The sequence below is a fragment of the Carcharhinus amblyrhynchos genome, chromosome 4, assembly GCF_965287045.1.
Source record: "Carcharhinus amblyrhynchos chromosome 4, sCarAmb.v2.hapA, whole genome shotgun sequence".
Lineage (NCBI taxonomy): Eukaryota > Metazoa > Chordata > Chondrichthyes > Carcharhiniformes > Carcharhinidae > Carcharhinus > Carcharhinus amblyrhynchos.
This window is the reverse complement of record NC_137327.1, coordinates 16,118,328-16,243,809: the sequence shown is the minus strand read 5'-3', so window position 1 is coordinate 16,243,809 and position 125,482 is coordinate 16,118,328. Positions and strand designations below refer to the sequence as shown.

General features: G+C 42.8%; 2 protein-coding genes across 7 annotated transcripts; one reads left to right on the top strand and one right to left on the bottom strand.

Annotated features, from left to right (window-relative positions):
• The first annotated feature begins 7,435 nt into the window (after positions 1-7,435).
• Positions 7,436-74,443, top strand: LOC145341801 (calcium-transporting ATPase type 2C member 2-like). Of its 3 annotated transcripts, none has more exons than XM_080186744.1 (27): positions 7,436-7,576; positions 23,999-24,112; positions 28,565-28,681; positions 32,060-32,149; positions 34,678-34,713; positions 34,811-34,872; positions 35,206-35,314; positions 39,270-39,419; positions 42,036-42,104; positions 45,210-45,285; positions 49,052-49,118; positions 51,165-51,289; positions 51,674-51,771; positions 52,869-52,970; positions 55,535-55,624; positions 56,736-56,837; positions 56,925-57,081; positions 58,533-58,703; positions 62,888-62,985; positions 63,800-63,850; positions 64,734-64,900; positions 65,587-65,655; positions 65,782-65,898; positions 68,121-68,268; positions 69,418-69,513; positions 73,029-73,170; positions 73,568-74,443. In XM_080186744.1, exons 1-27 carry the CDS (start codon positions 7,487-7,489, stop codon positions 73,687-73,689), a joined length of 2,835 nt encoding a protein of 944 aa, XP_080042870.1. In that variant the 5' UTR covers positions 7,436-7,486; the 3' UTR covers positions 73,690-74,443. The 3 variants fall into 3 exon arrangements, with proteins under 3 accessions (XP_080042870.1, XP_080042869.1, XP_080042871.1); XM_080186743.1 differs by having other exon boundaries at positions 23,996-24,112; XM_080186745.1 differs by lacking the exon at positions 52,869-52,970 and having other exon boundaries at positions 23,996-24,112.
• Positions 74,444-76,478: 2,035 nt separating this feature from the next.
• meak7 (MTOR associated protein, eak-7 homolog) lies at positions 76,479-114,925 on the bottom strand. Of its 4 annotated transcripts, XM_080186738.1 has the most exons (8): positions 114,297-114,918; positions 107,359-107,563; positions 100,127-100,360; positions 98,447-98,591; positions 94,892-95,335; positions 89,424-89,542; positions 85,145-85,324; positions 76,479-77,455 (listed from the first exon to the last, which is right to left on the bottom strand). In XM_080186738.1, the coding sequence occupies exons 2-8, from the start codon at positions 107,527-107,529 to the stop codon at positions 77,324-77,326; spliced, it is 1,425 nt and encodes a 474-aa protein (XP_080042864.1). In that variant the 5' UTR covers positions 107,530-107,563; positions 114,297-114,918; the 3' UTR covers positions 76,479-77,323. The 4 variants fall into 4 exon arrangements, with proteins under 4 accessions (XP_080042864.1, XP_080042865.1, XP_080042867.1 ...); XM_080186739.1 differs by lacking the exon at positions 85,145-85,324 and having other exon boundaries at positions 114,297-114,925; XM_080186741.1 differs by lacking the exon at positions 107,359-107,563 and having other exon boundaries at positions 114,297-114,761.
• Positions 114,926-125,482: the final 10,557 nt, after the last annotated feature.

Genomic DNA, 125,482 nt, shown 5'->3' with positions numbered 1-125,482 from the left:
GTATGCATAATTGTTGTTGTTGTCACTCATTCTGTTCTTATCCTTCAACTTTGCTACTAAATAAAAATGTATTGGAGATTATTTAAGTAACAATGTTAATGAAACATTTTACATGGAAATATTTGATCCTTTTCCCCATTACACTATCACTCATGACTCAGTTGTGTAATTATTTTCATGTCTTGCTGTTTTTTCATTCATTTCCTGGAATTAAATAATGATTCACCTCCAGTTTACTTCAATGATCACAGCGATACTTACCTGAGATGATCAATATTTTACATGGTGCTAAATATGCAATGTTAAGGTTCTCAATGTTTGTGTACTGTACAAATACTTTTTTTTTGTTTCACTCTGTACCAATGGTAACTGAGTTAAGATGCTGAATTAAAAGCTGTCTGAAACAATAAATTAACTGGTCTTCTTTTAGTTTCTTTGTGTTTGAAAATGTAGCAAGTCAGGTTTTTGTCAAAAATGTACCATCTGATTAATGTGTCTTTTTCACAGCATTTAGAATCATAATTTATAAACACACTATTTAGCTCTTTTGAAGAAGAGTTTGCTTGTAAGCTCCCTCCCCTCCTCCCCCCATCCCACATTAAGATTCCAAATAAACCCATTGGACTTTAACGTGGCGTTGGGAGCAGTAAGTGGTTTCTTTGTCTCACAATGACACATTATCACCACTCCTGAAAAGTTTATTTATTAGTCACAAGTAAAGTTTACATGAACACTGCAATGAAGTTATTGTGAAATTCCTCTACTTGTCACAGTCCGGTGCCTGTTCGGGTCAATGCACCTAACCAGCACGTCTTTCAGTTGCCCAGTTGAGTTTCAATTAACTCCCAGTTGCAGGCTTTTGCCTTCCGAGCTTCCTCTCTCCACCGCCCACCCTCAACTGATTATATCAACAACTTGCTAGGATACGGATTCGCACGTGCCTGTCAACCTTATGTATCTCAGCTAGTTGGTCATTTGCTTATCTGCGCAAGTTATTTAAACAAAGGAGCATCATGCCTGAGCTAAATCCTGCTTTTTCCCACTTTCCATGAACATATTTAGTAGAGATTACTAAGGCATAACCGGGAAAGGAAATAATGAAATAACAATCTTATTTTGAAACTCACGGATGCTTTAACCAGTTTTAGCAATCCTGACCAATGTTGGCACTCAAGCTAAACTCAGCAAACAGGTGAGGAATCAACTCTCGAGTCAATTTGATCTGTTGTCCAGTCAAGTCGACAATCAGTTAAGGCATCAAGGAAATGCAGTGTTTTTGTATTTAACATCCAAATTTGCCATGTGCAGTGAGAACAGTGGGTGTGTGGTGGGGCTGTTTACCTAGAATTAGCGATTTAAAAAAAATTCTGGATTATTTATTTGGTCCAATTAATAACTATTAAAAGACCACGAGGTAGGTCAGTGTAATTCAAAGAAGGAACAGTTTATTGAATGTCGTAACAGGTGCAAAGACTCTCCCACTTGTTCTCTTAGGTCACCTGACCCACTCTCCTAAACTGGCATAACATCTCAACTTTACATGTAACAGGCAGCTTTAAACTGCAACTTCAGCATCACTAAAATGCAATTCCTTTGACACTGACAGCTGAAAAACGACACTGATTCCAGCATCCAGCTCTGACTATGTACAAACCTCCTAAACCATGTTGTCTCAAACCACTTGAACCTCTTGTGGAGGAAAACAAGCAAACCAGGCTTATGAAGTTTGATGAGAAGTCGTCTCAGCCTGAAACGAAGGGTAGAATTTTCAGTGGCATGTCATTCCAGATGGCACCCCTCCCACTCTCTTCCTTCTTCCCTGCTTCCACACAATTACAATTAAAATTTGAAGTTCCAATGACATGCATCGCAGACATGAATGAACCATGGCAGGCAAAGCATTTCAGTACCATCAGGTGGCAATGCTGCACCTATGGTGGACTGTAAAAAAAGCCTCCTCGTCGAACAGATTCTTCATCACTGACACAAATTTCCTGACCAATTCCATTACCATCAACATAAAGACTTATTGAAAGCACAAGAGTGCTTTTTCACATCTAAATTTCATTTGTAGATATTTCACATTAGATTGGTTTCACTTTATTCATGAGTGCATCATTATTATTTACTGAGAATAGCTGAAAGATCTAAGTTCACTGGTCAGCTTAATGGTTGGCGCGCATTGATTGTTATATGAAAACTGTGATTTTTTTCTTTACTGTGGTGATTTTTGTTCCCTCACCATTACCATCTCTGCCATGCCCACTACCCACCCCCTCCCCTACCCCCCCTCCACTCTCTCACTCATCCCTAGACACTAGGCTCTTCCCACTTCACTCCTCCATTTCCCTGACCCCACCCTATGTCTTCACATGGATTCCTCTTCCACTGCCCCATCTAACCAAACCCCAGTATTTCAAACCTAACAACGCCCCCTTACCCCATTCCCATCCTTGACTCACCCATGCTGCTCCTGAGCCTCCATGCAAGTTACCATTCTCCTGCTGTCTTCCCTTGTGCCACGAAGCTCAACAAGGAAAACCACTGACCTCACACAACTACAAATAGCCAACTTGTGCATGCCACCTTTAAAGAACCACGTGCCATGAGATTCTCAAATGCCACTTATCATATCCAGAAGGCAGGAATTTTTTAAAAAATATATTTTAATGAGCATTAACAGCATGCAAATATAGAGCATTCATTGCATATATTACTAGTACAGACCTATCACATGACTGCATGAGGTTCAGTATGCTGCAAACAAGCTGCTTTAATCTCTGCATCTGAACCTGCTGCTGGGAAGTCAAAAATATTGTATCCTGCTTAATACAGCCACCCATTATACATATTCCATTAATGCAGGACCCATTAAATCCCACCCCCCATAAACTCAGTTTCTCTCCGCTGATGCTGCCTAGTTTGCTGAATACTTCCAGTTACTTGGTTTGTCACAGAGGTAGTGTTTTTGTTCTGAGTCAGAAGCAAGATCTGGATTCCAAGCTCATTCCTGAGCTTAAGTGTACTTTTGCCTCTTATTGGTTTATCAATCAGAATATTAATTTGTATATGGTGCTATTCAAAACATTACAATGTACCTTGCAGCCACTGAAGTTCTTTTGACATGGAAGCAAATATAGCAATTTTATACATCAAGGTTCACTCAGGCGAGATGCATGACCAGGTCATTTGTTGCTTCAAAAAGTCTTTTCTCGAAGGTCGGAGAGTCTAAAACTAGACGGCATAGTAAGGTGAGAAGAGAGAGGTACAAAAAGGTCCAGAGGGGCAATTTTTCCATACAGGGAGTGGTGAAAGTCTGGAACAAGCTGTAGAGATGGGAGTAGCGGCAGGTACAATTTTGTCTTTTAAAAAGCTTTTCAACAGTTACACGGGTAAGATGCATAGACAAGAATATTGGCCAACCGCGGGCAATTAGGACTAGCTTAGTGATTTAAAAAAAGAGTGGTATGGACAAGTTGGGCTGAAGGGCCTGTTTCAATGGTGTCGTGATGGTACAATGGTCATCACTGCTGCCTCACAGAGCCAGGGACCTGGGTTCAATTCCTGGCTTGGATCACTGTCTGTGTGGAGTTTGCACATTCTCCCTGGGTGCTCCAGTTTCCTCCCACAGTCTGAAAGATGTGCTGGTTAGGTGCAGTGACCTGAACGGACGCCGGAGTGTGGCGACTAGGGAATTTCACAGTAACTTCATTGCAGAGTTAATGTAAGCCTTACTTGTGACTAATAAATAAACTTCCATGCTGTAAACCACTATGACTCTCTGACTCTAGGTGCCATGGGATCTCTCCAGAAAGAAGAAAGGTCCAAAAAGAAAGACAGACAATGCTTTTGGACATCTCATCCAAGAAGACCAAACCTTCAACAGTCCTGAAATTATTTGTTTCTCTACTGAGTGTCAACTTAAAGTATGTGCTTACGTCTCTACAAGAGGATTGAATCCCAGTCTTATGATTCACGGATGAGTCACTGAACTAAGGCCGCCATTCTTGTATGTCCATTTTTGGTTGACATTGTTATATCCCTCCTAACTCTACTTCGTTATAAAAAAAGACTCCTTGTGTTCAAACAAGGTATCTTTTATAATGATTATAAACAGAAAGGGAATACTACCTAATTGTGTTGAATTTGAGACTCCATTTGGAGGTTGCGCTCCAGATTAAATTTCAGTGTAGAGTATCTCTGGCCCCTGTCTGAGGCTAAAATAGACTCCCTGCCACCTTGGCTTTCTATTTGACCCTGAGCTCAGCTTCCAACTACCTACCTGCTCCAAAACAGCCTACATTCCATCGTAAGAATGACGCCCATCTCTGACCCTGTATCAGACCAACCTCTGCTGTAATTTCTCAATCATGCCTTTGTTACATCTCACCGTTACCATTCCAATGTTCTCTTGGCTGGCCTCCAATTTTCCACCCTTCATAAACTTGAGCTCATCCAAACCTCGCCTGCCCTTATCCTAGCTCACAGCAAGTGCTGATCACATATCATTGCTATGCTTTATCACCTTCTTTGCTCCCAATTTTGTGGCACCTTGATTTTAAAATTCTCACCCTGGTTTCCAAATCCTTCCAAGGTCTGGCTCCTCCAGCCCTACAACCTTCTGAGAGCACTGTGCTACTCAAATATTGGACTCCTGTGCATCTGAATTTCTATTGCCCTGCATTTGGTGGCCGTACCTTCATCTACCTAGCCCCCAAGCCAAGAAATTTCCTCCTAAAGCCTCCGCCGCTCTCTCCCTCCTCCCTTATGATATTCCTTTAAACATAGCTCAGTAGCCAGGTTTCGGGCCACCTGTCCTTGTATCTTGCGTGGCTCATGGCTAAATTTTGTTCAAATTTTCATCTTGGTAAAATAACACTTAGAAAATAGCGATGTGCAAGTTTCCAAGTATCATTCAAAATCTTATGCAAGTTCAAAGTTTTCTGAATGCAGTTCACTGCTTTGAACAGTGTATTTACAAGCAACCATCACAGTGGATGACTCTCCACAGCTCCCACAGATCTGAACATGGGATAAGTTAAATGACAAATGAGTTGGGTTACAGTGCCAAACATAGTGGTAATGGAACAACTAAAGGAATGGAAGTCCGAATGACAGTATAACAAACAGCTTCAACAAAAAAAGGAGAAACAATTATCACAAACTTGTAAAGAAAAGGGGTAGAAAAAAGGTACCATTGTTAAACTTGTTGAATTGTTTTTGGGCGACAGCTGTTCATGATTTTTGCTTTGACCTTCTCTGGATACATCTTTTGTTTCTTGTTCCATTACCACTCCCTTTAGCTCTGCACAACCAATTCTTTTGTTCTTTAATGTCTCATGTCTTGTGTACTATCACAGGCTGACCCCTTCAATCTACCTCCCCCACTTCACCAGAATTATGTGAAAGCATTATAGTTCCAATTTTTCTAATCGTCCTGATGATGTCAGCAACCTGAAATGTTAACTCCATTTCTCTCCCCACAGATGCTGCCTGACCTCCCGAACATTTCCAAAGATTCACTATTTTTTATTCCGATTACTCAGCTTATCTTCAGTCACGTCCAATCGAACAGGGTAGTCCAACCTCCTTCCTCCCATAAAAATTTGCCAAACATCACCATCGTGCAAACCCAATTTTCCCTGTTTTGTGGGAGTCATTTGTGCCTGAGAGAAGAGAGGATTCCCAAATCCCTCTATGCAAAGGGTCTTTCCATGCACCATGAAGTGGAATAAGAACAAATACTGACTCCGAAGCAAAGAATAGAACTTTTGAGGCCAAAGGTCAAAATTTACTGAATGGTTGTGCAGGCTCCGGAAGCCATTTGCTCTGCTCTTGATCCTGGTTCTTATGTTATTAGGAGAGGTGACCAAAAGCATGGTGAAAATAGTACATTCTAAAGAGTACCTCAAAGCAGGAGATAGAGGGAAAGCAGTTTGTGCAGGGAATTCCTGAGCTTGGGGTTTGGACAGCCAATGGCAAGTGTGCAAATGGAGGGAGAAGAAAATTGGAGGGGGGAGAAGTGCTGAACAACATTTGAAGGGATTGCAGAACTTTTGGACAGTAAGGCTGGAGGGTGCTGGAACAAGGGTAGCAAATAATGCAAGTGCCTGCTGAACACAAGGATTACACTTCTAAAATTCAGACATTGCTGAACTGGAAGCCAATGTAGGTCAGGGGGTAAATGGGCAGAGAACAAAGGTGATTTGGAAATTAGTATCGCCTGCTCAAGTTCAGTGAATCCCTACACTGCAGAAGGAGGCCTTTTGGTCCATTGACCCCACACCAACTCTCCAAAAGAGCATCTTACCCAAGCCCTGTCCCCGTAACACCCTGTAACATCCCCACTAACCTACACATCTTGAGTGGGACACTAAAAGTGGGATTTTTCTAGCTGCGCTCGCTGTGAAACTGGAAAATTCTACTTGAGGGCAACGAACCTCTCACTACGATTCCCATGGCCGGTGGGATGGCAAAATTCCTACATCAGAGCGGGATTTTCCAGCTGCTCTCGCCCCGCGACTGTAAAATACCGCACGAGGTCAGCGGACCTTTCCATGATCTGCCCCTTCCATAGATTATCGTAGAATCACTACAGTACAGAAGGAGCCATTTGGCCTATCGAGTCTAAACTGACCACAATCCCACCTGGCCCCTAATCCCATAATCCTCATTTACCCTGCTAATTCCCCTGATATTAGGGTCAATTTAGCATGGCTAATCGACCTAACCCGCACCCTCTTGGACTGTAGGAAGAAACTGGAGCACCCGGAGGAAACCCACGCAGTCACAGGGAGAACGTGCAAACTCCACACAGACAGTGACCGGAATTGAACCTGGGTCCCTGGTGCTGTGAGGCAGCAGTGCACCACCATGCCGCCCTTGCCCGCTACGATTCCCCTGGTGGGCGGAACTGGAAAATCCGCACCTGAGGGGGAAATTTGGCACGGCCAATCGACCTAAGCTGCACACCTTTGGGGTTTGGGAGGAGAGCGGTGCCCCGGGAGGGCACCCAGTCTGTGTTTACCAGTCAGTCAGTGGCCCCAGGGGAACCCCAGTGACACTTTGAATAATTATTTTTTTTTCAAAATCTATAACAACAAGCAAGGAAGGAAAGAAAAAGGCGCGGTCAGTTGCTCAACAGAAAGGCAGAGACGTGGCAATGAGCCGAAAGCACAATTGTCACTCTGCCGATTGCAGGATTTGGGCTCCGGTGAGAGGACAGGTGTTTGTGACCTGACTGAGTGGAGTGGAGTGGAGTGGGAAAGGGCGGGGGCAATGCTCACAACAACTCCCCTCGGCGCACTGCCTTCAATTCGACACCTGAGCAGCCCCAGTCTCTGCTTCATTCTGGACTGAGGGACAACACCCCCCACCTCACCTCAAAAATCAAATAAGACCGGGGGCGTGAGGAGGGGGGGGGGTCGTCGTCGCCGCCGTCCGCAAAACAAAAGCGAAAGAGAAGAAAATAAAAGATTTATGAACCATGAGGCAAACGCGAATTCCCAAGCTCTTCCAGAAACTTTTCTCCCGGAAAAAGTACCAACTGGTTCAGGACGGGGACCTGGACGGCAAGGTGGGTGCCTGCTGGTTATGGGATGCTCTCGGATCTGCAGTGTTGACAGATGGTCACTTCTGACAGCTGGCGCTAATGTCTTTCACCAATATCTCTCCTCTGTTTTATATAATGCATCGTTAATGCTGAAAATAACCCTTGTTAGATGTTAATCCTGGGCGGATTTTAAATTTCAATGTCCATACTCTGTTTTTTCTTAATATAAAAACGATGGAGGAAATGTTGAATTTTCTGGTCTGTGGAGGAGGGATGGGGGAACTGATTGGTGGCTCTTTCAGTGAGTGAGCTAGCACCGGCGCCAAGGGCCGAGCGGCCTTCCTCCCTGAGCTTGCTGTGCACACTCCAGTCCAACGCCGGCATCTCCTCACCATAACTTCCCTGAGCTGTCATTCCATGAATAATACCCACCCTGGTCATTTTTTTAAACCAGAATTTTCCTGTTCATGACCTGTGCTTTTGTTTTAATTAATCTGATTTAAGAATAGGGGGTGGGGGGAGTGATTGAAAATTGATTCTAAACCCCCAACCTTTATCAAATAAAAGATAGAGGTTATTGTTTAGATTTTACATCTCTATAGGTCTCAGGCTGTTTCCAAATCACAATAGCTTATTAGTATCATATTCACAATAGCTGACATTATATGCTTATAGCTTATATGTAATGAGTATTGTTAGGTGTGTACGATAAGAAATTGTCAGTTGCATGGTGGCACAGTGATTAGCACTGCTGCCTCACAGAGTCAGGGACCTGAGTTCAATTCCTGGCTTGGGTCATTGTCTGTGTGGAGTCTGCACATTCTCCCCGTGTCTGCATGGCTTTCCTCTGCATGTTCCAGATTCCTCCCACAGTCCGAAAAGACATGCTGGTTAGATGCATTGGCCATGCTAAATTCTCCCTCATTGTACCTGAACAGCTGCCTGAGCATGGTGACTAGGGGTTTTTCACAGTAACTTCATTGCAGTCTGTATAGTGTGCAAGAAACAATACTCTTCACTGTGTGTTAACACATGTGACAATAATAAATTAAGTCAGTGTTCATATAACGCTTCTTGTGACACTAATAAATAAAAACAATCTTTTATCTTGTCAAAATAGTAAAGATAGAGGTTACTGTTTTGACTCTAGATCTTTATTGGTCTCAAACTGTATTTCCAAATCACTGCAGAGTTGCTGATTTATCACTTTCACAATAGTTGACATTATAGACTTATAGGGAGTATTGCAAGGTGTGTACAATTAATCCCTTTGTTCCAATGTTTTCTCATTTTACCTGGTTTTACAATATTGTTAAATATACTGAGGTAAATACATGAAGGACTTATTGAACCTAATAGAGGTATTTAATTTTTGACCCAGTGTGCAGTCAATCACAGGACATTTATATTTGGTTGTGTCTGCAATGTGCAATGACTCAGAGCTGCAGAAAGGGTCAAGTTTAAATATATGTTCCTCTAATGCTTTCCTGTACTCTGTTTTATTTGCACATGCTTGGAGGGCCAAAGGACCTGCTCTCACACTGTGCTTTTCTTTGTTCTTTGTTCTATTTGAAATATTACTCTTTTGCTATGGGCTTTATATCTAATGTTCAAATTAATATGCATGGACCACAGGTAAGGCTGCATTCCATGTTATCAGAAACCTGCAAAACATGCCTAAGGTATAATTTCAGGTATGATCAGTGTTACCTTTTCTTCTTATGAGTATGCTCCATAATTTGTCACCAGGGATGAGGAAGGAGGAGGTGGTAGTGGTAATGTCACTGGGCTAAACCCAGGGGCCCCTACTTCAAATCCCACCATGGTAGCGTGGGAGAATTTTAAATTCAAATAATAAAATCTGGGATTAACAGCTACACTCACTAATGGTCACCATGAAACCAGTGCCAACTGCTGTAAAGAAAACAATCTAGTTTACTAATGACCTTCAGGAAAGGAAATTTGCCCTGCTTACCTCCTTACTCCAGATCCACAGCAATGTCGTTCACACTTAAAAGCCCTCTGAAATGGCTTAGCAAGTCACTTTTCTTGAAAGCACTTGGGGATGAATGACAAATGCTTGCCTTGCCAGTGATGCCAATACCCCATAAAAGAATAAATAAATATCCATGAAACTACCAAAAACCACACTTGAACAGGAGTAACCCATCGAGCCACCATTCAAACAGGTCATGGCTAATTGTCAATCTGCATGCCATTCATTCCCCATATCCCTCAATGTCATTAGCATCCAGAAATCCATCAATTTCTGTCTTGAGCAGGCTCAGTGACTGAGCTTCCACAGCCCTCTAAGATAAAGAATTCTAAAGATTCACAACCCTCTGAGTGAAGAAATTCCTCCTCATCTGAAATGGCCTAGCCCTTATTCTAAGACTGTGTCCCTTGATTCTAGACTCAGCAACCTGAGGAAACATCTGATCCACATTTATTCTGTTGCATCCTGTAAGAATTTATCAAATCTTCATGAGAAACATTCAAAGCTATAGGCTAAGTGCTGGAAAGTGAGATTTAGTGTAGATTTAGTGTAATTTTGTCAATGCAGACTCAATGGGCCAAAGGGCCTCTTCTGTACTGTACAACTCTATGAAACTCTAGTGAATACAGGCCTACTTTCCTCAACCTCTTTTTCATAAGATAATCCTGCCATCTAGGAATTCGTCTGGTGAACTTCCATTGCACTCCCTTTATGGCATGTACACCCTTGGATAAGGAGACCAAAACTGTACACAACACCCCAGATGATTGGTCTTGCAGGATAATCTAAAAAAGTCACTGAGCAATATTAAGAGGCAGAAGTAATGCAAAATGGTTCAATCAGTACAATGTGAATAATTATTGCAAACTTGATTTCTCACCTGTATTTTAAATCCACTTCAAAACATTGATGAAAGTTGCTGCAAAACCCCAAATAGTCTCCATGTAAATTACTTGTGAGTCTGGGTAGCCTCTAGACTGTGTGGGGAGAAGCAAACCGGATTATCTGGCCTGTCAATCTGGTTAAGTGACTCTTGCCTTTTTGAAGTTGAACTAGTATGAAAAGCACATTTCAAACCAAAAGTTATAATTTTACAATTAATCAAGTCATTCAAAAATGTGCTGATAATGCCTCATAGAAAATGGTACCAGGTTATTAATAGCTTAATAACTATGAATTTGTTATCCTGGCCATTAATCCTAGGTTTAGAACTCAAATGCATGAAAAGAAAATGACTTTTCAGGATCAAAATAAAATCACTTATTCTTCAATAAACTACTTTTGTCTTCCAATACAATTTTCTTTACCTCGTAACTCATTTGTTCATGGTCTAGGATCAAGCCGCAGAAAAAACTGTATTTTCAATTTTTTTTAATTTGAGAATTTTTCTGTGACCATTCTTTTCTTTGTCCTTTTGGAGGAGACTAAGTTCACACGCTGCTTGAGTGATTGGAGATTGGTGTACAGTGGCCTACCACAAGGTTCAGTGATGTGATCCTTATTGTTCGTTTTATATATAAATGATATAAGTGATAATGTGAGGGGAATGATAAGCAAGTTTGCATGCGGCACCATGATTGGTAGGTGGTTAGTGATGGAGAAGAAGGTTGGAGGCTACAAGAAGACATAGATGAGTTGCTCAGATGGGCAGAGCAGTGGCAGATGGCATTTAAATCTGGTAAGTGCTTGGTGGTGCATTTTGGAAGAATTAACAAGACAAGAAGACAAGGGACTATTTAATGAGTGGCAGGATATTAGGAAGCTCAGATGGATCTTAGGGTAATTATTCATAGATCCCTGAAGGTGACAGAGGAGGTGAATAGGATTGTTAAAATCAATCATGTTGCAACTGTACAAAACTCTGGTGAGGCCGCACTTGGAGTATTGCGTACAGTTCTGGTCGCCGCATTATAAGAAGGATTTGGAGGCATTGGAAAGGGTGCAGAGGAGGTTTACCAGGATGTTGCCTGGAGTGGTGGGAAGGTCTTACGAGGAAAGACTAAGGGACTTGTGGTTATTTTTGTTAGAAAGAAGAAGGTTAAAAGGTGACCTAATTGAGGCATACAAGATGATTAGAGGGTTAGATAGGGTGGATAGTGAGAACCTTTTTCCTCGGATGGTGATGGCTAACACGAGGGGACATAGCTTTAAATTAAGGGGTGGTAATTATAGGACGGATGTCAGAGGCAGGTTCTTTACTCAGAGGGTAGTAAGGGCATGGAATGCCCTGCCTGCAGCAGTTGTGGACTTGCCAACTTTAAGGGCATTCAAATGGTCAGTGGATAAGCATATGGATAACATTGGAATAGCTTAGGTTAGAGGGTCATTAGATTGGTTCCACTGGTCGGCGCAACATCGAGGGCCAAAGGGCCTGTACTGCGCTGTTATGTTCTATATTCTAAGTGTCCCATATGCCTGTTTATCAGTCGTGGCATTGAGTATAAGAGCAACAGGTAATGTTGGATCTGTACAGAACATTAGTTAAGCCACAGTTGGAGTACTGTGTGCAGTTCTGATCATCTCCCTATAGTTAGGATGTGATTGCAATAGAGGGGATATCAGAGGAAGTCCACCAGGATGTATGGGATGGAGCATTTGAGCTATGAGAAGTGACCACATAGGCTTGAATTGTTTTCTTGAGAGCAGAGATGGCTGAGGGGGAGACATGGTTTGCAGGTGCAGCAGGTAATTAAGAAGGCAAATGGAATTTTGTCCTTCATTGCTAGAGGGATGGAGTTCAAAAACAGCAAGATTATGTTGCAGCTGTATAAGGTTCTGGTGAGGCCACACCTGGAGTACTGTATATAATTTTGGTCTCCTTACTTGAGAAAGGATATACTGACACTGGAGGAGGTGTGGAGGAGATTCACTAGGTTGATTCTGGAGTTGAGAGAGTTGGCTTATGAGGAGAGACTGAATGGACTGGGGCTATACTCATTGGAATTCAGAAGAACAAGGGGAGATCTTATGGAAACATATAAGATTATGAAGGGAAAAGATAGGATAGAAGCAGGGAAGTTGTTTCCACTGGTAGGTGAGACTAGAACTAGGGAACATGGCTTCAAAAGAAGGAAGACCAGATTAAGGACTGAGTTGAGGAAGAACTTCTTCACACGAAAGGTCGTGAATCTATGGAATTCTCTGCCTAGTGAAGTAGTTGAGGCTACCTCATTGAATGTCTTTAAGGCAAGGATAGATACACTTTGGAACTATAAAGGAATTAAGGGCTATGGTGAGCGGGCAGATAAGTGGAGCTGAGTCCATGAAGAAGTCAGCCGTGATCTTATTGAATGGTGGAGCAAGCTCAAAGGGCCAGATGGCCTACTCCTGCTGTTAGTTCTAATGTTCTTATGGTTGAGGTGTATAAGATTATGAGGGGTATGGACAGGGTGAATAGGAAGGAGCTGTTCCCTTTGGTTGAGGGGTCACTCACAAATGGCAGTTTTAGGGTGAGGGGCAAGAGATTCAGAGAGAATTTGAGAAAAAGAAATTTCACTCTGAGGTTGATGGGAATCTGGAATGCATTGCCTGGGAAGATAGTGGAAGCTGAAAAACTTACAACCTTTAAAAAATATTGAAACATCATAACATTGAAGAATATAGGACAAGTGTGAGAAAATGTGATTAGTATGACTTTAGTGGTAATTATTGCTGTTGCAGACTTGATGGGCCAAAGGGCATTTTCTCCTCTGTACGACTCTATAGGTGGGATTTTACAGCCTCATTTGATCATAAAATTCTGCCCTAGGCCAACGGAGATTTCTGTTCTGGAAATCTCGCCCACCCCAATTCCAGGCAGGTGAAATGGTAGAGTTTTAATCTATGACTGTATGGGAGTAATGTATTTACTGTCATCTAGAATTATTCATGATGGCCGAGCGATTGAGTTGCTTGTGAGAACTCCGTATCGCATTAGAAGCATTTGAATGATATGGCTGAAGAAGGAAGTTTGGTGTGCAACTGTCATGGGAATCCAACTATGGGAAAGTATGTGCTCTTGAAATAAGTAACTACTTTATTAATGTATACCCACAATGTCAATCACTAATTTACAGTTTAGCAGGAAGCATTGTGTGGCTAAATTTATGTGCAGAGTTGAACAATATTAAAAGAAATTTGGGAAAGGTGGTAACACACTCTGATCTTCATTTAGAAAGTTATTTGGCAGAAATGCACTTTGTATGTGACTCAAAGGCACTTCCAATAAAAACTATCATCTCCTAGGTTATGAAGAAATATACATTTTAATAAAGCACTATTTTACTCTTTTATGGGATGTGGGTATTACTGGCAAGGCCAGCATTTGATGCTTATCCTGAACTAACCCTGAAGTCAGCAGCTTTCAAAGTCATTCCAGAGGGCAGTTTAGAGTCACCCACATTGCTCTGGGTCTGAAGCCACATGTAGACCAGACAAGATAAGGTTGACAGATTTCCTTCCCTAAAAGACAATAATTAATGATAGTCATCTTGGTCACTATTACTGAGACTAGTTTTACATTCTGGATGTATTAATTGAATTTAAATTCTACCTGCTGCTCTGGTGGAAATTGAAGCCAAGTCCCCAGGCATTAACCTGGGCCTCTGGATTACTAGCCCAGTGACATTACCACTACCCCACCATCACCCCAACATAATATAGGGTGGGATTTTATGGCCTCATTCGAGAGAGAATGGAAAATCCTGCCCAAGGACAATAGACATTTTCATGTCCACCCCTCACCTGCTCCGATTTCCGTGGCTAGCAGGACAGTAGAATTCAGGCGATAAAGTTTTACAACCTCATGACCTCACTAATGCTTTCCAAGCAATGAAGTACTGTTGAAGTGTAGTCAGTTTGAAGTTTTAAAGTTTTTTTTATTGTCACTAGTAGGCTTACTATCACTGTTGTAGTACGGAAAGTTTGAGCGTAACAAACTCCCACCACAACAGCAATGTAGTAATGACCAGATGATCTTGTCTGAGGGGTAACTATTGTTCAGTGCACTGGGAATATCTTGACTGTTGGTTGGAATATTTTCACACTTGGATCTCTCATTTGCCCGAGTGCAGATGGGGCCGTGTCTGATATTTTACTCAATCAAAGGTTGGCACTTTGGACCGCCCTTCAATACTGCACTGGTATTTTAGCCCAGATCATTGTGCCCAAGTGCTGGAGTGGGATTTGAATCCACAAGCCATTTTACTCAAAGGTGACAGTTCTTTAGATAATAATACTGATTTTAGGCAGGAGCATTTATGACATTCAAAGGGATTTACATCAGGAAAGAAAAGAAATCTACACAGTCTCAATGCAAGGAAAGGGAAAGCTAAGCCAAGCAGCTGGGTCGCAGAAATTATTATTTTTTTCTGCAATCTAACTGGGCTTGTTACCAGAATTTGCTGAATGGTGGCTGAATTGTCCCTTGTATCTGATTACATTTCCAATCGGTTTTAAATTTCCCATGCTCGATGAAGCCACCCGAGTGTTTCAGGCCCCAGCACTTGGGGAATTTGAAATTTAAATCTATCCAAGCTGTAGAAGGACAACTCCAACCAGGACAGCTATATTGCATAGAAAACTTCAAGAAAGATGATGTGGTAAGTCAAAAGATTGAAACTGAACGACACATCCTTGTTTGACCACGTTTTTCACTGACTTAGAGCCTGTGGCGGTTCTGTTGCCGAGGATCGCAGCTTGCCTGTCATTGTGAAGTCGGCAAGGATGACAACAAGTTTTTGAGGGCACTTCACAGCCCTCATAGAGTCAAAAACTTCTGTGAGGTTGAAAAAGGCCACAGACAGCTGTTAATGCAGTTTCTTGCATCTGCCACACAGCGGTGATCATATTTGCAGTGTCTCTTGATGGGCAAAAGCTGCAATGTTACAATTCTGTTCGGGACCATTCATATCTAAAAAGTAATGCAAAGATCACACAATTCACTGAAATAATTCCACCACAAGATTTCATTTTTTTAAACACATAAACTTTATTGTCTATAAAAATTAAATAAAGCAAACACTATTAACACGATAGCTTATAGTTGCTTATAGATGAACTTGGTTACACTTTTCATTTACCCACAAGAATCCTTTATACATTACAGGAATGTTAAAGGTTCATTCACTCTTCCCGGCTCCAACCTAAAGGCATGTGACAGCCCTTCAGAATTTGTTAATTCTCCTTGGTATTCTAGCTATCCCTCAAGGTACACATGTCATGGGGACCCTTCCATTGGCTTTTGACTAAGCGATCCTTCAATTTCCGTTAAAGGTGTCATGACTGTGGATTCTTCAGTTTAAGCATGGGTTTCATTACCTTCTTGCTTAGAGATTTGAACATCGCCAGGTTCCTAACGGCCCTATATGCACCTACAGTTACTTGGCACATCATAACATTCAGGGCCATCGACCAAATGCTGGCAGATGAGGTTAGGTGAGAGTTCAAGTGTTTCTAATGTGTCAGTGTGGACTCAATGAGTTCAAGGGCCTCTTCTGCGCTGTATGATTCTGAGTTCCATCACAGATGCTGCTCCCAAAGCTGAATCCTAGCTTCTAATTGATGCTTTCTCCCTGTCTGTTTCAAGCTGACTTACTGCTGGTTTATTTCTACCACAAGGCTCTATGAGGATTTCCTCCACAAGTTGCAGACCAGAATAGCTGCTTTTCCTCTCGTGAAATTGAAACTGAAATAGAGCCCGACCCACCTTCCAAGTGATGAATGATTAAGTGCTATTTTCTCTGGTTGAAGCGCAAGCCTAAATGACAAACATTTACTTCCTTTGGTTCCCTCAATTCTGAGCTGCAGACTACACCTAGCTCAGCATTGTGATTGTCTCTGTATGCTCCCAAACTGAACTTCATGTTGGTCTCAGCAATAGAACCACCACAGATCTACCTCAGTGAAGAATGTGGTCAAACAAGGATGTGTTTATGCAACAATAAGAACATAAGGAATAGGAGCAGGAGTAGGCCATCTAGCCCTTCCAGTCTGTCCCGCCATTCAATAAGATCACGGCTGATCTGAAGTGGCTTAGTTCCACTTTCCCGCTTTCTCCCCATAACCCTTAATTCCCTTGCCTACCAAAAACCTATCTACCCGTGACTTAAATATATTTAGCAAGGTAGCCTCCACCACTTCAACGGGCAGAGAATTCCAGAGATTCACCACCCTTTGAGTGAAGAAGTTCCTCTTCAACTCCGTTCTAAACTGCACCCACCCCCCCCCCCAGCCTTATCTTGAGGCTGTGCCCTCTAGTCCTGTTGTCCTTTCTGAGAGGGAAGAATCTCTCTATCTCTACCCTATCCATCCCCTTCATTATCTTATACGTCTCTATAAGAACCCCCCCTCATCCTTCTAAACTCCAACAAGTACAGACCCAGTCTATTCAGCCTCTCTTCATAGTCCAAACCCCTTATCTCTGGTATCAGCCTAGTGAACCTCCTCTGCACTCCCTCCAAGGCCAAAATATCCTTGCGCAAGTGCGGCGACCAAAACTGCACACAGTACTCCAGCTGCGGCCTCACCAGTACCCTGTACAGTTGCAGCAAGACCTCCCTGCTTTTACATTCTATCCCCCTCGCTATAAAGGCCAGCATCCATTCGTCTTCTTGATCACCTGCTGCACCTGCAGACTGGGTTTTTGCGACTCATGCACAAGGACCCCCAGGTTCCTCTGCACCATAGCATGCTGCAGCTTTTCGCCCTTTAAGTAGCAATCTCTCCTACTATTATTCCTGCCAAAGTGGATAACCTCACACTTGCTAACATTGTACTCCATCTGCCAGGTCCTCGCCCACTCGCTCAGCCTATCTAGATCCCTCTGCAGACTTTCCACACCCTCCGCACAATTTGCTTTTCCACTTATCTTCGTGTCATCAGCAAATTTCGACACCTTACACTCAGCCCCCTCCTCCAGATCATCTATATAAATGGTAAATAGTTGAGGCCTCAGCACTGATCCCTGCGGCACTCCACTAGTCACCAACTGCCAATCAGAATATATATTTTTTAATAAATATATAAAGAGGAGGAGGCTGGCTAGAGTGAATGTTGGACCCTTAGAGGGTGAGAGGGGAGATTTAGTGGTGGGGGATGAGGTAATGGCTGAGACCTTAAATAAGTTTTTTGCCTCGGTCTTCACGGAGGAGGACGCGAATAGTTTGCCGGGTATTAAAGATAGAAGGATGGTAGGAGTTGAGGGCCTGAATGCAATTACTGTCACTAGAGAGGTAGTGCTTGATCAACTAGCGGGACTGATGTTGGACAAGTCCCCAGAACAGGATGGAATGCATCCCAGGGTTCTGAAGGAAATGGCAGAGGTGATAGTCGATGCCTTAGTGATTATTTACCAAACTTCGCTGGATTCCAGGGAAGTGCTGGAAGATTGGAAAACTAATGTTATGCCGCTGTTTAAAAAGGGTAGCTGGCAAAAGGCAGGGAATTATAGGCTGTTAGTTTAACGTCTGTTGTTGGAAAAATGCTTGAATCCATCATCGAAGGAGAAATAGCGAGGCACCTTGAAGAATTGTTTGATAGAGCAGACACAGCACGGATTTGTTAAGGGGAAGTCATGTCTGACAAATTTATTGGAATTCAAATTTATTTGCCATCGTCCTGGCTGCAATGTTGCACCTCACCTCCAGACAATTACAGGCAGCTGTGGAGATAGCTTACAAAATAGAAGAAAAAGTATTAAATTGACACTGTCTTCAGTCCAAAACCAAAATCACACCAACTTCACTCATTGAGTTCCAGTATGGAGATGACACACGTGCACGCTCACTTAAACTGAACGCCAGAGCATTGTTGAATACATCTCCAAAGGCCACACTTGGAATACTATGTACAGTTCTGGTCATTAACATACTATAGAATATTATTAAACTAGAAAGAGTGCAGAAAATATTTACTAAGATGCGATCAGGACTTGATGGTTTGAGTGCTAAGGAGAGGCTGTGTCCTTTTTCTCTGGAGTGTAGGAGGCTTAGAGGTAATCTAATGGAGGTCTGTAAAATAATGAGGGGCATAGATAAGGTAGATAGTCACCATCTTTTCCTAAAGGTGGGGGAGTCTAAAACCACAGGGCATAAGTTTAAGGTGAGAGGGGAAGAGATGCAAAAGGGTCCAGAGGAGCAATTCTTTCATACAGAAGATGGTGAGCGTCTGACATGAGCTGCCAGAGGCAGTAGTAGAGGTGGGTACAATTTTGTTTTTTAAACATAAGTAAAATTGGTATAGAGGAATATGGGCCAAATGCAGGCAATTGGGACTAGCTGAATGGTAAAATCTGGGCGGCATGAGAAAGTTGGCTGAAGGACCTGTTTCCGTACTGTAACCTCTATGACCCTATTGCATACAAGGAAATTTGGCTTTCAGTAAACACCCAGAAACTAAGATCCTTTTTCCAAACAGTTCCCACAGCACAATATCTTTCCCCTAACAATTTAAGATCAATGTGACATCCTGGAAAACGTTGACCATTTTCAATAATATTTCTTTATTCCAGTCAATGCACACACAATACAAATGACTGTGATCACAGGATTTATGACAATTGCAAAATTCAGATACATCAGTACATATGGATTGTTGTTAAATGCTTATGTTCAGGCCATTTACTTGAAGGTTGGTTACCTACAAGGGAGAGGAAGGTAGTCTTGGGGGGCCTCCTGTCAAGAAGGCAGACATAGACAACTGAAATGCATTATCATCTTGAAAGTGCCAGCTGAGCCTTTGGCTGATTGAGGAAAAGAGTATTTGAGGACCAGGATCTCAGACCCAAGACTAAGATTTCGATTTGCAAGTCAACAGGGATCTCCTTACTCCCAAATGTTTTGGAGACTTGATCAACCTACAGCAGGCATCTCAAAACACTGGAGAAGTACCAGAAGCAGTGCTTTCACAAGATCCTCCAAATCCAGTGGTAAGAAAGATGGGTCAAAAGCAGTGTTCTCTCAAAAACCAATGTGCCCACAATCGAGGTGCTAGGCATTCAAAACCAGTCACATGAGGCAGAACATACTGTCTATATACCTAACACTGGACTCTCAAAACAACGGCTCTACCCTAAACTTGGTCACAGCTGGAGACTCAAAACAAGGCAGGAGAAATGTAAAGTGGTGTCCTTTCAAAGCATCTCTAAAGAGGTTAAAATTCTCAGGTGGCTCATGAGGCTTGTGACTAACCAAAGTGAAAAGATTAATTCAGGAAGGCACAGAGTCCAAACAGCTCACCTACTCAATTCTCCACTGACCTGCAGATGGTGCATTGAATCTCAGACTCAACTCCGAGCCATTGAAATGAAGTGAAAGCAATCCCGCACAACTGCCTAAGATGACAGCAGCAACTTAAGTCTCCTTGGACATTATGTTCCAAAGCTGTGATCTTTTACATACCTGGAAGAACCAAGCCAGGAGATGATTGAGAGCACCAGCACCTGCAAGTTCCTCTCCATCCTGACTTGGAACTGTATCAGAGTTCCTTTGCTGTCACTGGGTCAAAATCATGGAACTCCTTAACAGCACTGTGGCTCACATTCCAAGAACAAATTAATAATAAAACGAGAACAAATTAATAATAAACTAAATTCCTTTTAACTTTTCTTGAACATTGATATTACAGCCAATAATTACGCAATATGATCAATGAAGGGAACTCATTTATTTCTCTACCTGCTGGGGACAAGGAAACACTCAGAAGTTTTGGATATCTTGTGTTCCAGAGGAAGACTGATGTGTTAGATAGGAATCCCAGATTTGAAGGGTTGAGGAGAGATTTGTGCACCAAGACTTTTGTCAAAGAGGGGGACATTTTTCAAATCCTTTTAAAATGCTGAAAGACATGCTAGAGGTAAGCAAAGTTTAGCTTAGATTTGGGGATTAGATCTAAAAAGGACTGCTACAATAATGAGGTTTATAAGTTTATTATGTTTTGTGATTGTAGCTCCAAATGTAGATAGTTGAAGGGACCATGTGACCTGTTCCGTACTCTGCCTGACAATAAGCCTGGATGGTTTGATTGTTGGAGATCAAAGGAAGACTTAGGTTGTTTTACTGAAAGGACAACGCAAAGTATTTACGCTCTGGAGCTAATGGCAGCAGTCTCTGAGTGAGTAGACTGTGAGCCTCCCAAAGTGACAAAAAGGTGTTGTAGGTATCGGACTTTAAACTCTTTGACAACAGCCTTGGTGCACAAATCTCTCCTCAACCCTTCAAGTCTGGGATTCTATCTATCACATCAGTCCTCTGGAATACAAGATATCCAAAACTTAATTTTCCTTGCCCACAGCAGGTAGAGAAATAAATGAGTTCCCCTCATTGATCATATTGTGTAATTATTGGCTGTAATATCAATGTTCAAAAAAAGTTAAAAGGAATTTGGTTTGTCATTAATTTGTTCTTGTTTTATTATTAATTTGTTCTTGAGATGTGAGCCACAATGCTGTTAAGGAGTTCCACGATTTTGACCCAGTGACAGCAAAGGAACTCTAATTTAGTTCCAAGTCAGGATGGTGTGTGACTTGGAGAGGAACTTGCAGGAACGTGATGTCCATTTACTCCTAGACAAAAGCAGGTTGGGTCCCAAGATGCTTAATTAGCATTTCTAACTGAAAGCAAGGTTAATGTTATGAGGAAGAGAATCTACACCCTGTTATGATCCACATAACCTTTTTAAAATTACATTTGAATTAATGAGCTGAAAGTTGAAAAGAATGACATGTTAAGATTTCACGTAACAAATGAACATATTTTCTTCTTGTGGACAATTTGTATTTTGAAGTACAGAGAGGGACGTTCCCTCTTATACTTCTAACACAACGCACTTCCAGAGGAAGTCATCTTTGAGCTCCAGTCACAGACTTCCCGACAAATAAATAACTATCTCAGGCAGGCAGCTGTTCTGTATGGTTAACAGAAAGAAAAGGCTGCTTGGTTTTGTGAGCTAAAAGGGCCGGATGTGATGTGAGGGAGGCAATCTCTAATTGAAGAGACACATTCTGCGGCTTTTCAAAGATTCCAGGAATTTTATCCTGGCATAGCCAAGGGAAAGAAGAATCATCAGAACAGCCTTTAGTGCTTCTGGTGGATTTAAGAAACTCACTGAAAACTGAGCAAAATGCCTAAAGATGGGCACTTGGCAACATGGCGATATAGGGGCATTGTGTTTGAAGTATAATAGCGAATATCCTTCTCTTCTTTAAAGTACAAATTGTCCACGAGAAGAAAATATGTTCATTTGTTACATTAAAATCTTGACATGTCATGCTTTCAGCTTGTAATTTATAGTTCCTCTTCCCACTCACTTCATTCCTGAACGCATCTGACCATACTCATGTAATTTTAAAAGGTTATCAGTCTCTATGTGGATCATAACAGGGCACAGATATAGGGGCCCAGTGGAAGCTGGGAGCAAGTATGGAGTGTTTGCTATAAGGACTATCCTGGGGAGTGTGATGTATGTTAAGTATAAAAGGAGAATGTTCCACCCTATAGTTTAAAGTACAAATTGCCAACAAAACAAAAATGGTGTTTGGCTAATAGTGCTTTTAATATTTGTTACAGTAAAAGTTTTAAAATGTGAAATCCTGCTGCAAAATTCTTTCAACATTAACTGGAAGTTCTAATTTTTTTTACGTTTATTGGTCTCAATGGGGATTGTAACAGGACACAAAATTAACATTTGCTTTTTCAGCATATGTGGTTAGCACTGAGGCAGCAATGCTAAACACTGTGCCACCATGCCACTCCACAGTGACACACAACCTCACAGCACCATGGATCTGGGTTTGATTCCCAACTTGGGTGACTGTCTGCGTGGCATCTGCATATTCTCCCCGTGTCAGCGTAGGTTTTCTCTGGGTGCTCTGGTTTCCTCCCATGGTCCAAAAGACGTATTTGTTAGATAACATAAGGACATAAGAAATAGGAGCAGGAGTAGGCCATCTAGCCCTTCGAGCCTGCCCCGCCATTCAATAAGATCATGGCTGATCTGTTGTGGCTCAGTTCCACTTTCCCGCCCTCTCCCCATAACCCTTAATCCCCTCTCTTATCAAGAACCCATCAACCCGCTTCTTAAAAATATTTAGCAAGGCAGCCTCCACCACTTCAACGGGCAGAGAATTCCAGAGATTCACCACCCTTTGAGTGAAGAAGTTCCTCCTCAACTCCGTTCTAAACCGCCTCCCCTTTATCTTGAGGCTGTGCCCCCTAGTCCTACTGTCTTTTTTGAGCTGCATTGGTTGTGGTAAATTCTCCTTCAGTGTACTTGAACAGGTGCCAGAGTGTGGTGACTAGGGGATTGTCACAGTAACATTATTGCAGTTTTAATGTAAGCCTACGTGTGACACCAATAAATAAATTAAGGCGGTTCCACATTGAAGTTCTGTGGTACAGATTCCCAGTTTGTTTTCCTTATGCTATATAACTGCATAAATATAACTTCAGTATTATCTCCAGGGATTTAAAATTGTAATTGAAAATCCAGGCCTACACCTTCAATCAGGAATACTCAGGAGCAGTTTTAAAAATGATGGGCAGATCCCAATTCCAGGATTCCTGACCCCATTCCTGTGCAGACTGCATAGTTTTCAATGACAATTTCTATAAATCAGGGGCATTCATGCTTCAGAAGGAATTAAATAAGATCTGGTTGGAATTAGGATGACAAGGGTAGATGCAGACTAAGATGAGGAAGTACACAGAACAAGTAAGATGCGCTATTACAGCTAAAGGAGACTAATTTGATTGTTTACAATTTGTTTTGAGCAAGGGTTACTTGGTCACAATTGCATTTATTCCTAAAGTTAACTTGCTTCAAAATAATGTAACTTACCAAAGTACAAAAGGAAACAACTTAAAACAGTGCAAAGTACAATATAAAATGGTTATACATGACAAAATCCATGATACCCTTTTGTGTTCTGTGAATGTAAGATTGTGACAACCGAACGAAGAAGCCTATAGGCACAAGTGTGATCTTATTTGAAATTGGAAATGGAATGGTGCATAATGCAGAATGAAGCGTGATGTCAAGCAGAGCAGAAGACCATTTGGCTCTACATGGTGTCAATGTCTTGAGTGTGTTGTCCTTTTCATTCATGCGATACAGCAATATTGTGCATTTCTGTTTGCACAGGTTGAGTGAACAAGGAAAAAGGCACAATTTAAATCAGTGCAGATGGTTGAATGTGTAGTCATTACATTTTTGTGCAACGTGTGTTATGAGTAGAAGTAAAATATGAGCCAGAAAGACAATCCAGTTTAGTTGCATAGTTGGACAAATATCAAATGCAGAGCAAATTTATCCCTATTTTGTCTGTCTATAGTGTACCTTTAATGATTAATAAATTAATTTCTATAAATCAGTGTAAAATGTGTGGAGTAAGCAAAGGATTATAAATTATAGCTTCAACTATATGATAACTTATGCATTCACAATAATTGAAGAAACATTTTTCTCTCTGTCAGCAGGAGAATGAAGAACTCCAGGAACTAAAAGTTAGTAGCAAAACCCCACCAATTGTACCTGTGTCTTCAAAAGAAGCCAGCACTCGGTACTTGGATGAGCTAGTAAATGATCTACAGGTGAGAAAATATTTTGACGAAAAGAAGAATTCACCATATTTTCCTGTTGGAATAGTATTTGTTGACTAGTTCGCATGGCATGTGAAAAATTTGCTGAAGGCACTTTCATTATGTAAACTTAGTACTTGTGTTTTCATATTCCTTAAACTGGACCAGTTAGTTGAGTGGGCTATAGACAGCTAGTCTATGGATCAAATTAACACCAACAGCACAGAGTTCAATCCCCACTTCAAATCAGGTAGGTTCAGATCCTGCCTCCTCAGCTTACCCATAGCTAAGTATCACAGTACTATGGCTCAACAACAGATAAAGCCAAAGGCATGCATTTGGGCAGAGAGCCAAAATCTCCAGTTGTAAACTGGTTGAGAAGGTGTTTGAAAATTGGCATTTTTTTTTTTTTATTTGATTTATTACTATCACATGTATTTGTATACAATGAAAAGTATTGTTCTAGCATGCCATACAAACAAAGCATGCCATTCATAGAGAAGGGAAGAAGAAGGCAGAATGTTATGTTACAGTCATAGCTAGGATGTAGAGAAAGATCAACTGAATGGAAGGTATGTCTCCTCAAAAGCCTGGTGACAGGAAAAAAGCTATTCTTGAGTCGGTTGGGATGTACCTTCAGACTTTTGGATCTTTTTCCCGACAGAAGAATGTGGAAGAGTGTATATCCGGGATGTGTGGGGTCTTTGATTATGATGGCTGCTTTTTCGAAACGGGAAGTGTAGACTAAATCAATGGATGGGAGGCTGGTTTGCATAATGAAGTGGGCTTCATTCACAACCTTTGTAGCTTCTTGCTGACTTGGTCACAGCAGGAACCATACCAAGCTTGGAAAATCTATTTTTAGTGCAGGTGGTGTTAGCAGATTTTCCCACCAGATATTGCAATGATTATGTGGAAGTCTACATTCCATAGATTAAAATAGTCCTCAACAATCATTGAATCATACAGTGCAGCAGGAGGCCACTCAGCCCATCAAGTCTACACTGACTAATCTTACCCAGGCCCTATCCCCATATAGTTAGCTCGCTAATCACCCCCCCCCCCCACACACACTAATGGGCAAATTAGTATGGCCAATCCATCTAACCTGCATACCTTTGGACTGTGGATGGAAACCGGAGCACCTGCAGGAAACCCTTTCAGACATGGGGAGCATGTGGGTCACTACACAGATGGTGGGTCACCACACAGATGGTGACCCAAGGCTGGAATTGAACCCGGATCCCTGGGGCTGTGAGGCAGCAGTCCTAACCGCTGCACCACCATGCTGGCAGTGCCTGCCACTCCTCCATAGACAGCTTGTTAGTTGTGTAAATCTGAAAATCAGACCACATGTCTCGGGTGGGAGGAGATGCAGGTGTTGCTGCACACGTTTTATCTAGCCAGTGGAGCACACCCACTCCTGCCTGCTCAGGGAACTACTTTTCCTTAATTTTGTTTTTAATAGTCTAAATGTTGATGACAGCTACTGCTTGTATTGTAGAAACTGCTGAAGAATATTGAGAAAAGCACCTTTCTTACTTAATCCAGAACCATTTCTGCATAGAGGCCCAAAACAGGAGATAGGATCCTTATCTATCACGTATAAATAGTTTTGCATCTTTTTTGGGCAGCTACCAAGGGGATCTACCAGGTAATTTTCACCATTGTGGCCTCCATAACTGCAGATTCAGATCTTGTGCCCTGAAATAGTCTTTGTTGTCTTTCCCTTTTTCCAAGCAGAAAATGGTGCGAGAACCAATTTCTATTTTGGTCTATCTTTCATCCCTAAGTAATGAATGGAACTGGTACTTTTCTCAAATGTTAAATCAACAGTAATATAGGCAAAAATTTAGAATTCAGATATGTACTAATCAGTTTTATACAGCTAATTTTTTGACCACATAAAATGTATGCTATTAGTGATTTTCCTATTTCTGTTGTGAATGCTCTTTTGATGCCTCTTTAGAGATTAATATTAATTCTGTAATTGGTTGCTTTCAGCGTCCACTGCATCCTGTAATAAGTTGTGTTTTCCTAATGCAGCACACTAATGGCTTTGGTCATACAAGACCAATTTCCCCACAATTGGGTTCTGTTACAGTGATACTTTTATTCATTCAAAAGTGTTTCTGGCATGGCCAGCATAACTGCATTGGTTCCCTGAATCACTGACAGCATGGACTTTCAGCAAAAAGTAGTTTATCCAAAAGCTTAGCAGCTACTTCAACACTTGTGCTCTGCCTGTGCTGCCAGAGATAACATACACGCTCCTGCCACGTGACCTCTTTTGTAGCCATGTCACCATGTTCTCACAAGATCACTCTGTTTACATTTAGGTGGAGCAGCTACTGGCATGACATGTAACGGTGCGCAAAAATAGGAAACTGTATAGACCATTATGTAACATACAAGTTAAACAAGCTAACAATTCATAACTATTTACATATCTATAGAGGCATGGATTAAGCTGTTATAGTTCGTTATGTTCTTCTCCTCACCCCTTTTTTCTGTTGTAGAAAGCCGAATTCAAAAGCCAGTACTAGGCTAAGTAGTACTTATGTCCAGGAACTTCATGTCTAGTTTGCTCAAATACCTTGAGCATGTGATTATGCTGCTTGGTGGTAATGCAGTCTTTCTTTGGCTGATCTGGGTGACCCAGAATGTTCTGTCAGTGTGTTCTGTGGATGCAGGGCTCCTGTGTTGGCCTCCAGAGTAGTCTGCATATCCACTGGTGTTGGGAACTTGTGCCATGTGCCCAATGACTAAAGTGCTATGCCATCTGTTGGTGCTGCTTCTGATAGCTATAGAAGATGCCAGCAGTTGTATACATAGCAGCATCAGATGGTGCACACCACGTAACTGTTCAGTTGCAGGACATGGCTATGTATTACTGCCAGCTAGTCATGGCCATGTGTGGTCTGGATCCTGACTGTTGGATCTGGTGTTACAGGGCATCTCAATCATGGTTCCCTGTGTGTTCACAGTCTGCATTGCATGAGGTTAGCATTCACATTGAGTTCAAGTTTGGGCTGCAGCAGAGCCTCGGCATTAGGGATTATGGTCTTGGTGCACCTAGAAAAGAGTCATTGTGCTGATGAAAGCAGGCCCTGTTGTGGTAGATTTCACTGGTTGAGGAGTGCCGCATAATAATTTGTGCGATCCTGGGCACATTTCTCTGAACAGTGCTTAGCTGAGCGTATTGCCTGTTCCACCAGGCTGTTTGATTATGGATATGGGGGGGACTGCTTATGATATGCTCAGGTCTCCCTTTCTTTTGCAAAGTTCTGAAATTCCAGGGAGATGAATTGGCGCGCGTTGTCTGCCATGAGTCGCTGAGGGATACCATTTGTGGCAAAGTGTCTCTTGAGCTTGATGACAACTGTGGCATGCGTCATGTTTGGCAGCTAGTCGAGTTCAAACCACCTGGAATACGAACCAACCAAGACTAAATGTTGCTTACAATGCCGCTCAAAGATGTGGTTAGCACTGCTGCCTCACAGCCCCAGGGACACAGGTTTGATTCCTGGCTTGGGTAACTGTTTGCACATTCTTCCCACATCTGCATGGGTTTCCTCCGGGTGCTCCAGTTTCCTCCCACAGTCCAAAGATGTGCAGGTTAGGTGGATTGGCCATGCTAAATTACCCCTTAGTGTTAGGAGAACTAGCTAGAGTAAATGTATGGGGTTTTGGGGTAAGGCCCAGGTGGGATTGTGATTGGTACAGGCTCGATGGGCCGAATAGCTTCCTTCTGCACTGTAGGGATTCTATGATTTCTGTCAGCTGCTGTGACCTGCTATTGTAGCCACATTTGTGTACTTGTTCAGTTAATTTTCTTGTCAGTGGTGACATTGAAGGTGTTGTTGATTGGTGATTCAACATGGTAATACCGTTGAATGTCAAGGAAAGGTGGTTGGGACTTCTTTGTTGGAATGGCCACTACCTGGCACTCTGTAATACAAATGTTACTTGCTACTTATTAGCTGAAGCCTGAATGTTGCTATGTACTGGCAGGGTCGGTTTCATTATCTGAGGATTTGTGAATGGTACTGAACACTGATGATTGCAATATGAATGATCCCATGTCCCCATTTCTGGCTTTATGCATGGAAGAATGAAGCAGCTGAAGATGATTGCACCTGGGACACTACACTGAAGAGATCCTGCAGCAATATCCTTAGGCTCAGCAACCTCAACCATCTTCCTCTGTGTTAGGATGAGCCCAGCCAGTGGGAAGATTTTCCTCTGATTCCCATTTGCTTCAATTTTACCAGGATTCCTTATTGCTGCGCTCAAGTAATCAAATGTTGGATGTGACCTTATTAAAAAGTGGATAGAAAACACGTAAAATTGCCAAAAGGAAGTTTTATTTTGAACATATGAATTTGGAAAGATGTATTGAGTGCTACTTTAAACTACTTTCTAACAGCGATTTTTGAAATGTACCTTTGCGTTTAATCCCAGGCTGACTTGCAGAATGGTCTCAAAGAGGTTCATGTGCTCGAACGTCGACAGCTATATGGATGGAATGATTTTGAAGTGTCTAAACATGAACCAATTTGGAAGAAATACCTTGGACAGGTAATGCTTAGCATGTGTGCATCCGAATGTGTAGGATATAACCTTGGGTTATATTTGAATATAACCTTGACCTTGTGTTAATTGTGGGGTTGTCTTTCAAAGTTACACGTGACAAGAGGCAATTTGGCCTTTTGCAGACGCAGGGTACAGTATTTTAACTACCAACAGAGGTTAGGTGCGAGTATGGGTGGGATCATAGAATCCTGACAGTGCAGAAGGAGGCCATTCGGCCCATCGAGCCTGCACCAACTGCAACCGCCCCACTCCCCAGGCCCTATCCCCTTAATCCCTACTTACCCTTGTGAGTCCCCCTGACACTAAGGGGCGACTTAGCATGGCCAATCCAGTTAACCTGCACATCATTGAAGTGTGGGAGGAAGCCTGAGCACCTGGAGGCAATCCATGCGGACACTGGGAGAACGTGCAAACTCCACACAGGTAGTCATCTAAGGCCAGAATTGAACCCAGGTCCCTGACGCTGTGAGGCAGCAATGCTAACCACATTTTAAATCTGCCCCGATTTTAAATCTTAAAGTATCAGTGGGTCAGGAATCCAACATGATCCTTCCTGTTCTAGGGGGTTTGACCGGGGAGTGTGTGGAGGCAAGTACGAACATCCAACGGAGCTGTTGGGAGTAAGTACTTTAAATATTTAAATAGTCAGTTAATTTTGGATTTAAGTCAGCATTCTGGCTTTAACTGTCAGCACATGGTTTCCAAACTATGTGGAACTTGCCAGGGTCAACAAGGTGAGAATAAAACAGGAAACTGTTACTCAACAAAACAGAAAGGCCAAAAGCCTTTAAATAGTAAAATTACACGGCTGCTGGCTACCCTGCATGAAAGGCTTATTCTCATGGCTCTTGTTTCGAGATCCTGCTTTCCCTGCTCTCGAGTAATTTCTTCACGTTTTTTGGACCTTATTAACCTTGATCTGAATTTCCCTGCTGTCAGCCCTCACTGCAGCATGGGCGCAACTTAAATAGCTATAGCATGGATCCTTTATTGGGGAACAATAGAAGCAGCAAACAACATCAACAGAAATTGCCTCTTCCATTGTCATGTGCCACTCCATAGAAGTGTTGGACATGGAGCTCCAGCCCAAATAAAGTAATAGATCCAACATAGGGAGTACACACATACAGGATCATTTTCCTCACCCTGACTGAATAACAGTGTCTCAGGAATCTTAGGCATTCACGGCAGATCACTGCTGGCATTGGCAGCCTCCAACGTAAACAAAAGCACAGCCGATCAGGTAGATTTTAAGGAAATCTCAAAGGAAGTAAAGAGGCAGGAGTGTTTTGGAAGAGAATTCAAGGGCATGGTGCCTGAAGGTGGCTGCCTATGTGAATAAACTCAAAGTGGAGTTCAGGGAGGTTTATTGTAAGGCCGGAGAAGGGTACAAATAAAAGAGAAAGATGAGACCTTTGGAAGACTTGTATGGGAGCCTATCCAGGGGAGCATTGAAATAGTCAAGTGTACAGAAAACTAAATTATGGATCACAGTTTTAGCAACTGGTAGATTAAGGCGAGGCAGAAGCAAAAGATGTTGCAAAGGTGGAACTTAGTGGTTTTTGTCACTGGGGAAATATAGAGTCAGCCACACAACCCAGGGCAAAATTGGACACAATAGTTGAAACAGTCCGGTTCAACTAGAGATAGTACCAGGAAAGGGGACAGAATTAGTGATGAGTATGGACTTGTGACAGCCAAAGACAATGGCTTTTGTTTCCCACTGTCTAACTGGAGGAAATTGCAGTTCATTCTGGATGTTGGGCAAGACGTCTGGCAAAACTTGTAACCATTGGAGATGTCAACAGATGTGGTGAGGGACATTTGGACACAGCCAGAAAACACATGGAAGCCAAATTCAGAGACAAGATGTTGGGTTTTAATTCAGGATTCCAATGTTGGGGCCAAATGGGGTCACAACCCTGCCCTGAGTGGGCAACATTTCCCAAATAGCCAATTAGTGACCTAAGTGTGAAGCTGGAGATCCAGTAGAAGGCCCTTCAGCTTAGAAGGAACAGCAGCCTGCAGTTCAGGACTCGGAAGCTGGGTTGCCATTATGGAGGTGGAATCTCTCTACAGGATATCTTCCCATAGCAGCTATAGTTGGAGATGCAGGGAAGCTATTAATGCCTACTGAGATCCCTGCTCATTCCTCCTTCTCCTTCATCCCTCAACAGTTCCCAAAGATTTGCCACCAGGACACTGCCTCTGGACAGCTGGCAAAGCCACAGTGAGTGTTTATAAGCCTTATACACTTGCATGCAATAGCCCTTCTGTCCTGCATCCCAATTCCAGGAAAATGGCCCAGGCCAAGAAGGTGCCAGCATCAGTTTTTGCTGAATTTTCATGTCCGCTCACCTTTGCACTCACCCCTTTGTGAGGGTGAAAATCTGACCTAATGTCCTTGGATGCAATGACTAAGGGATAGCATGTGGATGAGGGAGAAGAAGAGACTAGGGAGAGATCTTTGGAAAACTGCAAAGCAGGACAAGGAATGACTTCTGAAGTAGCAATGGCTGTAATCCAAGTGGAACCAAATAAGAATATGATTGGGACTGGAAAAAGTGTGGCGATATTAACTCACTGCAATTGTGTTAGGAGGGAACATTGGTGAGAGGAAGGAGTTGGGATTAGTTGTCTTTGTTGCTCATAAGCAGGTTTTTAATTTCTTTAAAAGGTAAACAAATTTTGCTTATGGAAATTTTATGTTTTTATACAAATGATGTATTGCTATCGTTAATCAGTGACACTGGTTTAAAATATTTGTATTTCCATCTGAAATTATGGCCTTCATGGGTAAATCATAACATTAGTGTTGTGTACATTTATTTCTACAAAACGTTGGAAGAGGTTTTATGTTGAGATTTTTAAAAATGATTAACTTGAAGTACTTGTGAGTTAAAATAACCTGTCAACTGATGGGTTTACGTACTTGGGTATGCACAGTTATAAATATATTGGAAAATATCAGTTAATTCATGCTTATTCCTCTTTGAACTGTTAACATTTGACTGTTTGACTAAGATTCAATCTGTTTTTATATGACCTTGACTCTATTGAGTCAACATTACACCACACACTTCCTCTCTTAAGTCACTACGTTTTGTTTATTTAGCACGATTGAGGATGCATTGTTCATTATGTATGTGTCAGAAGACAACGTGAAAGCTTAATTTAAAGAAAAAGACAAATTTGTCTCAGCTTTTACAATCACACTAATTTCATCCAGACACAAATGAATTATTTTACAAGAACCCCAGATACTTACAAAAACATGACAGGTATATTAGAACCAGAGATTAGTATTTTGATATGTAATTAGTGTTATTTTGCGCAGTGATTAATTTTTGGTTTCAATCCTAGTTCAAGAATCCTCTTATTCTGTTGCTTCTGGCCTCAGCTGTTATTAGTATCATCACTAAAGAGATTGAAGATGCAGTGAGTATAACAGTGGTATGTATAAATATTCACCTAATCAGCTCTGTCAGTGAATGCAATTTGGCATCTTACTTTGATCTATTTTGTTTTTGGTGAGGGAGAGATGGGAGAATGGGGGAACCAACTTTTCACAGTAAAAAAAATCAAATGTAAATGATGGGTCTTAAAAGCAAAGCATGTACAGACATTTTTTAAAAGGATTACAAAGAGAAGTGGTAAAAGTACTTAATGAGCTAAACATTGAAGTTGTTTCTCCAAAGGGTGAAAATGCCCAGTAATTTACTTGACTATTTTAGTAATTGATTTAAAAATTTCAGCCTCTGGTCCTGGGCATTTGGCTGAGATTTTCTTCTTTGTCTTGGTTGAGAGTGTGGGAAGAAAAAGTAAGGACAGAACACATATACCAGCTGTTCAGGTCTTCAAGCAGACAGCTGCTAGTGCAGCATTTTATCAGGACTCAGGAGATGTTAGCTAGAGGACACAGATGAAGGATAATTGGCAAAAAGAGTGGTGCTATGATGCATTATATCTGCTTGGTTGAGAGCCCAGACAGCCATTAATATACAAGAATACTGGGGCCCCAAAGGAAACATCATTTGATTAACAGCTCAGGCTCTCTGATCTCTGCTATCAATTCTGCTCCTATGCAGACATGGAGAGAATGTGCAAAATCCACACAGACACCCAAGGCTGAAATCGAATTCAGGTCCCTGGCACTGTGAGGCAACAGTGCTAACCACGGTACCACCATACCGCCCATGAAACCACTTAACTTCAGGAATCAGCAGCTTCCTCTACCGTTTTGTTGGCAGCTTGCACAGTAGAAGCCTGATTTCAATATGTTAACATAGTGCCTCCTGTTCATTTTGAAGTCCTGAAGAGGACATCAAGGATATTAAGAAACAAGTGAAAAGGACATGCCGTGTGATGTTAACTCAATGTTATTACCATTATGCAGCTGTTGAGGCTCTTTCCTGCCTGGTTGATGTACTGTAACCACAAAGCTGAAAAAATAAATCTTTTTATAAAGACTTTCCATCTTGCTGACCAAATCTGCCCTGACTATCCTGCTGATATTTAGATAATTGAGATACTTTGCACTACACTTCCCCCCCCCACCTCCTCCAAATAGTATGTTTTCTGGTGGCCGAGGCAGCTCATCATTGGCCACCTGTGGAATCTTTTGGTCCCATCGAAGTCAATGGCCATTTACGTTGCTGTATGACTGCGTCTCCAGGGAACTCAGCATGGAGCTTTGCCTTCAATGGGAACAATAGATCACGCCAGTGGGAAGACAACCCGTAATGTTCTAAGATAATCAACAACATTCTAAATACAGCAACCCACAAACACTCATAAGAAAAGTCAATTCACCCTGTCTTCTAATGTTAATTCAAGAATTCTTTATCAAAAATTGATCAGTTCTTCCTCACGCCGTATACCATCTGTGAACCAAATTTACATTGAAAGCTGCCCTTGGTTTTTGAGGTATTTTCTTGACAAAGAGGGTAAAAAACCTTACCCCTGCCCATCTTCAGTGACGGGTAACCAGGCAAAGATATATTAAGCAAAAAACTGGTATTATAGCAAAAAGACCTTTGTTACTTAATCTACGGAAAGACAGGATGAAAGCACTTTTTTTTGCATTATAGGATTTTTAAACAGTGGTATGCAGAATCCCATTAAATCACTTTGGTCTTGCCTAGCTTCAGAAATACAATGTCCAGCTGCTGAACAATTAGCAACACGGAACCTTTCTGGCCTAATATCCGTGCCTGGGCAGCAGTCAACTCTTTTCATCAGAGGTATGGGGAGGAGATGAATGAGATCCCTTTTTCCCCCCACCTCCCCAAAATAGTATGTTTTCTGGTGGCCGAGGCAGCTCATCATTGGCCACCTGTGGGATCTTTCAGTCCCATCGAAGTCAGTGGCCATTTGCGATGCTCTCTGACTGTGTCTCCAGGGAACTCAGCATGGAGCTTTGCCTTCAATGGGAACAATAGATCCCGCCAGCGGGAACAGAAGGAAAATCCCGGCCTGAGTTTTTAGGAAAGTAATGGTATGTTGGCACAATGGCTAGCATGGCTGCCTTACAGCACCAGGGATCTGGCTTCAATTCCCAACTTGGGTCACTGTCTGTGTGGAGTTTGCACATTCTCCCAGTGTCTGCATGGGTTTCTTCCAGGTGTCGTGGTTTCCTTCCACAGTCCAAAGATGTGCAGGTTAGATTGTTTGGCCTTGCTAAATTGCCTCTTAGTGCGAGGGGGACTAGCTAGGATAAATACATGGGGTTATGGGGATAGGGTCTGGGTGTGATTGTGATTGGTGCAAACTTCTTCTGCACGGTAGGTCCTATGGTTCTTGAGCTTTCGGCCTGAGATGACTCAATAAAGTTCTAAAGTACTGCAGCAATTTCTGACACAAGTGGCGAATTAAAAAATATCCAGATGCGAAAATACATTTATTTGGAGAAATTTTGTATATTTGTGAAACAGAAATTATCTCATACACAACAAAGTAACTCAATGTTATTCATTCTATAGGCTATAGTGATCGTTGTCACAGTTGCCTTTGTGCAGGTAAGATACATTTATTTACTTGTTTGTTCAGTGGAAAACTTTGTGAAATTAATGACTTAAAATCCTTCTGTTGCTTAATAACTTTTTTTTTAAACAGGAGTACCGTTCTGAGAAGTCTCTGCAAGAGCTAGGCAAACTAATCCCTCCAGAATGTAACTGGTAGGTGATACCTCTAAATATTTCAAAACGAGATGTGGGAGCAATCCTCCATGGTCAATTGGGAGAATGATGCATAGGACAGGAATTTTCTTGTAACTGTTGGCACTTAGCTCTCATAACTCTGAAGCGCTGAAAAAACCTTTGGGTGTTAATAGTACTTCCAATGCATTTCCGATTAAAGTTGTGATCACGTATCTGGGGCAGATGCAAGGAAAATTTTGTCAATAATCTTTCGAAGAATAGAAATCAAGTAACGTTTAAATAGACAACAAGTTGAGATTTTATGTCTCAAAAGATGTGCATTAATATTAACATGTCTGTCATCTTGTGCAGTATTCGTGAAGGCAAATTGGAGCACTTGCTTGCAAGGGAACTTGTGCTGGGCGACACTGTGTACATTTCAGTTGGTGATCGAGTCCCTGCAGATATCAGACTCTTTGAGGTTGGTTTTCTTTTATGTTCTTACCATAAAAAATAAGCCCCATTTGTCCAAACGGCTGAAAATAAACTAGTTGCCCATTCTAATCCCACCTTCCAACACTGGGTCCATAGCCTTGCAGGTTATAGCACTTCTGGTGCATACACAGATGCATGAATTGAGGTTTTCTGCCTCCATCACTGTACATCATTATATCTGTGCGTGCATGCTTATAGCATGCAATCTCTGCAGCGAATTACAGACATCTACCTCCCCCAGGTGAAAAACTTTTCCTAACATCACCATTAGTCTTACCGGTCATCTTCAATCTGTGCCCCCTGATAATTGACCTCTCATTAGGGGAAACAAGCCTTTCCTGTCTGGGCTCCTCATAATTTTGTGCACCTCAATCAGGTTACCCCTCAGGCTCCTCTGCTGTAAGGAAATCTACACAGGCCTATCCAATATCTCCTCATAGCTGCAATTTCTCAGCCATTCCAGCAGCTTAGCAAATCAGCAGAATAGCAATAGATAATCTACTGATAGGTCAGCATCAACTTCTGAAGGGAAATTATGAATAGGTGACAAATGTTAGCTTTTGTTAGCAACATTCCCATCTCAAGAATGAATGAATGACAAAAGCTCCATAATTTGAAGTGATGATTGATATTTCAATTAATAAAGACAAGCAGTCAAGGAGGGCATCAAGATAAAAGCAGAGGGTAAAATGAATGGAGAAGGGAGCCTGGCGAAAGGAAGAATCATCGGTCAACCTTAGGCTGACACTATTCATCTGTGCCAGCTGCGGAAGGGACTGCCACTCATGAACCGTCCTCTACAGCCACAATAGATGGAGTTCAATCCAGAAGCGTTGTCTATTGTCTCCCAAAATGGTCAGATGCTGACTAAAAAGTTTTCTAAGTTTCCTCTGACATTTAACCCAGATAGCTTTTGAATAACCTGTCCACAAAGCCACACAGCCCTGACAACAGAATCAGCCTGCAGTAACAGGTTATTCACATCATGACAGAGGGGCTACCATGCAGGTGCATTACTTTAACAAGCCAATAACTCAAATACCTACCAACTATTGAAAATAATGGCAAATAAGATTACATCATTCTGCAAATTTACAGATTGCTCAGATTTTTGGCCCAGGTGATATAATGATGTATGGTAACATTAAGCAATTTTGGACTGGGAATAATATGCTAATGTTCCTGCATATTTTTTAGTGTTATCCTACAATTTCTGTGTGTGTGTTTTAGGAGTAGCTAATATAATGTAGGGCTAATATAAATAATTGGAATAAAACTATAAGTGTTGATCTATAGTGAAGTAGATGTTCAAAGAGTTGTATACACAGTCAGCATTGAAAGAGGAGGGAATGGCTGAAGTTGACTGGTTGTTTCTGAAGCTTTTGCTGCATGTGGTTCTAAGTACTGATTAACAAATACTGATGTGCATAAAGCATAAATCTTACTTTCCACTGTACATTCAGAACAAACACCAGTTAATTATACCCATCTAAGGTTATCAGTCTATCACCGCAAACATCAGCCATTTGGTTTATTTAGTTTTAGTTTAGAGCCTGTTGTTTGCAAATCAGCTTTTCTTTAAGAGCATAAAAGAAGAGATTGTTCTTCTTCCGGTAACTGGTCAGCTTAATGGACCCACAGAACAATGTTTATTGTACAGGATAATAGTTTGAAATCAGAACAGAGTGTTTTTATGGTTGTTTTCGCTAAATCCTTTTGCCATACCTCTTCCCTGGCCTCCAGCTAAGTGGTATTGGGGAAGAAGGGGCACCTCTGTGGTGGGATTCTTTGTGTCCATCAGTGGGATGCACTCTCGGTTTTCATCTTTCTCATTTAGTTGAAGCATTCAGTGGCATTAAATGTGACAGTGTGCGCAACAGGAAACTATGTATGGACCATTGTGTAAGATGCAAGTTAAATAAACTAACAATGCATAACTATTTACGTATCCACTGAGGTACACATTAAGCTGTTGCAACTGGGGCATAGCTCAGCGTGTCTCCTCCCCTGCCCCCTCACTGCACACTTTTTTGCTGTAGAAATATTAGATTTGAAAGCCAGACTTGAAATCTTATGCTAAGTTTGCTCACACATACGTTGAGTGTATTTATGCCGATTGGTGGTGGTGTAATCTTTCTCTGTCTGGTGCCCTTAGTGTGGAAGGCCTGGAGCTTTCTGCCAGTGTACCCAGTGGGTGTAGCGCTCACTATGTTGACCTCTGGCAGTGTCTGCATGCCCACTGGTGTAGAGTGGCTGAAGTGATGGTATCATCTGTTGATGCTTGTTCTGAGACCTCTAGAAGGTGACAATACGTAGTGAGCACTGTCTGAGACTACTATCTAACTGTTCATTTGTAAGGCATGGCTGTGTATCACCACCAATTGCTCAAGGCACATGCAATCTGAATCCTGACCATTTGACTGTATTTTAGATGGCTGAAGCTGTGGGCATCTTGATCACAGTGTGTTTTGTTTCTCAGTCTGCATTACTTGAGGGCACCTTTCACATTAGTCTCAAGTTTGGACTGCAGCAGAGCCTTGGCGTTAGGAATTGTGATCCTGGTGCGCCTGGAGAAGAGTTATTATGCTGACAAGGGGCAGGCACTGTTGTGGTAGATTCCGCAGGCTGAGCAATGCGGCATAGTAATCTGTGTGAAGCCATGCACATTTCTCTGGAAGATGATTAGTCTGAGCAAACCACCCATTTCATCAGACCATTGGATTGTGGTATAGGGGACTTCTCATGAATTGCTGAAGTTCCATGTGTGTGCAAAGCTTAGAAGAGATGAATTGGCAAACATTGTCTGTTATGAGTCTTGATGTGGAGATGCTGGCATTAGACTGGGGTAAGCACAGAAAGAAGTCTCACAACACCAGGTTAAAGTCCAACAGGTTTATTTGGTACAAGCTTTCAGAGTGTTACTCCTTCTTCAGTTGAGTGAAGAGTTGCGTTCACAAACAGGGCAATGTGAGGTACAGTGAGGTGCAATGTGGGGCACAGACAACGTAACCCTCTCTCCACTCACATTGTCTGTACCTGTAAAGACTTGCATTCCAACCATTACCTTGTAAATTGAGTCTGTATCTATGTATGCCCTGTGTGTGAACACAACTCTTCACTCACCTGAACAAGGAGTAACACTCCAAAAGCTTGTGCTATCAAATAAACCTGTTGGACTTTAACCTGGTGTTGTGAGCCTTCTTACTGTGTTATGAATCTCCCAGAGATGCCGTGTGTGGCAGAGTGTGACTTGAACTTTTACACATCATGTTTGGCGGATACTTGTGGTGGTTGCTCCTTTAGGGATCCACCTGCATAGCAAGGGCCACATGACCTGGAGAACCAATCAGGGAGCAGGGTGTGGGATCACCCTGGTGAGCTCGGTTTTCTGTTCCAATGATTTTAATCAGGTCTAATTCCCAACAAAATAAATTTGAAAACCTCAGTTGATGGTAATGGATTGGAGTAATGATTTGAAGGTGGCTAAAGGGGCGGGGGGTGGAGCGTGGTGATGAGCAAAGTACAGAAGAGGGAAGAAATGAAAAGGAGATATGGCAAAGCACAGGTGGGGGTTGATATGGGAGAGAATGGCATAAGGGAAGTCAAGAGAAAAACAAAAGAAAGTGAGATAGAAATAATGCATTTTGAGTCCAGAGCGGCAGCCAAAACGCACACACAAATGCGCATGCAGAAATGGCAATTGCAGTGTAATTAATTTAATGTTTACTGTTAATGTACAGCGCACAGCTTTCTTTTAAACCACAGTATAAGGTGCATAACTCGTGTTATAGATCTGTGCTTCAACTAATGATTGCAGCTTCAGTTTTTGCACCGGTATTTTAATAACAAATAGAAATATCCTAATCATTTTGAAGATGTTTCATTTTGTTACTATCTGTATATTCAGACTGACTGACTGGTTTTATTGCTTTGGAGTTTAGGCTGCTGATCTGTTGATCGACGAATCAAGTTTCACCGGGGAGTCAGAAGCTTGTAACAAAAGTTCCGCCACCTTGTCAGAAGCTGGGGATTTGACTTCTCTTCAAAACATTGCATTCATGGGAACCCTGGTACGATGTGGGAATGGAAAGGTATCTATTTTAATAAATTTCTTTTTTCTTTCTCAAGCTGAAACATTAAACTCATCCCCAAGGAAGGTCCTGAAATGTTGCACTATCGAATAATTGCACTATTTATTATCAGTGCCCATATAGTTTATTTTCCATTTCCATTTTTAGCTTGCAACTTAGTTTTGCCTTTCTCCTAAGGAAGAGTGGGTAGAGACTTGCTCTCAAGCCTCTCTGTTGCTTATGAACTAACCTCTTAGAATGCACAATTCCCACACTGGTTGTTGCTGAAGATGGGCAGGACACAGACCTCACTTGATTGAGGGTACATAAAAAATCACTGCAAGAAAGTGTGGACCTGTGCACAATGAATAATTATCGTTAGATTTAGTGCAGTAGAAATAAAAAATCTTATTTACAAATTGGTAGCTAAATTGACAATTTATGCATGCTGAGTCTTACTATTTTTAATGGCTACACCCCCCTCAAATAATAAAAAAAATGGAAATTTGGAAGAAATTAGTCAAGAGGAAAATTGTTTAAAGTTCATTTATTAGTGTCACAGGTGGGCTTATGTTAACACTGCAACTGAGTTAATGTGAAAATACCCTAATCGCCACACTCCGGCGCCTGTTCGGGTACACCGAGGGAGAACTTAGCCTGGCAAATGTACTTAACCAACAGTTTTTTGGACTGTGGAAGGAAACCGGAGCACTTGGAGAGAACCCGTGCAGCCACAGGGAGAATGTGCAGACTCCCTACCACCAATGACCCAAGCCAGGAATTGAACCTGGGTCCCTGGTACTGTGAAGCAGCAGTGCTAACCACTGTACCACCCTGTGAATTGTGAAAGTAACAACATTTCTGGGGGAAAATTAAAATGATGTAAAGCATTGTGTTTGAAAAGTTCTGGCTAACTATAGCACTGATTGCCTACAACTGCAATTGCATCCACATATATTTATATACTTGCCTTCTCCCTCACTTCTCAAAGTGCATAGATCTTTATGGCAGATAGTGCTGTAAACAAGGTCTTGACTTCCTTTCCTTTGACTCAGTTGCCCTTGACACAAGACCTGAGGAACTCACTGCACTGGACCTTTCTCAGAATATCAGGCGAGAAAGGTATGGCTGAAATTTCAGAGTAAGTAACGAGGAGCAGAGTAGCAATCTGACTATATTGCAACTCCATGGAAATTACTCCTTGTTTATCAGTACATTCTTGACCTAATTTACTGCAGCTTTATGAATGTCTTTTGCGCTAGTTTGATGTGATAGCATCCTTTTGATGCATGCACAAGAGTATTATATGACTATACTATGAACTCTTACGATTTTATTTTGCTGTTTTAGTCACATTGTAAGATATCCTATTTGCTGTGTTGATTGAGCACAGTACTCTACCAGGTGAACGCTGATCTCTTAATTTTTCAGTTTTAACTTTGATTATTTTGATTCTGTTCACAGAGCATGCGTGTCTCCTGTTTTCCTCTTCGCGATATTTAATCCATTACATCACATTTCATTTGCCTTTCGTTCCAACCACTTATGTAATATTCCCCAAACCCATCGCAGTGTCTAAGCTGCCTCCTCGAAGTCAACTGAATGAATACCTGGATGTGCAACACTCTGAGTCACCTGTCCCCACTCCAAATGACCTACTGTTTTACTGCAGCAGCAATAATGGCACGGTGGTTAGCACTGCTGCCTCACAGTGCCAGGGACCCGGGTTCAATTCCTGGGTCATTGTCTGTGCAGAGTCTATACGTTCTCCCTGTGTCTGTGTGAATTTCCCCTGTGTGCTCCAGTTTCCTCCCACAGTCTGAAAGACATGCTGGTTAGGTACATTGGCCATGCTATACTCTCCCTCTGTGTACCCGAACAGGTGCCGGATTGTGGCGACTAGGGAATTTTCACAGTAACTTCATTGCAGTGTTAATGTAAGCCTACTTCTGACGCTAATAAATAAACTTAAAACTTTTACTGCCCTGCCTCCTCAACACAAATCCTCCAAGTATCCATTGCCTTCTCCCCTTCAGGGCGTTTCTCAATGTTCCCAAGATTTATCCTGAATTCTCACCATTTGGGTCCGAGCTACTGATAGTTCATGCAGGACACTTCTGGCAAATGCTCCAAAGTCTTGGCTTTAGACTTAAAATCTCACTTCTGCAGAATCAATAATGTTAGTCAAGTTGGTTGCTCTCCAGATCCAGACTGCTTGACATTTGTAAGTTATTTTGCAGGTAATTCTTAAATGTGTTCCTGATCAATTCCAATGTATACTTCTGTATTAGATTGGCTCATAACTGCCTGAGCAGAATAATGCAGAAGAATATGGCATCAGTGCAACATTTTACATAGTTCATATTGTTACTCAAATTCTGTTAGGCAAGACATCATTTCTGTGCATGACTGATGAAGGAAGGAACTGACAGCCAGTTATTCTGAAATGTCTGCCTCCACAACCTTCTTTTAATATTTGCTTTCTGCACAAATCCAGCAAAGCAATTCCAAAAGTTATGAAATCCATTCAGAATCAGTTTTGCATTTGATCAATAGATTAGATGGATTCTGCTACAAATCTGAATGTATTTTGTGAGCTTATGTGATGTTTTTAATTTGTTTGTTTCTTGTGTCCAGGGCATTGTAATTGGAACTGGTGAAAACTCTGAATTTGGAGAAGTTTTTAAAATGATGCAAGCTGAAGAGGTATATATTTGAATTTTTTTTTTGGTACGATTGCTTCCATCAAAAAAGATCATGGATGAAATTCTCCAAAAAAAATTCTAAGTGTCAAATTCTGGAGTAAAACTGAATTTTTCAGCAGGATTTTCAAAATGGATCTCCCACATGCTGTGCATCACAGTACGCACTAGCGTGAATCATGCTAAGAATCAGTGGGCAATGCCTATCCCTGCTGAAGAAGCCAGCAGCATAGCACTGAGTGGGCCAGTGTGCATGCGCTGATCTGTCATTGAGGATATCGGTGCACATGCAGTAACCTTGCACTGCCGGCCTCCCAGTCGCTGGCCAGCTAAGTTGCTGGCTAAACCCGCAACTGGCATTACTGGTCATGTGATCTCCCCACCACCACCCAATCGCTGGCCTCCTGGATGTGTTCAACCCCAACCATTCTCCTCACCAGCCTGCCTCAATCTCCCCTCTTCCCTCTCCCCACCCCTGGCAGTCTCAATCTCTGCTACATGGCCTCCACTTGTGTCTCTTGGCCCGCTGCACTGCTTTGTGCTGGGAGAATTGCTCCCCCCACCGCCCCCCCCCATACATTCATGCAACAAGATAGCTTGGGTTGAGACTCTCCTCCCATCATGTTTCTTTTCCTGTCCACATTGAAATAAAGAATGACCATTGCTGATTTTACAACATGTATGTTTATATGTACGTAGAAGGTAGACATTCACTGGGGTTCACTTGTCCCCCTATAAATAGGCAGAGGCTGAAACTGTGGCTGTGGATCAAGAGGTGCATCACTGTAATGTATAATTCAGCAAATAAGTGCTTAGAAAAGTGTGTAAAGATTGGCTCCAGTTCTTCCCTTCACCAACTTACATTAGAATATAATAACAATAACCCATATCCCATTGACCATTCACTATCACTGTTGAAACACTCCAATATCAGGCATAACATTGACGAAGTATAGTGCTTTCCATTCTGTCCAGCAACATGCCATAGATATAACTTTATATCTATAGCACTTTAAATTATCCCTATTCTCAGACCAGCTATGCTTGTGATTCTTCAGGTTGTCTTAATTTCTTTTTCACACTAAGTTCAAAAAAGGGAAATGGTCAGATAACCCATCAGAAGTTAAAAAGCAATTAAAAGGCGCACATAAAATGCCACATAAGTATAACAATTTTCAAAGTTCATACTGATGTGTGATTTTTACCTGATTAAAAGTGGAATTAATAATGTCACTCCACAGGATCAATTCATTGTTAAAGGGGAAAAAAGGGGTCTATTTTTGACTAGTAACATTTTATTAACATCCTACACTATTAAAACTTCAGAGAGTACAATGGATAGTATATTGAATTAGTATCTAGCCTTTTAACTCTGGGCCTTCATTCTGGCCTGTTGGGATGAATGCCTTCTCAATTTACTGGTTATAATGGTTCACTTAGTTTCTAATGGGGATTGACCTACAACAGAAAATTGCCTCTCAGTTCATAATTATTGGCAATCTCACCATTGGATAGCTGGTGTGGAAAGTGAAAAATTTGTCACACTAGTGCAGCACAGTTGTATTTTTTTAAGTCTGGTGCTGACACATAGTATTTTGGGGGAATAAAAGGAGCTTTATCAGCATCTGATTGCACTATATCTGACTGATGAAGGCCGAATTAGCTGTCCACGAGTGCTTGAAGAGTGATTTTTCATTCCCCTTCACAAATATTTCTTGCCTTTTTATTGAAATGAAAACAAAAATGAAATTGGAAGATGTAGTGATGCATTTTCACAGATTTCATTTGTGAACACATAAAAGATTTATTAATAACAAAACAGTAGCCTCATGGCTGCACTTAGCTTCCTACATGTCTCCAGCTGAATGGGGCTCCTATCTTGTGGTAGTGGGGTTGTTTAAATAGGGAGGGTGGGAGGAAGGAAATAAGGCGGAGTTGCGTTGGGAGGTTTCCCTGGAGTGGCCTGAAAAGTGGATTAGTTGCCCAGTCTGTGGAAGTGGGTAGCTAATTAGCATAGTGAAGGTCCCACGGCGGCACAATGGCACAGTTGTTAACAACCTCACAGCACCCGGGACTTGGGTTCGAATCCCAGCTTGGGTCAATGTCTGTGTGGAGTTTGTACGTTGTCCTCGTGTCTATGTGGGTTTCCTCTGGGTGCTCCGGTTTTCTCCCACAGTCCAAAGATGTGCAGGTTAGGTGAATTGGCTATGCTAAATTTCCCCTAGTGTCAGAGGATCTAGCTAAGGAAAATGCATGGTCATAGGGATAGGGCCTGGCTGGGATTGTGCAGACTGGATGGGCTGAATGGCCTCCTTCTGTACTGTAGGATTCTATGATCTATAATCTATGAAATGGCTGTAATTGTGCAGCTTTACTAACGTTTCCCTGCTATTCGTGCTGCCTCCAGCTCAACTGAGATGGCCTTTCTGCGGCAGCTGGTAGTGGCGTCAGAAGCTTTATGTCAACAAGAATCCATAAAAGGCAGCAACCGCAGCTGGTACTGATCCAGCGTAGGGGCTTTCTCTCCATCAGTATGAACTTATCAGTCTGAATCCTTTTTATACACTTCCTGCCGTGTATCTTGAAATGCTTTCATGGTTCCTGATGTGCCTAAGCAATTTCTACTCTTCCTAATGAGGCAACAAGTGTTCCAGAGCTGCCGGTCCACTCATTGGATTGGCAGCATTGAGAGACCAAATGCCCTCTTTAATTTGATTGCTGGCATAGAGGCAGCTTAATTTCCAGGAGAATTGCTCCACTTGCCAGCAAATGTGGACTTTCATTTGGTGCTGGTGTCATGCCCTGAAATTCATCGAAAAACTCAGCTCTAATGGTATGAATTAGGATTCTCCATGAAAGAATCTTATCACATTAATCTTGGTTTCAAAATGGCAAGCTTATTTCTTAACTTTGTTTTTTCCCTTTTTAAGCTATTTGAGGAATTTGAATATGTTAGTTCTGATGGTTTGTGTAAATGCAACAGTTCCAAAAAGAATTATCTTGATTAATTGTATTTCAATCAAATCTTGTCCATAAATTTATAATTGTAAACAATGCAAGGTACATCACTTTATAATCTGTCAATTGATTATTCTTTAAATGTGTTTAGGCTCCAAAGACACCCTTACAAAAAAGTATGGATAAGCTGGGGAAACAATTATCACTCTTCTCTTTTGCAGTTATTGGTAAGTTAGACAAAGCACAACTTTTTCAGTTTAGTTCGTAATGTATAAATAAATTGGGATTGCCATTTGTATAATCCTTTTAGGTGGGACAACATCACAACTAGTAATCAATAGTATTAGATATTGCAAATTTGTAATGCTTTCCTGTCTTCCCTCAGTCTTGACTCTGGACAAACTAGAGGAAAGACTCAACCCATGGACAAGTTTTGCACCTGACAACAGGTGTCTCATGGTAGATGAGCGGGTGAGCACCTTGTCTCCACATATACTGCGATGAAACATGAATTAGGTGTGTCCACAGCCAGTCAGGTTAGTTTCAGATTTAACATATCCTTGCCATCCACCTACTCCAATTGTCCACCCCACTCTGCGCCCCCAACCGCCCACTCCACTCCACTGTTGTCATATAGGGTTAAAATGACACTCCACTCTGTATTCATGTGGCTCATGTGTCTCTGTTTTTGTTTTCAGTAACCTGTACCTGAGCCAGGAATAGTAGAATTTCAATTTCTAATTGTCCAGCACAATAATAATTGCAATAAAGGTATTTAGTCATGCAGAGAGATGCGAACTGCGAATGTGCAAAGGTATATAAGCTTCTCAGGTTTAGGAATCACAGAATACCCAAAGTAGGCAGTCAAAAATTTGTAATGATTTTAAGATAATTTATTAAATATTGCTGAAAAAAGACATTGGCCAGAATTTTACTGGCATGTCTGTCCTGGAATTGAGGTGGGTGAGACTTGCAGAATACATTCTCTGTTTGCCTTGGGCAGGATGTTATGAGCCTTGGGCAGGTGAAGCAGTAAGATTCCAGCAATTAAAAGCTTTTCATCTTGCACAACAAAATGTATTTTTTCAGCAATACTCCAGTTCTGTACTGTCAAATGACTGTGTATTAAGTTAATTAAAAAGCAACAACTTAAATCTGATGCTTAAGCTAATTAGGTAAGAAAAACACAAAAACACACAGCCCATGACAGTTGAGAGTGGTTTACTGATGCAGTATGACGAACAGATGGATGTTGATCTCTCTAACTTGTGATAGCAGCATTCTGTTTTCTAGTTGACATTTTAGGAAACTCTTCCCCAGTCGTCTTCTATCTCTCCAGTCCATCTTCAACCTGTAAAATGCAGCCTCTGATGAGGACTGCCCACTGCCTCAGAGCACCCACTCATATATTTTATTGTCAGGGGATAGGTTATTTACAGTTTGTCAATCATCTGTTCAAATACAGCGAATACAGTACAGGTATCCAAGATATCAGATGGCCACTTCTTTCTTTGTCCATCACTTTAGTTTGAGGTCAACTTTTAGTTAACCTCCTGCTGAGGGTCACTTGTTAGCTCTTACCAACTACTTGTACAGATGAGAGGATGTGGGACGTGATCCTCATACAAGATGACTTAGAAATGTCAGCATGAAAGCCTGAATCATGAGACCTTGACATTTCAACGGACTGTTTCAGTATTTATCCCAAGAGAGAAAAAGAACATTCTCTCTGCCAAGGTGGCCTTGTGCTCTGCCGACCAATTTCATAACAGTTCTATGCTTATTCTGAAAGGTCCCATTTCTTACAAGTGCAAACACCTCCCTCCTGCAGGTGTCTTCTGAGATTACATAATCCTGAACGTAGTCTTCTTACCGTCAGATTTTTGGTACCACGAGCAACATTTTTGTAAAACGAAGAAAAGTTTGAAATCATTGAATGATGTATCTTGGTGAGCAATGAACAATATACCAAAGAATGGTAAAACAGTGATTGAAACTTGCTCATATCTGCATGGAATGGTGAACAAATTACACTGATATGTATGAATACACCAACTAAACAATGTTCGGAAAACAAATGGATTTATATTTGAATTGGTAAACATTAGGAATAAGGTATAATTTTAGGTGAGTTTAATTTAATGTTCCTGACCCTGGAAGGGGCCTATAGTTAGATTCATGCTGGAAAAAGGTCTTTGTAGGTGGGAGTTGGTTAATTTCCAGCTGTGTTTCTATTGTGCTCAGAGAGAACTATAGCATGAAGAGTAAATATAGTAGCAGGGGTGTTGCTTAGCAACAGGAGGCCCACTTCCCTGCAACGGACGGTTTTCCTTTGTTCTTATTTTAACTGGAAGCCAGGGAAGTTGGAGACAGATCACTGAGGACTGAGCAGCTCTCAATTCTGCCAGGCGAAGCTGGACAAAATAAGGGAGTTGCAGGATTGCAAGATTCTTAAGGTATAAGATCATGTCTGATAACAAGGGAATTGGGACAGAAAGATGGTTTCAGATGACTGTAAGTGAACAGTGATTGCGGTATTGTTCAGAAGCACTCCAGGAAGAGTAAACAAAGTGCTCTGAGTGAAAGAAACAATTACATTAACTAGAGTTAAAATGGGGAGCAGGCCTCAGAGGTAGCTACAACATTTGATGTAAATTTAATAAGAATCTAGGAATTGAGTATTAAAGCAATTGCATCTATTTGAGATAAAAAAAATCTTCATGGAGTTGGTGTGAATTCCTGGAATGGATTCACTGGTAGAAGTGGAGCAGAAGCTCTATTCAAAATAGTCATTTGGAAAACGTGGACTGGATTTCAGAATGCAAAGGAAAAACCTTATTGTGAGACAAGATTGTACAGTGTGGTTTTGGGAATGGAGCTTGGAAACTCTCACGTGATAATCATCTGAGGAAAAATCCACAGACATTCACTTGAGATTCAGAGTGAAGAGTGTCTTTCACTACAGCCATATTGTGTGCTTAAAAGAGATTTTGAGAAAGAATTTTGTGTGTTAATGAGACCATTGTCGTTTAAGACGTACGTTGTAATCTATGTTAAGCTGTATATAATTGTTAAACTAAGGGGAGGGTAAAGGACTAACATGCACCGTGCTGTTCATCTATCAGCCCTGTAATCACTCACTGATATTGGTTCCCTGTTTAAATTTTAAACTTCTGACCATTGTCTAATCCCTCCACGGTCTTATCCTTCCTTTGCACAGTACTCTCTTCTAGTCCCGCCAGTCTCAGAGATCTGTGTTCCTCTACTTCTGGCTTCCTTAGAACTCCTGATTTTTATCATTTCACCGTTGCTGACCATGCCTTCAGATGTCAAGATCCTATCCTCCCCTGGCAATCCCTCCCTAAAATTCTCTGATTATCTTGTGTTTCTCCTTGAAACTAACTCTCTGATTAAGCTTTTGGTCATCAACTCTAGTATCTCCTTATGTGGATGGCTGTTGTATATAGTTCTATAATTCCTCTGTGAAGCAGTTTGGAACATGATGCACATGTTATATAAATGCAAGCTGTTCTTGTACTTACAACTGTTTAATCTAGTGTCTTTAAATGGACAAGTTAATTTGTATGAAGTTTAAGTTTATTAACAGAGCAATACACAATATAACATTCCCATCAGAATAAAACATCATCATCTTCTAATGCACTGCAAGTATTGACACGGGGTATTGATCAGTGACGTTGAAAATTGAAAGAAAGCTCTTTGAATTCAGCCATACTCAAAATTTCTAAATAACATTATGGCTTTTTTTTTTGTTTCTGATTAAGTGCAATTCTGCTAATGATGACCATAGCTTGAAACTGTAAATAGAAATAAATCAATGGGAGTGAAATTCTTACTGCTGCTTCTATTCCATTGCTGTAACCTCATTGTTGTTGAATTCGTTGTTGAAGATGGGAGGGGTCCATGGGAACCAATGTCTTGATTAATTAGTTACAATGTTTCTTATAAAAGTGTAATCATTGCTTTCTACAGGTTTAATGATGCTGATTGGTTGGTTGCAAGGGAAGCACCTCCTTGGCATGTTTACTATAGGAGTTAGGTAAGAACATAAATTTCAGAAATGTACAGTTTAAAATGCCAGAATACCAATGACAGTTGTGGTGGGGATGCTGGCATTGGATTGGGGAGGTCACAGTCAGGAGTTTCACAACACCAGGTTAAAGTCCAACAGGATTATTTGGAATCATGAGCTTTCAGAGCACTGTTTCTTCATCAGGACTTGCATTATAAAGAAGCAGTGCTCTGAAAGCTCGTGATTCCGAATAAACCTGTAGGACTTTAACCTGATGTTGGAAACTTTTTACAATGACGATTGTGATAGGGCATGTTATTACTAAGATTACTGAAGTTGTTGATCTTCAATACCATATGATATGTGATAAAATGCATCTTTTTGTGTCAGCAGCATGTTTGGGAACAGAATTGTTATTAACGGACAAGTAGAATTGATTTCCCTGCACTGCCCAGCCCACCCCACTGTTAATAACAATTCTACTGCTAATAGGATTCTGTCTTTTTATTAAAGTTTAAGGTTTATTTATTAGTATCATAAATAGGCTTACATTAACACTCAATGAAGCTACTGTGAAAATCATCTAGTTGCCACAGCCTGGCACCTGTTCGGATACACTGAGGGAGAATTTAGCATGGCCAACGCACCTAACCAGCATGGCTTTCAGACTGTGGGAGCAAACTGGAGCACCCAGCGGAAACCGATGCAGACACAAGGAGAATGTGCGTTTTCCACACAGACAGTGACCCAGGCCGGGAATCGAACCGGGGTGCTTGGTGCTCCTCATCTCAATCCAGGTTCTAGACTCCCCAACCAGAGAACACATTTTACCCACATCTACATTTTCAATCCTGTGAATTATTTTGTAGGTTTCAAAGTGATCAGCTTCCGTTCTTCAAAATTCTAGAGATTACAGGCCCATCTTCCTTCATAGAACAGAACTGCCATATCAGGAACAGAAGAGATGAATCTTTCTTCCATTCCCTCTATGGCAATAATATCCTTCCTAAGGATCTATAATTTCCTGGTCTTGGTAACTACAGACTACTAGCCTTGCTTCTTCTAACCAGTATCTTTTTGTAAGGGTTTGAGGAAGAGCTCCAAACAAAAGTAAGGGACCTTTGAAGACTGTACTTGAACCGTTTTGAGAGTATTTAAGAATCTTGTGAGGATAGATTATGGGTTGTGACAGTAAGAGATGCAGCAGGATAAATGGATTGCATTTAGACTCAAGGGCATGGCAGTTGTCAGAAAATTAACTTAAATTAGTCTGTTAGTGAAAGTCTAATGTCATTTATAATCAAAAAAGATTCCTTTATGCTGGTTCCATTGACTAATAAGTAGGGATATAACTGTAGTGAAGAAGACAAACTAGTCCCGAGTTATATTCGCAGGAATACATATTACAAATTAAAAGGGTGGTGTAGTGTTTCTATATTATCCATTGTAAGTTATCTGGTATTGGCTACTATACAAGAAGAATATTATTGCTGTTGAAAACATGCAAAGTGATACAACAATATAAGTCGGAGAAAGATTAAAATAACTATATTCTCATTTGGAAAAGAGGACTCTTAATTGGGTGACTTGAAATTTTGTAAATGATAAAGGAGATGCATTAAAATTCAAATAAATCAGTCACCTTTATGCAAGTAATTGTACTGAATTAAATAGATCTGATAATTTGTGAGTTAAGACCAAGGAAGGAAATTAGCATGGAATCTGATCAAATTTGTAGAAACCCATCCAATTTATGAAAACACTTTTGAAGAAAGCTACCTGATATTCCTACTATGGGGCCTGTATGTGGCTCTATGCCCACAACATGCACTGGAAAGCAATGAGAGATCAGCAATAAATGCTACCCAATTGGTGTGGCCAAATCAAGAAAACGAGAACAAATAAATGAATTGTTGGCCAAATTGCTTTTCCCTGTTTCCACCATATTCTATGATTCCTGTTTCTGATTGTAATTCGGTGACCCCCCACTGCTGTAAAATGCACGTGTGCACTTTGGATATCAAGACAGGATTAGTCTCTGTTGTAACATGGCGTCTTGTTTTTTGTTAATAGCCTGGCAGTTGCGGCTATTCCAGAAGGCCTACCGATTGTTGTAACAGTAACGTTAGCACTAGGTGTGATTAGAATGTCGAAGAAGAGAGTCATAATAAAGAAACTTCCCGTTGTAGAAACATTAGGTGAGTCAACGAATTAATTTATTTTAAGTTATTAAACTTAATATTGAGGATATATTTTCTTTGGCAAAATTTGATTTGCTTTACATCCTTCTCAAAAATCCTGTGGAGGAATCATTAGGCAAGATACAGCAGAGTTGATTAGCTTTTTAAAAAAATCTTTTATATGTTTGTATTATTCAACAAAAATTGTAAATTGAATTTCTACTATTCATTCATTTTGTAATGTATACCTCTCCATATTTGCCTCAATTGATGTAGAATTCTGTCTTAATAACTGAATTTCTTTTGCTATGATTTGAACTAATTCTTGAATATCATTTATGGGGAGAATTAAGTGCTGTTCCTAATACAATGTAATTATCAGTTACTATTTTTAAATAATAGGTTGTTGTAATGTTATCTGTTCCGATAAGACTGGCACCCTAACGGCCAATGAGATGACTGTGACGCAATTGGTTACGTCAGATGGGATACATGCGGAGGTGGGTACCTCGCAATCTAATCTTGATAAGGGTCTTACAGTTTGGAATATGTGGAGGAAGTTTTTGATTTGATTTGATTTGTTGTAGTCATGTGTATTAGTATACTTGTCCTGATCCTCCCATGCTGACACTATAGTGGAGAAAGCCCACCAACACCTCTACTTTCTCAGAAGACGAAGGAAATTAGACATGTCAGCTATGACCCTCACCAACTTTTACAGGTGCACCATTGGTTATATCACAGCTTGGTATGGCTCGCTCTGCCCAAGACTGCAAGAAACTATGAAAGGTCATGAATGTAGCTGAATCCATCACACAAACCAGCCTTCCATCCATTGACTCTGTCTACACTTACTGCTGCCTCAGCAAAGCAGCCAGCATAATTAAGGACCCTACGCACCTCAGACATTTTGTCTTCCACCTTCTTCCGTCGGGAAGAAAATACAAAAGCCTGAGATCAAGAACCAACTGACTCAAGAACGGCTTCTTCCCTGCTGCCATCAGACTTTTGAAGGGACCTACCTTGCATTAAGTTGATCCTTCTTTACATCCTAACACTGACTGTAACACTACATTCTACATTGTCTCATTTCCTTCTCTATGAACAGTATGCTTTATCTATGTAGTGTTCAAGAAACAATACTTTTCATTGAATGCTAATACAAGTGACTTCAAAGCAGTTTGCACTATTTAAAGTCAGCCTGAACAACCTAAAACCTAACCTATAATTTGAAAGGGAAGTTGCATTTTGATTGGAGTAGGTGCTGGAAGTCATGCTAAAAATTAGTTTGACCTGGGAATGGCATAAATTGGCACAGAGCATATTTCAGGTTACTCCATGTCCTGGATATGGGGAGAGGCTCACTAGGGCCAGAGATGATCCAGATCATCCTTCAGGGTCCTTCACAATAGTCAGCAGTCTTCCACGAACCATAATGCAGCCACTGAGGTAGCACTTCATACGAATATTCAACTCTTCTTATTAAAAGAGAGTTGCTTTACAGGCTTGAGTATAAACATTTCAGCAATGGCTGAAATTTATTTATTTATAATTTGGCTTCTGAAAATGTAGCAAATTAAATTTTCATTTGTTACAGGTAACTGGTACAGGATACAATGGAGTTGGAAATGTATATTTATCATCCAGTGGAGAAATAGTAAAGGAATTCTCCAATGTGTCAATAGGAAAACTGGTTGAAGTGAGTTAACTTTAATTGATTCAATTAAGTTTAATGGCATGGTTGACATATATTGTCCATTCCAAGTAGAAGTTGGTGGTAGACATTCTCCTTGAACTGCTGGTGTTTGCGTGGAACAGATATTCCCACAAATGCTGCCTTGATGTCAAGGACAGTCAATCTCACCTCACCTCTGAAATTTAGCTCTTGTGCAGATCCTTGGAGCAAATCTGTAATGAGGTCTTGAACCAAGTTGCACTGATGGAACCCAAAGTGTGCACGAATGAGCAAATTACTGGTGAATGCCACCAGTAAGCCAAAGACCTGAGTGAGTTTTAGAAACCTAGCAAAAGATGATTTTTAAAAAATCAAGCGGAAGAAAATGGAGCCTGAGAGTAAACTACGAAGAAATACAAAAATGATTGGAAAGCTTTTACCAGTATGTAAAAAGAAAGTAGCAAAAATAAACATTGGTCCCTTAGAATCTTAGACAAGAGAAATTAAATGGAGAATAAAAATATGGAAGAGACGTCTAACAAGTATTTAAAATTTGTCTTCACAGTAGAAGACACAAAAACATACCAAACCTCGGGAACCAAGGGTCTAATTAGAGTGAGGAAGTTAAGGTAATTGGTATTCGTAAAGCAAAAGTACTGGAAGGGTGGCACGGCGGTTAGTACTGTTACCTCACAGTGCCAGGGACCCAGTTTCACTTGGGTCACTGTCTGTGGAGTTTGCACTTTCTCCCCATGCCTGCGTGGATTTCCTCCGGGTGCTCCGGTTTCCTTCCACAGTCCAAAGATGTGCGGGTTAGGTTGAGTGGCCGTGATAAATTAACCCTAGTGTCAAGGGAATTAGCAGGGTAAATGTATGGGGTTATGGGAGTAGGACCTAGGTGGGTGAAGACTCGATGGCCAAATGGCCTCCTTCTGTAGTGCAGGGACTCTATGATTCTACTAGAGAAATCAATGTGACCAAAAGCTGACAAATCCTTTATACCTGGTACCCTCCACCCTACATTTCTAAAAGAGATGGCTGTAGAAATAATGGATGAATTTGTTACCATTGTCCAGAATCAAAGGAATTTTAGAATGGTCACAGCAATTAGAAGCTTTGGAATATAACTTGGCTATTTAATAAAGATGGGAGAAAGAGAATTGGAAACTGTCAGCCAATTGGTGTGACATTAGTCAGCATGAAAATGCTGAATTCCATTATTAAGAAAGTGGTAGCTTAGAAAATCATAGTATGATTCAGCAGAATCAACATGGTTCATTAAAGGGAAATCATGGCCACAATCCTCCCAAAAGTGCTGAATTGGCGGGAAAGCTGTTTTGTCAGTTCAACTTCTGATCCGAATCTTTGCTTTCTGTGCACTGCAGAGGTCCCAGTCGTGAATCCCATTAAAAACCTGGGGGGGATTATTCTTGCTGGAGTCCCACAGTTCTGGAACTCTGCAGTGGCCCCGATCTGTCAGACTCCCCGTTTGCTGGCCACCTTGGGACCCATGCAGTGCTGCTGCTCCTGCAGCCCAGCCCACCCCCCTAACAGCCCAATCACGGTTCCCACAACAATTCTGGGGCTAGCCCTGACACCACCACCCCACCCTGGAGCGCCCCGATGCCCTGCACACCCCCCCCCCGCCCCCTCACCCCAGCAAACTACCCCTCCCACCAGCCCCTCTGGGGTTCCCAATCGCTGGCTTCCCTCCAGCCCAGACCGATCCCCAATGCCGAAGGGCAGCGGGACCACCCCACCCCCCCCCCCCCCCCCCCCCCCCCCCCCCCCCCCCCGCCGACCTCTAGGCACTGCCCACAGTAGACCCTATCCCTTGCCACTGCCTGGTATCTGATAGGCAGTGCCAAGGTGCCCCCTGGTCATGTTGCCCCTTGAGCAGTGCTGCGGTGCACCGGCTGGCACTGCCAGGATACCCATGCCCACGGGGCACCACACCCCGCTGCCCAAGCCCCGGGGGGGGGGGGGGGGGGGGCCGATTGCAGTGGAGTCTCCCGCTAGTTCCCCAACCCCGCTGGAGTGAAGTACTCCTGGAGGGGTGGGAGAATCAATCAGGACTGGTAAGTTCCCAATAATTACATTCAAAAGACATTTAAAACATATTTTGAAAATGTTCAAATTCCTTACCTGTCTTCCCGCCGGTTTCCAGCGTGGTCTGGAGTCAGACTGTTCTCTGGCTTTGGGAGATGCACATGCACAAATCCCAGAAAAAGGCAGATGAAGCACATCTCCCAGCCCGACCTGCCAGAAAAGTTGTGGGTGGCAGTGGAGAATCGTACCCCATGTTTGAGAAATCTGTTATAATATTTCGACAACGTAACTATGAAATACAGGGGAAACAGTAAATGTGGCATATTTAGATTTTCAAAAGACGTATTTATAGGCTGCCACACAAAATTGTTGCACAACATAAGGGTGAGTGTTAGAAGTAAGACATTATCATGGGTAGAGGAATGGTGAAGAACAGAAAATGGAGTACGAATATATAGTTAATTTTCAAGTTGATGCCTGGTACTGATGAAGTGCTACAAGGATGCTCGGATTCATCTTTATCATTTGTTTGCTCATAGGCTGGATGTGTGTGTAATAACGCTGTCATCAGAGAAGGCATGTTAATAGGACAGCCAACAGAAGGTGCATTAATTGCTCTTGCAATGAAGGTAACTGCTGGGAAGAAAATAATTTTGATATTTTAAACTGCAGGATAACTAGCATTATCAGCTACAAGTTAAGTCAAGGTACAGCTAACTGATCAATATTTCAGAAAAGATTGGCATCTTCAGGAAGGGCAACCTTTTGGTAAAACTATTTGTTTTTAAAAATGCGACTGAGTGATGTAAATAAGAACATAAGAATCTCACCTGATGAGCTGAGTGCTTTCATTTCATCAATAATTCAACTTAATTATTCAAATACCACTGGGCGAAATTCCCCGGTCTCCCTGCTGCGTGTTTCCCACCGGCAGGAGATGGACGCGTTGTTTGCTAACGGCAGGATTCTTTGGTCCCACCGCTGTCGATGGGGTGAATGGCCAAAGAATTCCGGCCAATCTTAATGAGCTATGAAATAGTTGGGGGTAATATGCAACATGTGCGTTTGGGTTGGGTGAAAATTAAAAACTTCAAACCCGTCGTGAACCACCCACTTCCAATTTTAATGGATGTGAAATTAGGGAAACATCTCAGGATGTAGATCAATGGTAACTGCTTTTAAGGTAGCTGCATACCTCCCTTATAAATTAGTTTTTTTTTAAACTTTTGATCCATTTTAACAAGTGTCTTGGGTAACCAGGCAAGTGAAGGGAGGTGAAAAAGATCAGATCCATAAGTTGAGACTTGAGGTGTTGTCAGTGAAAGTGGAAGTCCAGTACCCTCTGTGCTCTCTGTCTACAATCCGACCACAATCTCTCCCTGCTTCCCTACATGTTCCTCGCCTACGTACCTGCACCATAGGTATTCGCACTTGCCTCAGTCAGGTTGAGAAGTTGACTGGTTAGCTGAACACAGCCAAAAGAAAAGCTGTCTGTTCAACAGGTTTGTAAAATAATATGAGTTAATGGGAAAATGGTCAGTCAAAAGTGAGAATGAAGGTACCCAATGAGGACCATCTTAACAATCTTCTTGTGGCCTTTTTATTTTTTTTTATCTGAATATCATTTCAATTCTGATTCAATGCAAATGGGTCTGAAGGATAATTAATAGATCTCTTGAATACATTGTTGAACAACTTCTTCTGGTTTTAAAATCTAACGTCTTGCATTCTGAATTCAAGATGCACCTAGATTGTGTTAAGCAGAACTACACAAGGAAGAAGGAATGTCCATTTAACTCAGAACAGAAATGGATGGCTGTTAAATGTGCCCACAAGAATCGGGTAAGAACCATGGAATTTGTGAGACGCTTTCAGTTATGGAGCTACATGTCTAAGACAGCACTAACAGTTTTTATATGACTCTTAAAGGAAACTGAAGAAATTTACTTCATGAAGGGTGCATACGAGGGAGTTATTCAGTACTGTAGCAATTATAGCAATGGTGGCATGCCCGTACCTCTCACCCCACAGCAAAAGGCAATATACGTTCAACAACAAGCAAAACTAGGAGCGGCAGGCCTACGCGGTAGGGTCTTGTGTTCTGTATTAAATTTCAAATAATAAATTTTGTAATGGAAAATTACATTTATTTTATAATGTCTTTAACTTCTAAAGTAATTCTAAACTTCTAAAGTAAAGTGGGATTGGTAGAGTAAATACGGGGAGTTACTGGGAGAGGGCCTGAGAGGGATTGTTATGGGTGCAGGCTTGATGGGCCGAACGGCGTCTTTCTGCTCTGTAGAAATTCGATGATTCTAATGTGAACCATAAAAAAGAATAAATATTGAATATTATTTTGCAAAATAATAGGTGACATTTTTCCATTTTTCCACTGTGTTGCAGCTGGAGGGGAAGGTGGCATTGAAACCATTAGCCACAACACAGTGGCTTCCTCCAACGTATGGTTAACCTGATAGAATAAAGCTTCAGGGCGCGGGTCCCACAATGTCACAGTGGGCAGGGTGGGCTCGATCAGAGCCAATGACTTAAGATTGGGGTCCCATTTTTAAAGGCCGTCCCGATTCAAAAGAATAAGAACAGAACAAACCCTCCTTCTCTGCCTCCCTTCTCCCCACTACCACACAACATCACCCCCCCCACCCCCCATCCCCACCTCCACTACCTAGAAACTGCAGGCAGTGCCTGGATACCGTCTGGGCACGACCCTCCTCCACCCCACCCCGAATGAGGCATTCACCTGAACTCCTTTGGTGGGTTCCGCCCACCAGGAGCACGCCATGAGAGGCCTGTTGTAATTCACGTCGGCATGAAGGCACCTCATCATGAACAATGTAATAGTGGCACAAGAGGGGAGTGGGAGTGGTCAGGGCTGGAGATGATCGGGCATTAAGGCCTGATAATCAGGTGTAAATTTGTTGTAATGGGCTTCCCAGTGTTGAACGCCAGTATTCCCATTACGTCACCGGGTGGGGGGGTGGGATGGTGGTGGGAGGACAACCGCGTCATGCTGTAATGTTGGCGTGAGACGTGATTTAGGCCTCCCTGTGAGAGGGCGGATTTCCACTCCTGTTGCTGTGCAAATCCACAACCATCCCCCACAGTGTTTTTTTTTAACCATTGAGTGTCTTTAAGACAGATAGGTTCTTTGATTAATAAGGGGATCAGGGGTTATGGGGAAAAGGCTGGAGAATGGGGATGAGAAAAATATCAGCCATGATTGAATGGCGGAGCAGACTCGATGGGCCGAGTGGCCTAATTCTGTTCCTATGTCTTATGGTCTTAATTTTTTTTACATAAGGGCCTCTTACCTTAAAAGGTTAAAGCCCTTTTCTCATACCTTTGCCAACAAATGAGTGAATATCCAGCCCTTCCTTATGCAACGAGAGGACTCCCAAAGTCCCCTGGTCATTATCTCAATATCTATTCGCACCTAACCCAAAGTACCCTACATTCAATGTACGTTAAATAAAGACAGAAATTAGCCTTGATGAGTATTTTCCTATTTGCTTCTCCCAGTGCTCACACTCGCTGCTGGACAGGAATTAGGTGCACTTACCCTTTTGGGATTGATTGGTATTATTGATCCACCAAGAGCCGAAGTCAAGGGGGCTGTTCAATTGCTTCAGAATTCAGGAGTTGCTGTGAAGATGATCACCGGAGACTCCAAGGAAACAGCCATTTCTATAGGTACAGTGAAATTTGGTACTGATTGCTTTATGTAACAAACTGTTGGCATTTTCTCCCTTTTAGTCCAGTTCTATCTAGTTTTAACTTGATAGGGCAGACGCAACACGGTTTCATTAAAGGGAAGTCGTGTCTGACAAATTTACTGGAGTTCTATGAGGATGTGTCTAGGGCAGTGGATAGAGGAGAGCCGGTGGATGTGGTCTTTCTGGATTTTCAGAAGGCGTTTGACAAGGTACCTCACAAGAGGTTATTGCAGAAGGTCAGGGGACATGGAGTTGGGGGTAGGGTGTTAGCGTGGATAGAGGATTGGTTGTCAAATAGGAGGCAGAGAGTGGGGGTCAATGGGTGCTATTCGGATTGGCGGTTGGTGACTAGTGGGGTGCCCCAGGGGTCGGTGCTGGGGCCTCAGCTATTTACCATTTATATAGATGATCTGGAGGAGGGAACCGAGTGCAGGGTGTCGAAATTTGCTGATGACACCAAGATTGGGGGAAAGGCAAATTGTGCGGAGGGTGTGGAGAGTCTGCAGAAGGATCTAGATAGGCTGGGCGAATGGGCCAGGAAATGGCAAATGGAATTTAATGTTGGCAAGTGTGAGGTGGTCCACTTTGGTAGGAAGAATGGTAGGAAGGACTATTACTTACGTGGCGAAAAACTGCAGCAGGCGACGGTGCAGAGGGACCTCGGGGTCCTTGTGCATGAGTCGCAAAAACCCAGCTTGCAGGTGCAGCAGGTGGTCAGGAAGGCGAATGGGATGCTGGCCTTCATAGCGAGGGGGATTGAATATAAAAGTAGGGAGGTCTTGCTGCAGCTGTATAGGGCATTGGTGAGGCCGCAGCTGGAGTACTGTGTGCAGTTTTGGGCGCCGTACTTACGCAAGGATATTTTGGCCCTGGAGGGAGTGCAAAGGAGGTTTACTAGGCTGATACCGGAGTTGAGGGGATTGAGCTATGAGGAGAGGCTGAATAAACTAGGCTTGTACTCGTTAGAGTTTAGAAGAATGAGGGGAGATCTCATTGAGACGTATAAGATGATGAATGGGATGGATAGGATAGAGGTGGAGAGACTCTTCCCGCTCAAAAAAGACAGTAGGACTAGGGGGCACAGCCTCAAGATAAAGGGGAGGCGGTTTAGAACGGAGTTGAGGAGGAACTTCTTCACTCAAAGGGTGGTGAATCTCTGGAATTCTCTGCCCGTTGAAGTGGTGGAGGCTGCCTCGCTAAATATTTTTAAGAAGCAGGTTGATGGGTTCTTGATAAGAGAGGGGATTAAGGGTTATGGGGAGAGGGCGGGAAAGTGGAACTGAGCCACGACAGATCAGCCATGATCTTATTGAATGGCGGGGCAGGCTCGAAGGGCTAGATGGCCTACTCCTGCTCCTATTTCTTATGTTCTTATGTTCTAACTTTTCTAATGCCTGCCAGAATTCTAAATAACAATTTTTCATGCCAAATTCTATGAGTCACAATTCTAGGTTCAAACTCGACAAAAAATTTAAAAATATTTGTGCGTCAAATTTAAAGGGATTGGGACAGTTGGAGAGAGATGGATTTGGTGCTACATCAGATGCTCATGTGCTAGTCCATGGCACCATCCCATAGTTCAGCAGAGGCACATGTCTGAAGATGTGGCATCACATTTCAGGACAGAGTTGACCATTGCAATCCCAATGCTATTATGCATGGTAGCTACTGGAAAAAAGATGTCAACCACCAATAGATTGTCTTTTTATCTCTCATCTTTTCCTGCAGTATTTATTTTAATAAATGAGTTGGGGGGGTGGAGGGAGGAAATTTTATGATTTTTTTTTCGAAGTGTGGTCTGGAGCAGGAAAGCAGAAGGCAGGCCACCAACTGCCTGGCCACCTTTTCCCGCTAGATTTTCAAGCACTTTGGGAGAAAAATATGGAAGGGGCGGGACCCATGATGTCATGTTTGCCAGGGGGTCTCTGAATGATCTATCCCGCCAGCAACCGGAGGCTCCTGCCAGATTGAAAAGCTGGGAAAACAACATCCCTTCCCCTCCCATGGAAAAATAACCTCTCCCCAACCCCCAACAACATGGGACCACTTACCCCCAGAGAACCCCTGTCAACGCTCCCCAATGGGTGCAACCCTCCACCCAGCAATGCCTGCTGGGGGGCAATGCCAGGGGCTGTCAAGGCATATCCCTCTACCCATTGGTTAGCGCCGCAAGCAGGAGCTGTTTGCCAGGTCCCCGTTTGTCAAAAGCTTATTGTAAATCCTGCCGACATGACGTCATGCTGGTGGGGGTGGGAAATCCTTACATTGGGGGGGGCGGGGGAGGTGGGATAATACAGCAGTGAACATGCTAATGATATTGAAACGTATGGTATTGAGATTCCCGATTTTTCATGGTAGAAGCTCCATTATGAGATTGGTGAGGAAGCGGGGACAATGGGAATCGGAAATCCCACTAGTGGAAAAGCCACCTCCGCTGACTTTCTCATCTGCCAAAAACAGAGGTGCAAATTCCACCCCCCACCCCCAGAAATTGGTCGTGCAGTTTGTAAAGGAAAGACAGGGTTTTTTAATACAGCAGTGTATGAAAAACTCAATTCAAATTTGAAAATTGTCAAGGCAGTTATTAAATTTCATTGTCACCCCAAGTTCACCAAGAAAATATTTACCTTAAGTGAATCAGTAATTGGATACCAGCAAACAGTGGGGATTTCTGTGTATGCACCGACCGGAACATGCACAGTTGGTCCATTTTACCCGGGTTCAATTCCAGCCTGAGATGACTGTGTGGTGTTTGCACGTTCTCCATGCGCCTGCGTGGGTTTACACCAGCTGCTTCGGTTTCCTCCCACTTGCTGAAAATGTGGTCCGGGATTCTCCCAAAAATATTCCAAGTGCTGAATTCACGTAAAAACTGGAGTAAATCCTAGTGGTCTTTTAGTGGGATTTTCAAAATGGATCTCCCATACTCTTTGCACCGCAGAGATGTCATGTTTGCTGGGAAAGATTCTCAAAATTCAGGTTGGACGGTGGTGGGGTGGTGAGGAGGCTATTCCCACTGGAGAGGCTGGCAGCACAGCGCTGAGCGGGCCCCTGCCATCCCAGTCTCCCCAACAAACCCCCTTCCCCTCTGCCACTGATCCCGATTGCAGAGTGGCAGTGGGACCCCTCAATCCCCACAGATTTCCCCCCCCCACCCCCCAGGCCTTGCTCTACCCTCTTGGCACTGCTTGATGCCCAGTGGGCAGTGTCAAGCTGCACTGTTGGACATTGCCACTTTGTGCCTTGGGCAGTGCCAGGGGACCCAGGCTGGCACTGTCCAAGGTAGCCATGCCTGGGAGGCATCCTCCTAACCTACGACCTCCTGGGGGGCCTCCATGGCCTCTCTTCACTCCAGCAGGGTCAGGCTGCCAGCTCTCCGTTGATGGGGAGCTGTTCTGAACCTCACTGGAGTGGAGCGGCATGAGACTAGTGGGCTTAGAGACTTCAGCCCAGGTCCAGACGGCATGGTAATGGTAATTTTAATATTTAAATGAGCTCCGTGCCAGAAATTGGTGCGGGACTGATGATGCCACAAATCCTGGCCCTGGAGATGTTTGAAGGCCAGGTGCCCAGCGGGGAGCCCGCTAAACATCCTCTGGTGATGTTTCCTGGCCTGTTGTTCTGCTAGAGCTGTGCAACAGGCTGGGAGAATCGCTCCCGTGCAAGTTAGGTTGATTGGCCATGCTAAATTGCTCCTTAGTGTCCCAAGATGTGTGGATTAGGGGATTAGCAGGGTAAATATGTGGGATTACAGGGATAGGGCACTCTGTCAGAGATTTGCTGTGGACTCAATGGGCCGAACAGTCTCTTTCCCCACTGTAGGGATTCTGTGTAACAGAATGCTATAATGGGAAATTTGGAATTCTGGACTAAACGACTTTCTCTTGTCCTTGGGGCGACTGATCCACTGTTCAGTTTCTGTTTCTTTCATGCAATCTCCAAGCTGTTGGTATGACACCTTCACTTGGATTTCATTATTTTCTTTTCAGTGGGTGGGTGTATTTGTACCAATGTGTCACAGATTATAAAGTTATTTTTGGTTTGGACGGTAAATTACAATATATATTAAGAATGTCGTTTAAATGAAATAGTCCAAGGCAGAAAAAGTAACTTGAAAGTATGGCGGTGGATAATCTTGTCCAAATGTGCATGCACACTCAGGAAGAAGCATAAACCTCTATAATGATGATATGGAGGTTATGTCGGGGGAGCAGCTGGAGCAATTGGAAGATGAGGATCTTGCCCTTACGGTAATGAAGGTACGAACCCAATCCGATTATTCAAAGCAAGAATTACATTTCTCTTGTGCAAAGTAATTTACAAGTTTTTCAAAAGTGTATTCAGTTAAGTTCCTCTCTAATATATGTATTCAGCCATCTAATATTTCTGTGTTTTTGAATGATTAGCATGGAATCATTATAGCTGTTGAGATCTTGGCCAGAATTCTCCGGCCATTCACGTCAGCGGGATTCTCTGGTCCAGTTGGCAGTGCAGCCCCTCCCCTGGGTTTCCCAGCAGTTTGGAATGGTTTCAATGGGAATTCTCATTGACAGCTATGAGGCCGGAAGATCCCACCAGCAGCGAACAGTGTGCAACCTCCCGCCTCCAAGAAAAATGCTGAGGGGGAGGCCAAAGAATCTCGTCCCTTGTATTCAGAGTTTAGTTATACATTTTAAAATAGCCATGATGTGGAGATATTGACGTTGGACTGGAGTAGGCACAGTAAGAAGTCTCACAACACCAGGTTAAAGTCCAGCAGGTTTATCTGGAATCACAAGCTTTCGGCAAGCTGCTCCTCCATCAGGTAAGTGAGGCTAGTTCACAAATATGGCATATATGTATGTCTTTGTCTATATATGCCATGTTTGTGAACTAACCTTCACTCCCCTAATGAAGAAACAGTGCTCTAAAAGCTCATAATTCCAAATAAGCCTGTTGGACTTTAACCTGGTGTTGTGAGACTTCTTACTATTTTATAATAGACCACTAAAGCAGTGTTTTAAGACTATCTATATACGACATGCTTCTTTTCTATTTTTCCTATTTCTCTCTTGCCCTTATCCCTCTTTTCAGGTGGCTGTATTCTTTAGAACAAGTCCGAAGCACAAACAGAAAATAATAAAGGTATAACTTCTTTTACATTTGCACAATAAATGCTGAAAGCATCGATCCCTCTTGCCTCAGCATTGTTCACGTATTTTCCATATTTGCAGAATATCACCAAAACTTTGTGATGGTAAACAGAAGTTGCTGCTAAGGGAAATTATTTTAGATGCAGCAGTTTAAATGTTAAAAGTAAATTACTGCAGATGCTGAAATTTAAAACCAAAAGAGAAAATGCTGGAAAATCTCAGTAGATTTGGCAGCATCTGTAAGGAGAGAAAAGAGCTGGAGTTTTGAGTCCAGATGGCTCTTTGTCAAAGCTAAAAGACGTAGAAAGTGGGAGATATTTATTCTGTAGGGTGAGGGAATGAAGGATGAGTCGTAGCCACAAAAACAAGGGAAAGGCTGCTAATGGCAGTCCATAGAGAGAATAAAAAGTGTGAATGGCCAAACAGCAGAGAAGCTGACATCAGAGGGTAAACTGTGACAGATGAAGATGTGGGAGGGGGGTAAAATTCAGAAGAAGGGGGAAAGAGGAACTAAAGGGTGAGAAAAGGTAAGGAAAGGGAGAATAAACTAGGAGAAAGAGGAGGGGGGAAGAAAAATAGAGCAAGACAGTAAAGAAATAAAAGGTAGAGAACAGTTAAAAAATAAAATGAAAACAAGGGGGTTGAGGTGGGGTAGAGCTAATGACCTGAAGTTGTTGAATTCAGTGTTGAGACCGGAAGGCTGTAATGTGCCTAGGCAGAAGATGAGATGTTGTTCTTCCAGTTTGCGTTGTGCTTCACTGGGACATTGCAGCAGGCCAAGGGCAGACATGTGACAGACAGTTTAAATGCTGTTTATATATTGGTTAACTACTAAACCATGCAGTCAGACATCTCTCTTAATTGTTGCTATATAGGCCCTTCAGAGCAATAATGCAGTCGTGGGGATGACTGGAGATGGTGTGAATGATGCTGTTGCTCTCAAGTCTGCTGATATTGGTATTGCCATGAAAGGCACAGGAACTGATGTCAGTAAAGAAGCAGCAGGCATGATTCTGGTGGACGATAACTTTACATCTATTTTGTGAGTAAATTCAAGTGGTACTGCTTAAAATTTATCTTTTTTTAACAGCAAGTTAGCAGTTAATACATCACTTTTTGCTGAATGATTGATTTAACATGGAGACTTACTTATGTGCCTTTTATGTAATACATGTGTTTAGGGTAAAAGTTATTTCCATTGGCATGGTGGCACAATGGTTAGTACTGCTGCTGCACAGTGCCAGGGACCCGGGTTCAATTCCGGCCTCAGATGTCTATGTGAAGTTTGCACATTCTCCCAGTATCTGTGTGGGTTTCCTCTGGGTGCTCCGGTTCCCTCCCACAATCCAAAGATACGCGAATTAGGTTGAGTGATCATAATAAATTGCCCCTTAGTGTCAGGGGAGATTAGCAGGGTAAAGACATGGGAATTACGGTGATAGAGCCCAGGTGGGATAGTTGTTGGTGTAGTCTCAATGAGCCGAATGGCCTCCTTCTGCACTGTAGGGATTCTATGGTTTTTTGTGAAGTTAAATTTACATAATGTTGTACAGTCTAATCGTGGCATTCGCTGTTCAAATTTGCAATAAAGGGTGTAGTATCACAAGGCTACCATTATCTTTCAGAGAGCTTTGTATGGGAGGGAAAGGCAAGCAAGGGGAAAAAAAAGTTGACATTAATATTTGTGTTGATTTCCATGATGTTGAATAACTGGACCTTTTTTTGTAGGCGTGCAATGGAGGAAGGCAAAGGAATTTTTTACAACATTAAAAATTTTGTGCGATTCCAGTTGAGTACGTAAGTATAAACTTAGTTATTCCTATAAAGAACACAAATTGTCTCTTTGCTGTACACAGCTGTCATGGGAGGTACATATAAGTATGTGAACATTTGTCTGCAATTCTTTTCCTTTTAAACATGCAGAAGTATTTCAGCGTTGAGCTTGATTGCACTTTCCACTATATTTAATCTGCCAAATCCACTAAATGCTATGCAGATTCTATGGATCAACATCATTATGGATGGACCTCCAGCTCAAAGGTACAAATCGATATTAGATGTTTAAGTGTAATATCAAAGCCGTGATATGCTCCTGTGGCATTGTGTGGTTGGGGTTAAATGTTCAACTGAAATCCTGTTGGTGCCCCATTTCCATTTGAAGGTGAATTATGTTAATATGTTTTAATTTATAAGCATTTGATTTTCTTCATACCCAATTTTGTACCATTTGGCCCATCAACTCTGCACTGACCCTCTGAAAGAGCATCTTATCAACACCCTTACCTCCCCTATTCCTGTAAGCCCATGCGTTTACTTTGGATGCTAAGGAACAATTTAGCATGACCAATCCGCCTAACAGGCATATCTTAGGACTGTGTGTATTTTATACATTCGAACGCAGATTCATTGAATTCTACAGTGCAGAAGGAGGCCATTCGGCTCATCAAGTCTGTACTGACCACAATCCCACCCAGGCCCTGTCTCCATAACCCCATGCATTTAACCTAGCTAGTCCCCCTGACACTAAGGGGCAATTTAGCATGGCCAATCCACCTAATTTTGGACTGTGGGAGGAAACCAGAGCACCCGGAGGAAATCCACGCAGACACAGGAAAAGTGTGCAGACTCCACACAGACAGTGACCCAAGCCGCGAATCAAAACCAGGTCCCTGGCACTGTGAGGCAACAGTGCTAACCACAGTGCCATCGTGCCGCCGTATATTTAGATATTTAAACATATTTAGATCCTATTCATGATCTACGGTGCTCTTTGCTTTTGATTTGCTTTTTCTGGGATTCATCTATTTTAACTTTCATTTTAATGAAGTACTCCAAGTCCTTTTTACCTTTAGATGCAACCTGACATCTTCCCGCTTTGTTTTGATATATTTGCCTCTGAGATTTCTTCCTCCAATATGTAGCATGAATCACTTACACAGAACTTCAGCATCGTGCAAAGCAGTTTCAATTTTGTTCTGATATTAAAGCTGAATCATAAATAAGGAGTTGGATCTCAACCTGACTCTGGTGAGAAATTCTGTAGAACTCCCTGGAGGAGGCAAACCTGCACTACTTGGACTTAACACCACAGGGAATGCGTTAACACAACTGAGCATGATTTAAACAAAAACATATTGACCTTGGCAATGTTAAGTTTCATACCCTAGTGTGCAGATAACATCTGTATCGCTGGGAAATCTGAGCTGTGCTGCTGCATGTACCTCATTCACATGCTCCACTCAGCAACAGAAAACTAATTTCATTGCGTGGTTCTGTTCCTTGGCCATTTAGTAAGGCAACTGTCGCTTTGCAAAAAAATATATAAACTAATGTACTTCCATTTAAATTGAATCCCAAGTATTTTCTTTGAATACAAAACTTACAAGAAACCAAAAATGTTTTTTTTAATTTTTGAAAGTCATCCTTAAATTTAAGAGTCAAAAATATTTGAGGTAAATTTTCATCTCGACGATGACTTGTTAGTAATCTATGGAACTAATTTCTTAGATTTGAAATTGGGTGGTCAGGCAATCATGCCCACTAGTTTACTGTCCAGATAATGACATTGAAAATCTATGCCATTATTCAGTACTAAAGTTTTACTGCAGGTGAATAGCTCATTGAAATAATGCAGTCCTGGCATGAAAGTGCAAAAGCTCTGAAAAGTTGATCTTTGACATCAGTCAACAATAGCCAAAACTTTCAGGGTGGTTGTTGTGGAAGTTTAAGATTATTTTACATCTGCGAGGATCAGAGTTAACTTTTCTGATCGTGCATTCTATTGCACAAATTAAATCTTCCAATTAAAAACAATAGGAAAGAATTTTTAAAAGTTTAAAGTTTATTTTTTAGTCACAAGTAAGACTTACATTAACATTACAACAAAGCTACTGTGAAATTCCCCTAGTCACCACACTCTGACACCTGTATGGGTCAATACACCTAACCAGCACGTCTTTCAGACTGTGGGAGGAAACTGGAGCATTTGAAAGAAATCCACACAAACGTGGGTGGATCTAATGAGATTAGGAGAGTGTTCTTTGCATGTAAACTTTCTAATCATTGTGTTAAAAACCCTTGTATCTGAAGAGTTTTAGGGTTTTTGTTACAATCGTCTAACTGTAATCACTGCTGTAGATGTAATCAGAATGCAATACTATTTCTACAAACAAATGAGCAATTCCAATAAATTAAAAGACATTCTACTTTTGTTTAGATGAGTGGAAGAGTTATAATTTTTTTTCCTGCTTTTCTCTCTGTAGCTTAGGTGTTGAGCCAGTGGATAAAGATGTCATTAAACGGCCTCCAAGAAATGTCAAGGACTCTATCCTGAATAAGGGCCTAATTGTTAAAATATTGTTCTCAGCTATTATCATTATCAGTGGCACCCTCTTTGTTTATTGGAAAGAGGTGTGTATAATTTATGAACTTCAATTATTGGTCTCTTAATTGCTGTTTGATTGTCAATTAACTGATTTGTGTACCCGCGGTGTGTAGATATATTGGGCGAGATTTTCCGGCCTCTGAGCTACGTGCTCCTTGGCAGTGGAAGGTGATGTGCTGTTTGCTGGCGGTGGGATTCTCTGGTCCTGCTGCTGTCAATGGGATTTCCCATTGATACCACCTCATGCTGCTGCAAAACCTGCAGGCGGGCGTAAGCTGCTGGTGGGACTGGAGAATCCCACCAGCGTGAGTCACCGGAGAATTCCAGCTCATAATATGTTCCACAGGCAGTAGGTTATTCAAATTTAAGGAACATAGAAATTCATGAGAAAGGTGATCCATTGTCCCAGAAAGAAATTTGTTTCCCTTCAGGGAATAACAAAATGTGACGATTCACACTTATTCTCCAGAGATCATCTTTGGTCCACCAAGCCAATTTCTCAGTCCATTCTTGGAGCAGCTGCCAGCAGTTTCTTTTTAAGAAAAAGTCATTGCTTCTTTAATCATTTTCTTCTAAATTCATTTTTCCATAAATGCAGTCCTCAAAGCACTGCTAAACAGTTACAAATCATAGAATCCTACATTGTAGAAAGAGGCCCTTCGGCCCATCAAATCTGCACCAAACACAATCCCACCTGGGCCCTGCCCCCATATCCCTACATATTATACCCACTAATCCCTCTAACCTACGCATCCCTGGACACTAAGGGGCAATTTCTTAGCATGGCCAATCAACCTAACCCGCACATCTTTGGACTGTGGGAGGAAACCGGAGTACCCCACGCAGACTCGAGGGGAATATGCAAACTCCACACAGACAGTGACCCGAGCCGGGAATCGAACCCAGGACCCATGAAGCAGCAGAGCTAACCATTGTGCTACCATGCCACCCCAATGATCCATGTATATTTTCCATTCACAGTTTGTTTATTTATGTCTATTTATCTACTTATCCCATTCCAAATGTCTGCAGATTTCTTACAGTAGTTTAATCATAGACTGCTTACCTTTCTGCTTACTCTGAAAGATAAGAGATAATTGATGTACTATGGCAGTTTCAGTGGTTTTAATTTTTATGATTTTGTAACTTTGAATCCATCGCTTTATTTCAAATAGCTGCCGGAGGGGAAGATTTCGTCAAGGACAACAACCATGACATTCACCTGCTTTGTCTTCTTTGATATGTTCAACGCCTTAAGTTGTCGCTCTCAGGTACAACATGTTACTTGATTTGATTTATTATTGACACGTGTACCAATACGCAGTGAAAAGTATAGATTCTTGCGCGCCATACAGACAAAGCATCCACCATGCCAGCTCACCCAATAAGGGCAGAAAGGTGGCACAGGGATGGCATGGTGGCACAGTGGTTAGTATTGCTGCCTCACAGCTCCAGCCTTAGGTGACTGTCTGTCTGTGTGGAGTTTGCACATTTTCCCCATGTCTGCATGGGTTTCTTCTGGGTGCTACAGTTTCCTCCCACAGCCCAAAGATGTGCGAGTTATGTGGATTGGGCATTTTAAGTTGCCCTTTAGTGTCCAAAGATGCGCACATTAGGGAAATTAACAGGGTAAATGCGTTGGGTTATGGGTCCAGGGCCAGATGAGGGCCTCAGCATGACATTCTGTTGGAGGGGCAGTGCAGACTTGATGGGCTGAATGGTCCCCTTCTGCACTGTAGGGATTCTATGGTCTGGATTTTATATTCTGGATTCACTATGAGCTGATCAGAGAATCCATACTGGGATGAAATAAAAATTCCAGTCGTCTATTGCAGACTTCATTTAAAAAAAATCTTCATTTACTATGTTTATACTCCTTCAACTATTTTATCCTTCTGACAAAAAAATGTTTCATTCGATTGCATAATCTCTTAGAAAAACAGCATTGGAATCCATTGTCCCAATTCAAAGAACTGCTTGGAGCTATCAATCAAGCTGAAATGGCAGGCACCCTACTGTGATGTTGAGCTATTGAGAAATCAGCTATGCAGCAGAAATCCAGTAATGGAAACTCTAAGGCTTAAGAGTGAAATAGCAAGCAATCTTTTTTTAACACTCCAGATGTTTTATTTCTCAGAAGAGTTAAAGAACAGGAATTTTAAATGCCTTGACAGCTCCATTTGACAGTTTATTTTAACCCTTTTGACAGTTATTTTGAAAACTCTAACAATATTTACAATGCCAATGAGTTCATGTACTTTTTATTCACATTTCTGCCTAAATTGAGAAATCACAAAGGGTACCTGGCTTTCCCCAAAGGTTTCCCAGGTCTATATCCAAAGGATACTGTACTTCTCCAAAACAATAGCCTGGCTATCAAATGAATCCATAAAGGGGGTGGCACAGTGGTTAGCATATTGCCTCACAGCACCAGGGACCTGGGTTCGGTTCCCAGCTTGGGTCACTCTCTATGCAGAGTCTACATGTTCTCCACATGTCTGCGTGATTTCCTCGGGGTGCTCCGGTTTCCTCCCACTGTCCAAAAGACATGCTGGTTAGGTGCATTGACCATGCTAAATTCTCCCACACTGTATCCGAACAGTGCCAGAGTGTGGCGACTGGGGGATTTTCACAGTAACTTCATTGCAGTGTTAATGTAAGAATACTTGTGGCACCAATAGAAACCACAGAAAATTACAGTTCAGAAACAGGCCTTTTAGCCCTTTTTATGTCTGTGCCGAACCATTTTTTGCCTAGTCCCACTGACCTGCACATGGACCATATCCTTCCACACCCCTCTCATCCATGAACCCATCCAAGCTTTTCTTAAATGTTAAATGTGGACCCTGCATTCACCACTTTATCTGGCAGCTCATCCCACCACTCTCTGCATGAAGAAGCCTCCCCAATATTCCCTTTAAACTTTTCTCCTTTCACCCTTAACCCATGTCCTCTGGTTTTTTTCTCCCCTAGCCTCAGTGGAAATAGCCTGCTTGCATTCACTCTATCTACACCCATCAAAACCTTATACATCTCTATCAAATCTCCCCTCGTTCTTCTATGCTCCAGGGCATAACGTCCTAACCTGTTCAATCTCTCTCTGTAACTCAGCTTCTCAAGTCCCAGCAAGATCCTTGTGAACCTTTGCTGCACTCTTTCAACCTTATTTGCATCCTTCCAGTAATTAGGTGACCAAAACAGTACACAATACTCTAAATTCGGCTGCACCAATGCCTTATATAACCTTACTATAACACTCCAACTTTTATACTCGATACTCCTATTTATGAAGGCCAATGTACCAAAAGCACTCTTTACGACCCTATCCACCTGTGACGTCACTTTTAGGGAATTCTGCGCCTGTATTCCCAGATCCCTCTCTTCAACTGCACTCTTCAGAGTCCTACCATTTACCCTGTATGTTCTACTTTGGTTTGTCCTTCCAAAGTACAATACCTCACACTTGTCTGCGTTAAATTCCAATTGCCATTTCTCAGCCCATTTTTCTAGTTCGTCCAAAACCCTCTGCAAGCTTTGAAAACCTTCTTCACTGTCCACTACATCTCCAATCTTTGTATCATCAGCAAATTTGCTGATCCAATTTATCACATGATCATCCAGATCATTGATATAGATGACAAACAACAATGGACCCAACACCAATCCCTGCGGCACACCGCTAGTCACAGGCCTCCACTATATAATAAGCTTTAAGTTTAGATCTGCTCCAGTGAGGTCTAATCTGTACATGTCAAATTTCAGATACCTCTCACGCCGAAATCTAACAAATTCAGCAACTGCCCATTTCTATGGGCAACTGCCTTCATGAAATGCATGTGCATGAATCCCCAAACTGGGACCAATCCCACCCCACAACAGTGGCTGCCAGGTGTGCAGGAGGGACTTCTGGGATTTGGGCCTCTTCTGTCATTTTTGAAATGATAAAGATACTCTTGAAATCCAGCCAAGCATTCGTAATGGCCATAGCCGTCATGACAAAAGCATCCAGCCATATTGTTTAAAACTGACAGAATAGAATGGTGTCCCATTTTTGTTTCAAAGCAGATTTCTTATCAATCAATGAAGGGAGTTCAGAAATTGTTTTCAAAGCGGGTGTTTTTTTAACAGCCAGAGTTAGCCTTTGATTTAAACCACTGCACAAAATGGAACTTTTTTGAATGACTGGACTTTTCAAAAATGTTCTTAAATGAATTATGGCACCTTCTCCAATGAGAAAGTATTGAAATGCATGATAACACTTTCACAATGGCATTCATGTGAGGATCAAACTATCTTTGCTGATCCCAATTATGAGTAATTGCATTGAAAACACACCTGTTTTACAATACAGCATTTAATAGTGATATTTGAGGATATCTAAACATTTTGCACTTGCCTTTCAGAATATTCCTCATACAATGGCAGGTTTCTCACTGTGATCACAAGCTGTCCAAGGATGTGTGTTTGTTTAGGGCTTCCAAAACGCACACCAGCACATGAAAATTGTGTGTGGAAGGAAATAACATTTTCCTGTGGTCCTCAAAATCCCAGACCTTCACTTCAGAAGATAGCCATGTGTGTTTGAACCCAAGGCCATCCCAGCCTATGAAAATACCTCACAAAAATGCTGTGGAGTTGGAAAAGCAGAGGAAAATAATTTTCTGGGTATTTTGCAACCCAATGCGTACTTCCATTGGGAGATAAAAATGTAACCACACATTCCAGCTGAGGTCACAGTGTTATATAAAGGTTTAGCATAACTTATACTTCTTCTTTCTTTCTCTAGACTAAATCGATATTCCAAATAGGCCTTTTTCGTAATCGTGTGTTCCTATATACCGTACTTGGCTCACTTCTGGGACAAATGGCTGTCATCTATTTCCCACCTCTGCAGAAGGTTTTCCAAACAGAGAGCCTCAGAATACTTGGTATGTAATTTGAGATTTCTTAGTGACACATTAAGTTTTTTGATTTACTTTCCAACAAACTTCTTTCCTGCAGTAAAATTTATTAGCAACTTTTTATAGCACATATTCACAATTTAATTCTTTGTGTTAGATTTTGATTTACTTTCCAATGAAATTCATTTCTGTAATAAAATTTGTTAGCAATTTTTTGTAGCACATATTCACAATTTAATTCTTTTAGTGATAGATTTTGAGTTCAGATGGTATAGTGTAGATGCCATAGTTTGTAAATCATGTCCTGTCGCACATGGCTCCCAGACATAGTGCAAGATACTATCTAAGCAATATTATAAATCTTCTGAAATTAAAGTGCTGTACTTGAAATCTAAACATATCTGCATTTTCTATTCCTTTACAGACTTGCTGTTCCTGATAGGCTTGGCCTCTTCGGTTTTCGTTGCATCAGAGATTTTGAAGTTCATTGAAAGAATGTGGTCTTCAGCTACTCAAAGGGAAAACGGCGTCAATTTAGGAGTTTGACAATATTATTTGGAAAGTAACTGGCTGAACCAGGGTGCACTACAACTGCACTTTATCAGATCAATGGCTTTGTGAAATTTAATATTGGAGATAAAGAATAATGAAGCTTACTTTGTATATTGTGGAATTTCACTTTGGCAAGATGGTTTTGTTCAGAATGTGCCAACAACACTCTTGAACAGAAGGATTCCTTCACCTAGTTTTGCAAATTGTGAAGGCAAAGCTACATTATGAAAAGTCTTGAATTGGGTTGGGATGTGCAAAAGAACCTTGCACCTCTGAAAATGCAAATTGATAACCCTTTGTCTCAAATCTGTATGTTTGAATTGCAGTACATTCAAGATATAAATATTGTAAGCATTGTTGTTTCAACATCATTACTGCCTATGGCAAACTTCTTAGAGTACATGCGTACATGGGTGGTTCAGCTTCCCCAGCAATGCAGGCATCAACATTATGAACCTGCAGTAACATGCAAAATGCTATGGATGCCACATAGAACTTGCACATTAAGGTGGTGGAATTTTTTTTCAGTTCGCACAGTATAGTGGCTCTTGAAGGGAAACATGTTAGCCTCACAATCCTGCTCTTCCATTCGGGTGGGATCATGGTTAATCTATGACCTAGCACTACGTATCTGCCCTTGCCCCATATCCCCTCCACTCAACACATCTATCAATCCCAAACATTAAAATAAACTTATGACCAAACATCAATTGTGATTGTGGAAGAGCTCCAACATTTTCACCAACTCGATTCTGATGTAATGCACAGTTGGACACTATGGATGCGATGTAACCAGCCATTCACACCCTGCTGCAGCTGCAAGCGAGAACGGAGAATCTGGTGAATCTAATTTCCCAGCTATTCATTTTGTAAAATGAACAAAGATTTTACTGCATCACTATTTTGGGAGGCTTGTAACCAAAATTAAATAACTGGAGTTCACTCTCTTGCACATTAATCATGATTACCTAGCTTTTATAACATTTGCAAAGTTCCAGTGTCCTCCCTGATGAAAGATCATCTCTGTAGCAGGAAAGTCTGGTACATACAGGGGTAACATGGGCTGAGTATATTACCACCCACACAGTGATGCAAGGCCCAGAGCCAGGGTCTAGAAATGGACAGAGATGTGTAAGGACCTACAATGGAGTCAGCTCCATTACTGTACCCTCTACTGTATATATGTATATAGTTACGAGTTGTTAATAAAGATTTGCAGTTAATAGACTGGAGTCTATGCAGCCTACTTCATGGTGTCTGAAGAAGGATTTTTCGTTCTCGACCTGAAACATTGGGCGGGATTCTCCGACCATTCTCGCCAGTGGGATTCTCTAGTCCCGATGCAGTGAACCGAGATTTGGCTGAGTAACAAATTCGCTGTCCTTGGTAGCACAGCGGCAGGACGTGAACGGTGGGAGAATTCTGGTGTTGGGTGGAAGTTTGGTTAGGTATCAACTGGGCCAAGAAAAGCAGGGTGTAACCCGCCAACTGCACTGCTAGCTTTTCCCTCCATATTTGCTGACACTTAGTCAAAAAACCCCAGGAGCTGAGTCCCACAATGTCACACTGGTGCCCAGTTGCAAAAAAAAAATGGAACCCACCCCAAGCACAGCATCAAAATCGTGAGAACCCTGGACACAGTAGATAGGGAGAAGCTTCCCTCTCATAATAGGATCAATAACAAGAGAGCACAGATATAACGTGATTTGCAAAAGAAGCAAGTGTGACAAGTGGTCCAGGCCTGGAATGCACTGGCTGGAATTGTGGTAACAGCTCGTTCAATTGCGGCATTCAAGAAGGATTAGATGGGGCAATGAACCACAGTGCTCATTTGGAAAGCTGATGCAGATACAATGGGTTATTAATTAGCCTCTTGCATCTTGACGATTTTGTCATTTAAAAAAAAAATCAGCCTCTGCTTTCTGTCCCTTCCGAATCTGAACTCTGGGCCGAATGATCTACAAATGCTTCATCAAACCCATCAGCTGCTCTGAGTGGGGTACTTCTCACTTGATTCCCTCCCTTTATTTATTCGCATTTTTAAGCTTTCAATTCTGATTAAGAACACTTGATCCTGTCTTTTAAATTCACCTAGTCTGAATCACCTGATTATTTTGAAACAGTTTATCCTCTTTTGAATATCTCTATCAAATCTCCCCTTAGCCACCTTCTCTCCAAGAAGTCGTCTCAACCTCCACATTCAAATTCAAACCAACTCAGTGCTTTGTTTATACTCCTCTCCCTCTCTATTGAAGGGAATTGCCCTTCAATTCCAACAAGCACAAAGAAAAGCAGACACCATTTGAAATACAAGGAAAGTTTTAATTTGAGGGTGTAGTTTAATCTAATGAGACCTAATTATCAGATGAAGCAAACAAACCATTAACAACAATTTTTATTCCTCATCAGCACCGACCTGAACCTCTCCCTTAATATTTAACTACCAGCATGTTGCTGACTCTTGGATTCCCAATGAGCAGTAGGTAGAGCAAAATGAGGGAAACAAAAGGAAAGCTGAAGATATCCAACACAATGACCTAGTTTACAGGCAACTGGCAAGCAAGTAGAAGTGACATTTAACAGATACACCCTAATATGACATGAGTTGGCAAAGTCTACATGACTGTAAACTCTTGCGTTCATTAAAGATAGATGAGACTGCCTGATTAAATCAATAAATGAGGCATCATTCAAAGTCTATAAAAGTTTAGTGCCATAAAATTCAGGTCATTTTTAACAAGGTGACCTGGGCTCTTCAACACTCAGCCTGGATACACAGTCTCTTTAAATATAGAAGTTTATTGAGAAATCTGTAGGGAAGCACCACAATTTTACATGAACAAATTGACATCATAGGAAAATTTATGTACATTGAAAAATACAATAATTCTGCAGCAGTATTAAACAATGCAAACTTTGCAGTTACTAATGCTGCATAAACAAGAGTGTTAAAATTGCCAACATCTAAATCCGTGTGAAAATGAAGACCACATTTAGAGAAAAGTAAAAGCCTTATCTGAAACTGAATCATTTCCAAAATCAAAATACTGTGGTTGCTGGAGACCCGAACTCACTGTTTTGTACTTCATTTCCTACATATCCTCCTGTCTAAGGTATCTCTTTGGTATGAACTGTCCATGGTTCTGCCTCCAAAAATGAAACAGTGCTAGAAACTGCAACTTAGCAACTGCAGGTCAAGTAATTTATTTATAAAAATCTAAATGAACTGTTCAGTGTTTGGCTATGGATAAAAGTACAGAGCTGAATACATCCACTCCAGTAAAATTCCTCTCCTTGTAACAAAAAGTGAATCTTACCTATTTCTTTTCTAATGAACATGGAAGTGTTACGGAATTAAGTGTCAGATTAATTAGCCTGATGCTTGTTTTTGCCTGGAAAATGGCCCAGGGATCAGCTGAAGGTGCACACCCCCTTGACTTTGTATTGGGCAAATCTTGTATTGCAATAAACGTGTTTAATTAGTATTCCACATAGAGAAACAGAAAATTCTGTCCTCACCTGCTGATTAACTAAGGGTTTGCCCTGATACCAGAGACTTGAACAATTGTGTCCTCTTTTTAAGGAATAAGGGTGACATTTGTAACAGCTTTACATTAAACTTTACTGGCTATTCTGTGCTTTCACGTTCCTCCCCTTCTTCACTTGGATCTCGCAGTCCATCACTCATCCGTATTTTTCCAATCATGTGCAGCAAGGCTTGAGCTTCAGGTTCAGAATCGAGTACGCTCTTGGATGAAGTCTGGAAGTGAAAAGCACAACACTGTAGCACTTGAATTCAAGTATTTCAGCTGACAGCTGCTTTACGTCTGATCGACAACACAGATCATTGATAATGTAAGTTAGGTTGTTCCATTTAATACAATTTAGCCCACCCACAAAGTTAAAACTTCATTTTGAAATAAATGGCGTAATCTTATAGAAAAAAGTCTTAGACTACAATCTTACCAGCTTATTCCCCTGGTCAATCAGTGAGGTGAGCCGGTAAGATAGGGAGCGAGGTGAAAAATCAGAATCGCGCCCCACTTTTTGCCTCTTGTGATCTTACCGGCGAAATCAGCTTTGCATCCAGAAGGGGCGCAAAGCTAATCCCAATATTCATGACATTATTTAAATATCATTAGTCAGTCCAGAAAGAACCTCGATCAGCGAGGTGGTTTAGGTAAGTGAGGGTCTGGGACTTGGTTAACGACATGTGAACCATGTCATTCCGATTTTGATGGCAAGACAAGGCCAGTAAGATCAGTGCAGGCGAAAAACCAAGCATGCCTCTGATTCTTTGTCTCCTGCCCAATCTTGCCACCTCACCTCTCCGAATACCAGGCGGGATGAGGTTGTGAGATTGCACCCAAAAACTTTACTGCCAGTTTTCATAATCATTATAGAAGAATGCCAGAAAAAATATTAGTTAATCGTAAATATTTTTATTTAAGTTAATGAATGTTGGAAGCTGAACAATTTGTTTGCCAATCCACAGATGCTGCCTGATCTGCTGTGATTTATTTTTATCCATCCACAAATACTGATTCTGTCAGATCTGGCAACTCCTTTTAAGTTTCATCCCTTTGTTCAAATAAATTCCTTTCTGCTAAATCTTCAGTTTCCCCCACCCATTTCCTTAACATATTCAAAAAGCAAAGTGCTGCCACTTAGAGCTAGATCTGGGTTATTGGATGCATAAGGAGCAGACAGCAAGCATTCTTGAATCAATCTAAGGGTTGGAAAATTTGTTTTGATTGCAATTTCCCAAGAACATATTTTATGCAATAATTGTTATAAAGAGCTGGGCAAACAGGTTGGATTAGATTCTAAATACTGCAGTCATGCCCAGATGTAATTTGATTTATTATCATCACATGTATTAGCATATAGTGAAAAGTGTAGTTTCTTGCGCGCTATACAAACAAAGCATACCGTTCATAGAGAAGAAACGATACTGTGCAGAATGTAGAGTTACAGTTGTTGCTAGAGTGTAGAGAAAGATCAACTTAATGCAAGGTAGGTCCATTTGATGGCAGTAGAAAGAAGCTGTTCTTGAATTGGTTACATGACCTCAGGCTTTTGTATCTTTTTCCCAACGAAAGAAGGTGGAAGAGAGAATGTCCAGGATGCGTGGGGTCCTTAATAATGCTGGCTGCTTTGCCGAGGCATCGGGAAGTGAAGACAGAATCAATGGGTCGGATGCTGGTTTGTGTGATGGATTGGGCTACATTCATGCCCTTTTGTAGTTTCTTGCTGTCTTGGGCAGAGTAGGTGCCATACCAAATTGTGATACAATCAGAAAGAATGCTTTCTATGATGCATCTGTAAAAGTTGGTGAGAGTTGTATCTGACATGCCAAATTTCCTTAGTCTTCTGAGAAAGTAGAGGCGTTGGTATGCTGGGTAGGATTGTGGTTGGTGCACACTCGATGAGCTGAATGGTGTTCTCCTGCACTGTAGGATTCTAAGGATAGACTAAAGCTTAAAGACTGTAGAGTTTCCAGAACAGATATATAATGAAGTTACCAACAAAAGGATGATACGGTTGCACAGTGGTTAGCACTGCTGCCTCACAGCGCCAGGGACTTGGGTTCAATTCCAACCTTGGGTCACTGTCTGTGTGGAGTTTGCATGTTCTCTCTGTGTTTGCATGGGTTTCCTTTGGGAGCTCCAGTTTCCTCCCACACTCCAAAGAAGTGCGGGTGAGGTGAATGGCCATGCTGAATTGCCCCTTAGGTGTCAGGGGACTCAGTGTAAACGTGTGGAGTTACGGGTATAGGGCCTGGATGGGATTGTGGTCAGTGCAGACTCGATGGGCTGAATGGCCTCCTTCTGTACTGTAGGGATTCTATTCTATGAAAACCTTTACAAACTGGGTAGAAATAGCCTGTTAACATGATTGTTGCAAATCATGTGAATTTTGGCATCTAGATTATAGACTGTGGCACATCGATGGGTTCCCCATGCAGCCCATGAATCAAAAGAATCATAGAAACCCCGCATTGCGGAAGGAAGCAATTTGATCCATTGAGTCTGCACTGACCACAATCCCACCCAGGCCCTATTCCTATTCCCATAACCCCAATCCCCAATACCCTGGCTAGTCACCATGGCACAAAAGGTCAATTTAGCATGGCCAATCAACCTAACCTGCACATCTTTGGACTGTGGGAGGAAAGCAGAGCACACGGAGAAAACCCATGCAGACCTGAGGAGAATGTGCAAACTTCACACAGTCACCCAAGGTTGGAATGGAACCCAGTGCCCTGATGCTGTGAGGCAGCAGTGCTAACCACTGTGCCACCATGTGAAAGGTCTGAAGGTGGATGGGTCACCTGGACCAGATGGAATGCACCCCAGGGTTCCAAAAGAGATAACAGAGGAAACTGTGGAGGCATTGATCTGCCAGCAATCACTGGAGGCAGGAAGGGTCCAGAGGACTGGAAAGTAGTTAATGTAGCACCGCTGTTTAAGAAGGGAGGGAGACAGCAGATGGGATATAATAGGCCGGTTAGCCTGACTTCAGTCATTGACAAGATTTTAGAATCCATTGCTAAAGATGAGATCACAGAGTACTTGGAAGTGCACAGTAAAGTAGGACTGAGTCAGCACAGCTTCACAAGGGGAGGCCCTGTCTGACAAATCTGCTAGAGTTCTTTGAGGAGGTAACAAGGAAGTTAGATAAAGGAGAACCAGTGGGTGTGATTTATTTAGATTTCTAAAAGGCCTTTGACAAGTTGCCACATGGGAAACTGTTTGATAAGTTAAGAGCCCATGGTGTTAATGATAAGATCCTTGCATGGATAGAGGATTGGCTGACTGGAAGAAGGCAGAAAGTGGGAGAAAGGGTTTTTTTTTTAGGATGGCAGCCAGTGACTACTGGAGTGTCTCAGGGGTCAGTGCTGAGACATAACCTTTCACAATATACATTAACGATTTGGAAGAAGGAACTGAAGGCATTGTTGCTAAGTTTGCAGACGGTACAAAGATATGTAGAGGGACAGACAGTGTTGAGGAAGCAGGGGGGCCGCAGAAGGACTTGGACAGGTTAGGAGAGTACACAAAGAAGTGGCAGATGGAATACAATGTGGAAAAGTGTGAGGTTATGCAGTTTGGAAGGAGGACTGGAGACATAGCTATTTTCTAAATGGGGAAACGCTTAGGAAATCAGAAACACAAAGGGACTTGGGGGGGGGTCATCATTCAAGATTCTCTTAAGGTTAACATGCTGGTTCAGTTGGCAGCTAGGAAGGCAAATACAGTGTTAGCATTCATGTCGTGAGGGCTAGAATACAAGAGCAGCGATGTACTTCTGAGGCTGTATAAGGCTCTGGTCAGATCCCATTTGGAACACTGTGGGCAGTTTTGGGCCCCGTATCTGAGAAGGAATGTGCTGGCCTTGGAAAGAGTCCAGAGCAGGTTCACAAGAGTGATCCCTGGAATGAAGAGCTTGTCATATAAGGAACGGTTGAGGACTCTGGGTCTGTACTTTGTTTAGAAGGATGAGGGGGGACCTTATTGAAATTTACAGAGGTACTGTGAGGCCTGAAATGAGTGGACGTAGAGAGGATAAGGACATAAGAACATAAGAAATAGGAGCTGGAGTAGGCCATCTAGCCCCTCGAGCCTGCCCCGCCATTCAATAAGATCATGGCTGATCTGTCATGTCTCAGTTCCACTTTCCCGCCCTCTCCCCATAACCCTTAAACCCCTTGCCTATCAAAAACCTATCAACCCGCATCTTAAAAATATTTAGTGAGGCAGCCTCCACCACTTCAACGGGCAGAGAATTCCAGAGATTCACCACCCTTTGAGTGAAGAAGTTGTTCCTCAACTCCGTTCTAAACCGCCCCCCCTTTATCTTGAGGCTGTGCCCTCTAGTCCTACTGTCCTTTCTGAGCAGGAAGAGTCTCTCCACCTCTATCCTATCCATCCCATTCATCACCTTATACGTCTCAATGAGATCTCCCCTCATTCTTCTAAACTCTAATGAGTACAAGCCTAGTTTATTCAGCCTCTCCTCATAGTTCAACCCCCTCAACTCCGGTATCAGCCTAGTAAACCTCCTCTGCACTCCCTCCAAGGCCAAAATATCCTTGCGTAAGTACGGCGCCCAAAACTGCACACAGTACTCCAGCTGCGGCCTCACCAATGCCCTATACAGCCGCAGCAAGACCTCCCTACTTTTATATTCAATCCCCCTCACTATGAAGGCCAGCATCCCATTTGCCTTCCTGACCACCTGCTGCACCTGTAGGCTGGGTTTTTGCGACTCATGCACAAGGACCCCGAGGTCCCTCTGCACCATCGCATGCTGCAGTTTTTCGCCATGTAAGTAATAGTCCTTCCTACCATTATTCCTACCAATGTGGGCAACCTCACATTTGCCAACATTAAATTCCATTTGCCAGTTCCTGGCCCATTCGCCCAGCCTATCTAGATCCTTCTGCAGACTCTCCACACCCTCCGCACAATTTGCCGTTCCACCAATCTTGGTGTCATCAGCAAATTTCGACACCATACACTCAGTTCCCTCCTCCAGATCATCTATATAAATAGTAAATAGCTAAGGGCCCAGCACCGACCCCTGGGGCACTCCACTAGTCACCAACTGCCAATCCGAATAGCACCCATTGACCCCCACTCTCTGCCTCCTATTTGACAGCCAATCCTCTATCCACACTAACATCCTACCCCCAACTCCATGCCCCCTGACCTTCTGCAATAACCTCTTGCGAGGCACCTTGTCAAACGCCTTCTGAAAATCTAGAAACACCACATCCACCGGCTCTCCTCTATCCACCTCCCTAGACACATCCTCATAGAACTCCAATAAATTCGTCAGACACGACTTCCCCTTAACGAAACCGTGCTGCGTCTGCTCTATCAAACAATTCTCCTCAACCATGCCTCGCTATTTTCTCCTTGATCACGGATTCTAACATTTTACCTACAACAGACGTTAAACTAACCGGCCTATAATTCCTTGCCTTTTGCCTGCCACCCTTCTTAAACAACGGCGTAACATTAGCCGTTTTCCAATCTTCCGGCACTTCCCCGGAATCCAGCGACGTTTGGAAAATAATCACCAAGGCATCCACTATCACCTCCGCCATTTCTTTCAGAACCCTTGGATGCATTCCATCTGGTCCTGGGGACTTGTCCACAATCAGTCCCTCCAGTCTGTCGAGCACCGCCTCTCTAGTAACAATAATGTCATTCAGGCCCTCCACTCCTACCATCTTTCCATCGCTAACACCCGGCAAATTATTCACGTCCTCCTCCGTGAAGACCGAAACAAAAAGTTATTCAAGGCCTCAGCCATTTCCCCATCCCCTACCACTAAGTCCCCCCTCTCATCCTCTAAGGGTCCAATGTAGCGGATGTTTCCACTAGTAGGAAAAACTAGAACTAGAGGGCACAACTTCAGACGAAAGGGACGATCCTTTAAAATAAAAATGAGGAGGAATTTCTTCAGCCAAAGAGTGGTGAATCTGTGGAACTCTTTGCCGCAGAATGCTGTGAAGGCCAGGTCATTGAGTGTCTTTAAGACAGAGATAGATAGGTTCTTGATTAATAAGGGGATCAGGGGCTGCATAGATTGCCCATCACTACTCTGGTGAATATCGAATTAAATATGGACCAAGGTGAAGGTGCCTCATAGTCACCTGTGAAATTCACACATCTCAATGTTTAAGGGTGGGTCAATGCCTAAAGACTGTAGAGTTTCCAGACCGCCTGTCTCCATCTTTCATCTGGACAAAAGGGAAGATCAAAACCCAATGGCGACAATCAATTTCCCATTGTATCACAATGGTCATCCCCTTCCAAACTACTCAGAAATGCTAACCTAGCAATCATGCAATTGACACTGGTTTCTGGATTGCAGCCTTATTATCCCAGGACCCAGCAGACCCATCAGTCACCAGCCGGTCTTGGAATCAGATTCTGAAACTAGCTGCTATTTATCAAACAGCCAAATGCTTAACCAATGCCAGTTTCAAAGTTCATCTAAGAAGCAACTTCCTAGATATTTGACTGCAAAAAATCTTCACAACCTGCTTACAAGACCATTATTTCAATGACCATTGATTGAATCCATGCAAGCAAGCATAGGCCTGTAACATGAGCGATTGAAGAACATAAAAGAGACCGAATTAACTGTAATCTGTAAAAGTGCATTATCTTTATCGATATATTTGTGTCCTTATGGATGTGTCCGTGTGCATGTGCGGATATGCTTAAGACCAAGTGTGTGCTACCCTTACTCACAGCAAGTGTAAACATAAATAATATTCTTTATTTTAAACTCTCAAACGCTTGCTACTGAATTATTTAATTAGAATACACACTCTCAAGGTTAAAAGTCAACCTATTCCCACACAAAATATACTGAGTATGGATAGTAAAAGAACACATATATTCTGCCTACATCAATACTCATGTGTGGAAGCAAGTATTGTTAGTTTGCTTCAGATTTCTAAAGTTGTTGGCAATAAGCAATGTACAGCTTAATGACAAGAAGGCTCTCACAACCAGATGTCACAAGATAACGGCTGGATACTTTTTTCTCTTCCTTGTTCCTTCTGCCCTGTCATATCCCCTTGATATTTGTGAATATTTGTGAAATTGCAAGTAAATCCTGAGAGCATTACGCTGCTGGGGCAATATCATGCAGATGTGTTCTCTTTGGAAAGAAAGAAAAAGAGTGCTACATTCCCTTGAAATGGCTTTCTGTACTCACACTAATGAAATACATAATGGAGCTTCTGAGTATCAAGGACATCATATAGTTCCACAGGACATTTTTATCCACATCTTTAATATGGTAAAGTCAGGAGATACAAGAATAGTAATTCCAGTCTAGATTTTGTGGGGTGTGGGCATTGCTGGCTGGGCCAGCATTTATTGCCCATCCTTAACTGTCCTCTATTCCTGAGGGTATTTGAGAGTCAACCACATTGCTGTGGCTCTGGTGTCACATGTAGACCAGACCAGGTAAGGACGGCAGATTTCCCTCTCTAAAGGAAATTAGCAAACCAAATGGGTTTTTATGACAATGGCTTCACGGTCATCACCAGTCTTTTTAATTCCAGATTTTTATCGAATTCATATTTCATCATCTGCCGTGGTGGGATTTGAACCCGGTCTCCAGGGCATTACGCTGGGTCACTGGATTACGAGTGCAGTGACAATACCACTACACCACCACAAGTTTGCTACTTCATTTTATCACAGTTTGACTGAACATGTGCTGAAATATAATGGGATGATAAACTAACTGAATTATGTCCACTTGAACACCATTTGACTGGCACAAACTAACCTTCAGCTTTACTCATTAAATTAATCTCTTCAAATTAAAATTGTGACAGCATTAACAACAATTCAAACTGGGCATCAGTCAGTAATGTGCGGATTTTTTGTTGAAAAGAAGGGTGAGAACTTACCAGTGGATTTTCAGGAGGGTTCCCTACTCTCCACAGCTCCATTGTGTCAATGATAAAATGTTCCTGGGCAGATAACTGAGGGCTATTGTAAGTCGTGCACCGTGGCTTTGCTTTGCTCTGTCCTTTGCCAAAATCACTATCAATCCACAATCCAAAATAATAAAGCTGCCCTCCCATGCCCTGTGAAAGTATTGCAAAAGAATGTCAGTTTTATAAACATTGGGGTGAACTTTACCATTCCGCCCATCACAAGAATTGTTGTGAGTGAGGAGCAGACGACGGAAACGTCCTTTATCCTCAGGTGGGATTTTCCGTTTCAGAGTGAGCGCCGCCGGAAAATCCCGCCCATTATCTCCACTTCAATTGTAATATTTGAGATCACATAGAAACTTACAAAATTCGATCAGGGTGGGTTCAGAAAGAATGTTCCTGATGCTGGGAGAGTCCAGAACTAGCGGTCATAGTTTGAGTATAAGGGGTAAACCTTTTAGAACTGAAGTGGGGAGAAATTTCTTCACCCAGAAGCATGTGAATGTGTGGAATTCACTGCCACAGAAAGTAGTTGAGACCAAAACATTGTCCAATTTCAAGAAGAAATTAAATATAGCTATTGGAGCCAAAGAAATATGGGGAAAGGGTGGGTGATCAAGATGTTGAATTTGATGATCAGCCATGATCAAAATGAATGACAGAGCAGACTCGAAGAGCCAGCTGGCCTACTCCCGCTTCTAGTTTCTCTGTTAATATTAATGTCACGTGTTGTCATAAAATATTTATTCTGCATTGTTTCTAATTAGTTGGTAATGTTTGTTTATCAAAAAAAAGACAGCCTGCAGCCAACTCAGAGCTAATTCCAATTGTGTTTTAACTCACCAACAGTCTGCATAGAGGGAGGCATAGAGACTTACAGCATGGAAACAGGCCCTTCAGCCCAATTTGTCCATGTTGTCCTTTTTTTTAAACCTCTGAGCTAATCCTAATTGCCCGCATTTGGCCCATATCCCTTTATACCCATCTTACCCACGTAACTGTCTAAATGCTTGTTAAAAGACAAAACTGTACCCGCCTTTACTACTACTTCTGACAGCTTTTTCCAGACACTCTGTGCGAAAAAATCATCCCTCTGGGACTTTTGTATCTCTCCCCTCTCACCTTAAACCTATGCCCTCTAGTTTTAGACTCCCCTACCTTTGGGAAAAGATATTGACTATCTAGCTGATCTGTGCCCCCCATTATTTTATAAACCTCTATAAGATCACCCCTCAGCCTCCTGCCCTCCAGAAAAAAAAGTCCCAGTCAATCCAGCCTCTCCTTATAACTCAAGCCATCAAGTCCCAGTAGCATCCTAGTAAATCTCTTCTGCATTCTTTCTAGTTTAATAATACCCTTTCTATAATAGGGTGACCAGAAAATGCACGTGAATTACAGCACAGAAACAGGCCCTCCGGCCCTCCAAGTCTCCAGAGATTTCAATAGTGTAGGAAACAGCGGTGTCACAAGTTAGAACAAAGACAGAAAATGTCAGAGACACTGGGAGTGAGGGACATTCCAGCGGAGGCTGTTTTGCAGGCACCCCACTGGGTGCCAAGGCCCCATGCATCGCTGGCAGGCAGATTTCTGGCACTATCAGCTCTGGAAATCGGTGTGAATCTGCATAATGTATGAAGGCCCTCATTACCATATATTTTAAATTCTATTAGTGGGCCTGGGACTGAAATCTCCAGACCCGCTAAGTCTCTCACTTGCGGGGAGCAGGAAACCCGACCACATTGGAATGAAAGAGGGGCAATCAAGGCACCTCCCCAGAAGGTCATGACTGGGAGGGGGAAGGGGTGGACATTGCCACTTTGGCAGTGCCAGCCCAGGCCCTTGGTTCTGCCCAAGAAGCACAGTGGCAATGCCAAGGAGACATCTTGGCACTGTCTATCAGGCATCAGGCAGTGCCAAGGGAGCGGGGCCTGATGGGAGGGCAATCTGTGAGGGGTGAAGGGTCCCGCTGCCACTCTGCACTTCGAGCTGGGCGACAGAGGGACGGAGGCAAATGATCAAGGTTGGCCATTGGGGTTGGGGAAGGGGGGAGAAATCGGGAGATTGGGTTGTGTGTGTGTGTGTGTGTGTGTGTGTGTGTGTGTGTGTGTGTGTGTGTGTGTGTGTGTGTGTGTGTGTGTGTGTGTGTGTGTGGGGCGATGTGGTTATTCAAGGCTGGCCCAGGCATACAATCAGGATAGTGTTCATATCTAAAACATCACCAGTTTCCTCCACATCAACGCCTCAAACACACTTTAGTCTCAATGGTTACCAACATCTTCTGTTTATTGAAAAATAGCCTCTCTGCTGCCCTGTGTTGGGGAGCTGAGAATCCAAATGGTTTCTCTTGGTACAATACACAAAGATATTAACATTTGCCAAACTTCAATTTCTTTTCCACCACTGTTCTGATTCCCAGTTACAAGCAGTTTGTGGTAAAGGCGGTTGGTTTTAACAACTCGTCAAATCCAGAGGCCATTAATCCTCTATATCTATGTGCCATGTGATGCTACACATTATGCAGGAAGAAGACGGTTGTTTTGTTTCAGTGCATTGGAATTAACGTACTCTTGTAATATAAGAACATGAGAAATAGGAGCTGAAGTAGGCCAAAAGCTCCTTGGAACTTATTCCACCATTCAATAAAGTTATAGCTGCTCCTTGGCTCCATGTACTTTGCTAACCAATTTCTACATCCCTTGATTCCTTTAACCTGATAAGATCTTGGAATTCAAAGTCCAACAGGTTTATTTGGAATTACGAGCTTTTGAAGTGCTGCTCCTTCATCACGTGAGTGATGTTCATCACTCATCTGATGAAGGAGCTGTGCTCCGAAAGCTCATGATTCTAAATAAACCTGTTGGACTTAAACCTGGTGTTGTGAGACTTCTTACTGTGTCCAGTCCAATGTTGGATCTCCACATCAAGGTTTTATCAATCGCAGTCTTAAATCAACTTGGCAATTGAGAATACTACTCTAATCAGTGTTCAATGTGCACAAAAGGTGCCACCTAGCGCGGTTTAGATGAGCCGGTTGTCAGAAGGGAAACCCCACATTTAGGATAGAAAGTGTTACTATCATACCGTTAATTACTAGGCTGGAAGTAAAGACTTGCAATCGTGTTTTTCATGACCACTGGCCATCTCAAACTTCTTCAGTGACTGAAATACTTTTGAATGTTCGTCACAGCTGTCATGTAGGGCAGCCAATTTGCACACAACAGGCTCTCACCAATGGCAAAGTGATAATGGTCATTAATTTTGGGATGCTGGTTGAAGGCTAAATATTGCCAGGAGACTAGGGAGAACACTCCAGCTCTTCTGCAAAATAGTGCCACGGGAGCTTCTGTACCCACCCAAGACAGGGCCTCAGTTTAACACCACGTTCAAAGGGTGGCACCTCGGACAGTGCAGCACTCCCTCAGTGGGGGATAAACCTAGAACCTTGAGACACAGAGGCAAAGGTGCTACAAACAAAGGCAAAGCTAACACACAATCTTCTGAATCATTGGAATGAGGAAACATCAGCTGTTTTCTCTGAGTTCAAAGTTTAATTGGAAGCTTTTAAAATTAATTCCAGTGAAGTTGTTGAAAGGTTGAACGTAAATTGCATCTTGGTCAATTTCACTTGCAGTATAACCTTCACTGTTACTTGTTTAGGTCGTCAGATCTGGAGATACTCTTGGAAGGCAAGTGAACATTGCTTCCCTTGCAAATAGTTCAGTCACTTCCACTGATGGTGTACGAGCACCTTACTAGAAAAAGCTCTACTCTGTTTTATTGCTTAACCAATTGCAGCAATACTGTTTATGGTCATGAGCCAGTTTAAGGCAAGTAGGCCTTTAAATTCTAATTGGGTGCAACAATGGCATATAGAAAGGGTCTCGAGTCAAGGACCAAGAGTGTAGGACCCTTTAAATAGTCTCTACAATTCTGGCCATGATGCATATCATAACATACATACACTGCGGAAAAATCATTACCAAGTGTAAGGAAATGAGATATTTGGGAAGCTTAGAGAGCCTTAGCCCCAATGGCCTCTCACAAAGTATGTTAAGGGGTAACCTGATGGACATCAAAGCATGAGGTTCTCTTAAAATGCCCCTCAGAACAATACGAGTTTGCACACTAGTGATCACACATCAAGTTGTAACGGAGGAGAACAGACTCCAACAACATACTGAGCTCAAATTACAGGAAGTGCTACGCTCACACATCACTTATTACTTAATTAGAATGGTTCAATACTCACAAGTCCATTTGGCATTGTCTGTTGGCCGTAATTCAAATACATGTAGTGGTCATTGTAACCTGTACAGGTGTAGATCCCAAGCTGTGGACTGAGCGTAAATAAAAAACATTTGTTGTCCCCTGGCGGAAAAAAAATTAAGAGAATAAAAAAGGTAGTATTTTCTATTGCTCAGAAAGGAATGAACTTACATTTCTACAACACGTCACATTCTCGGGTGATCTAAAAAGTATTTAATAGGTGACGGATTGCTTTTTGAAATACAGTCATTGTTGGCACTGGGGAAACATGACAACAATTTGTACACAGCAAGATTCCAAAATAGCTAAGAAATGAATTGAGTAGATAATCAGTTTTTGAAATTAGCTATAAAAAGTATGACACAGCACCAGAAGAACTACATGCTCTTCAAATATTATTGTGGTATCTGAGCAACACCTCTGACAGCATTAGGCCCTGACTGTAATGTCAGCTAAATGATGCACTCAAATCAGTGACAGAACTTATTTTCCATTTGTGGGACATGGACATCACTGGCTGCCCATCCCTAGTTACCTTCGGAAGGCAGTTAAGAGTCAAGCATATTGCTGTGGCACTGGAGTCACACGTAGGCCAGACCAGGTAAGGACAGCAGATTTCCTTCCCCAAAGGACATTAGTGAATCGGATGGGTTTTTCCCATAATTGACAATGGTTTCACAGTCATTAGCAGATTCTTAATTCCAGATATTTTTTATATTAAACTCCAATTGCAGCATCTACTGAGGCAGGATTCGAACCCGGATCTCCATTACAATAGCTGGATCAATAGTCTAGGATATTACCACTAGGCCATCAGCTCTCCCTGAACCTCTAGCAGATTACAAGTGGGAAAAGCTAACAAATAAAGATTAAATTATTGATTCAGAAAATAATACTGATTTGGGGCATTTATGATTTTCAGAAAAGGATTTGGATCAGGAGAGAAAAGAAATCTACAAAGTCTCAACACAAGGAAAAGGAAAGCTAAACCAAGCAACTGGGTCACAGAAATTATTATTTTTGCTGCCGTCTAACTTGGCTTGTTATCAGAATTTGCCGACCGACAGCTCAATTGTCCCTTGCATCTGATTACATTTCCAATCAGTTTGATATTTCCCGTGTTCCATGCAGCCACCTGAGTGGCTCAGGTCGCAGAGTTTGGGGAATTTGAAATTCAAATCTACCCAAGCTGTAGATGAACAACCCCAGCCAGGACCGGCTTATTACATGGAAAGTGATGCGGTAAGTCAAAGGATTCGAGACTGAAGCGAGCAGGCAGGAAGAACTGAATATTGCTGCCTCACAGCGCCAGGGACCCAGATTCGATTCCGACCTCCGGCAACTGCCTGTGTGGAGTTTGCACATTTTCCCTTTGTCTGCGTGGGTTTCTTCCGGGTGCTCCGGTTTCTTCCCACAGTCCAAAGATGTGCAGGTTAGGAGGATTAGCGGGGAAAATATGTGGGGTTACGTGGATAGGGCCTGGGTAAGATGCTCTGTCGCGGTGTTGGTGCAGGCTCGATAGGCCGAATGGCCTCCTTCTGCACTGTTGGGATTCTATGAACTGGTGACGGGTAACGTTCCAACGCTTATTGTCAATGTGACTGTGAGAATCATGGGTAAATAATCCTCAGCAACATGAACTTTTGCTGCTGGCAAAGTGCTTCTCCCAATCGGAAAATGGGGGCCAATTTATTATATGACTAACTAGCAACTTGCTCTGTATTTGCACTAGCAGAAGCCTGTATTTCAGATAAGGGAGAAGGAAAATAATTTTATGGAAATATGATGCCTTCAAGGAATAATGTGGAGATGCCGGCGTTAGACTGGAGCGGACACAGTAAGAAGTCCAACCAGGTTAAAGTCCAACAGGTTTATTTAGACAGAGTGATCTCATCACCTGATGAAGGGGCAGCACTCTGAAAGCTTGTGATTCCAAATAAGCCTGTTGGACTTTAACCTGGCGTTGTGAGACTTCTTACTTCAAGGAATAAGGCCCCATAAATAATAAAATATCCTTAATCTGTTAACTTTATTGTGAAGAGCAATAGAAAATGTCTTGGTTACGACCTGGAATCTATACCTGAAAGGATAGTGGATGCAGATTCATTCATGGCTTTTAAGAAGGGAGTTGGTTGAGAATTTATATAGAAAACAGGTTGCATGGCTAAGAGGGCAGTAATAGTAAGGGGATCAGACGGGGGCCAGAATTTTCTAACATTCGCACCAGCGATCCAGTAAACAGAGACTTGGCTGAACGCCAAAGTCTCCGTCTCCGCTTGCAGTGGCGTCGGGGTGTGATCGGTCAGAAAATTCCGGCCCGGTTCTCCACAAGCCATGACCAGTTATAGAATTTTCTCTCTCCCGGCAGCGCGTTTTGAGATGATGAGGGCAGCCGGTCATTAGCCTGTGGCGGAATTTCCAGTCCCGCCATTGTCGATAGGTTTTCCTATTGTTTGCACCCTCCCGCCACCAGGGGGACCCACAGTGAGGTGAAAGCATCAGCAGGAACGATGGGAAAATTTCAGCCCAGGAGTTCACAAGGTTGTACTGCCTACCCAATATCAGGGTTAAGGAAATCTCATAACTGGGGAACAAACTTGGCAAAGTGGGGGAGATCCAGTTATTGTGGTTCAACTGGGAAGCAACAACAGAAGTAGAGCTAGGAATGATTTTGATTTGATTTATTATTGTCACATGTATTAGCATACAGTGAGAAGTATTGTTTCTTGCGCGTTATACAAACAAAGCATACCATTCATCCAGAAGGGAAGGGAAGAGTGCAGAATGTAGTGTTATAGTCATGGCTAGGCTGTAGAGAAAGACCAACAGCTGTATAGGGCATTGGTGAGGCCGCAGCTGGAGTACTGTGTGCAGTTTTGGGCGCCGCACCTGCGCAAGGATATTTTGGCCCTGGAGGGAGTGCAGAGGAGGTTTTCAAGGCTGATACCGGAGTTGAGGGGATTGAGCTATGAGGAGAGGCTGAATAAACTAGGCTTGTACTCGTTAGAGTTTAGAAGAATGAGGGGAGATCTCATTGAGACATATAAGATGATGAATGGGATGGATAGGATAGAGGTGGAGAGACTCTTCCCGCTCAAAAAAGACAGTAGGACTAGGGGGCACAGCCTCAAGATAAAGGGGGGGCGGTTCAGAACGGAGTTGAGGAGGAACTTCTTCACTCAAAGGGTGGTGAATCTCTGGAATTCTCTGCCCGTTGAAGTGGTGGAGGCTGCCTCGCTAAATATTTTTAAGAAGCGGGTTGATGGGTTCTTGATAAGAGAGGGGATTAAGGGTTATGGGGAGAGGGCGGGAAAGTGGAACTGAGCCACAACAGATCAGCCATGATCTTATTGAATGGCGGGGCAGGCTCGAAGGGCTAGATGGCCTACTCCTGCTCCTATTTCTTATGTTCTTATGTTTTTATGTTCTAATGCAAGGTAGGTCCATTCAAGAGTCTGATGGCAACAGAGAAGAAACTGTTCTTGAGTTGGTTGGTATGGGACCTCAAACTTTTGTATTTTTTTCCTGACAGCAGAAGGAAGAACGTCTGGGATGCATGATGTTCAACTGAGAGAGCTTGAGGGTTCAAGTAAAACACAGAAGCTCAAAAGGTATCCATCTCGGGCATGTTAGCTCAACATCAAATGGCACAGGATCAAGCATGGTGAAATGCTTGGCTCAAAGAGTGGGAAGAAAGGGCTTCAATTCATGGAGCACTGACACTGCGGAAAAAGGGAGCTGTACCTATGGAATAGGCTCAAAGCAAACCAGGTTGGAATTAGTGTTCTAGTAGGACTTTGGGACCAGGAGGGTGCAGGGGGCTTAAGTAAAGGGGGATTTAGAAATCTAAAGTAGAGAATGAAACAGTATAGTGATTTGGGTAAAGGCAAACAAACAGAGTGGAACAGGTAGGAATAGAGAGTTCAGTGTTGATAGCGGAACAGCAATTAGGGCTCATGCAAATAATAGCGATAATAAAAAATAAAATTAAAGGCTCTTTATCAGAATGCACAATTAGATGATGTGATTGAAGTATATTGGATCAATGTTGTCTGGCATTTTGAAGAATGGGAGTTGATTTCATTTCAAACACCAGATTCTGAAGGGGTGCTTCACAGGGTGAACACTGAGGTTGTTTCCCTGGATCGAGAAGTTGAACACAGGGACGCAGTTTCAGGATAAGGGGCCTTTCCTGTAGGACTCAGATGAGGAGAAATCACTTCAGACGAGGGGTTGTGAACCTTTGGATTATCCACAACTCTCTTTCAGTCTATGAGGCAATAGGGGAGAGAGAGAGGGGGCGGGGAAGTTGATTTGAAGCCAAAGATCAGCCATGATGGTACTGAAGGACTACACGGTGGCACAGTGGTTAGCACTGCTCCCTCACCAAGGATCCAGGTTCTATTCCAGCCTTAGGTAACTGTGTGGAGTTTGCATGTTCTACCCATGTCTGCGAGTTTCCTCTGGGTGGCTCCGATTTCCTCCCACAGTCCAAAGGACGTGCGGGTTAGGTTGATTGGCCATGCCAAATTGCCCCTTAGTGTCAGGGGGATTGATAGGGTAAATATGTAGGGCTACGGGGATAGTGCCTGGGTGGGATTGTCGTCGGTGCAGACTCAATGGGCTGAATGGCCACCTTCTGCACTGCAGGGATTCTATGATTCTATGAATGGCACGTCGAGTCCATGTACTCTTGCTCCCATTTCCTACTTTCCTATAGTTAAGAAAGCCCACCAACACCTCTACTTTTCCAGGAGGCTAAGAAAATTTTGCATGTCCGCTATGACTCTCACCAATGTTTACAGATGCACCATAGAAAGCATCCTTTCCATTTGTATCACAGGTTGGTATGGCTCCTGTTCTGACCAAGACTGCAAGGGTTTGAACACAGCCTCCCATCCACTGACTCTTTCTAGACTTCCCGCCGCCTTGGAAAAGCAGCCAGCATAATCAAGGACCCCAAGCACCATTGACATACTCTCATCCATCTTCTTCCGTCGAGAAAAAGACCAATTGACTCAAGAACAACTTCCTCCCTGCTGCCATCAGATTTTTTAATGGACATACCATTTATTAAGCTGATCTTTCTCTACACCATAATTATGACTGTAACACTATATTCTGCACTCTCTCCTTTCCTTCTCCTCTGTGTACTCTATGAACGGTATGCTTTGTATAGCGCGCAAGAAACAATACTTTTCACTGTATCTTAATATCTGTGACAATAATAAATCAAATCAAATCCTGACGGGATAGGCTCAACAGGTTGAACTGCCTACTTCTATGCAGTAGCCATTCTATGTCTATCATATATACATTTTTAAGAGTCTTCAGGGTCTAATAGGCAGTACCAGTTGACACTGAAGCCAATGGTCAGAGATTGAAAGCTGCTGTACAAATGCGACATCAGAAGAACAAAGGCTGCATGTTGCAGCATCCACGCTATTTTACCTTGGAACTGTGGCCTCGTGTCCCAACTGTGGGAGGCAAAGCCACCAAAGACGTATCCATCTGAATCCTTTATAACCAATAATGATGGTCCCTTGTGGAGAATCAGACTGCAAAAACGAGTGAAACTTTCCCCATGGAACTGAGAGGAGAACAACATCTCCCACTGATCCTGATGCTCCGAGGGCAGGTAGATGTTGAGATACAGGACAGATGGGATGTCAAAAATAGTGAAAATCCCGGTATATTTTATACCCAAACACTGTGGCAGCAGACATTTTGTTCCAAAGAGTTCACTATTGCACTCAGAATTTATAATCCGAAGGCTCAGAGCAACAAATACATGGAGTAAAGCAGAAATATGGGAGGCTTGATAGATCCAGTCCTTCAGTTCAGAGTGTCCATATTCAGCATTCAGATCATTATCTGTAGTCTGGTCTTGACAATCTGTCCAAAAGGAAAGACAAATAATCAATGATTAAATCAGGTTCACAATCGAGATCACTCCTACTGGACTTTTGATAACAAACAAACAAAGGTTGGATTTTGTAAGCTCATACAACTCACGCCATACCCCCCCACCCCGACTAAGAAGTCAGCCGGAAACTAACTGACGAACAAAAGGTCCATGCTGAAGCAATAATATGCTGCAGACAACAGAAAGGAAAATGGGACCTCCACCTTTCATCAGGAGACAGCCCTGCTTCTGGGAGCCATCAATCCATCAAAGGGTAGCACGGTGGCACAGTGGTTAGCACTGCTGCCTCACAGCGCCAGGGACCCTGGTTCAATTCCAGCCTCGGGTCACCGTGGAGTTTGCACTTTCTCCCTGTGTCTGGATAGGTTTCCTCTGGTCACTCATCTCAGTTCCAGAACATCACTGCAGGAGTTCCTCAGCATTGTGTCCTAAGCTCGAAATTGGGATGGTGGCTAATGCCATTCGTGACTCTTCAGATACTGAAGCAGTTCATGTCCAAACGCAGCAAGATCACAGTCCAAAGATGTGCAGGCAGATGCGTTGGCTGAGCTAAATTGCCTATTAATGTCCTAAGATGTGTAGATTAGGGGGACTAGCGGGGTAAAAATGTGGGTTTATGGGGATACAGCCTGGGTGAGAGTGTTGTTGGGGCAGGCTTGATGGGCCAAATGGCCTCCCCCTGCACTATAGGGATTCAATGATCCTATGAATCTAGTCAGGTGGCAGCTCTCGTAGTCCTGGCGGTTCCAGAGCTCAATTGTGGGCACTACCAGGACTGCAAACAGTCCCAGCACATCCCGGATTCAGGTAAGTCAGTAAATATTGGGCAAACAGGTGTGGGTTTCGCTGTACACACGGGGAAGAAGGGTGGGGGATAGCTACCTTCTAACACCATGAAAATTATATGCACCTTCTTTCCTGCCTTTTGTGAAAGGATAGGCTAATCACTTCGCTCAGACTACGCCAATCCTTATTATTGGCATGAATAGCATAATATTGGGGTCAACTGTCTTGTTAACAAGCTCAACTTATATATATATATATATAGAGCAGGCAGGCTTGATGCAGATGATGTTACTGACATGCTTGAATAGGTGGTGTATAAAATCATGAACTTTTCTTTTAATTCATTTATGGTCAGCATTTATTGCCCACCCCTGGTTGCCTTCTTGAATGGTCCATACAGTGTAGGCACACCCGTAGTGCTATCAGGAAGGGAATTCCAGGATTTTGACCCAAAGACAGTGAAGGAACAGCAATATATTTCCAAGCCAGGATGGTGGGTGACTCGGAGGGGAAAATTCCAGGTGGTGATGTTTCTAGGTATCCGCTGCCCTTGTCCTTCCAGATGGTGGCAATTGTGGGTTTGGAAGGTGTTGCCTAAGGAGCCTTGGTGAATTTCTGGAGTGCATCTTATAGATGGTACACACAGCTGCCACTGTTCGTCAGTGGTAGAGGGAGTGAATGTTTGCAGAAGGGGCACCAATCAAGTGGATTGATTTGTCCTGGATGTTGTCAAGCTTCATGAGTGTCGTTAGAGCTGTACTCAAGTGGGGAGTATTCCAGCACACTCCTGACTTGTGCCATGTAGATGGTGGACAGAATTTAGGGGTCAGGAGGTGAGGTACTCACCACAAGATTCCTAGCTTCTGTCCAACTCCTGTAGCTAGAATATTTATATGGCCAGTCCACTTCCGATTTTGGTCAACAGTAATCCCCAGAGTGTTGATCATGGAGGAATTGGCAATGGTAATGCCATTGAATATCATGGGGCGATGGTTAGATTCTCTCTTGTTGGAGATCATCATTGCCTTGTGTGGTGCTAGTGTTATTTGTCACATGTCAACCCAAACTGGATATTGTCCAGGTCTTGCTGCATTCAGACATGGACTGCTTCAGTATCTGAAGAATAGTGAATAGAATTAGCCAACGTTCCAATTTTGAGCTTAGGACACGACCCTGAAGAACTCCTACAGGGATGTCCTGGAACTGAGATGACCTACCTCCGTACTCTGATAAAATAAGAGGAAACTGTATTCAGTGACAGAGTTTCGGGATGCAATATCATTATGGTGGTATTAATATTAGATTACTTATCCAGAAACTCAGCTAAAGCTCTGGGGACCCGGGTTCAAATCCCGCCATGGCAGATGGTGGAATTTGAATTCAGTAAAAAAAAATCTGGAATTAAGAATCTACTGATGACCATGAAACTATTGTTTATTGTCGGAAACATCTGTCTGGTTCATGAATGTCCTTTAGGGAAGGAGATCCTTACCTGCTCTGGCCTACATGTGACTCCAGAGCCACAGCACTGTAGTTGACTCTTAAATGCCCTCGGGTAACTAGGGATGGGCAATAAATGCTGGCCAGCCAGCAATGCCCACGACCCATGACCAGAGTTCTCGGAGGAAACCCACACGGACACAGGAGAATGTACAAACTCCACACAGAGAGTCACCCATAAGGCTGGAATTGAACCCGGTTCCCTGGTTCTGGGAGGCAGCAGTGCTAACCACAGTGCCGCCCTATGGTGGAGGGATTAAGGGAGATGGTGGTGAGTTAGAACTGGCTATCCTCTGCATGAACAATGAAAACTAATGATGTTGCTTTCGGATGATGTCACCAACATGTAGATAGAACTAGGGGGAAGCCAAGGATTAAATCCTTGGGGGAAACCAGAGTTCATGGTACTGGAGCAGGAGGAGCTATTGGAAATGCTTTTCTGGTTCCAATTAATGAGGCAACAGTGGAGAAGTGTTGAAGGAGGATGGTGGAGACAAGTGTTACAGAAGGCTGCAGATAGGTAAACCCTCATCATTTTCAATCTTTGTCACAATTACACAGAAAAGACAAAATTAAGATTTTTTCACAAAATAACACTCAAAAATGAGTGTTTGTTTGCTTTTATCTTTTTCATTTTGGGCCAAGTAGTCAAAATTCCCCTAAATTTCCAACAGCTATCGCTGATAAACGTCAAGACCATCTGTGAGGCAGAGTTGGTAATTCTTGACAGTCACATTTTATTCCAGCTATAAGCCAGTTGGTAAAGGGGTTATTGGCACACAGCAGTTTAGTACCTTTAGGCTTTAACTGAGACATCAGAACGTTAGCCAGTCGTAACGTGCCTGAAAGCACATCTGCAGTTTTCTCCAAAAACCAATCCTTCAGCATGCTCTCACTTTGCAATAATTGGATCACTGTCGTAATCAGATCTTGTATGAACTACATGGAGAGAGAGAGACAACAAATACAAATAAAAAAAGTACATAAGTTCAGAATGAGATAACAAAGTACACTGTTAAACGGTGGGGGACAGCTGCAGCATTACAATAGATCTCAATCTCAGGGATGGCTGAAGATAAAGGCAAAAATTATCTAGATGTCCCAATCTTGACTGCGATCCCAATAATCCCTGACCAAAATAGGGGGTCTACGGATATGACCGAACAACGCTTGCTGCCTAGGCTGACTAGAGGCTACCTGAGCAAGATGCTGCTATAACAAGGTGAGTAATAATAAAAAAAAAGGTGCCTCATCCACCTGGTGTGGAGGATGACAGCAGGCAGTAAATCTGTCAATGTTCCTGGGCCTGGCTGAGCTGGCTATTATTAACAAATCCAGGCAGCTGGAAGTCAAGGGAGTCATTCGGGCTAGCTTTCCGTGGATGGCCTGGTGGCACAGTGGTTGGCACTGCTGCCTCACAGTGCTAGAGACACAGGTTCAATTCCCAGTTTGGGTCACTGTCTGTCTGGAGTCTACACCTTCTTCCCTTGTCTGCGTGGGTTTCCTCTGGGTGCTCCAGTTTCCTCCCACAGTTTGAAAGACATGCTGGTTAGGTGCATTGGCCATGCTAAATCCTCACTCAGTGTACCCGAAGTGGTGCCAGAATATGGTGACTATGGGATTTTCACAGTAACTGCATTGTGGCAGATGGACTTCAACATGGATAAGTGTGTGGATTCTTAGCAGTGTGGAAGATCAGAAGGATCTTGGGGTCCGGGTTCATAGGACTCTCAAATCGGCTTCGCAAGTAGAGGATCTGGTTAAGAAGGCGTATGGTGTACTGGCCTTCATCAATTGAGGGACTGAGTTTAGAAGTCAGGAGATAATGCTGCAGCTATATAAAACCCTGGTCAGACCTCACTTGGAGTACTGTGCTCAGTTCTGGTCGCCTCATTACAGGAAGGATGTAGAAGCCGTTGAAAGGGTGCAGAGGAGATTTACAAGGATGTTGCCTGGATTGGGTGGCATGCCTTATGAGGATAAGTTGAGAGAGCTCGGTCTTTTCTTCTTGGAGAGACGAAGGATGAGAGGTGACCTGAAAGCGGTGTATAAGATGTTGAGAGGTATTGATTGGGTGGATTCTCAGAGGGTTTTTCCCAGGGCTGAAATGGGAGCCACAAGAGGACACAGATTTAGAGTGCTGGGGAATAGGTACAGAGGAGATGTCAGGGGTAAGTTTTTCACTCAGAGGGTGGTGGGTGCATGGAATCGGCTGCCAGCGGTGGTGGTAGAGGCAGAGGAGTTGATAGAGTCTTTTAAGAGACTTCTGTATGAGTAGGTGGGACTTAGTAGGATTGAGGGTTATAGGTAAGCCTAGAGATATGTTCGGCGCGACTTGTGGGCTGAAGGGCCTGTTTGTGTTGTTTTTTATGTTCTATGTTCTAAACCAGAAGCTCTAAAATGAGGGGACAAAGAGTACATTTCATAAATAGGGTATTGTATACCTTCACTGAAACACTGATGAGTGCCTTTACCTCTTTGAGTTGCCTTCCGTTTACAGGGCCATCATAATCTGAGGAAACCATTCGATGAAGAACAAGAGCCTTTTCTTCAGCCGTGCCTCGCATGACATAGGAAAGAAATGAAATAAACTGTTTCTTGCTTATTGTGCTACTGAGGCCTTCTGATCTTCTCACAGGATCAACGCTTCTCAGTCCATTGTAGAGACGAATGGTCATGTGGCCCAGGATTGCGTTATGTACAAATGCCTGAGGAAGAGCAAGGGAAAGTCACCTAACATTGAATAACATGGTCCTAAGCTGCTTCCAACTCAACTTTCACTTTCCGTCATCATTGAGATATGCAGTAGAATCCTGCAGTGCAGAGGGAGGCCATTCCGCCCGAGTCTGCACCAACCACAATTCCACCCAGGCCCTAAACCCATGCATTTACCCTTGCTAACCTCCCTGATACTAAGGGGCAATTTAGTATGGCCAATTCACCTAACCCGCATATCTTTGGACTGTGGGAGGAAACTGGAGCACCTGGAGGAAACCCCATGCAGACATAGGGAGAATGTGCAAACTCCACACAGACAGTGACCCAAGCCAGGAATCGAACCAGGTCCCTGTGAGACAGCAGTGCTAACCATTATGCCACTCTGCGGCACAAATAGCTTTCTAGAAGTGACCAGCATCTGTCACTCATTCTTCGGGGGTCTGATCTTTTCGATCTGATTTATTATTGTCACATGTTTTGGTATTGTATTGTTCCCTGCACGCTATACGGACAAGGCATACATTTATAGAGAAGGAAAGGAGAAAATGCAGAATGTAGTATTACAGTCAGAGCTAGGGTGTAGAGAAAGATCAACTTGGTGTGAGGTAGATCTATTCAAAAGTTTAACGGTAGCAAGGAAGAAGCTGTTCTTGAGTCGGTTGGTACATAACCTCAGACTTTTGTATCATTTTTGCCCAAGGTATATAAAATTTTAAAAGGGATTGATAACGTAAATGTCAACCAAATGTTTCCTCTTATAGGGCAAGCGAAAACAAAAGGTCATGGGAATAGGTTGAGAGGTGGTAGATATAAAACTGAGATGAAGAGGAACTACTTCATGCAGTAGGTGGTGAAATTGTGGAACTCGCTGTCGCATAGTGCGGTGCAGTCCGATTCAGTAAATGGTTTCAAGAGGGAAATAGAGAGATTTCTGACTAAAAAAAGAGGGAAAGAGGGATATGGGGCACAGGTGGGGAGATTTGAGACTGGGAGAGATCAGCTATGATCTGGTTGAATGGTAGAGCAGGCCCGAAGAGCTATATTAGCCTAGATCTGCTCTTAATTCCTAAGTTCCTTTCTAACGAGGAATAGCAAGGAATCGCAGTGCAAGGAGGCAAAATCATTTCAATTTCTATCAATAGCTAGGGGACAACTTCCCTCAAAGCAACACCACCTCCAGAGCCGTTGAGAAGTGGGCAAGTTACAACAATAGTCTATTGGTGGATCTCCAAATGTCAGCTCCTGTTGATGCACATGGAATAATGACATTCCAGTTCCTCCCAGTACAGTCCAGACTCCCTGCCCAAGAGCTGCCATAATTATGCCAACCTCTGGGGGGCACGATGGCACAATGGTTAGCATTGCTGCCTCAGAGTGCCCAGGACACTGTCTGTGTGGGGTTTGCACATTCCCCCCACCATGTCTGCATGGGCAGAATGTGAAAATTCCGGGTGCTCCGATTTCCTCCCACAGTCCAAAGATTTGTGGGTTAGGTGGATTGGCCATGCTAAACTGTTCCTTAGTGTTAGGGGGATTAGCAGGGTAAATATGTGAAGTTGCGGGGATAGTTCCTCGGTGGATTCTTGTCGCTGCAGGCTTGATGAGCCAACTGGCCTCCTTCTGCCCTCTAAGGAATGTATGATTCGAGAAAGTCCCAGCCTATAATATCCGGCATAATTCTACAAGTGAAATTCATTTTTTGAAAAAGCATATGTTTAAACGAAAGCCCCCGCTTTCCTATTCACTGTTTGGAGAGGAGGTGGGGCATCTCCATCAAAGCAGGGCTTCTGCTCTGGGAACAGAAATCTCCCTTATCCCAGCTAACCTGTCCCAGAGTGAGCTGTGTGCTGGAATTGAGTTCCCTTGCCCCCTGGTGGGGTAGCCTCGCCCAGAATTAGTAACAGTAGGTCACTGGAGGCCAACCCAAAAAGTTAAACAGAAAAGTTGAACTGCAATTTCTTGCTGTTTTCATAGAATCATATAGTGCAGAAGAAGGCTATATGGCCCATCTAGTCTGCACCGACCACAATCCCACCTGTGCCCTATCCCCATAACCCCGTGCATTTACAATAGCTGGACTCCCTGACACTAAAGGGACAACTTAGCGTGGCAGGAAACCGGAACACCCGAAGGAAACCCACACAGACACGGAGAGAACGTGCAACTCCTCACAGTGACCCAAGTGGGGATTCAAACCTGGATCCCTGGCGCTGTGAAGGAGTCCCCTCGAAAGCTTGTGAGTTTACTATTAAATAAATCGGTTGGACTAAAACCTGGTGTTGTCAGACTTTTTGCTGTGAGGCAGCAGTGCTAACCACTGTGCCACCGTGCCACCCCAAGGGGCTTCTGAGTGGTGAGCCATGGCCCTTGCCTTCACTGCCAGCAGCATCTCTCTTTCTGGCTCCCTGGCGCTTTCTGAATGCTGGAAAGCAAAATCCCTACATTCAGCTCCATGGCAGAGAAAATGACAGGAAACACAGCAAGGAAAACATGCCCCTCATTTTAATCTCATTAGTACATGCTCACAAGCCACTGAACATACCCTCCAGAAAAGGAGACAGGTGGCACTGGAGGAGGCAGAAACTACTCAGTGTGTGAACCAAAGCCTGATTACAAGAAAACCAAACATGAAGCCTGCAAGCTTAAATTTAAATTTTCCATAATCAGTATTATGCATACATCCTGGTTAGCCTGGGAGTCAAGTTGTAAGAAATGCCCTATAATAAAACCGTGGGGCCCGTTCCCTTCAATTCCTTTTGCTCAACTTACTTAAGCAAGTTCACTCAAATGTTTATGCAATTAAGTGCTGTACGAACTGTGGCCATGACCTTGTTTGGCTGTTCTATTACTATCGTAAAACTATATCTTGTAGATGGTGATATCAATATTGGTAAATTTAAAAGAAACGATTCCACTTATACAAAAGGTTGAGAAAGCCACAGACTTGTCAATGAATTTTGATCTATAAAGTTCCAAAGTCTCACTTTTTCACAAGAGTCCCATTTCTGGAAGAGGGAATATAATAGCTTCAGACTTCGTGAAGACGGTATCTGTTTAGACTCCAGCCTTCTTTATTCATTCGTGGACATGGGATTCACTAGCTAGCCAGCATTTGTTGCCTATCCCTAGTTACCCTGGTTCAGAAGGCAGTTGAGTATCTGCCACATTGCAGTGGCTCTGGAGTCACACATGGATGTCTCGACACTCTACACCAGCATCCCCCACGACGCGGCATTGCTGCAACTGCCTCAGCACTCAATGCCGACAGCTGCCAATCTCCAGATGCAATTCTACAACGTATCCGCTTCATCCTAGACCACAACATCATCTTCAACAACCAGTTCTTCATCCAGATGCATGGAACAGCTATGGGAACCAAAGTCGCACCTCAATATGCCAACATCTTTTAATGTTCAAACACGATCTCTTTACCGCACAGGACCCTCAACCGACGCTATACGCTAGATACGTCAATGACATTTTCTTCCTTTGGATTCATGGCAAACAATCATTGAAACAACTATATGATGACATCAGCAAGTACCATCCCACCATCATGGACTACTCTCCAGAGTCCAGTACTTCCCCGGAGTGGAGAAGCTACGGCATCTTCTCCGTAGCCTTTAACACGGCATTGATGAAGATGAACATCTTGCCAAGGCCATCCTCACACTCCCACTTCTTGCCTTCAAACAACTGCACGACCACAAACAGACCATTGTCCGCAGCAAACTACCCAGCCTTCAGGAGAACAGTGACAACGACACCACACAACCCTGCTATAGCAACCTCTGCAAGACATGCCGGATCATTGACATGGATGTCATCATCTCATGTGAGAACTTCTCCACCAGGTACACGGTACATACTCTTGCAACTCGGCCAACATTGTCTACCTGATTTGCAGCAGGGGAGGATGTCCCGAAGCATGATACATTGGGGAGAACATGCAGACACTATGACAACGGATGAACGAACACCCCTCGACAATCAAGGCAGGAGTGTTCCCTTCCTGTTGGCGAACACTTCAGCAGTCATGAGCGTTCAGCCTCTGAATTTTGGGTAAGCTTTCTCCAAGGCAGCCTTCACGACACACGGCAACGCAGAATCACTGAACAGAAACTGATAATCAAGTTCCGCACACGAGGACGGCCTCAACAGGGATCTTGGGTTCATGTCGCACTATCTGTAACCCCCATGACTTTCCTGAGCCTGCAAAAATCTCACTAACTGTCCTGTCTGGAGACAATACACACCTCTTTAACCTGTGCTTGGCTCTCTCTCCACTCACATTGTCTGTATCTTGAAGATTTGATTACCTATAAAGACTCGCTTTCCAACCATTAGCTTGTAAATTGAGTTTGTGTCTGTATGTGCTCTGTTTGCGAATGCAAATCTTCACTCACCTGATGAAGGAGCAGCGCTCTGTAAGCTTGTGCTGCCAAATAAACCTGTTGGACTTTAACCTGGTGCTGTGAGACTTCTTACTGTGTTTACCCCAGTCCAACGCCAGCATCTCCACATCATCACAAGTAGGCCAGACCTGTTAAGGACGGCAGATTTCCTTCCCTAAAGGACATTAGTGAACCAAATGGGTTTTTCCAACAATGGTTTCATTGTCATCAGTAGATTCTTAATTCCAGATATTTTCTTTTTATTAAATTCAAATTCCATCATCTGCTGTGGCGGGTTTCGAACCCAGGTCCCCAGCTGAGTTTCTGGATTAATAATCCAGTGATAATACCACTAGGCTATCACCTCCCCCTTGTGTTAATCCAACAGAATTTGAGCTAGCAGCCATATTGTTCAAAGAGAAGGCTCTGTGCGAGCAGAAAACTAGAGGCAAGTAACTTCATAGGGGTGATAGTAGCAAAACACCATCACAGGAAAATTTTTTTAAAAAAAGCGAAGCATTTGTGCATTCTTTTCCTCCCAAATGAACCCAGAGTTCCATTTCCCAACAGGAAGCAATCAAAGGCCATCCTCACACTCCCACCTCTTGCCTTCAAACAACTTGCACGACCACAAACAGACCATTGTCCGCAGCAAACTACCCAGCCTTCAGGAGAACAGTGACAACGACACCACACAACCCTGCCATAGCAACCTCTGCAAGATGTGCCGGATCATTGACACGGATGCCATCGTTTGGATGCCATTTTATTTGGCAGAAATAATAGTAGGAGGGATTACTATTAAAAGGACGAAAAGCTGCAGCATGCTACAGTGCAGAGGGACCTGGGGGTCCTTGTGCATGAGTCGCAAAAACCCAGTCTGCAGGTGCAGCAGGTGATCAAGAAGGCGAATGGAATGCTGGCCTTTATAGCGAGGGGGATTGAATATAAAAGCAGAGAGGTCTTGCTGCAACTGTACAGGGCACTGGTGAGGCCGCAGCTGGAGTAGTGTGTGCAGTTTTGGTCGCCGCACTTGCGCAAGGATATTTTGGCCTTGGAGGGAGTGCAGAGGAGGTTCACTAGGCTAATACCGGAGATGAGGGGGTTGGACTATGAAGAGAGATTAAATAGACTGGGTCTGTACTCGTTGGAATTTAGAAGGATGAGGGGGGATCTTATAGAGATGTATAAGATAATGAAAGGGATGGATAGGGTAGAGGTAGAGAGATTCTTCCCGCTTAGAAAGGACAGCAGGACTAGAGGTCACAGCCTCAAGATAAGGGGGGGAGGGCAGTTTACAACGGAGTTGAGGAGGAACTTCTTCACTCAAAGGGTGCTGAATCTCTCGAATTCTCTGCCCATTGAAGTAGTGGAGGCTACCTCGCTAAATATATTTAAGTCACGGGTAGATAGGTTTTTGATAGACAAGGGAATTAAGGGTTATGGGGAGAAAGCGGGAAAGTGGAACTGATCCACTTCAGGTCAGCCATGATCTTACTGAATGGCGGGGCAGGCTTGAAGGGCTAGATGGCCGACTCCTGCTCCTATTTCTTATGTTCTTAAAGAAAATGGAGGCTCCATCCCAGTATTCAGAATTCAAAACCTCACAGATTCAGTCAACACCGAGAATCCTATTTGGGACGTTATGGATTTGTTGATAAATCATTGTCAAGGTAGACATGTGTTGGCCTCCCAGTCTGTCCACGTGGGCCAGTAAAGCAACTTTTCTGTATAGATCATGAGGCAACATTGTAGAAGGCCAGAAAGTCTAAAAATGACAACTGCATTATCACCCAGCAAAACCACCCTGCGGCATAAACATTCGGGACAATAAGCAAAAGTGGTTCTATAATAAAAACAGGAGCTTCTCTTTAAAATGTTTCACCAGAACAAAACACAAGAAAAGGAGAAGAGAAAGAAGAAGGTTTAAGGTTTTACAAACAAAAGAGGAAATTTGGCATGTTAGCGATGATTCTCACCAACTTTTACAGATGCACCACAGAAAGCATTCTGTCCCGTTGTATCACAGCTTGGCATGGCTCCTGCTCTGCCCAAGACCACAAGAAACTACAAAAGGTTGTGAATGTAGCCCAGTCCATCACACAAACCAGCCGCCCATTCACTGACTCTGGCAACACATCCCGTTGCCTCGGCAAAGCAGCCAACATAATCAAGGACACCACGCACCCTGGACATTCTCTCTTCCACCTTCTTCTGTTGGGAAGAAGATGTAAAAGTCTGAGGTCACGTACCAACTGACTCAAGAACAGTTTCTTCCCTGCTGCCATCAGACTTTTGAATGGACCTACCTCCCATTAGTTGATTTTTCCCAACTACAACCTAGCTATGATTGTCACACTACATTCTGCACTCTCTCATTTCCTTCTCCATGAACGATATGCTTTGTCTGTATAGCGTGCAAGAAACAATACTTTTCACTATATGTTAAGACATTTGACAAATCAAAGTCAACTTTTGATACAGCTTTGTCTCCGTTAATACATAGTTTGAAAGTTTTGCAGGGAAACCAAAGACCAATTTCTATTTTGCCATTATAAATCTTCATCGTTGCAGCTCATGGATTAAATGCTTACCTTTAACTGGGGCAGAGTGATATGTTTCTGAGCAGCTTTGCCCCATTTTGAGAAGTCACTGGTATTAGAGGCAGATATAGAGTCAAAAACGTCATCCAGAATAATTTGTTCATCGGGAGAAAATTGAAATCTCCCACTTCTATTCAATCCATGGCTTTCTACGTTCCCCATCTTCTCTTGCAGATAACTGCAGGGTCCCTAAAACCTGTCAATAACATTTCGAAAAAAATCATTCAGCACCAAACTGTTCTCAATTAAGCGCACATACTGATTTGTGAATAGGAAAGGATATTCTCCAGGGGCGGGGAGGGAGGGTGGCAGGCGGGTAGGGCAGAGAGCGAGAGGGAGAGATTAACTAATTTAAAAGTTCACTACGTACGCAAAGGAAAGAGTCATAGGACTTAAATACACCGTGGGGGTAGAAAGACACTGTGGGATCTCAGATGACTTCACCAGACATTCTTTTGTTTGGCTTTAGAGTTTAAAGTTTACTATTATTAGTGTCACAAGTAGGCTTACATCAACACTGCAATGAAGTTACATTCCAGTGCCTATTCAGGTACACCGAGGGAAAATTTAGCATGACCAGTGCACCTAACGAGCACGTGTTTCAGACTGTGGGGGGAAGCCGGAGCATCCCAAGGAAACCCACTCAGACACGGGGAGAATGTGCAGGCTCCACACAGATAGTGACCCAAAGCTAGGAATTGAATCTGGGTCCCTGGCGCTGTGAGGCAGCAGTGCTAACCACTGTGCCACCGTGCCATCCTATACACAAGTGTACACATATGCTTCTTCCTTACATTTTTACACTTGGTGAAGAAGCACCAGAGGATTTTCTGATACATTTTTTCAATAAAACAAAACATCAATACAATCAACCAGAATTGTTTAAACTCCTTTCACATCCTGACAATGTCAGGAAGATTTTCACATTATTTAATTACTTTTGACATGTATTTGTCACTGTTGTCTTATAGACAAATGTTGCAGTTCATGGCTGCACAGGAAAGCCACAAAACAGACAGCAATGAGACGACTGAGCAGTTAATGTTTTGGCTTTGAGCGCTTGAGGGATAAATGTTGACCAAGGCACTGAAAATAACATGTTCTGTTCATCATGGGCTGCACAGTGGTTAGCACTGCAGTCTCACAGCACCAGGGTCCTGGGTTCTACTGGAGCCTTGGGTGACTGTGTGGAGTTTGCATGTTCTCCCCATGTCTGTGTGGGTTTCCTCCGGGTGCTCAGGTTTCCACCCAGTGATGTGCAGGTTAGATGGATTGGCCATATTAAATTAATGTCCAAAGACGTATAGGTTAGATGAATTAGTCATGGTAAATGTGAGAGGTGGTGGGCCCGAATAAGATACTCTGACAGAGTTGGTGCAGACCTGATGGGCTGAATGGCCCCTCCTGCACTATAGAGATTCTATGATTCAAAAGGTAAAAGTCATTGTGGGATCTTTAACTTCTACCTAAGCTAGCAGACTAGGTTAGCACCTCATCCAAATAAGTTCTGACAACGCAGCACTCCATCAGCACTGCACCATAATGCAAGTGTAGATCTAGTTTTCTAAAAATCAGAGTAAAATTGAATGCACAGCCGTACAGCTCATCGCTACCACTGACTGATCCCAGAAATCAAAATTAGCCAAGCCTTGGGGCTCAAATTTTCACAAAATATTGATTTCAAATGCCTAATTGCAATTTCCTAATGCAGTGTACTAACAAATGTTCTTTCTAGGACAGATGTAACCATCTCATGTCAGACAGTCAATATTATCTGATACAGAGTAAATGTGCTGGCGATCTGAAACCATAAAACAGAGCATGCTTAAAATCTCGCCTTTAACTCAATCAAAGTCCACTCATCGAGAGAGAGTTAAAAATGAAGGTGAATATGCCAGTCAAGCATCTGCCAAAATATTCAAGGTTGAGAGTCTGGACCCAGAATAACATATTTTCAGTTATCTCCGCAAATGCTGACTGATGTTCTTTGGTGTTTCCAGTATTTTCTAATTTGTATTCTAATTGCTGATATTAGTTAGCCTTCTCTTTGCTGATATTGTTAATGTTCCTCCCTTTGCCTCCTTCCCTCCTTCAAAACTGCCACTATCACTTCTCCCCTCAAAAGAGGATAACCCTTGACCCCCAGTGTCCTTGCAAATCCTTTGGGGATAACCCTTGACCCCCAGTGTCCTTGCAAATCCCTTGGGGATAACCCTTGACCCCCAGTGTCCTTGCAAATCCCTTGGGGATAACCCTTGACCCCCAGTGTCCTTGCACATCCCTTGGGGATAACCTTTGATCCCAGCGTTCTTACCCTCCCATTTCGAACTTCCCGGATCTCTCCAAAATCTCTGTCCACGTTGTCATCTTCCAAGTCTGTACCCATCTTTTCCCACTATTCCAGAGATGTGTTTCTGACTACAAATCTGTGCCATCACTAAAACCGGTCATTTCTACCTCTGTAACATCACTTGACTCCAACCCTGCCTTCACGCATCTGCTGCTGAAACCTTCACTTGTCTCTTGGTTACCTCGAGCTTTGACCATTTGCAACACAGTCCTGTCTATCCTCTCACAATCGCTTCTCCGTAAACGGGAGGTTGTATGAAGCTCTGCTGCTCAGAGCCTTACTGGCACCAAGTCCCATTCACCAGTCCTTCCTGACCAAAATTCGCCTCTGGCAAGTGAAGCCTTGATTTTAAAATTCTCATCCTTGTTTTTAAATCCCTTCACCACCTCCCATCACTTTGTTGCTGTAATCTCCTCCAGCCCACAACCCTTTTGAGATAGCTATGCTCCGCTTAATTCTGGCCTCTGTTCTTAATTGCTCCACAACTGGTGACCAAGCTTTTAGCTGCCTAGCCCTTGTGCTTAGTAATTCTGTCCTTAAATCTCTCTACGTCTCGACTTCCTTTCCTTCCTAGTGAGACACTCCTTCAAATCTACCTCTTCCTTTGTTACACTCCAATGAAGTGCCTTGGGACATCTTGTTCTGTTAAAGCTGCCATATAGTTGTTCTTGTTCTTCCTGGTGTCACGAGATGTTGGTTTTATAACATTACTTTAGCCGAGCTGAACCAGAAGAGGGTAGTCGGTAGGGAGCAGAGCAACAATGGGGTGGCATGGTGGCACAGTGGTTAACACTGCTGCCTCACAGCACCAGGGACCTGGGTTCAATTCCCTGCTTGGGTCATTATCTGTTTGGAGTCTGCATGTTCTCCCCATGTCTGTGTGGGTTTCCTCCGGGTGCTCCGCTTTTCTCCCACCATCCGAAAGACATGCTGGTTTGGTGCATTGGCCATACTCAATTCTCCCTCAGTGTACCCGAACAGGCGCCTAGGGGATTTTCACAGTAACTTCATTGCAGCGTTAATGTAAGTCTACTTGTGATACTAATAAAAAGACTTTATAACACTCAATATTAACTTTTACCTGGCTTGGAAGAAAGGATTAGCCTGTTTACATTGTGGCCAACTTACATTCTTCCCTACCTGATTCACAGAGGTGAAGATTATTTGGCCAATGAACTATGCCATGCAATGAATTTGTTTCTATTCATATGAAGTGGCAAAATATCTTCCATGTAAGATGCAGAGAGAAGAATCAAACTGTTTTATACTTACTGCAATAAGACTGCATTCACAATCAGTTACTAACCCTCTTCCATCAAAAATTCCAGCATAAAATGCTTACAAAAATATGTCCCCCCCCCCAAAAAAAAACTCCTACTTGATCACATCTCCAATTTTGAAAAGAGAGCTCATTCTTTCACTTCACATTGCTCTCAGCTTCTGAATCACAGCCTGTTTCTAAAAGTCCTTTCTTCATAGATAGGGCCTGAGTGGTCCCCTGTAGGTCATAATCGTTAGATGGTGGGACACTCCGTTGCCATGGCAGCCATAAAGCTTGGTGAGTACATTTTATTGCCTATGTTTCAACAGGGGGAAAAAGCTGCTGGCCATTTAACTCTTCCAGGTAGGCTAAATATAATGGAAACTTGGTATACATGCCTAAGACAAAAAAAAAGGATCTTCATCCAAATCGTTAATCCATCCTTTCTGCAGCGTTTGCTGTTTTTATTATTGCTGAGGTCGCCATTTCTCTTTTTACCACATCAAGAAAAGACAGAATCTGCATGGCTGTCTGTGTAATTAATCCACATGGTGTCAAGAAACACACACTAGATACAGCAAAGGCTATGGCCCCAATAACATTCCAGCTGTGACACTAAAGATCAGCTCCAGAACTAACTGTGCCACTAGCCAATCTATCCCAGTGCATCCGCAACACTGGCATCCACACAGCAGTGCAAAAGTTTGCACAGCTATGTCCTGTCCACAAAAAGGAGCAAACCCAATCCAGCCAACTACCACCCCATCAGTCTACAAAAGCTGCCAATGGCAGTGTTATCAAGCAACACTTACCCAGCAATAACTTGTTCCACGAAACTCAGTTTGGGTTCCTCCATGGCCACTTGGCTCCAGACCTCACTACAGCTATGGTCCAAATTTGGACAAAACAGCTGAAATCCAGTGGTGAGCAAAGACCAGCTGCCCTTGACACCAAGGCAGATTTGACCAAGTGAGGCATCAAAGAACCCTGGCAAATTTCAGCAAGTGGAATCAGGGTGGGGGAAGCCCTCCATTTAGCACAAAGGAAAATGGTCATGCTGGCTGGAAATGAGTCATCTTTGTCCCCTTACTGTCCTTGGCCCAACCATCTTCAGCTGCTTTATCAATGGACCCTTCCTCCATCACTAACCCACCCCCCACCCCCCACCCCCGACCCTGATGCAGACACAATGGGCCAAAGGCCTACATCTGCACTGTAATAATTCTGTGACCTTTACTGAGACATTAGGTCAGAATTGGGGATGTTCACTGATGATTGCAGTGGTCAAATTAATTTGTAACTCTGCAGATTCTGAAACAGTCCATTCCTATATGCAGAAAGAACCTGGACAATCTTCAGGCTGCGACTGATAAGTGCAGAGCTCCATACAAGGGAACAAACTGTCTAATCACCTCCACTTGACATTCAACAGAACTACCATTGCCAAATTCTCACCACCAACAGACACGACAACAATATTTCTTCTGCAATGAATGGTTAGGATTTGGAATGCACTACCCAATGAGCAGGTAGAAAAGACTCAATGTTCGTCTTCAAACAAAATTGGTTAAATGTTTGAAGGAGAAAGGGCATTGCAGGGATTAGGAAAGAATAGGAGATTGGGACTAAATCATTCTTTGAAAGAGCAAGGGCTGATTAGACAGACCAAATGGCCTCCAGTGTTGTAATATTCAATGACTGAATGCCGGCAGTCAGTATTGATCAGAATCTTAACTGGGTGACCCACATAATACTGTAGCTACAAGGGCACGTCAGGGGCTGGAGTTCTGTAACAAACAATTGCAGATGTCAGAGCAGCTTTCTTGAAGGTCAACCCACGGAAAGTGACTGGCCCGGAACGGGGTACCCGAATGAGCATTCAGATTTGCACAGATCAGCTGGTGGGGTATTCACAGTGTGGAGATGCCGGCGTTGGACTGGAGTAAACACAGTAAAAAGTCTGACAACACCAGGTTTAAGTCCAACCGATTTATTTGATAGTAAACTCAGACATCACACTATTCACAGACATCTTCAACCTCTCTTTACAACAACCTGAGGTCCCTATCTGCTTCAAGAAGCTGATGGTCATCCCGGTACCTAAGAGAAACCAAACAGCGTGCCTTAATGACTATTGGCCTGTGGTTCTGACATCATTATGAAATGCTTCAAAATGTTAGTCATGGCACAAATCAATTCCAGCCCCCCAGACTACCTGGATCCACTATAGTTCGCCTACTGCCACAACAGGTCCATAGCAGACGCCATTTCCCTGGCCCTGCATTCAACCCTGGAACACCTAGATAACAAGGACATCTATGTCAGATTCCTATTTATTGACCACAGCTCAGCCTTCAACACTTTTATTCCCACAAAACTTATCTCCAAACTCTGTGGCTGGGCCTCGGCACCTCTCTGCGTCTGGATCCTGAAATTCCTAACTCACTGACAACAATCAGTAAGGATGGGCAACAACACTTCCTCCATGATCATCGTCAACACCGGTGTCCCGGCTGTGTTCTCAGCCCCCTGCTGTATTCCTTATATACCTATGACTGTGTGGCCAAATTGAACCCGGGTCTCTGGCGCTGTGAGGCAACAGTGCTAACCACTCTGCCGCCCAAACAACTTCATGAACAACTAAAGAAAATTTCCATTTATATAGCACATTTGTAGGAGAAAATATCTCAAGGTGTTTCAGACATGTGTTTTCAGTCAAGATTGTACAGCGAGTTACATCAGGAGATATTAGGGCAGATGACTAACAGTTGGTCAAAGAGCTACATTTTAAGGAGTGCCAGGCAAGGAGAAAGGGCAGGAATATTGAATTCCAAAGCCGTGGGGTTCAAGAGTCTAAAATTTAGATTGAATTTGGCAAATTTAGTTGCCAAGGGATGAGCTAATAATAATCAGGGATGTTGAAGAGGGCAGAATTTGAGGAATGCAGAGTTGCAGGACAGGAGGTTACAGAGGCAGGCGGTAGCCAGGCCATGGAAGAATTTGAAGAGCAGAATGGTTTAGGCTTGTGGTGTTGCTGAGTCTCAAGCCAAGGTCGAACACAGGGGCTGATGGGTGAATGGGGCTGGGTGCCAATTGGGAAGTAGGCAGCAGAATTTTGGGGCGTGCTCAGATAGCCAGAAGGTGGGAGACTGGATAAGTGACTGAGAATAAGCCAGTGTTCCACATTCTGGTGGAAACCTGATAAGGAGCGATGTTAGAAAAATTACACAGCAGTCAGTAACATTCCCCTCGCGGGAGCCAATTCCCTGGAGTAATAAGCTTTTCTTATTCAACCAGCTCTGCGGAAAACATACTTACGGCGCTGGTGCTTTGAGCTGAATGACGCTTCTCAAACCAGAGGCTATCGGAGGTAGAGAGGATCGGTTTCTAAATCGAGCATACCGACTCAATATGATTGCACTAACCTTGCTACAATGTTTACCAAAAGCACAGCAAAAGGAACCAAACCCGAAATTTAGCGGAAGGTGCAGAAACTGACAACCACCAGAGCCTATCCAGCCGCAGGAGAGCGATATCTATTTTTAAAGCTGCAACCCATTCGCTGGTAAGCCTTTAGGAGGTGGGCAGTTCCTCCCAGCTGTTGTCCTTGCTCAAGGCTGCAGTGTTGGGAGTTGAAACACTGAGTAATACACTATCTCTGTTACAACACACACCAGCGTTTTCACAAAGATACCTGGTATCGTCCTTGATGACCTAATCATTGGAACAGTTTGGGATATTGTTCACTGAATTCTGTCTGTACAACAAGGTTGCTATTCAAGTGGACTGATGAGTTCTGAACAAATGTTTCGTGGCCACGTTTCCCACTGCATTCAAGGCTGAAGTGATGAGTACATAACCTGTTCAGTCTGTTTTTTTTGTTTTGAATGTGACAGCATGACAAAATTAAACATAAAAGAGTTTCTGATCTTTACAAACTTAAGTGTGAGTACTACCAAGATTTAGGAGCCACAAGACAACCAGAGCACATATTTTCCTAAATTTGTGGTCAAGTTATGGTGATGTTCCCAAATGTTTTTACAAAATAAGAAGAGGCTGGTATGCAACAAGCACTCCCAATGTCTTCCAGTTATGTGCTGCGCATCCAACATTTGGGGAGTCACTGCTTCATGGACCCGGGTTCGATTCCTGGCTTGGGTCACTGTCTGTGCAGAGCCTGCACACTCTCCCCATGTCAGCATGGGTTTCCTCCAGGTGCTCCGGTTTCCTTCCACAGCCAGGGGTTATAGGGAAAAGGCAGGAGAATGGGGATGAGAAAAATATCAGCCATGATTGAATGGTGGAGCAGACTCGATAGGTCGAGTGGCCAAACCCTACCCCTATGTCTTATGGTCTCGTGGTCTAAAGCCATGCTGGTTAGATGCATTGGCCATGCTAAATTCTCCCTCAGTGTACCCAAACAGGCTCCGAAGTGTGGCGACTAGGGGATTTTCACGGTAACTTCATTGCAGTGTTGATGTAAGCCTACTTGTGATGCTAATAAATAAACTTTAAACTTTTATAGGCACTAAAGATTGCACTGTTACTCCCTCACGTATTATCATAGGTCAATTGTTATTGTATTATATACTAATGATATAATGTCAGTGTACCCGAGCAGGGTCCAGAATGTGGGGACTAGGGGATTTCCACAGCAACTTCATTGCAGTGTTAATGTAAGTCTACTTGTGTCAATAATAATAAACTTTAAAAATCCTTCAGCTGAAATCCATTGAACTTTGGGTCCTTGTGTGCTAAATTAATAGTCTGTGATATTTGTAACATTTAAGGTAGAGAGTATTCTATTGCTTATTATCAACTAGTAGCAAGGGTGGGAATCTGTGGGAGTGTTTTGATAGGTCATCAGATCAGTTTAAGTACTAGTGAACAGCTTTAGTTTAAGTCAGTCTGCCAGCCAACAAGACCAAAGATGTACAGCTTAGGTGGATTCACCATTCTAAATTGCCCCTTAATGTCCCAATGTGTGTAGGCTAAAATGATTTGCCATGATAAATGTGTAAGGTTACAGGAATAGGGTAGGGAAGAGGGCCTGGGTAAGGTACTCTGTCAAAGAGCTAGTGCAGACTCGCTGGGCCAAATGCCCTCTTCTGCATTATAAGGTTTGTACGAGTCTAAGTATCATGAAGAAAATAAAAGGGACAGAAAGAGGTCCCAGTTAAGTTAAAGAAAGAGCTGCAGGGGAGGGATGGGTGGGGGCGTGGGGGGAAGCAGGTAGACTTTAAATAAAGAGGCTCACTGGAGCAAAGGTATCCCTGTGGAACACTGATGTTCTGCTTTGCATGTCCTTAGGTCTAAAAGTGTGAATGTAAGCTAGTGTTGAGTGTACTTGGGAATCCAGGGAGAAGGAATCTTGGAAGGAGAGGCTGAAACCTTGTGAGGTGGATCATTGTCAAAGCCTTCTGAGAAAGAGTGACTTTTGGAGTGAATTCCAAGCGGCAATCTTTAAAGGTAGAGATTGGAAACCATTGTGAGGAAGCTGAACTTCCAGTGAGGTTGTCTAATTCACCATGGGACTAGCGGCTGGGGGATTTGTTGAGAAATCGATGGAATCTGTCTTGGTTGCATCTGTCATTTACTCTGTAGTGTGGTGTGTCCAACCACATGTAATTCACATGTATCTCATACCCTGAATGTTAGAGTATAAGATACATATTGGCTGGAGTTTTCTGGCCATTCAATCTCCACCCCGCTGCAAACGAGGATGGAGAATTTCGTGCTGAGCCAAACCTCTATTCACTCTCGCGGGACCAGGAAGTCCCACCGCCTTGAACAGCTGGAAAATTCTGTCCATTGTAAATTGTTTCATCTTTCTGAGCTTGTGTAGTAAAGTTTGCTTTTGTTTGTTCAAGTCCCATGGAATCATGTGACTTTATTCCAAAAGCAGGTATCTTGAATCTTAATCTTTATCTATTTCAGGCAAAATATTATTGATTCCTAACTGGATCTTTCCCCACATCACCCACATCCACATTTTGCGGTCAGTGCAGACTTGATGGGCCAAATGGCCATCTTCTGCACTGTAGGATTCTATCCCAGGGTCTGGCCAAGGAGCATAACAGAGAGTATACAATATCACAGGGATGAAATGTATAATGATATTGCTCTCCCTTACCCAAGAGATTAATTGTCCAATTGTACAACCTCATGGTGAGATGCAGCTCACAGTAAGATGTGTTCCAATAAAGGTGTTATTTTCCTTACCTCAGTAAACTCTATGAATATTCTGTGTTAGCTCAATGTTACATAATGCATAATACTAAATGAAATGGCACTAACTTGTCGACTGTGGTATGTTAATGATGCTTACAAGGGAGAGATATGAAACAATCTCAGTGTAAAAGATGAGAAAAAGATTTGAGTTATTGGGTGGAATTTTCCTGTCCTGCCCACCACGGGCATCATAGCAGGTCTATGCAAAGGTCTGTTGACCCCGAGTAAGATCTTCTTGTCCCGGGGCGAGTGCGGCCAGAACGTCCTGCCCACTGAGTTAATCGGGTAGACCGAATGGCTGGCAAAGGACTTGATGTTGGCAGCATCCTGATCAACAGAAGTATGGAAGCTAAGTAGGTAAATGTTGAAGTCTCGAAGAATGTTGGCTGCTGCATGGGTAAATTAAAGTTAATCCATTCAATTTTGGTTGAAAGTTAAATTATTCTTGAGAATCAACATGGTTAGGAAAATGATACACAGATCAAATGAACTTAGTAATACTACAGAGGGTGGCCAAATATCACTGTATAGGAAAAAAACATTAGTTCTAGCAGCACAAATCACATCAGGACAACTTTTTAAAGCAAAATAATTATTTCCTTCAAATGTCCTTCAAGCACTAGATGTCCTAAATTGTCAAAAATTGTATAATTATGTCAAAATGATTACATAATTGAGTCACTTAAAACACCCAGCAGTGAGCAGCAACCAATGAGAGCCCAAATCAGATATTCTGACATGTGTGGTACACAAATTTCTGAAATCCATTCTCAGCCGGAAAACTGTTCAGTGGGAATGGAAAATTGAAAAATGGCCCCATTTACACATTGTCCCTTTTGTTGCTCCACCTCCCAAACCTCCTTCTTAAAACCTATCCGCTTGACAAAACTTTTAATTACTCTTCCAAAGAAAACTTCACTTTTGGCCTGGCATTATATTTTCTTGTCCATACATCTGTGTGAAAAATCCTTGGGCATTCTTCTACATTTAAGGTGCAATTCTCAAGCACGCTGTACATTGCCTTGACAAAATCTTGCCTTCTGATCTGATCTGAGCCACTGACAGTCTGTAACTCAGCATTACCAGATACAGCCAGTGACAAGCATTAACATCCCTTCTGATTTCACCTGCCTGTCCTCTCTGTAAATATTTTTCACGAAACAGATACAGATGAGAAATCTGAAAGGCATATATTATCAATGAGAAAAATACCAACATTCCCTGCCCCACCATGACAAACAAATTCTTGTTTACATGAAGCCAGGGTTTTTTGTTACCACCATGACAACAGCTTTATTCATATAACATCTCTAATGTTGCAAAACCACTGAATAAAGACTATTACTCATGAAAATAACTTATTGTGTGATAAATGCTCCCTTTAATGCTTTAACTTGGTCTGCTGTTGCTTTAATGTTACAACTTAGTTTGAAGTAGTGACCCTTTTTTTTGTATATAACACAGTATATGCTTTAATAAGGTCACCTTCCAAGGCTAACAATGTGTACATTATTTCCTAATATCTTGGTCTTCTGATGTTAGAGACCAATTTGTGATTTGCTTGATTATTGCCTGTAGCACTTGAATGTATCCCTAGTTTCTCAAGATCAGAATTGGATGCAATGGCCAAAATAGGGTGTGACCATTGCACTATGCTGTTTATACCATAGAGTTTGCATTTGATATCCTCACAGTGAATATTGAACTGTTTATAGTATAGCCTTCATCATTCTATTTAATATGTTGATGCTGTTAAAATCATAGGATTATACAGTGCAGAAAAGACCCTTTGGCCCATTGACTCAGCACCAATATGTGAAAAACATCCAAACTCTCACCTTTTCCCATCTACAGCACTTGTCCTGTCCCCTTGATGTGCCAAATGCTCATCCAGGTACATTTTAAAGGATGTGAGGCAGCCCACCTCTACCACCCTTCCAGGCAGCGCATTCCAGACCATCACCACCCTCTGGGTAGAAAGGTTTTTCCTCACATCCCCCCCTAAACCTCCCTCCCCTCACCTTGAACCTATGTCCCCTCGTGGTTGACTCTTCAACTAAGGGTAACAGCTCCTACCCACGCTGCCCATCTCTCTCATAATCTTGTACACTTCAATCAGGTCACCTCTCAATCTTCTCTGCTCCAACGAAAATAAACCCAACCTCTCTTCATAAGTTAAATGTTCCATGCCAGGCAGTATCCAGGTAAATCTCCTCTGCAACCTCCACTGTGCAATCATATCCTTTCTATAATATGGCGACCAGAACTGCACACAGTACTCTAGCTGTGGCCTCATCAAAGTTCCATACCACTTCCCTACTTTTGTAATCTATGCCGCGATTGATAAAAGCAAGTGTCCCATATGCATTTTCATCACCCCACTAACATGTCCTTTTGTCTTCAGAGATCTATGGACAAACAGGCTAAGGTCCCTTTGTTCCACAGAGCCTCCTAGTGTCAAGCTGCTCATTGAATACTGCCTTGTCAAATAACTCCAACCAAAGTGTAGCACCTCACACTTTTCAAAGTTAAATTCCTTCTGCCACTCATTTGCCCATTCAACCATTTGTCTATATCTTTCTGTAGCCCAAGACACTCAGCCTCACTAAACACCCGGCCAATCTTTGTGTCATCTGCAAATTTACTAATCCTAATCCCCCCTTCCTCCCTGCACCCCCTCTCCCCCCTCCCCCCAATCCCGCATAGTCATCTATGTTGTTTATATAAATGATGAATAATAGGGGACCCAATACAAATCCCTGTGGCACGCTACTGGATGCTGGCTTCCAGTCACTATAGCAGTCCTCTGTCACCACCCTCTGTCTCCTACAACTGAGCTAATTCTGAATCCGCTTTATCAAATTACCCTGTATCCCATGTGAATTTACCTTCTTCATAAGTCTCCCATGTGGGACTTTGCCAAAGGCTTGGCTGAAATCTATATAAACTACACCGACTGCACTACCCTCAGTTATACATCTGGTCACCACCTCAAAAAATGGCCAGAGTGGAATTGAAAATTTAATTCAGAGCCCTGAAAGAATCAGACATGTTCAGCATCCCTTTCCTTGGCTGTCTGGCTAAAATTGAAAATTATTTGGCAGCAAAGCAGGTGTGAGTTTGCATTCCCCTGAGTGCTAGTGCAGAGAAGAAAATACTTAACCAGAATTCATTGTTTGATTTTTAGCATTTGCTCAATTGTAGCTTACAAGGTTGTCTTTGAAAAATAATGGTAAACTATATGAACTCATGGCAGATTCTTACCAACCATCTCTGATTCTGGCATCAGGTTTAACAATTAGTTTACTGAGACTTGGAATAAGTGATCTTGGAAACAATGCTGTCAGCCGAAATTTGAGAGGTGGAAATCAATAATTTAAATATATAATGGTGATCTAGCTGGACACTAATTTCCAATCACTACGAAAGGGTACTTTACAGCTCAGCAAGAGGCGTTTACATGGGAAATGTTAAGTGACCTTGAAAGGGCTGCTAGAAGTGACTTGCTTTTCAATGTGGTTTTAATGATTTGTTTCATGTTTCATATTTGGAACATTGATCAGCAAAGCGCAGTGTACCGTTATTGAGAGCTGTTGAGATGCCTTGATTTGGTGATAATTTACTGCATTAAAGATGTTCATATCAAAAACCTGGACATCTATTATGTTCATAGAAACATAGAAACTAGAAGCAGGAGTAGGCCATCCAACCCTTCGTGCCCACTCTGCCATTCATTTTGATCATGGCTGATCATCGAATTCAATATCCTGAAACCCCCCTCCCCGGCCTTTCCCCCATATCCTTTGATTCCTTTAGTCCCAAGAGCTATTTCTAATTTCTTCTTGAAATCAGACAATGTTTTGACCTTATCTACTTTCTGTGGTAGTGAATTCCACACATTCGCCACCTCTGGGTGAAGAAATTTCTCCTCACCTCAGTTCTAAAAGGCCCACCCCTTAGCCTCAAACTATAACCTCTAGTTCTGGGCTCCCCCACCTTTGGGAACATTCTTTCTGAATCTACGCTGTCTAATTCTGTTCAAATTTTATAGGTTTCTATGAGATTGGGCAGCACGATTGCACAGTGGTTAGCACTGCTGTTTCACAGCTCCAGGGACCTGGGTTCAATTCTCAGCTTGAGTCACTGTCTGTGTGGAGTTTTCACATTCTCCTTGTGTCTGCGTGGGTTTCCTCCGGGTGCTCCGGTTTCCTCCCACAGCCCAAAAATGTGCAGGTTGGGTTGATTGGCCATGCTAAAATTGCCCTTAGTGTCCTGAGATGCGTAGGTTAGAGGGATTAGTGGGTAAATATGTAGGGATGTGAGGATAGGGCCTGGTTGGAATTGTGGTCGGTGCAGACTCGATGGGCTGAATGGCCTTTTTCTGTACTGTAGTGTTTCTATGATTTCTATGAGACCCCCTCTCACTCTTCTAAACTCCAATGAATATAATCCTAACTGTCTCTCCTCAAAAAGTGAAGTAAAGTTTATTTATTAGTCACAAGTAAGACTCACATTAACACTGCAATTAAGTTACTGTGAAATTCCCCTATTTGCCACAGTCTGGCGTCTGCTTGGAGGGTGTTGAAATTTGCTAATGACACCAAAATTGGTGGAAAGGCAAATTGTGCGGAGGGTGGGGAGAGTCTACAGAAGGATCTAGATAGGCTGGGCGAATGGGCCAGGAAATGGCAAATGGAATTTAATGTTGGTAAGTGCGAGGTGGTCCACTTTGGTAGGAATAATGGTAGGAAGGATTATTACTTACGTGGAGAAAAACTGCAGCAGGCGGCGGTGCAGAGGGACCTCGGGGTCCTTGTGCATGAGTCGCAAAAACCCAGCTTGCAGGTGCAGCAGGTGGTCAGGAAGGCGAATGGGATGCTGGCCTTCATCGCGAGGGGGATTGAATATAAAAGTAGGGAGGTCTTGCTGCGGCTGTATAGGGCATTGGTGAGGCTGCAGCTGGAGTACTGTGTGCAGTTTTGGTCGCCGTACTTACACAAGGATATTTTAGCCTTGGAGGGAGTGCAGAGGAGGTTTACTAAGCTGATGCCGGAGTTGAGGGGGTTGAGCTATGAGGAGAGGCTGAATAGATTAGGCTTGTACTCGTTAGAGTTTAGAAGAATGAGGGGAGATCTCATTGAGACGTATAAGATGATGAATGGGATGGATAGGATAGAGGTGGAGAGACTCTTCCCGCTCAGAAAGGATAGTAGGACTAGGGGGCACAGCCTCAAGATAAAGGGGGGGCGGTTTAGAACAGAGTTGAGGAGGAACTTCTTCACTCAAAGGGTGGTGAATCTCTGGAATTCTCTGCCCGTTGAAGTGGTGGAGGCTGCCTCGCTAAATATTTTTAAGACGCGGGTTGATGGGTTTTTGATGAGAGAGGGGATTAAGGGTTATGGGGAGAGGGCGGGAATGTGGAACTGAGCCACGACAGATCAGCCATGATCTTATTGAATGGCGGGGCGGGCTCGAAGGGCTAGTTGGCCTACTCCTGCTCCTATTTCTTATGTTCTTATGTCAGTGCACCTAACCAGGATGTCTTTCAGAATGTGGGAGGAAACCAGAGCCCACGGAGGAAACCCATGCAGACACATAGGGCAAGTGCGAACTCCACACAGACAGTGACCCAAGTCAGGAATCGAACCTGGGTCCCTGGCACTGTGAAGCATCAGTACTAACCAATGCGCTACCATGCCGCCCAATATGAGAGACCTGCCATCCCAGGAACTAACCTGATAAACCTTCGCTGTACTGCCTCTATTGCAAGGACAGACATCTTTCCTCAGATAAGGACACCAAAACTACACACAATACTTCAGGAGTGATCTCACCAATGCTTGATACAATTGCAGCAAAACATCCCTATCCCTGTACTCAAATCCTCTCACTATGAAGGCCAACATACCATCTGCTTCCTTTATTGCCTACTGTACCTGTGCGCTTACTTTCAGAGACTGATGTACAAGGACTCCAAGGTCTCGTTGAGTGTCCACCTCCCTAAATTTATACCCATTCAAGTAATAATCTGTCTCCCTACTATTGCTACCAAAGAGGATAACCTCACATTTATACACATTATACTGGTCAACATTATGAGTTGTCTTAGCCATGCTCACAAACACAAGTTACATATGAGCAAGCAACATGTCCTGAATTTCTCCCTCTAAACACACCCACATACACGATTGAGAAATATTCCTGAAGACTTTGGATGAATAGAATGGTCAGATTCCCACAGACTGAACTGATGACTTTAGTTTGAATAGTTAAGCAAGTATGGGCTTTTCCCACAGTGAGGGATGAAAAATAGAGGGACATCCAATCCTCGGTGTTCTAAACCGCATTCCTTATTCAAGTATATGATTACAGAATGGTGTTCAAAAGGGAATTGGATTACAACCTGAAAAGAGGGAATGTGCAACGTTACAGGGATAAGGCAAGGGAGTGGGGCTAGATAGAACCCTGCAAATCGGCTGACATGAGAATCTCCCGGCCCGCTGTGTCAAAAAATTAGCTGCAGCGGGATGGGAGAATCGCGGCCTACATTTGCTCTCTCACACACCAGCCTTCAGCTCATTAGTCAGCCTATCAGCAACATATGCAAGAGAGAAACAGCCTCTGATTAGAGGAGCAGCCCTAAGGAGAATCTTGCATTGAAACTCAGCTGGCTGAGAGGAGTTTTCCAAGGTGCCTCTGGGGGCCACATAGAGGGGCTTCGCAAGCCACATCCATCTCCCGGGCCATGCCTAGGACAAGTCCATATTAGTGTAATAGCATAACTAACCCATTTTACTGTAAAAATATGTCATTTACAGGGTGTCTTCAACCTGCTGAGTGATTTGCACATTAATAGTAGTGAGTACATCAAACTCAACATTATTTTAACAGCAAAATCTAATCCGATGTTTCCAAACATTGCATGGTTTGATGGGAGGAGAAGAGTCCCACAGGGGTCTGTGCCGGGGCCTCAGCAAAACTTTCCGATGATCCCAAAGTCAGAGGATGTAGTAAACAGTGAGGATGATACCAATTGACTGCAAATGGATTTAGACAGGTTAACAGATTCGGGGTGGCAGGGTGGCACAGTGGTTAACACTCCTGCCTCACAAAGATCTGGGTTCGAGTCCCAGCTTGGGCCACTGTGTGGAGTTTGTACATTCTCCCCGTGCCTGCATGGGTTTCCTCCAGATGCTCCGGTTTCCTCCCACACTTTTAAGATGTGCGGGTTAGATTAATTGGCCATGCTAAAGTACCCCAGGGATGCATAAGTGAGAGGGACTAATGGGGCAAATATGTGGGGTGACAGGGATAGCACCTGGGTGGGATTGGTGATGGTGCAGACTCGATGGGCCAAATGGCCTCCTTCTGCACTGTAGGGATTCTATGAATCGAGCAGACTAGAGGCATTTGGAATTTAATAAAGAGAAGTGTGAGGTCATGCATTTTGGCAGAAGATATAGGGTCAAAATCCTGGAACGTCCTCTCTAACAGCACTGCTGGTGTGCCGACACTACGTGTGCTGCAACGGTTCAAGATGGCAGCTCACCACAGCTTTCTCAAGGGCAATTAGAATGGACAACAACACAGGCCTAGCCAGCAAAACCCATATCCCATGAAAGAATTAAAAAAGATAGGGAGTGGAATTATAGACTAAATGGCACAGTTCCATCGAATGCCCAGGGACAGAGAGATCTGGAGGTTCATCTGCATAGATCTTCAGGACATATGGAGAAGAGGAGTTAGCAAAGCATAAAGCGATCTTTGGCTTCATGCATAGAAGTGAGTGAAAAATCATGTATGTATTGCAGAACCTTTCAAAAGCCTTGGTTAGGTCACAGCCAGTCCCGTTCTGATTGTCACCCTTTAAACTGGAGGTAAGAGTCCTTGAGAAGTCGGAGAGGAGATTTACCAGATTGGGTCCAGGGACTGTAGCTGCAAAGTTAGAACAAAGAACAAAGAAACTACAGCACAGGAACAGGCCCTTCGACTCTCCAAGCCTGCACTAACCATGCTGCTCGACTGAACTAAAACCCCCTACCCTTCTGGGGACCATATCCCTCTATTCCCATCCTATTCATGTAGTTGTCAAGATGCCTCTCAAAAGTCACCATCGTATCCGCTTCTACTACCTCCCCAGCAACGAGATCCAGGCACTCACCACCTTCTGTGTAAAAAATCTACCTCGTATATCTCCTTTAAACTTTGCCCCCCACACCTTAAACCTGTGCCCTCTAGTAAATGACTCTTCCACCCTGGGAAAGAGCTTCTGA

Bases quoted from the DNA above. Each gene is read 5' to 3' on its own strand.
- LOC145341801 (XM_080186743.1), top strand. From the start codon at position 7,487: ATGAGGCAAACGCGAATTCCCAAGCTCTTCCAGAAACTTTTCTCCCGG. The intron at 24,113-28,564 runs GTGAGAAAATAT...GTTTAATCCCAG, and splicing joins AGCTAGTAAATGATCTACAG to GCTGACTTGCAGAATGGTCT. The intron at 28,682-32,059 runs GTAATGCTTAGC...TTTCAATCCTAG, and splicing joins GGAAGAAATACCTTGGACAG to TTCAAGAATCCTCTTATTCT.
- meak7 (XM_080186738.1), bottom strand. From the start codon at position 107,529: ATGGGGAACGTAGAAAGCCATGGATTGAATAGAAGTGGGAGATTTCAA. The intron at 98,592-100,126 runs GTAAAGGCACTC...CTCTCCATGTAG, and splicing joins ACGGAAGGCAACTCAAAGAG to TTCATACAAGATCTGATTAC. The intron at 89,543-94,891 runs GTAAAATAGCGT...TTTTTCCGCCAG, and splicing joins CACGAGGCCACAGTTCCAAG to GGGACAACAAATGTTTTTTA.